Below are 117,396 nucleotides of genomic sequence, written 5' to 3' on the forward strand. Positions count from 1 at the left end.
TGACTCTACGGAGCATCTGGAGACAGTACGGTATGATAAATTGTGTGTATACTGGCTCGATAACTCCACGGAGCATCTTGAGACAGGACGGTATGATCTACCGGCTCGATGACTCTACAGAGCATTTGGAGACAGTACGGTATGATTTGATAGCTCGATGACTCTATATGTCGTATGGAGATAAGATAACATACTATCTATATATCACCTAGGGTGAGTAGTCTTAGATGTTGATCAGACTTATAGAAAGTATGGAAGGGGTCGATAAAGAGATAATTTGGATGACATGTAATCGACTAGGTCGATTGATCGATGATTCGATCGATTAGGTGATGTGATGTGATGTGATGATGTATATTTGATATATATACTAACTTGCGGGGAAGGAGGCGAGGCCAAGGTAAGTCCTCTGACTCGTGATGTGTTTAGGCAGCCTAAGGTGTATTAGTTTACTAATCGGGTATTAAGGGGTAGAATTCGCTGAGACGTGGTCTCATTGGTTATTGAATAACCATTTCAGGACCCCGAGGAGAAGGGCGAGGAGGAGGAACCTAAAGGGAGAAAGACTTTTGAAGAAAAAGATGATCCGAGAGGGATCTTGAGTATAACCGAAAGTGGATTGAGATCTCATCCTTTTTGTAAACCCTGTCTTGGTGTAGATAGGTGTGAGACAAGTATGCTGTGAATAGTATTGTAAATATACTATGAGTTGTGCTGTTAATGAAAGTGTGGTTGTGAATTTCAATATGAAAAATATGGCCTGCTTTTCTATCCCATTGTTTTATTGTCCTGGGATTTATAACCGCTTTCGCTGCGTAATAAAATGAAACGGTCGGCAATACTTAGTCATGGGATATCGCACTTTAAAATCGACCAATAAGAAGGATGGGCGCGTCCCCGAGGATCGGGGCGTGACACTCGCCGCCTCCCCACCGCCGCCGGGAAAGGCCGGCGATGGAGTGGGGAGGGTCTGTCGGGGTCGCCAGGCCCTGGCCAAGGGCCGGCGAGGCCAGCTGACCGGCGGCAAGGGCCCGGGAGCCCTCGCCCAGATCTGGGGCGAGGATCGCGGCCCTCACCGTCGGTTGGCCCGGGGACCGACAACCCCGGCCGACCCTCCCCCTCCGTCGCCGGCCCTTCTCGGCGACGGCAGCGGGAGCGGCGGCGGCGGCGGCGAGGGTTTAGCCATCGGCCGCCCGTTCGACCTCCCCCTTTTTTTTTTTTTAATTTTTAATTTTTCTTAATTTTTTTAAATTTTTTGAATATTTTAAATAAAATTAAGTTTAAGTCTAATTTAATTAATTTTTATATTATTATTTACACGGCAGATACGAAACGGCGTCGTTTTGCATTTTCTCCGCCACGTCGGCGTGCAAAACGACGCCGTTTTGGACCAAACTCGCCAGAAAATTGCCACGTCAGCCATTTGGCGGGATTTTCACCGGAGTGGCACTTAAGTGTTCAATTTTACTCCGATATTGGCACTTAAGTGTACGATTTCAAAGTTATGGCACTTAAGTGTCCCTCCGTGCCAAGTTATGGCACTCCAGGTGTCCCAACCTCGAGGAACATCAGTTATCAGAGACGGGTAACATCATTTAGCAATGATTTTGCCAGCTAAATCATGGATCATGCAAGACTCTATGAAGTTGCAAACCCCCGAAACGTTGATCCCTGCTCAGTACTGACAGCTTTATGCAGCAAATGTAGAACGCGAAACTGCATGTTTGCAGAGCTCCATCTGGAGTTTAGGGTAAAAAAAGGGAAAGGGAAAAACATAACCTGATTTTTCTATGCCGTGTCCTCTGAATACCAACAATCAAGAGATGCAGAAGCGTTTAGCTGGTGCGACAACTACTTCAACCCTACTGAACTAAAAGTTAATCGAACCGAACACAAGCAACCCAAGTTGGCCTATTCAATTGACGTTGCCAACCACGCATAGATTCAATTGTACTATAACAACGGGTTAAAAGCTATTTGTATCTTGATCTACTCATAGGGTTTGACTAAGAGCGACGTGTGCAATCTCCGAGTTGTCCATTTCCATGTGACAACACTGATCTCAATATCTGCTTCTTCCAAGCAGGAAGACAAAGGATAATATCCTACTGACCAAATACGTGTTTGACAAAATGACATGGATATGAGTACTAACATGATCGCTGAGATAAATCCATCATAATGATCAAATAAAGTTACATGCATTAAAAAGAATATCAAGTCTCTCGAGATGCCATTAGCACAAGATAACCAATCTTTTAAGTGTGCAAATACAAGTGCAAACCACCACACATGGCAGAAGGTCCTCAACAGTCCACTCCAACTCTCTTGCGTTACTCAAAGTCTGATTGATAAGCTGCAGGGAAGGAATTTCTGTCGAAGGTGCAGATTCCTTTGCCTTCTGGAAATATACAAACCCACTCTTAATCTCTCACTCAGGATGTTCTTGCATTCCAACAGATATTGAAATGTTCAGGATCCACATTGTAGCTTTTTACATGGATAAATTCTTCAACACACTATGAATCTACTGTTTTACTATCTGCACCAGCATTTTTACAAGCACGAGGTTTTAGTATTGAGCCTCCCTTGCCAAGTTTGACCCCAGCAGAGTGACAGCAAGGGCCAAATGACACGTAGATATGGCAAATGTAAGTTTCATATCTGTCTGTGATCCCAAAATAGGATAAACTATCATAATCATTGAAAAGGACATAAACTAGCAACTCTATAGAAGAGGTTTTATGAGACCCTCCAAAGGTCTAAACTGATGCAGGAGAGTATGTTATCATATTGAATTAATTAGTAAATTAGAATAGAATTCCATGAAGAGAAAGCTAAAGTCCTCTCATTAATTTTACCTTCTTGATATATTCCGCAAGTTCTTGGTCAGAGGAGCATAGCAACATTCGTTGTGCATCACTAATTGACAAATAGTCCTATGCCTTCTTGTTTCATCTAGCAATTTCATATCTGTTGTACAAAGGGAAAGAATAGAGTAAGTACACATAAAAGAATTTAAGCATGACAATCTCACTATCTGACTAAAACCTTGAAATCTAGATGGGTCACACTTCATGCTTCTATTTGTGTATTGCGATGGTTGATAGCAATTAGTACAGGCCGTGTACTCTTGTATTTTAATTTAAAAGCAACAAAAAGCCACACAAGTGTATGACTCAATCATCCCATCAAAAATGCTACACATTTCCAAAAATACCTTCTGTTGCAAATATATGAAGAGACACGTCTAATTTTATTGATTACTGATCCACTCGTATCCAATTGAAGCTAACTTCAAATCTTTTGATCGATTTAACATCTTAACAACAAAGGCACAGTAATTACCTGACTGTCTTGGCCAGAAGGTCCATAAAATAAACATAAGTCTCATGAGGCACCATCTGCCTAGCACTCAAAACACGATTATAGGCCCTTTCCATGAAAGATTGCTCCAACTCAACAGCATGCTTGATGCAAGGATTCTCCAGGGCAGCATATGAAAGCAATTCAAGTTCAGTATGGAACTCAGCTATTCTATTCTGCACAAGGAGTCTCAACAGGTTGAGACCTAAAATAGGGTACTCTTGAGGAGATGGTGAAATATGGCCACTGCTCAATCATAAGAATTTTCAAGTAAGTTTACATAAAAATGATGAGTGCAAAATGGTCAATAAAGCAATAAGGATGGGAAATCTTTCTCATAATCTAGCAATTTAGGTCTAATGCCTTATAGTGTCTGCAAATGCACATGACATGAGTATGAACAAACAATTTTAAGCAATGCCAGGACAAAAGTTACCCCGCATCTGTATAATAAGGCTCCAGTTGAAAAAAATCTCACTCAAAGGCATCATGATCTTCCATCTTCACACTTATTATAACAGCACGCTCATTAAGTACTAAAGAGTCCTTTAGGAAGGCAGGTGATGTGTGGCTTCCACATCAATTCAGCAACTGAATGACATTTAATCTTTCTCACCATAAACCAACTCTACCTTATGCCGTGCATCTTATAAATAAGTCTCAAGCATTTGCCGTGGTCTACTGTGCATGCAAATCCAATGAAAGTGCAGTTTTGCAAAAGATCTTGTAAAACCAATGACTACATTGTAAAGATGGAAACAAACGTGCACTGTGGAGCAGAAGGCCTACTAAAATGAGACAACAAAAGGCAACAATAATTTGAAAAATAAATAAAAAAAGGGGGGGAATAAACAAGAAAATAAGTATTTAGAAATTGGAAACTTTTTGGTGGTTGGAAATTCCTCGAATGTTCATTATTACATCATCATAAGATATGATGGTCACATCCTAACAGCAAGGAGCCAATTCATCATAACGCCAAGATTCAAAAGAGGCAGACCATTGTTGCATACCCACCCATCTCTTTCCCGATCCATCAGAAGTGTTAATTAAGCAAACTAATGATGACTTTCATTGTTCTTTCGCAACAAGAGAAACATTTTCGCGACCTACATAATTTTCGAGGGTGATCCACCTAGAGTTCGGCTAATGGATTGTTACCATACCAATTCGCGACTTAAGTTCAAGTTTTTAAACATGCAAATGGATTTTATCCAGAGTCGCCACTAATCTATTTTTGGTGGGTCGATTAGAAACCCAAGTTACTCCTATGAACCAGAGACTTTAGGTACGAGGACTTGGTTACACTAGACTTCTCTAATGCCCTTTCAGTACCATTTCTTTTTATTTTCAAAAAATATTTTGCATGCAGTTTGAATTGATTTTAGATTTATTTCCCTCACATGTGAGGTGATCAATGCGGGTGCACAATCCACCAATTTAACACCCAGATAAACGATAAATAAATTGCAAAAGCTTACCTTAAAGCAACGAAAGCATCTGTAATGTTAAATTAAAATCCATATCAACAATCCTAAATATGGTTTCTAATTAACACGCAATTTATTTTTTCATTTTCACTTAATTAATGAAAATCATGCAATGTGCAATGCAATATTAACTAAATGACCTAATTCTAATGACATGTAATTTCTAATTAAATAGACCTAGCAATAATTATTAAATGACGTGCAAATGATTTTTATTTACTTAATAAGCATGCAATCTATCCTAATATGCGATGACAAATAAAGCAATCAAGACAAGACAGACCATTCGAAATCATCAAAAATATCACACATCGTTCGAGATCAAGGGATAATATTCCACTAATAAAATCAATAAATTGATCTTAAGCCTTAAAAATCAAAATATCAATTTTATCCCCGCTTGATTAATTATTTCATCTAAAACCTTATAGATGGAATAAAAAATCGATATGCGGTTGCGAATTAGGCAATCAATCCTAATTGGGAACACGCCGATAATTCAAATATTACACGTAAGATATTGAAAAGCATGTATTAGACAATAAAATATCCAAATCAAATTTAGATAAGATAATTACCTAATTTTTGCAAATAATATTGCCAAATTTGAACTCATCGGAATTTGCTACAACGGATGACCGGCGGTGTGTGGTGGTGTTCATCGGAAAGCTTCGATTAGTTCAGAAACTCGCCGAGGGTAAGGACTCTGGACTCTCTTTTATTATTTCTTCTTCGAGGGTGTTCTGCATGTGGCCAACGTAAATGGATCCTGGGGAAATAAGTCAAGACATAATAGAATATAAATATCAGATAGAGATGAAGAATCGGTCTCCACTTAATCCATCTTTTTGCTCTTAGTTCTCGGGTCCCTCGTATGACGCAAGGTCGTGCTTTGGCCAAAGATTCCCTCAATGAACCTACAAAACAGAAACGTGGTTGGATCGGTGTCGAGGGAAAGCAGTATCTTCGTCGAAAATCTGCGGGGCTACTGGTGTGGTTCAGATCCGAGTGGGTATGTTCGACTCGTCAAAGGCTCCGCTGGAGATCAGCAGAAGAGAGGAGGCAGCGACATGTTGAAGGCGTCGGGCTGGTCAGCGATCGGATTGGCAGCTCATCGCCGTGGGGATCGGCGGTAATAAGCCTCGCTATCAATCTTTCTCTTTTAAAAACTTGGCCAAAACAGGACAAATTTCACCGCGTATTGCGAACGTCCTTTGTGCCCACTGACGAATCCTGGAGGGAAAGAAACTATAATGGGATGTGACAAAAAAAAAAGAATTGATGAAGAGTCGGCCTGGATGCTTTGCTGGTGTCACTTGAGTTGCTCATAAAATCGTTAAAGCGGCTGTGGCGGGGTTGGAGATGACACCCATGTAAATGTAATATCAATCACCATGGAGGAATTATTTACTTATCCAAAGTTTAATGCTCTTGTGAGCTTCCATATTCAAAGCCATTCACCAAAATCCATTCACCGCCGGCCTAACAAATATGCAATTAAATGAAATATGCTACTAATGACCATATGTTATGCAATTAAATTATATTTTTTTAGGGGTTAAAATTAATCCCTGATTTTTTTATGCGATAAATAACTAAACGGATCACCAAAATTTAGGTGTCAACAAACATCATTTATCAGAGAAGGGAAACAGCATTTAGCAATGATTTTACCATGCAAAGGCTACATCATGGATCACTCAAGACTCCACCAAATTGCAAATCCCAGATTCATTGATTCTGCTCAGCCTTGAGAGTTTTATGCAGCAAATGTAGAAAGCGCAATCACATGTTCACAGAGCTCATTCTGGAGTCTAGGAAAAAAAAACGGGAAAAGAGATTTCTTATATGATTATCCTATGCCTTCTCTTCAGAATACCATCAATCAGAAGCAAGCACAAAACCACTGCTGGTGGCTATTTCAACCTACTGAACTAAAAATTGAACTGGACACAAGCAACCCTAGTTGGCCTTCCTATGTCAATGCTTTGCAACTCTTTGATCAATGGAGACAATTGATGTCACCAAGTGTGCATATATTCGATTCTACTACAACAGATTAAACATAATTGTATCTAGGCCTATTCATAGGGTTAGATTGATTAAGAACGACATATACATTCTCCAAGTTGTCCATGTCCATGTGACTAGACTGATTTCAGTTTGTGGTTCTTCCAAGCAGGTAAGCCAAGGAAAATATACTACTGATCCAATACAAAATTGTATTCAACAACGAAATGGATATGATTACTAACAATCCGCTCCAGCTCTCGTGTAACCCAATGTCTGACTGATAAGCTGCAGGGAAGGAATTTCCTTCGAAGATGTAGATTCCTTGGCCTTCTGAACGAACCCTCTCTTAATCTGCCACTGGGGATGCTCCTACATTCCAACAGGTAACATATGTAATTGTTCAATCTCCACAATACAGCTTTTATGTGGATAAATTCTTCCACACACACTCTGAAGCACTTTTTCAAGCACAAGGTTTCCGTACTGAGCACACCTTGCCAAGTTAGAACTCAGCAGAGCCACAGCAAGGGCCAAATAACAAATAGATGTGGTACATGTAAGTTTAACATCAGTCCGTGATTCCAGAAGAAGATAAACAATCATAATAGTCGAAGAGAGCATAGATTAGCAACTCAGTGGAAGAGATTTTATGAAACCCTTTCGAAGGTCTGAACTGATGCTGGAGTGGATCCTGTCTTTTCCACTTAATTAATCAATCGAGAATAGAATTCCAGGTAGAGAAAGCCAAAATCCTCTCATGATATTTACCTCCATAATATATACCGCGAGTTCTTGGTCGCAGGAGAAGAGAAACATTTGTTGTGTGTCACCAATTGACAAATAATCATATGCTTTCTCGCTACATCCAGCAATTTCATCACTGTCGTTCAAAGGGAAAGACTAATGTGAGCACACATGAAAGAATCTTTAGATTATATCTTGCAGCCTTAACATATAGGAGACAGGGATACTGATAAAAAAAAATATATATATGTAGGAGACTGGAAGATGCAAAATGCACCATTGTATTTCCCATCATCGTTTATCTATATACAAAGAAATTAATTGCACAAGCCGAAAGCAACATGCCGATTTCAGATTAATGTACCCCAGTTCCTACTCCATATCCGCATTTCGTCAAACATCTGACCAGCACTATGGAAATGATCGGATCTACCCCTCTAACCAGAACTAGAAACAAACTCCCTCCTCTGCAATGCAGCACTCCTTCATTGTTGAAGAAACATAAAAACGATGACGTCTTCCAACGCCAAGACAAGCGACGACTCTTATTTCTTCAAATGCCTCCCCCATCCAGCGTCTTTTAGAGAAGCAACGAATTTGCTCCTCCTCACAGCGCTCGCGAGAACTTCAAAGTCTTCCCTTAGCAAAGTCACTGGGTTCTCTCGACAGCGAGCGAAACAACAGGTTCCACACCCCACTGATTTGGAAGTCCTCAGGGATGAGAGGGAAAACGAAACGAATGATGATTTATGATGGAAAGAAGACATGGAAAATAATTCATCGAGGAATGCCATCATACTCTCTATTTTCACTTATAATAGATGAGATTAAATATTTGCTCTTATCAATCATATATAGCATTGCGGTTATTCATTTTTTCATTGTCCACGTCTGCTAATTATTACACCCCCTGACAACCCACAAGCTCACGGCCCCCGGCCCCCACCACTCGGCTACTTCCTCCAGCAGCGCAGTCCACATTTTCCGAATCAAAACTGCCTCTCGAGGGTTGCACTTCTCCTTCTCCTTGAATATTTCGCCCCCACCGTTATATGTAGAGACATGTGAAGGTACCACCCTCAATTTAGGACAATGCTCGATCCCTAATCGAGAAAGATGAGGCGCGGCTCCTTCAGCGGCCCTCCACTCCTCCAAATTAGGTAATGCATAAAAAATTAAATGCTTGAGTTGAGGAAAGCCTCCTGCAGAGCAAACCATTTTCTTTCCCTTGAAAGCCTGATCTCCCAGCATGAGAAAAACCAAGTTATTCAATTTCTCCAATATTGGCATTGGATCTTCTTTGAGTTCGGAACATATTAAGACCAACTTCCTCAATTGTTGGGGTAAACTCGTATGTTCTGGTAACTTCTCTATTATTCCATCAATGGACAACTTACACGAATGTGAATACTTTGACATTTTACTCAATTCACCTTCAGTCCATGAACAAGTATCCTTTCTGAAATAAAAAGATGAGGATCGAAGATGTATCAAATTGAATTCAGCAAGTTGCGGAAATATCTCCAGCTTGATAGGATTATACTCGTCAAGGACATTCAATTTTTGCAGATTGGTAAGCTTGCCTACATCATTCACATCACATTTCTTCAGACTAAAGTTTCTCAACGTCCGTAGATTCTTTAAAGTGTCCAACTGCAACTTCTTCCGGCCCCCATGGAATCTCTCCTTGATGTCAAATTTGTAAGGAAGATAGAGATACCTCAACCTTCTCATCTTCCACAACACGTTTGGCATGGAAACCAAAATATCCTTACTCATACGCAAGTCTAAGAATTCCATACATACAAGGTTCCCCATAGATTGCGGCAAGCCATTAATGCTACTACCTGCTAAACTTAAGAATCTTAAATGGACTAGGTCTCCCACTGATTTAGGTAAATTTCCTATCACACAATCAAGATCGTCCAACGCCAGAACTCTGAGAAACTTACAGTTGATGAAAATAGGTTGAACTTGCTGCCACATCAGTTCGGTAGTTTTCCCATACTGGAAGAACATAAGAGTCCGAACATGGGGCATAGTCCTTATTTGTTCCAACCTCGGAGTCACCTTTCCTTCACCAATCTTGCGCATATAAATAGAAAGCCTCCATGCCTTGTAAGTTGACTCAACTTCTGTTGCCATTGAAGAATAACTACCCTCCCTTTCATTGTCCTGTTGAATGTTATGAAAGCTTAGAAACTTCTCCTGCCTAGCCTTGATGACACAGAACTCTCGCATCACGTCGTGGAGGCGACAGGTTTTGATATTTCCATTCAAATTGAGTCGTGTTTGGACCAGTCCTCTCTTAACCAACTCCATTAAATATTGCTCTACTACATTTTCCATTGTAATTCCTCTCTCTTCGTCATATGCATCGGGCGGCACAAAACCTTCAACAATCCACATGCGAAGGACTCTATTCGCAGGGATTTCCACATCCTCTGGAAAGCTACCCAAATAGAGAAAGCATGGCTTTAGATACCATGGTAAATCATCATAGCTTAAGGCTAATGCATTTGATAGATCATTCTTAATCACTAAAATGCAAATTGATGTTTCTATGAACCGTCTCCCACTCATTGTGTGCCAAAAGTCCACCAAGCACAATAATAGCCAAAGGTAATCCCCCACACTTCTCAAGGAGTTCATCTCCTAACTTCTTCATGTGTTCGGTGATTTCTACACAATATCAAGTAACAAATTGCAACTCAGTAGTCACAGAAAGATGCAATTGTCATAAGAAGATAACTTCAAGAACAAATATCTGCTTTTAGATATATAACTTAGATGTTGTGGTTCTTTATATTCTGTAATTCATTTATGCTTTTGTAAGGGGAAAGACTATAGAGACCACAGCAAAGCTCCTATATACCTCCATCTACGCCTAAAATATCAAGAACCCTAAAATAACTAGTGGAATGTATTGTCTTTGCTATATGTGGCTTGAATTAAGTGACTGAGCAAATGTATAACAACAATAATCCTACTCGATGAAGAAAAATGAAAGCAACGCAGGGATAAATCTTTTGTGATTTGAGTGTGCTACTAATCTCCCAACAAATTCTAGTGAAATCTTCATGTTGCCACTCTATTTTCTTGCATAAAGATTTATGATTTTCGTAACAATCCCAAATCTTATTGTTAAGCCAACTATTCACAAATGCAAAAACAAAAAGGTGGACCTAAAATGAAGCCTATGGAAGAATTAACATAGCTAGGCTTACACATTATTTAGAAATCCTATCAAATTGCTTATTATGTTGGTCATATGAAAGCTTCTTCAATATTTATTCTCATCAAAGGACAGGAGGAGCAAAGTTTTGGATGTTCGTCTAGAGGTTCAATTGTTAGCTGTTAAGAAACAAAAGGCACATTTGATTCCTCAAATATTGAAATTATGGTGCCTAATACTCAATATATTGATCATTTGGATTCCATTGTAATATTAATTCATAAATTGCTAAAGCTTCTAAAGGCCAAACTGAGCAATGAAGTACCCGGCATCTCTGATTGTCTTGCAATACCTTCGACAGCTTGAGCCGCAACAATACCTTGACCAACTCCAGGTCCAACAGAAGAAAGTTCAACAGCTAATCCAACAATAATTATAGAAGCGCCATAAATTAGAATAAAAAAAAGTAATATAATCCTTTGAAGCCACTATATATTAGGTTAATAACTTTAGAGAAGTCTTACCTTTCATTTCAGGGAAAACCCTCTTCTTTAGCAGAACCCAACTCTCCTCGTGTGACAAGCACTGAGGTTCATGGAGAAAATAATGAGTATCGATATACTCCGCTACTTTTTTATTGCGGGTTGTTATCAACAACTTGCTTCTCGTGTCCTTGATCGGGAATGCAGCTCGAAGACCATCCCATGCCTGTTCGGTCCAAATATCATCAAGAACCACGATACATCTCTTCTGTTTTTGGGTCTTGTATAGAGTTTCTAACAATTGGTGAATTATCATCTTCTTAATCTCCTTTATTCGATCAGGGATCAATTGAACAAGAATTTCTACCAAGATATTTTCTATGTTATATTCTTGAGATACGCAAGCCCAAGCAAAACTATCGAAATGGTTCTTCACTTTGTCATGAGCAAAGACTTTCTTAGCGAGCGTGGTTTTCCCAAACCACCCATTCCACAAATGGAAATAACTCTGTGTTGTTCTCCATCCTTCAACAGCTCTTTCACCAACACCTGAATACCATCTTCCCTCCCGACAAAATCCTCCTCAAAATGGGCATAAGTATGTTTCAACGTCGAAGCTCTCTTGCGTTCGCATTCGCCCTCTTTCGGAGGTTGTATGCCATAATCCCGCATACTCGTTCTAAGATTGGAGATATTGGATCTTAAGCCATCAATCTTTATCCCCACCTCATGAGCTCTCACGCACGTGCACTTCGCCATGAAGCAAGCATACGCTTTGATGATGTTTTGTCCCTTCTTCGGCGCGACTCTGAGGATGTATTGCTCGATGACGTCCTCAGCATCATAGGCGATTTCTCGGAGTTGCGCGACCCATTCTCGAACAGCTTGCTCTTGTTTCGCGTCCGCATCCCTCAGCAAGCACTGGATCAGCTTCAGCTCATTTTGCAGGCCCTCGACCTTGCCCTTCACAGCCCACAAGAATTTGGCCTCGTCGACGAGCAGCTTTTCTATCGTCTCTACCACAAACAATACAACAGACTCGGCCATTGGTATTGCACTGTTCAGACTATGATCAGTGGAGATTATGATAGAGAATGACTTGAGAATTCACTTCTGATGCGTTAACAAGCTGTGAACGTATAGGCCTGCAAGTTGCGAAGAAGAAAAGAAAGAAATTAAGTACTTAGAAAGTTGTATATTGCATCGATAATGCATATTCTACATCCGCCGACGCAAGAAAAGCACCCCAAGAAGAAAAGAATGGAGTAATGGAGAAGTCTACAGGTATATATTCTCTCCGCAGGTAGAAGAAATGCTTGATAGCAACAGCTCGATGCTGCATAGGTTTTCAATTTTGACTGTCCTCACGGATTGTTCTGTTTTGTGGTTTTGGTCGTCATGCTCTCCGTGATTGAGCTTGTTCTGAGTGGATTAGGCCATGCCGTGATCGATGGTTGGATTTTTGACAGGTAATGCTGTATGATAACAGCAAGCAGCTGTTGGAATGCAGGACTTTCAAGAAGGAAGTTGTTTGTTCCAGTGAGACGTTCAATGCTTATTTGGTCAATGTTGGAGAGCCTGAAGGAGGGCAAAAGCCTCTCAATGATACTTATATTCACAGCCGAGCAAAGAAAGTTCCTAAGCGAACAACTTCGCTTCACAGAAACAAGTTCGTCAAAGTATCTGATTGCGCCAGTATTGTCTGTTCTTACATATTTGTTTTTCCTCATGTTGTTGTCTCTAATGATTTGAAATTTGACAACTCATACTCGTACATTCGCAATGTTGTGATTATCTGCCTGTGTTGTTGTATAATCCATTTCACTCACGTTTTAAGAAGATGAGAAGACCAAAGTGGAGAAGAATAAACAGCAGATGATCAGCCTAAGCCCATCACAGAAAATTATTAGAGGTTGGTGATGAAATCCTTCATAATCTAACTCTCTTGATAGCTAGTAAATGCTGGGTACAAAACTTAGCATCTGTGTTTCTCCTTTTCCAGAATTCAAGAAGAATGAAATGAACAAGTATGGCATATTACCAGGAGGTCCCAACTCAAGACATCGAGTATGGCAGGTGAGTTTAGACTTTTGCAGATTCATATATGCCATGCCTGGCCATATATCATTTCCTTTGATGTCGTATCCTGGATTGTGAATCATTTCTTAATTTCCTCTGGGTTTACAGTTTCTACTTATCTTCATACTACACATAGAATCTGTTCAAGGACAATAGATGTTCTCTCAACTCTGATGCTTTGTGTATCAATTCTTCTCAATCACGGCGGTTTTATGTTCACATTTTTCTCATGGCTTCTCTTGAAAATCATTGGGAGCTTCTTAGCATATTTCCAAACTTTCCCGCAGAAACTGGTCTGAATATTCTGCTAGTTATATTCTGAAGTTTGTTATTATGGTCTCAGCACTACAGTTGACGTAATCTTCCTTTTGATATAGATTGGCATGTCTTGTATACAACCCGGTTAACTCAAAAGTCGAAGAATCATGATGGCTTCTTACGTTCTACAAGCAGTGGACCTATTACAAGGCAGGTCAAGCTCTACAGTCTACGTTTCCTACTGATCTTTTTGACAATTTTCTCATGCATGTGAAAGTCACAGACCAAAGAAAGCTTCCACTTGTTAATAACAATCATTCTAATGATTGAAAGTTAGCATCAATGACTTATTGGAAGCAAGTGAACCATTATCTACGTCAATCAAACGACCCAAGAAAAAAAAAAAAAAAAACAAGCCACAGTCCACATGGCTTTATAGAACGCAAAAATAAAACATCAAAATATTAAATCAACAAAATATCAATGCAATGACTATAACAATACTAAAGTAACTAAAACGAGCAAAAACTAGAAAAAGTAGAACGCACAGAGCAAAAACCAAATATCGGTTAGCGACTCACAAACTTAGTTGCGCCCTTCTCGTTCATCTGAGTGTTAGTACCTAAAAACAATCCACAAAAAACTTCAATCAAAATCAAACTAAAAGCAAAACGAATAAAGCAAAAATTAAGTATCAATTAGCGAGTAGTCCACCGACGTAGATCTCTCCGAATGATCTGCTGCCAATTTTACGACCGAGCTCGAAACAATAAGTCAAAATGATTATTGCTCATTAATACACTAGGATTGGGACAAAGTGCTCATCATCACTCTCCACAGCTAAACTATATATAGGCGACAGGCATATCGGTAATGTCACATCAGATATAGCAATAGGTCTAAAAGGAGTAGTTGGAAAATCAAACATGCCCATAACCGGACTTTCAAAAGATTGGTTTCACCACGGGCTATGAGCAATATTCAGCATCGTATCTTTTGCTCATATCTTTTGCTCTATGTGCCGTCAAAAGAAGATTGGTTTCGCCTGGGCCGACGGCAATAATTTAACATCAATCATCCTATTTTCGCTTGACGTCAAAAGATTGCTTTCTCAGGGCCAATAACTTTATGTGCCGTGAATTGATCCATCATAATTTTGCTTCACGTGTCGTCAACAAATTGTTTTCACACAAGCTAATGCCGATAGCAACTTTTTTTCTTATTTTTTTCACGTGGTGGGAAAAACGCACAACCGTAGATTATATCTATGGTAAGATATATCAAGGCTCGTACCACCTAATAAACACGTATACACACATCAATCAGGCTCATCCATTTTAATCAAATTCAACTCCTCAAAAGCAAAGGTAAATTGCAATGATCGAACTGTATGATTAATTTAGAAATTTTATATATGCACTTCTCACATTCTAAAGATTTAGTGAAGTGCTATATTGATTTCACGGCGAGTTAATAATCAAACGTTTTGGCTCTAAGTCTTCGTTCGTTTTACGAAAAACACCGCATTTTCGGAGAATATTTTTCGGAAAGTCATTTTTCAAAAAATTATCATTATTTTCCGCTATTCGTCTAAAATCTAAAAATAAAGTGAAAAATATTTTTTATTGTTCGATAAGGAAAATCCTTTTTCCTATGAATTTTGTTAAATAATTTTATTATTTTTTAAAATTTTAAAATCAATTTTTAAATTATTTTTCTAAAAATTGATTTTTAATTATTTTCTTTTTCTTTTTCTTTCTTTTTATCTTCTTTTTCTTTTGCTGATCGCCAACCACGACGACAGCCGGCGATCGGCCAAAGGCCAGCTTCGATTGGTGAGCAGCGACAAGTGAGCTTGAGCTCGCCTGCCTTTGGCCTCTCCACATTGGCGAGCTAGAGGCAAGCTGGCTCGCTGATGTGGCTCGCGACGAGCCAACATGCCTTGAGCTTGCTGCTCGCTAGAGATTGGCAAGCACAAGGGCGAGCCTCAAGCTTACCGGCCTCTAGCCTCGCCAAATCGGCGAGCTAGAGGCTCATGCTCGCCACTAGTTCGCCAAGCTAGCGAGCGGTGAGCTCGAACTCGCCAGAGGTTGGCAAGCCTTGAGCTCACCGCTCACTAGAATCGGCGAGCCAGGCGAGGCCTAGGGCTCGAGGCCAACAAGCTCGAGGCTCGCCTATAGTCGGCCATGCCAAGGACCGGCCAAAGAAAAAGGTGGAAAAAAGAAAAAGAAAAATAATTAAGACAAAAAAAAATAAAAGGAAAATAATTTAAACTTCAAATTATTAGAAAAGAAAACAGGAAAGGAGGCGAGTAAGGCATGAGTTAAGAGAGAGAGAGAGAGCGGGTAAGAAAAATATTTTTCCCAATTTTAAAAGTGAAAAACATTTTACCCTCTTTTACAATACTTTTTTCCTTGATGGAAAATATTTTCCACGATTAATTTATTTTCCATGAAATGAATACCAAAAAATCCGAAAAATGTTTTATTGGAAGTTATTTTTAAGAAAGGAACATAGCCTAAAATATAAGTGTTGTGGATATGACATTAGAGATTATAATCCAAAAGTTCAAAAGCAATTAGTTAGATGCAAAAAGACCGCATGTATATAATGCCTATGAAAAACTCCACCATTGAATACTTTAACATGTGGCGGCAATATTCTATACACAACTTTATACTTATAGAGAGGATACAATACTTATTTTCTCAACTATTTTTAGACCTTGAACCGAAAGAAAATATGAAATAGTTAATAGCCGCCACATCATCAGCCTACATGGCGTGCATGAGAACAAATTGGTTACTTAAAATAGCCAATTTCAAGACTGGTCATCAGCCAAATTTAGCCCCAACTACACGATTGTTCATCTTAAACCTTGAAGAAATTGGAGTTCAAGGCAAATTTTGATCATTTTCTTTATTAGACCTGATTAATGAGTGACCTAAAAGACTCTTTAATAAGATTCTGATAAATTTATAAGAAGCCTTTAAAGTAGTATTGGGGGTGGCCCGTTCTCGCTACTTTCATTCACATGTTTAGAGAAGGATTACCATAAGATTATGATGTGACCTCTCATCTACCAGATTAAGCAATTAGTATCACAAGAGACGGAGAAAAAGTTTGTTAGATAAATGACAAGTTTTGTAGAAAAAGCTTTTGCCCAGATAGCTGTAAGAAAAGAAAATCTCAAGAAAGACCAACGCACCATGAGAGAGTAGTCAATTAAGAGAAATTGTTAAAAGAAAAAAAGAAAGAAAAAGAAATGAGCAGTTGGAGCCAAAAATTCGTTCCAGGAATTCTACAAAGGATGGCAAAAGACGAAAGAGGTTGCTTCTTGCTTCGTGCTTCACGTTTTGACCCCCAATGCCTTGTCTCTTTTCTTGTGTCTTTCAGGGTCCCCTTTGATGGACAACTGCACGAAAAATTGTAAAGAAGGACCGATGCATGGGAGTTACTTTGTCGTATTTTTCATGTTGCTCGTTCCTTTGATTGATATTACGCTTTTTCGTTTTTCTCCTTCAGTTTATATGTTACATCTCATCATTAATCTAAATGCAAGAATTGAACCATACAAACCCAAAGCAACATGCCGCTTCTATTTCATGCACTCGAACACTGTTTTAAATCATATAGGCAACATTTGAAAAATGCTCGGATCATTGCAATCACCATCACCACTCACCGCTGAAAACTGTTGGAAGATGATTTAATTCTTAGCTTCGATTCTAATCACGGAGATTGTGGGATAATTGATTTGATCACAAAATATCATCACAATATTTAGAAGATATAATAGGAATTGTAATATTATTTGATTACCTCCATTTTCTTTGTTTGGTATCAGAGCAAAAGCGTACTGACCTAACTTCTGCAAATACCCCTTGCTAAAAAAAAAGAAAAAAAAAAACTTCTGCAAATTCCCGAATTGCCTTCGGTAGTCTTTTCAATTGTTGTTGCAAATTTCTTTCTGCAAAACAAATTGACACACCGGTTAGGAATTCATACATTCAAACACCGTGCCCAAAAATCAAAGCAACAAATCAAGCAGCAGCAACAACGACCAAGAGATGATCTCACCTGTGGAGGAATCGTTCGACGCCAACAATTCTCCTGAGAGTCTAGCTTCATATCAAACTGACCAAACCCAGAATTTGCAGCAACAACTTTCGGCTCCATCGCCCACATCTGTTCAACCTCTGCACCAATCCAATGGCCACCAATGCAGTGGTTTCCAGTCCCAGGCCCGTGGGCCGTTGGACCCAATCGACAAAAATGGGCTCCTTACAGCCCATCTGGAAAAGGTACGAATCATGGGCCCCAAATTGATGGATCGGTCACAGATCCGAATAGAGTTCGACGGGTCATGGGATGAATCCCTACCTGGGATTACAACCCGGGTTCTACCTGTACCCCATCCTCGGCGCCGGCCACCGTCCAGAAGCTGGGGACGTTCTGTACACCTCGCCGGCCGACGGACCGGAGCTCCGAATCATCAACCTGCAACTTACCGGTCCAGACAACTACAATGCGTGGGCTCGAGATTTCCGGCGGGCTCTTGTGACCAAGGACAAAGATGGGTTCCTCGATGGAACTGTGCCCGTTCCCGACGACGACCGTATGCGGCGACGATGTTGGCGGAGGTGTAATCAGCTCGTGCGCACCTGAATCGGGAACTGCGAGGCCGCTGATATCATCGCCGCCGGCCCTCCACCGACTGAAGATTCGAAACAAATGTGGGACGACATCAAAGAAATGTATGGGAAGTTGGACAGAGCGAAGTTATTTTCGCTCGCTCAAGCTCTGTCGGATCTGAAGCAAGGGAACCCATCGGTTACCGCTTGCTTCAACCGACTCTCCTCTCTCTGGAATGAGCTCGGGGCTGCTGAGGTTGAGCTCAAAGGACCCGAAGAGACTCTCGAGCAGTACAGACTGATTAGAGAGGGGGAGAAGGTTACCCGTTTTCTGTTGATTCTGAATGAAGGCTTCTCAAGGACATCGAATATGACAGGTGAGTTTGGACTTTTTCTGACTCATCTATACCCATGCAGGCCTTGTCTTTCTCTTGATGTATCTCCTGGATTGTGAATCCGTTCTTCGTTTTTTTTGGGATACAGTTTCTGCACATCTTTATATTACATACAGAATCTTTTCAATATCAATAAAGATTCCCTCGACTCTGATGCTTTGTATATCAAGTCTTCTCAATCAAGGTGGGTTCATATATTTTCGTGGCTTCTCTTGAAAATTTATTGGAGCTTTTTAGCATATATCCAAACTTCCCTTAGAAAATGGTCTCAATGTTCTCTATGCGGTTATATTCAAGAGTGTTATTGTTGTCTCGGCACTGGAGTTGACACGATATTCCTTTTGATGTAGATTGATATGCCTTGTATACAACTCAATTAATTCAAAAGTCGAAGAAATGTCATGATGGCTTCTTAAGTTGCTCGAGCAGTGGATCTATGACTAGGCAGGTCAAGCTCTCCAGTCTACATCTCCTTCTGATTTTTACCCTTAAATAGTACCAGCTATCTTGTTGCTGGATTAAATTTCAGCTCTTCTTTCCTTTATTAGTTGGTTTTCCTCTTCATGACGTATACCTTTCCCAGCAGATTAGTGAAAAAATTTTGTCAGGATAATAAATATGGCTCAGATGATTGAAAACTTATTTGGGTCTTTTACGAGGTTTTCTTGTATGATATGAGCTGGAAACCTTTAGATGGCAGGTTCCTGAACAAAGCTGAAAAAGAAGTAAGCCCTGGGGAGATGATGGAATTTCCTGGTCATTTGGTTGAACATGGCAACCGTGAAGCAAACGATGAATCTTTGAGGGATCTAAATGCGTGTGGAAACAGTTTCAATTCTCTTCAAAAATTAATATGCAAGAGCAGCAGCATAATGTTACTAATGTTAAATCTGCTTTAAAGGGTACTTGGAATACAGTTCAATTTGATCCATTTCTTGGTGTTCTATATAGTGTTTATTTTTCCTGTTTAGTCTTTATATGAAGGTAATTTGCCTTACCTCCTAGCCTAAAGTCTTAAACTTCCAATAGATTATCAACATTTTTTACCTCATTGTTTATATCCTATGGACCCTATCATTTAGCTGCTCTGCAATTGATGTAATCGGGTGATACTCCATACTCACCAAAATGATATTGCAAACACATTGTGATTCGGAGCTTTAAAGACACAAGTCCAAGGGATGTTCATGAGACGTGGGATGATTTCCACAAGTCCTTGAACTTGCAGATGCCATGAATCAATTTGTTGTTTTTATTTGAAGTTAATACTTTCTTCATTGACCAGATAAAGAGAGTGGACAATTGAAAATCATCATTGTTATCCATGCTATCTCTTTCTTTTCTGTTGAGGAGCATGATTCCCTTCTCTTCATGTTTTGCATGATCTACAATAATTACCCGATTGTGTTTGTGATGCACTGAAACATGTATTCATTAATACTCTTTCAGAAGAAAAAAAAAATGGCCAAGATGCATCAGAATAGGGCAAAGGTGAGTATATTAGATGCTGGAAAATCAGGGGTAACAGGTCAGACTCTGTTTAGATGCATATTCAGTTTGCCACTAGTGTTTACTAGTTGCCTTATCTCTACGTTTGTTGCATGTTCTAATGCAATCGTGATCTCAAAAAAATTTTGGTTGATGAAATCAAAGTTGCCTGTTAGGAGACTTTGTTGCACTTTTCATAGGCAAGACATTATACTGCTTAACCAGATGGATTCTTAAAATTCCTTACATATGACAGAAATCACACTTTAGTTCAAAAAGAAAAATTCATAATAGATAAAAGCTTCACCAATAATATAAAACTATCTATTGAGTTTTTGGCTTTGTGCTTCAGAGAAGGTCTAAGTGTGTCCATTCATTTGAAAAATCCATAATTCACCTTGACTGGTTACGTTCCTGAGAATTTCCTAGCTCTAGCACCGTGCTCTAGGTACTTAAGAATGAGTCACAAGTACGAGAACCTCGTGCAAAAGAGGAGGGCAATGAACCGAGTTACATGGAATCCTCAGGGTATTCTTTTATGCTTACAATTTCTTGTGAAGTTTTCATTACTTAGCCAGTTGTTCGTTCTACTTGCCAATAGATTTTCTAATGAAGTTTACATTAACTAGCCAACTACGTTCTTGTTATAGCTGTGCATTTACTGCCTCCTCTTAGCTTGAGGTTATGGAAATCACAAAATCAATAACAAGTTCATTATTATTCTTCAGTCATTTCCAACGCAAGTTCAATCAATCACGCATGGGCATACGAATGTTCTTTTGCAGGTGTACTTCCATTATTCTTGTGTTAGTTTAACTGAGCATATCCTACATGGATATTGACACTTCCATGTCACGTAGAATGGCAAGTTTTGTACACCACACAAATAAACTCTAAAGGCCAGGAAATACCATGATGGTTTTTTGCAGCATGAAGTTCGCGGATCCCTAGGGAGGCAGGTCATTCCGAAGCACTTTCAAGGATGTTACCATCCTTTTGCCACTGTTCTTTAATTAAACTAGGCTGGCTACTTTGTTTGCTGATCCAACATGAATCACTTCTGTTTTTGGAATAGTGGTTCATTATGTGACCCAACCATCACATTAATTCAAGTGCATTTCACTACCCAAAAAAGTTATAAGGCCCTAAGCAACCCTTCTTTATAGGTCCTGGAATAACTTCTGCTCATTATTGTATACCCTTGGATCATTCAGGTCCCACTGTATGATGCTAGCAGGAAAGTCTTGGCAAATAAATTTCTTAGGAAAGATGAAGTGCTGGGAACCAGAAAATCACTGGTATTCAATTCTCACTTAGTTGATATCAGGGAACATGGAGTAGAAGAAAAGGTGCCGCTGGGTTTGAATGATCGGGAACCATGTCGCGCTGCTGGAGATATGAGCAAAGGCCATGGGGAGGTGAATGGCATTAAAGTTGATCAATCGTCCTGATGTTATAATCCTACATAATGAGCTCCAGTCGAAAAACCTTCAAACTCGAGAAGCAATGTTTTGATGTAACTTGGAGGATGACAAGAATACGCTCTTTCTCCAATGCCATAGCATGAATATGTACTCGATGTTGTGATGAGTTGTGGGATTTCATTCCATTCAAGTGACGTCGAATAAGATGGGATTCATACTGATGAGATATGTCGCATTCATAGATGATTAGTTCATTGGATAAAATACTTTTCCAGAGGAAGAGTTGTGCTCAGTGACAAAGTCTGCAAACCTTTTGCCTTTTGAGAGACCTGGCAGACCTCTGTGGAAAAACTATGATGTGATTTAACAAAACCCATCTGCAGCAATTATTGAGGAGGAAAGGGAGGTGTAGATTGTGGAGGCTGCAAACTCTATCTCATTCTCTACATCACCAGTCCCCAGTTGTAAGTATGTCAACATCCCTGCCTTCTCCCCCTCCCCCGTCTGTGTAGCAAGAGTTACAGCTTCACAAGCTCAAAGGAAGTGGAGGGAAATGCTTAATGATTCCCTTTCTTCATTTGGAGTGGTTGGTGGAGTTATCTGGATGTGTTTTGAGTGGTAAGAAGGGATTTGATTGTATCACCTTTGAGGTCTTGATGCCATCCAATTATTTTTGCATCCATTTGTAGAGCCAGATTTCAACTACCTAATGCACTGAAGTGATATCTCATTTCTGCCTCTGATCATTGTAAAATTGTAGAATTATTTACTTTGAGGAACTGTAGTAGGTGATGATATTTTCTCGGCTGAAATAAAAACCAATCTGCTCTTGTTGGGGTCCTACTTAAACTTGCTGGAACGATCCCATTGTCGCCAGCACATGCCTTTGGATAAATAACAGACTAGGAATAAAAAAGCATGTTCAAGTTTGCACATTTGGTTTGGTCTTATGTTTAAATGTAAATATGTCCTCGTTAATTAGTGTACTTCAGTTAATGACAGTGTAAGGACTTATTGTTTCATATGTTTCCAAATTCATTCATCTGTTTTCCATTTTCTTAGGTCGATGAGGTGGCCCTTGATGATGTGCCTCATGTTATAGGAAACTACCATATTTGTGTGGTGAAGAGCAAGTGCCTTGACTCAGATACTATAGCTCGAGTGAAACAATTGAAGTTTAAATTGCAATTTGGTGTCGGTCTGGACGGTGTCTGCCCCTGCTTGCTTGCGTATGTCGGGCTGGGGGAGTTTAGTTTATTTTGTCGGTATAATTACTATGTTTTGTTAGATCTTAATTGAATTTAGTACTCAACATTTACATCTTCATGAAGGTGTTGATGTGGACGCAGTCACCGAAAATGGCATAAAAGTTGCCAGCATTCCAGATGACATCACGGGAAATGCAGCATCATGTGCAGAGATGTTGATTCATCGGATGCTGGGTTTACTTTGAAAGCAAGTATGTTTGATTGCTAGAAAAATCTTAAGTAGCTGGGGTACTTCATTTGATTCATTCTTACATGCTAAGTCCACGGGTTTGTCGTGCTTCTTTCTATTCAGTCGTAGGGAATGATACATTTTCTGAAATGTGAATGCATCCCCTACTGTTTTGCATTCTCATCCTTTTCTCGTTGAAGTTCCAAGTGTATGTTTGATCATCATTGCCAATAAATTCTGTTTGAAGCCTATGTAGTTTCTTCTAAATGAAAGTGAGGGTGTTTATATCTTCATTGATATACTGTGAAACATGAAAATCGTCCAAATTATACCCCAACTTTCAAAACATAGCAAAACATCCTGCATAGGGCATACATCTGAATAAAAATGTTCATTTACAATTCAAGTTGACATAAGGCTTCACATAAGGCTTCCCGCGTTTGCATGACTCCACTTGACATAGGGCTTCCCGTGTTTGCATTCGCTGGTTGCATGCTGCTACTGCCAGCCATATTACTCTTAGGTGTATCCACTGAAGATGTCGCCATCATGGTCGAACTCCCATATGTGACAATTCAGGAGTTGGAATTATCGTTGTCATTGAATTAGGGTTGACTGGATTTTGATTATTAAGAGATGGAGGCTTGATCAAACTACGCAACCAGGACACCAATGTGCCCACATTCATATACTCATCCTACATAATTGTAACTTCAAAGTAGCAAAAAGAATGGCAAGTCCTATTCACCAAAAAAAAAAATATTGAATATCCCGTGAAAAAATAGGTGAAACTAGACAAGAGAATGAACCAATTATTGGCTTTCGCAGATGTTAAATGTAACCCACTGAAAAAGAAAAAAAAACAACCAATAAAAGGCAATCATAAGCCGCTTTTTGTACTTTTACAAAAGAGAAAAAAACAACCAATGAAAGGCAATCATAAGCCGCTTTTTGTACTTTTACAGAAGAGAGGAGAGAAAAGATGAGGATGGAAAGGCCTTTGAGTGAGCAAATTTGAAGAGGCCCTGTTCCAAGTGTTTAACAATATCATTCAGCTTCTACATTTGAGAGTCATTAATTGGCTGCAGATGCCACTGTGCATAGGGACCGATGGAATTGTGGAGGTTAAAGCACAAGAACAAGTACTCTAGATTAGATTACATCTTCTCTTGCATATAGTTCTGAGCTGTGAGAAGATCCATGTCCGAAAGTTTAACGCAGCATGAGGGACACCACTGCCTGCAGCTACTAAATTCAAGACAACATTGCCACTTTGCTGGGACACCCTAGGCAACCCGATTGACTAAATACATCCTGACGTATCTATCTGTACATTCATCACATCAATCCACAAAAGCTCTCGCTCTTCCTATAATCTTTGAAACTTGCAAGGGGTCTACACATGCCTGAGCTTGTGCTACATACATAAAAACTCTACTCACAGTGAACAAACCACAACCAATACCGCCAGGCACCAGTGCAGACAACCATACTAAGAAAATACAGAGAGCACATGCCTTTGAATAAATTATGTTTGGCGTAAGGCTCGACATAAGGCTTCCTACTTTTGCATTCGTTGGTTGCATGCTGCTACTCTCAGACAAATAACTCATAGGGGCATCCACTGAAGATGTCGCTATCATGGTCGAACTCCCATTATGCGACAATCCAGGAGTTGGAATCATTGCTGTCATCGCATTAGGATTGACTAGATTTGGATTATTAAGAGATGGACGCTTGATCAAACTATGCAAGCGGGACTCCAATGTGCCTAAATTCATATGCTCATCCTACATAATTGTAATTTTCAAGTAGCAAAAGAATGTCAAGTACTATTTACCAAAAAGAAAGGAAATACTGATATTAACGATAAAAAGCAGTTGACACCAGGCAAGAGAAATTAACAGAGTATTTGGTCTTTGCCAATATAAAATGTAGAACGCTAAACCCAGTAAAGGGCAATCATAAGCCGCTTTTTTGTACTTTTACAAAAGAGAGGAGAGATGATGAAGATGGGAAGACCTTTGTGTGAGAAGATTTGAAGAGACCGTCTTCCAGGCGTTTAACAATATCCTTCAGCTTCTGCATTTGAGAATCATCAATTGGCTGCCGATGCCGCTGTGCTAAGAGAAAAAAGCTGAAAAGGGACAGTAAAAAGTTCAGTCAGCAAACAAGGACCGATGGAACTGTGGAGGTTAAAGCACAAGAACAAGTGCTCTAGACTAAATTACATCTTCTCTTTCATATAATGCCGACCTCCGAGAGTATTCGTGTCCACGCCAACCGCAGCATATGAGGCGCCACGCAGCTACCATATTCGGGACGACATTGCCATTTTGCCAGGACACTCCAGGCAACAGAGCACCCGATTGACCAGATACACGCCCCGACATATCCGCCTGAACATTCACCACATCAACCTACAAAAAGTTTTGATAACGGGAGACAGATTAAGGACCAGAGAACGTCGAGTTCGAAACAAAAGAGGACGAAATCTGGACCGACGAACCTGAAGCGATGTGCGATTGGGGACAAGAAAAGCGACGGTGCAGTAGGAGTGATCTCAATTGGGAGCTCAATCGGATCGATCGCGACGATCTACGATCATCTCAATTCGGAGCGAGAATTCCCTTTACCGGAGAAATCATTCGTTAATCAGATATGATAAAAGAAATTCCACAAATTTTTTTTTTTGGATTGAATTTCCTTTCTCGAAGGCCTTATTACTGCACATAAAGGGTTGACCGGTTTGACTGCTTGGGACTCTTCCTTTTGTATTGCATACAAAGTGCGTTCAAAGGAGGGGCTTACATGTAAATTGCAGGGTGAGTGCCCCTTGATTCGTTTAGGGTGCGTATGATAAAATTTCTAAAACATAAATTGATTTCTCAATTTCTATTTCAGAAACTGAGAGGCTTACATGTAAATTGCGGGGTGAGTGCCCCTTGATTCGTTTAGGGTGCGCATGATAAAATTTCTGAAACAGAAATTGATTTCGACTAGAAATTGATTTCTCAATTTCTATTTCAAACCGAGAAGCTAAAAATTTTAGCTTCGATTTCTTCTTCAAATCTATTTATGGAATAGAAATCTGTTTCAGAAATAGAGAAATCAAATTGCGTTACCAAACGGATTTTTGTTCCAAACCTGTTCCGGGAAACAGAGAAACAGAGAAATCAAGAAACATAAATTTTATCATGCGCAGCCTAGTAAGATGCGGAGCCAACTTCTTTCTTTTTCCCTAAAAAAAGAATTAAATGAATTCGTTTAGTGCATGTACAGCTTTTGATATTAGCAATTCGGTCGGTCCTTGACCTATTCAAAAAAATCAGTTACCAATTGGGCAAATTTTTTCCTTCAGGAGAAAAAACAAATTGTAGAGTCGACCGCATTAATTATTAGAGTTGTCTAAGCTAAGCAGATTGCACATACTTTAAGCTCATGATGTAGTTGCACACTTTAACTTATTTTGCGAGTTCTTTGAGTTCTCTTCAAACTGACCAAGATCCTGCAGCCGAACATAATCATCTACTGATTTTTATTCGTTCAAGATCATCTTAATGTGGGCTTCGAGTCACGCATACAAACAAAAAATGGAAAGTTCCTTATGGAAGGCTAAGTGCTACAGCTCGTTAATTAGATCAATACTGAGATCGAGTGCTGAACTAACAATTTGGTACTTAAGATATTGGTTGGAGATAATACAGTTGGCCACAGCTCCCAAATCCCGCAAACTGTTGACTTTCCCTTAAGCCAGCTCTAGCCGACAGACTAGGCCTGTCATAACGCCACTAAATATAATCTTCTCTTTTAAGTGTAGGGAAGAAATCTTAGTAAAGACACAAACTTAGTTCAATCTCTATTGATGCTCATTTAGATATTGTTCTGGGAAAGTAGTGCCTGAAAGGCTTGTCGTTAGCATGAGATTGTGGCTCTATCGGCAAACACACGGGTGGTCCTGAAATCAAACACATCCTATGCACCAACAATCAAGAGTACGCAGAAGCCCGCAGCTGGAGCAACAACTACTTCAATCCACTGAACCCAAAGTTAATTGAGCTGGACACAAGCGACCCTAGTTGGCCTATGCAATTGATATCAGCAACTGTGCATAGATTCGGTTCTACCATAACAACGGGTTAAACCTAATTGTATCTTGGTCTACTCATAGGGTTTGATTAAGAGCGACGTGCATTCTCCAAGTTGTCCATCTCCATGTGACAACACTGATTTCAATGTCTGCTTCTTCCAAGCAAGCAAGACAAGGATAATATCCTACTGACCAAATACAAAAACGTGTTTTAAAAAATGACATGGATATGAGCACTAACATGATCGCTGAAATAAATTCCATCATAATGATCAAATAAATTTACAGGCATTAAAAAGAATATCAAGTCTCTCGAAATGGGCAAAAGGTAGGATGGCATTAGCACAATATAACCAATCTCTGAAGTCTGCGAATACCAGTGCAAACCACCGTGCACGGCAGAAGGTCCTAAACAGTCCGCTCCAACTCGCGTAACTCAAAGTCTGAATGGTAAGCTGCACGGATGGAATTTCCTTCAAAGGTGCAGATTCATTTGCCTTCTGGAAATACGCAAACCCACTCTTAATCTCCCACTCAGGATGTTCCTGCATTCCAACGGAGATAGAAACGTTCAAGCTCCACATTGAAGCTTTTTACATGGATATGAATCTACTGTTTACTATCTACATCAGCACTTTTACAAGCACGAGGTTTTAGTACTGAACCCACCAGCCAAGTTTGACCCCACCAGAGTGACAGCAAGGGCCAAATGACAAGTAGACGTGACAAGTGTAAGTTTTATATCTGTCTATGATCCTAGAATTGGATAAATTATCATAATCATTGAAAATGATATAAACTAGCAACTCCATAGAAGAGGTTTTATGAGATCCTCCGAAGGTCTGAACTAATGCAGGAGAGTATATTATTTATTAGTCAATTAGAATAGAATTCCAGGCAGAGAATTCCAGCTAAAGTCCTCTCATTAATTTTGCCTTCTTGACATACTCCGCAAGTTCTTGGTCAGAGGAGCATAGCAACATTTGCCATGCATCACCAATTGACAAATAGTCATATGCTTTTTCGCTACATCTAGCAATTTCATCTATGTCGTACAAAGGAAAAGAAAAGAGTAAGCATGCAAAAAAGAATCTTTAAGTATGACAATCTCACTACTTGACTAAAACCTTGAAATCTAGATGGGTCACACTTCCCGCTTCTATTGGCATATTGCGATGGTTGATAGCAATTAGTACAGGCCATATAATTTTATATTCTAATTTAAAAGCAACAAAAAGCCACAGAAGTATATGACTCAATCATCCCATCAAGAATGCTATACATTTCCAAAAATACCTTCTGTTGCAAATATAGGAAGAGACATATATCTAATTCTATTGATTTATGATCCAATCGTATCCAGTTGAAGCTAACTTCAAATCTTTTGACCAATTTAGCATCTTAGCAATAAAGGCACAGTAATTACCTGATTGTCTTGGCCAGAAGGTCCATAAAATAAACATAAGTCTCATGAGGCACCGTCTGCCTAGCACTCAAAACACAATTATAGGCCCCTTCCATGAAAGATTGCTCCAACTCAGCAGCATGCTTGATAAAAGGATTCTCTAGGGTGGCATATGAAAGCAATTCAAGTTCGGTATGGAACTCAGCTATTCCATTCTGCAAAAGGAGTCTCAACAGGTTGAGACCTATAATATGGTACTCTTGAGGAGATGGTGAAATATGGCCACTGCTCAACCAGAAGAATTCTCAAGTAAGTTTACGTAAAAATGATGTGTGCAAAATGGTGGATAAAGCAATAAGGATGGAAACTCTTTCTCATAGTCTAGCAATTCAGGTCTAATGCCTTATAGCATCTGCGCAATTGCACGTGCCCATGAGTATAAAAAAAAACAATTTTAAGCAATGCCAGGACAAAAATTACCCCGCATTTGTATAATAAGGCTTCAGTTGAAAAAAATCTTGCTCAAAGGCATCTTGATCTTCCATCTTCATACTTATAATAACAGCACGCTCATTAAGTACTGAAGAGTTCTTTAGGAAGTCCGGTGATGTGGGGCTTCCACATTCAATTCAGCAACTGAATGACATTTAATCTTTCTCACCAAAACCAACTCTAACTTATGTCGTGCATCGTCTATATAAGTCTAAAGCATTCGCTGTGGTCCACTGTGCATGCAAATCCAATGAAAGTGCGGTTTTGCAAAAGATCCTGTGAACCCAATGAAAAGTGAGGTGGCAAAGTCTTTGCACTTGTCAGCTTTTTATTAGTATCGTCATCTTGAAGATCAAGTAAAGAGATGGGCTCAACGGAGAGGGGGAAAAAGTGGGCCAAAAGGAACAAATGAATGGGAAGATGGGCTTAACTTTTGAAAGGGCCGAAAATTCATTGGAAGCCTACTGGACCCGACTTTTCATTCTATTACATTCATTTTTTTTTCGAATTTCTATTTTTTTTATTTTTACCTTTTTTATATATTTTTGCAAAATAAATTGATATTTAAAACGTTGACAAAAATTCGAGGGTCAACAGAAATTACAAATTGTATCTATTTTATCTAGTCAATAATTTGTTATTAAGAAGAAGTGTATCATCTCGTGCGTTCATGGCACCTTTATGTTTACCGATCTAAACCATGCTAGATCAATTGTGCATTAACAAGACTGGATCAGACGCATATTGTAAACCCATTCAGGAGTCATGTAACCCATTGTTCCTCTGATTCTCGAGAAACTTGTATTCTTAAGGCCCTCTCGTTAAGTAGCTTAGAGAGCCCAAAATCCGCCACCTTTGGTCGGTAATCGAATTGAGGAGTATGTTCTATGGCTTCAAGTCACAATGGAGAACCCATTCCAAGCACTCTTCGTGAAGATAAGCAAGCCCCTTGGCTGATCCCACTGCGATATCATACCTCTTCTTCCAGTTGAGTTGATCGAAAGAAAGGTTTTCTGCTAAGGAACCATGATTCGTGATTGGAAGAAGGGTTTTATGTATATTTACAGGGTTCATGTTACAATTGAACCAAAGTAGAAGGGTGTCTAAGCAAAGACATTCTAGTGTAGAACAAATCAATGTATTAATGAGACCAAACGAAGAGAGAAAGAGTTGCAAATCGAAATCGAAATGATGAGGAAATTAGAAGAGATAAAAAAATTTTTTTAATAAAGGTGATCTTATTCCATCCAAATCACGACATGGCAATTCGCCACATCGTTTTTCTCCATCATACATTCATGTAAGAGGTTTTCTCCCCATCTGTGAAGGAGGATTCCAAGGAGAACATTTTGTGAAACCTCCGGTCATCTTATCAAGCAAACAAGGACCATTGGGCGAAATCTTCCCAATACAAGTGGAGCATTGCATTTCGTCCCTGTTTTGGTCATATATGTCGAAAATGAAATTGACCGAGCCATGGAAAGCTACAAAGAAAACAACGTATTCCCAAAGAAACTGGGTGTGAATGAGAAACTCCAGCTCCTCCTCGTCGTAACATCATGGAATCGAGATCGTCCTGCTTCGATTTGCAATGAACTATCACAGTAATTCCATCCGCCATATTGCTCTTCATCTCGACATACGTCTTTTTCCAAATGCTTTTTCCGACACATCTAGTTACAAATAGGGAGCAAATAAATATGAGCGTAGTTAATGTCTTCATTGTGGCGTAAATTGCTTCGATATCAAAACCATTAAGCTATTTAAAGATGAAGAATGGGGCATATCAGATCTATTACCTTTTATTTTTCTTCCATTTTACTTTGGGACGGGAATTGCGACATTAGTATTATTATTTTTCCTCATTTTTTTTCCATTTATCGAAGTTTCCTTTGTGGCAGACGCCACTATGGGAAAAGAATTGCAATATTAGCTCTTTTATTTTATTTTTTTTCCTTCTTTTATAGTTTGGGATAAGAATTCCCATATCACATTTTTGGTTCCATCTTATTTTTTATATTCTTTCGTTTTTACACTGGTATAAAAATTGTCATGTGAGATTAACTACATTGCTCCAATATCATCGTCATTCAGATATTTAAAGATGGAGAATGGAGCATATCGAATCTTGCCAGCTTGCCGCAACCATCTTTTACCTTTTATTTTTCTTCTTCTTTTCTGGGGAGGAGAATTGTGATATCAGTTTTGTTTTTTTCCTTTTTGGCAGACGTCAGTATGGGAAAAGGATTGCTATATGAATATGACCTCTTTTTTCTTTCCTTCATTTATAGTCTGGGATAAGAATTTCCATATTACCTTTAAAATTCTTTCCTTTTTACTCTTGCATGAGATTTGCCATTTCTTCTTTATTGCTTTTAGATAAGAATTGCCAAATACGATCAGCTAAAAATCAAGTATAATATCTCATGCATGGCTTAATTAAATGAGAGAAAACGCAAACAACTTTGTGATAATTAATGTCTATTTTTTTTTCTCTCATTAGCATCTTTGGATTTGCTTGGAATGATGTTCATTTTTAACTTGTTACAGATTTTTTTTTTTTCGAACTTTACACCACGCTCAATTAGAATTTTATTTAACTCAGTACAAAACGTTTAAATATACAATACAATGTAAATTAACATAAAATTCTTTTTGTAAACTTTTATAAGAAAGGGCATAATTGTCAGTTCATTATAATACTTGAATAGCCTTTTGTTTCTTGTGAAACTGACATCCTCAGGCTTAGATTAGATGTGGTCCACTTATGGTTCTGAGCAATGGTTACCTTTTAGCTTTTAAACAAGCCAATTACTGTTTATCAATCTCTAATTGCAAAATATTTAGCATAAAATGATCATTTTGATCAATTTTTTCACAAAATCAAAATGAGATTGTGCAATGGTTTCCTTTTGGCATTTAAACAAGCCAATTACCGGTTATCAATCTTCATTGCAAAAGAATAGGCATAAAAGGATCATTCGATAAATTTTCCACAAAATCAAAATAAGATTGTGCAAGGGTTTCCCTTTAACAAAATGACAGACAGATCCCTAATTGCAAAAGATTTGGCATAGAACTCACAAATAAATTCTAGAGATATTAAGAGCTATGATTAAAGCTATTTATTCTGGATCATTTGATCAATTTTTTTACAAAATCAACAATTGATTGTGCAATAGTTTCCTTTTAGCATTTAAACAAGCCAATTACCATTGATCAATCTCTAATTGCAAAAGTTTAGGCATAAAAAGACCATTTGATCAATTTCTTCACAAAATCAAAATGAGATTGTGCAATGGTTGCCTTTTAGCATTTAAGCAAGCCAATTACTGTTTATCAATCTCTCATTGCAAATGATTTGGCATAAAAGGATCATTTGATCAATTTTTTCACAAGATCAAAATGAGATGGTGCGGCCGTTTCCTTTAGCATAATGATTGCTAGATTTCTAATTGCAAAAGATTTGACATAAAACTTATAAATAATTCTAGAGATATTGAAAGCTACCATAAAAGTTATTTAAAAAGGATCATTGGATCAATTTTTTATAAAATCAAAATGAGATTATACAACCGTTTCCTTTTGGCATTTAAACAAGACAATTACAATCTATCAATCTTAATTGCAAAAGATTTGGCATACAAGGACCATTTGAATTTTTTCATAATGACCGACCAGATTTTTTTTTTTTTCACAACAGCTTTTGCTAGCAAAATAGCCTTTAGGCCACTATGAGAATAACAGTAGGTTGTAAGTCATAAACTCTTGAAGTACCCGATCACGCAATAATTTTTAATTATTTGTTATCTGTTTTTTCATGACTTAAAACAAACTGTTGATCTCAAGTACTATCACATAAGCATTTCTCTTTTCACAACATCAAAACGAGATTGCACAATGGTTCTATTTTAGCAAAATGATAGTTGGATCCCTAATTGCAAAGGATTTGGCGTAGAACTTACAAATAATTCTAGAGATATTCAGAGCTACCATCAAAGTTAAATTTGTTTGGTCCGTACCATGAAATTTATTTATTAAAGATTATTTGATAATTTTTGTTACATAATCAAAATGGAATTGTGCAATGGTTTCCTTGCGAAAGATTTTGTTATCAAACAAAAACTCGATTTGTAACTTACCTTATGTGACAATTCTTATCTCAGAGTAGATAAAAACAAAAATATGAATTATTTCCGCAATTAATTGTGTCAAATTAAGAAAGAAATATGGTTGCTGCCAGCTGGTGAGCTCTAACGTGCTCCATTCTCCATCCTTAAATTGCTTTAAGATGTTGATATCTGAACACTGTAAGCCACGATGATGAAGACATTAGCCACACTTACATTCATTTGGTTTTTATTTGTAGCTAGCTGTCCAGGAATTGTTATGGGCGAGGCAACTGTTTTGATCAATAACCGTTTGGGGGATGGTGCCATTCTAAGAGTTCATTGCAAATCCAAGGACGTCAATCTTGGAGTCCACGATATAAAGGAAAGCTGGTCATTCTCATTCACACCCAATTTCTTCGAAGACACATTGTTCTTTTGCAGCTTTTCATGACCGGCTCGATTTGAGTGGTTTGATATATACAAGGAGAAGAGGGACTGGCATTATTGCGAATAGTGTATTTGGAATATCTTGCCCGATGGTCCTTGTAGGGTAGACTCCCAGAATATGATCCTTGTTATCCATGGAATTTGAAACCTCTTATGTGAATGTCTGATAGAGAACTCATAATTCTCAATTTAGATGGAATAAGAATCATCTTTGTTATCTTTTAAATCGAGATTCATGCACCACATGTATTTCTCTTCTAATGTCGTCATCATTGACTTTTGATTGGCATCTCTTTCTTTAAATTGTTGTCCCTTCTCTTTTTGTCATTCTATTATGCTAGTCATATCATATGATTCATTGAACAAATCTGATTATGCAGTGACAATGAATTGCTACAATGTAGATCTACTGTGCAAGCTAAGTTGATATATATATCAAAAGCTTAAGGGTCAAATTGCCCATTGGAGTAATGTTTGCGGTTCAGTCTTCCCAAACCGCTCGACATCCTCCTCCTCCTCCTTTCAGCAAACACCTCAAGGGCACAGCCACTCGCAGCTCCAAACCGGGCTCTTTGCTCTTTTAACATCGAATCCCACCGTTTCCACCTCCACAGCCACTGCCGATAAGAACCACGTAATCAATATTGGCGCGAAAAAGGGCGAACTGAAGCGGGCGATTTGCGTCCTCTCTCGAGAACCCGACCACACCTGGCGCACCGCCATCTTCTGGAGAATGGCTTCGACCAGGACCCGTCCCTGGCGACCAAGCTCATCCACATGTACTCCGAGGTGGACGCCATCGAGAATGCCCGGAGGGTGTTTGATAAAACTCGAAAGAGAACTATTTATGTTTAGCACGCGCTGTTTAGGGCGCTCGCCTTGGCGGGTCATGGACACGAGGTCGTTGACTTGTACAGAAGGATGAACCGGATCGGGATTCTTTCGGATAGGTTCATTTACACCTATGTGTTGAAAGCATGCGTAACTTCGGCATGAGCCCTCTCGCCTTTGTAAAAGGGAAGGTAGTACCGTGCCCATATTCTGCGGCATGGGTACATGGGTTATGTTCATATATTATTTTGGTGGACATGTATGCCAGGTTTGGGAGGGCGAAATGTGCTGGAATCATGTTTGGTGAGATGCCTGAGCAGAATGTAGTTTCTTGTTGTGCTATGATTGCTTGTTATGCTTGGGATGCCTTTTGAAGCTTTCAAACTTTTCAGGGAGATGATGCTTAAGACCCATGATTTGCTTCCAAATTCTGTGACAATGGCCAGGGAGCTGCAAGCCTGTGCTGCACTTGCTGCATTAGAGCAGGGTAGGTTGATTCACGGATACGTTCTGCGAAGAGATCTACAGACTTGCCGGTCATTAGTGCCCTGGTGACAATGTATGCAAGATGCGGTGAGCTCGACTGAGCACAACAAGTTTTTGATAAGATGGATGAGTGGGATTTAGTTTCCTGGAATTCTTTGATCTCAAGTTATGGGGTTCGTGGGTTTGGAGAGAAGGCAATTCAGGTTTCCAACAAGATCATCATCAGTGGAATCTTGCCAAGTCCCATATCCTTCATCAGTATTTAAGGAGCCTGCTGTCGTGCAGGGTTTTTCGAGGATGGGAAGATGTCGTTCGACTTGATGGTAAGGGAACATAGGATTTTCCCTAGTGTGGCGGATCTTCTTGGCAGGGCAAATAGATTGCATGAAGCAGCCTAAATTATAGAAGACATGCGGATTAAATTAGGTCCTAAAGTTTGGGGATTGCTCCTTGGATCGTCCAGGATTCATTGCAATGTTGAGCTTGCAGAAAGAGCGAGCACAAGGTTTTTTGAGCTCGAACCCACAAATGCTGGGAATTATGTTCTCCTAGCCAACATCTAAACAGAGGCCAAGATGTGGGATGAGGTGAGAAGAGTGAAGGAACTTTAGAAGCTTGGAGACTGCAAAAGGTCCCCGGTTGCAGTTGGATTGAAGTCAAAAGGAGGATATATCCCTTTGCTTCAGTCAATGAATTGAATCCACAGATTGAGCAGCTTCATTCCTTATTGCTGAAGTTGTCGATGGAGATAAAGGAAGATGGCCACGTGCCACAAACTGGAAATGTGCATCACAGTCTCGATGTAAGAAGGAACGCATTTTGTTGGGGCACAGTGAAAAACTAGCTGTGGCCTTTGGACTCATCGACAGCGCTAAGGGGGAGATGATATGGATTACCAAGAACTTAAGGTTGTGTGAAGACTGGCACTCTTTGACGAAATTCATTTCCCGGTATACAAAGAGAGAGATCCTCGTTCAGGATATGAATCATTTTCACCATTTCAAAGATGGGGTGTGCTCCTACGGGGATTATTGGTAGGCTGCTGGCACAATTCATTTGATTAACTCTAGAACGTCACTGAAAGATCATGTTCGAGCTATAAATGAAGGAATGAAGGCATCTGGATCTGACATTCAACTACGAATTCAATCTGCCCCTACCATGATGATTTACATACAGAGGGTTGTTTGAGAACAAGGAGAGAGCGACTTGATGTACTGTTTGAAACCCACATTTTACTTGTATATCTTTTCTGTACTCATGAGATTACAATGGCTTTTGAATCCTTTTTCATTTTTGTATCTTGCGGTACTGTGATTGATGAATGAATGTCGATTAGATGCAGTTTCCCGGGTTGCAAATAAACTCTCTACTATGACATAGCAGCACCAATCTAGTCAGTCTACTCGTTCCTTCTGGCTTAGCAGAGAGTTTGTTCAGGAGAAGACGGGAACATCTTCCCGCTATCACTAGTGCTTTGACAATTTGGGAATGAAAACAGAAGTCGAAATCGATGACTCTGGCTAATGGTGACAAATGGCAATCGAAATCCAGCGTCATCACCTACAATCCAGAAATAAGTAAAGCTCTGTGGAGCACTAATCCTAGAGAAACCTGTTTCATTTTATCTTTTCCCCTTTTGATTATTCATCTGATGCAACTGATGACATACCCCTTACATTACTTTGCAAAATGGCAATGACAACGACGTGGGTGAAAACAAATGCGTTCATCACGTGTCACTAGTAGGCAAGCCATGGGAATGATGCTTGCCGATTTCTCTAGCCACCAATGCACCTTCCTCAATGCTTGTGATGCTGCTAAAGCTTCTTATAAGGGTATCAGACTCATGAGGATTGTCTTTTTTGGATGAAAATAGCACAATAACTATCTTCACAGTACAAGGCATTGTTCGGTCTTAAAAGAAAGTACAAAATTATAAGACACTGGAGAGCATTGGCTGAAGAACACTTTTTTGAACAATATTTATTTGACAGAGATTTTCACATGTTCCTCAGATTGTAGAAATGTGACTACCATTAAGCATTTCAGAGAAACTATCTGGCTTTCACTATCCAACCTCAGTTTCTTCAATCATGACTGCGGATCTTGAAGACCAGCTAGATAAGTGAGATTACACCTCTCCAGTTCTCTGAAACATATCGTACCCATCTTCATTTGGAAAAGCACGCATCCACGAAGCACAGATATATATTTATCAAGGAGTGCTTTGACTTGGTATTTATCTTGAGCAATGAAGCATCCGCTCATTCGTTTTTAAGGTGTTGTCCTGGGCAAAAGTGGAACGGGTGGCCTGGGCGTTTTTGTTTTCTACATCAATATCGCTTCGGTAGTCAGGACTATCCCTGCAATGGAGACTGCACTTTGTAGCGTGCAGCATGAAACCTTGCATGGATTTATAACTCCAGCAACGAGAAGATCTTCACATTTTCGCATCATTGCATTGTAACTGATTTCCCAATCACATGTTCGGAATTGACTCTACTATAATATTGCCATCCACTCCTGCATTAGTTGCAATGGCTTTTGCAGGAGCAAGAAGTGCCTGCAATTGCAATCTGCAATTGACCACCAATAAGAACAGAGAAACCTCCAAAACAACAGCAAAATTCTAGAGAAGATCCTGGACTCGATACATTCCACTTAGAATGCCCAAGAGATTATGGAAGACAGAAGGCAGGTTATCGATCAAAAGAAAAACTTGAACATTGTTTCCTCAAGTCCCCACGAGAGGTTGTTAAAATATGGTTTCCTCAAGTCCCCATGAGAGGTTGTTAAAATATGGTTTCCTCAAGCCCATGCTGCCCGAGCCTAGGTCCACAGAGGCTTGAATTGGAGCTGAAAGTGGTGAAGCATTTTGAGGAGTTGATTCTGTCGAGTAGAATAAGATTGTAGTGATAGCATAATATTGTTTTAGTCTGTATCAAGAGATTAGGTAGATTCTTGCTGCTGATCTTTTTTCCATGGCCCTGAGTGCAAGTTGAAGTATGTAGTCGTAGTTATCCATTGTAAAACACACACATCCACCTGATTTGCTACATGCCTTCCTCTGTTCAGGACTGATGTTTCCTTGAATTGGAAAGTAAGGCATGTTAGGCCAACTGGCAGATTCCTTTTTAAATTCTGTGGATCACAGAAGATGTTTAGGGGGGTCGCATCTACATTTTTGTACGTTGTACATAAGTTTTTTCAATTGCATCCACAACGTAAGCAGTCTCTGAATCAATTGGCAGGTTTAGAACGTGAGCCAGCCATGATTAATCCTATTCATCAAAAGGGTAGATAAACCAGATTTTGTACCCTCCTGACCAAGTCTCTAGACTTCATGCTTTCATGTTATTTAGTTTAATAAGAAGTCCCCATCACTTGAAAGCTTCTTTGAGGCAGTTCAATCAAGGTTTAGTTTTTCTGGGGGCAATCAGGTATATTATGGAAATTTTTGTGCGTGTACATTACCAAGAAGGCAAGAAGCTTCACCTTCTTCGAGGCAGTACAAGTTCTCTTCTTGTTCCTTTTGGCCATATTATCGACAATCTCATAAGAAGCTTAATAGGCAGTTTCCAGTTTGCTTGTGTTTTCTGCAAGGATTGGAGCTGAAACACATGATGCAACTTTTCTGTAAGAGGAATCTCATCTAGGTTTTCTTCATGTCTTCATAGTCAAGTAATTCGGCTAAATGAATTCATAGCCAAGTAGTGCAAATCATCTGGAGAGTCTTTTGCATCTGTTTGAAGGTGATGTTAACGACCTCCAGTATTCTAATTAACCTAAAGAGAAATGACTGATTAGCAAAGGCAAGATCAAGAATTTTCTAGCGGCAACCAAGTACAATAGTTTCTTACCGGATGCTCCTCAAAACCTAGTCTTTGCCTTTGATTGAATAGTACTCTGTTGATGAAGTAGCAGATATAGAAAGGTAAAATTGCTTGAAGTTTCTACTTTCTTTTGTGCATGTGGCAGACGTTCTGTCCGAAAGAACTCTCTAGTTCTCTAAGCAAAAATGTATAGAGAACTCAACTTCATTAATTATCACTCATCTGGGCAATCAACAGAAAATAGCTAAACTTAGCTATAAATCCTCGAGGCTTCCAATAATACACTGCTGAATCGCTGATGATTCAAAAGATTGAGAAGATCATAAATACATTTTTACAAGAAAATTGGGAACATGGCCAAGTAAAAATTCTTTGAAGTTACAGTTCTTGATGGGGAATGGAACTACACTACGCCAAAGCCAAAGCAAATATTCAACCGCTGGATATCCCACCGTGACTAGGGGTGAGCAGTGGTCTAGGGTTGACCCTGGACGGACCCTAGACCGGCCCAATCCTGCCGGTCCTGGTCCGGTTCCCAAGGGGACTGGGTCGGTCCTTGGTCCTGAAATTCTAGGACCAACACTGTGCGGGTTGGTCCTCGATCCTAAGAGTTTTTGGTCGGTCCAACCCTGGACCAACCATGTATATTATATTATATTATATATCATTCTTTTATATATTCAAACATAAGTAAAATATATGTTATATTATATTATATTGGGATGTTCTATCAATAGCACTAATAGTAATTTTAATTTAAAACTTTTGTTGAGTATCAATTATGTGTCGTTTGTTTTGTTTTTAGATTTTTAGAAGTTCAAGTGAATTAACAAGATGTAAAGTTATATATTCATAGTTTATATTAAGTATTTTAAACTTTTTATGATTTAATTGTATTTTACTAATGAATTTCAGTTGCACTTTATTTTTCAATTTCTATCAAATGGTAGAAGTTTTTGAAGAGTAGAGTAGTACTGCAGTTACTACGGTGATTTGCTAGTCAAGTGGTGTGAAGCTCATTTTTTGGTTGAGTGGACTTTACATGATCAAACGCAGGAATGTTATGAATATTAAAGATAGATGATTATAAGAACTTTACATGTTGTTCCATATCTCGATGAGTGGTTAGCAGGTATGAAATTTATATTATTGTGTCATCTTAAATTTGCTAAATATGTATTGGTATTTATAGTTTAGTTGCACAATGCCGCATTGTCGATAGATGTGTAATTTGAATTCATAGGTTTGCTTTTTTAGGGAGTATACAAAAAAAAAATTATCGATCGGTCCCGGGTTGACCCTGGAACCGGACCGAATCCATTGGGTTGGTCCGGTCCTTGGTCCCAAGCTCAATAGGGTCGGTCCTCGGTCCTAAAAACTAAGGACCAACACTGTACGGATTAGTCCTAGGGTTAGGGGGTGGCCCGGACCAACCCGGACCATGCTCACCCCTAACCGTGACTCTGTGTTTCGAGCCAGAGCGAATATTCCGCAATGACTCTAGAATCATCATATTTCCTGCAAGCAAATTATAGAAAATGGAACTCTCATGCATCATAAACAAGGAAAGTGCCCACCTTTATCACATCGCAGACTAGGGTTCCGCTGGGGATGGCACCGTAACTAGCATTTGTAGAGATCATGCTGGTCGAATTGTTACGGGCTTTGCCATACTTGAAGTGTTCCAACTTGCAACTTCGAGTGAAGACATAGATATGTGAACTTTTTGCTACATGAGTCCGACCATGCTGGAAGCTCTGATAAGCGGGTCTACAGATCAGATTACATCAATTGGGACTAGGAGGAGTGCCTTCTTATCATGGACTACTTAAAACTTGTTGTTTCTAAACTTTTGCCTGTGTGATATATTTAATTCAAAAATTAGGGATAAATGTGTCACATGGGCATAATATGGGATTTTGGTGTCATTAAAAAAATTTGTGATAAATGTGTTACATTGGTGCAAGTTTAAGGTTTTTGGCGTCATAAAAAAATAGTTTAGGATAAATATATTTTAGCGGGTAAAGTTGGAGTTTTTTTTATGACTTTTTCATACTAAAAAAAAAAAAAGATGGGAAGTAATAACTCAATGTACCCTTTCTTTTCAACCCAAAAATTAAAAAAAATAAAAAAATTCAAGCAGCAATTACTTGATTTCTCAAAGGGTTTGTTAAGGGACCCTCCAGAAGGGACGTGCTTATGATCTCTGGATCATACGGGGGTGCAAGTATCATAATCCCTCTTTCCATTAAAAGCTTCTTGTGACACTAAAGTCCCAAAAATGACAATTAAGGTAGAAGGTTCCAACGCATAACTCATGACATGAATGAAGTCTCAAAAATGACTCACGCCAAAAGCTCCTCCAAATCAAATGAAAAGTAACCAGAGGCAGACGTGGAAGCCATCATCCATTTGCTGTTCTCAGCCAAAATTTCTATATATAGTAAAGACTTAATTTCTCTAAGTTCTGAAAATAAATCAATGCATGGTTCAGTATTTGATATTCACTATTTTGAAGATTTCCAAATATTTTGTAATAAATAAAAGTAAAAGAGATGATCTCGTAAAATTTAAAGAGAGTAAAAACGAATGAATTGTACCCTTCAAGATTACATAAATGGACTAATTGTAAACTATGTTATTTGATATTTCGATATTTTCAAAACTTTCAAGTAATTTGTGAAGACGGTAGACAAAGTTTTATCGTAACCAAGTACATCAATGAATTTTTTGAATATCATGGTTATGATAGTGCACCAAGGATTTCCCATTTATGGTATAAGTAAAAGACTTTATTTTTATTTACAATATGTAAATTTCCAACATTTGATTACATGGTATCAATATTTTAATTTTGGACCAATTTCCACGTCTAAAATTGGTAGTCAATTCCTCATGAATTTCTCTTTCTTGGATATTATTAGATTTGTTTCTTCAACTACTACAAATATGCAAAATAAATGGTTTCCATAACAAATTTATGTTTAGTCACTTGTTGACACATAAATTTTTGTCAACATTTTATGTATCCATTTATTTTATAAAACTATAAGAAATTATATAAAAAAAGGATAAAAGAAAAGAAGCCAAAAAAAAAAAAAACATAAAAAATGGACCAAATGAAAAGGAAATAAAAATGAAGGAAAGTGATATATAAAAAGAAAAATGATGAAAATGAAAAAAAAAAAAAATCGAGCAGGCCGGTGTGTCAAGCCCATCTTTTAATTCCTTAGGCCCATCTTCTTCTTTTCTTTTTTTCCTTTAGCCCATTTATGTATTTCTTTTTCAGCCCATCTCTTTTGCAGTGTCTTGACAGGGCAGCTCAAGCCTGTCTCTACCCGCTCTGACAATAATTTTGTTGGAATTGTAAACGGATGCGGGTACGGATTGGGAGGCCCAATTCTTAGAGGCCCGTCGTCCAATGTTAAGCCGAGTGTGGCGAAGGAGAGAGAAGGGAGAGAGCAGCGGAACAAGGCATGGAGGAAGAAACTGAAGCAGTTGACATTTTTACTATCTTTTGTTTACAACAACTACTTGCATCGGATGGAAACATGATTGACGAGCTTTGGCCGTACACCCATTATAATCATCTACCTTCTTCCTTCTCTCCCCTTAATTTATGAACAGAGAGAGAGAGACAAAAAACAGAAAGCAAAACAGAAAATTCGACTAAGAGAGAAGGGAGAGAGCAGTGGAACGAGGCATGGAGGAAGAAACTGAAGCAATTGACATTTTTACTATCTTTTGTTTACAACAGCTACTTGCATCAGACTGGACATGTGATTGACGAGCTTTAGCTGTACACCTGTTATAATCATCTACCTTCTTCCTTCTCTCCCCTTAATTTATGAACACACAAAGAGAGATGAAAAACAGAAAGCAAAACAGAAAGTTCGACTTTACATGCTTAAAACCAATATAAACATGCTACACGTTATTTTCCTTCCTCTGGTCTCGACAACACCAGCTTTCCTTCCTCTGTTCTCGGCCGCACTAGTAGTAACTCCATCAACAACTTCCCCTGTTTTTGACAGTTGACAGCACCAGTACTTATCATATGACTATTAACAGATATAACGAAGAATTTGTTTGTGAGGTTGGGGATTACATACATTCGCAGAAGGGGGAAGATTAGGTACAAACATTCCAGTGATAACAAGCATCAAATTCTTCCCCGAGCCTACATGGACTATCAGGAAAGATCTTCCAAGCGCACACAGTGCATTCGCCCTCGGCGCACATGGCGTTCTCGTTGCATCAGACCACGTCTCTTGACTACATGTATATGTCAAAGTGTTCAAACCGTCTGGGCCACGAAAAGCTGCAAAAGAATAAGGTTCTGACGAGGAGGCTGGGTTTGAAGGAGAACTCCCAGCTGTCCATCACTTGACGGGTTCCCAGATCGTCGTCCTTCAATTTGCAGTGGACGGTGAGAGTGGTTCCGGCCGACAAACTGTTCTGGATCTCCACGTGCATCTTCTTCAAGGTGCCTCCGAGGCAGCTACTCATGAAAAAGGAGCAAACAAGCAGGAGCGCAACCAATGGCTTCGTCATTCCGGCGGTGGGCGGCGACGAAATTGAAGGCGCACCCCTCTGCCCCTGTTTCTCCCCTCCTGTTTTTCTTCCCTTGCGTATGTCAACTCCAAAAGCCGTGGGAATGCTCTCTTAAATGCCTGGAGTTGGAGTCCCTCCTTAACCGTAGTCTAACTTTCGGATGCCATTTTTGCACTTACTTGTAGAGAAAACCTCTACAAGTCCAAAAATGGCCAACTTTAACTTAGGCGTCCCCGAACGAGAACTTGGTGGAGAAGGTGGGAGAAAGATGGAATGGAGTTTAAAGCCCGTCAACTTCGATTTCTCTTTTTAAGAAAAAAAAAATGATGATGCGTTTTTTCATTGAAAAATTAAGCTTCTACGTTTTTATTATCTGATAACTAACCCCCATCCAAAACTGAGCAATTCCGTACTTCCATCGCACTAAATGAATCCGCACATGGATTGTTTTGCGAGACTAAAACCTATGATATACGACTTGCAACTACAAAATGAATGCATTTGTCAAAATTACAAAAAAAACATAATATTATATATGATAATAAGTCCTTAAGAAAATAACATCTCCCTTAAAACTTATGACATACGACTTGCGACTGCAAAATGAATGAATTTGTAAAAACTACAAACAAACATAGTATTATATATGCTAATAATTCCTTAAGAAGAGAGCATCTCCCCTAAAACCTATTACATCTGACTTGCGACTGCAAAATGAATGCATTTGTCAAAACTACAAACAAATATAGTATTATATATGATAATAATTCCTTAATAAGAGAACATCTCCCCTAAAACCTATGACATACGACTTGCAGCTGCAAAATGAATGCATTTGTCAAAACTACAAACAAACATAGTATTATATATGCTAAGAATTCCTTAATAAGATAGTATCTCCACTAAAACCTATGACATACGACTTGCAACTGCAAAATGAATGCATTTGTCAAAACTACAAACAAACATAGTATTATATATACTAATAATTCCTTAAAAAGAGAGCATCTCCCCTAAAACCTATGACATACTACCTGCGACTGTAAAATGAATACATTTGTCAAAATTACAAACAAATATAGTATTATATATGATAATAATTCCTTAATAAGATAACATCTCCCATAAAATCTATGACATATGACTTGCGACTGTAAAATAAATGCATTTGTCAAAACTACAAACAAACATAGTATTATATATGCTAATAATTCTTTAAGAAGAGAGCATCTCCCCTAAAACCTATGACATACGACTTGCAACTGCAAAATGAATGTATTTGTCAAAACTACAAACAAACATAGTGTTATATATACTAATAATTTCTTAAGAAGAGAGCATAACTTAGGGGAGACTAAAACTTATGACATACGACTTGCAACTGCAAAATGAATACATTTGTCAAAATTACAAACAAACATAATATTATATATGCTAATAATTCCTTAAGAAGAGAGCATTTTCCCTAAAACCTATGACATACGACTTGCAACTGCAAAATGAATGCATTTGTCAAAACTACAAACAAAAGGAGGACTTCTGCAACGGGCTATGCCACCCAAAGCAAGAACGAGAAGTTGCATCCGTCCCATCGCAAGCACCTACAATGTCATGATCACATTGGTTTACCCTTTTTTTCTTTGGTAGTTCAACGGACGGTTGCCCCTCCAACAAGAAAATGTATAAATATGGAAACTTCTCTGCCATTTAGATCAGAGAATTTATGGAGGAAATCGAGTTTTAAATTTCCAGAAACCGCACGATTGTATAGCTAAAGGATTTGTCAAAACTACAAACAAACATAGTATTATATATGCTAATAAATCCTTAATAAGATAGCATCTCCCTTAAAACTTATGACATACGACTTGTAACTACAAAATGAATGCATTTGTCAAAACTACAAATAAACATAGTATTATATATGCTAATAATTTCTTAAAAAGATAGCATAACCTAGGGGAGACTAAAACCTATGACATACGACTTGCAACTGCAAAATGAATACATTTGTCAAAATTACAAACAAATATAGTATTATATATGCTAATAATTCCTTAGGATTTCGATTGTTTCTGTTTCTGTGGTTTCGGTCGTTGTGCTCCCCTTGATCGAGCGTGTTCTGAGTGGACTAGGCCATGCCGTAATTGATGGTTGGATGATTCGACAGGTCATGCAGCGACAGCGAGCAGATGTTGGAATGCAGGATCTTGAAGAATGATGAAGTTGTTTGTTCCGGCGAGACACTGACGTTCAGTGCTTATTTGGTTGACGTTGGAGAGCCTGAAGGAGGGCAAAAGCCTCTTAATGATACTTATATTCACAGCTGAGCATAGAAAGTTCCTAAGCGAACAACTTCCCTTCACAGAAACAAGTTAGTGAACGTATCGGTGTGCCGTATTGTACTGTTTCTTCATGCTGGTGTCTCTATTGGTTTGAAATTTGACAACTCATTCTTGTACACTCGCAATGTTGTGATTGTCTACTGGTGTTATTGTATAATCCACTTCGCATACATTTTAAGAAATGAGAAGACCAAAGTGCAGAAGGATAAACAGCAGACAATCAGCCTCAGCCCATCACAGAAAATTATTGGAGGTTGGCGATGAATTCCTACATAATCTAACTCTCTCTTAATTGCATGCAAATGCTAGTTACAACAACTTAGCATGCCTTTTCTTTTGCTTTTCGATTTCTAGAATTCAAAAAGAACGAAATGAACAGGTATGGCATATTGCAGGCGAGTCCGAACTCGAGGACATCAAGCATGACAGGTGAGTTTGGACTTTTGCTGACTCATCTATGGCCATGCCAGGCCGTGTCTTTCTCTTGATGTATCTCCTGGATTGTCAATCCGTTCTTGATTTTCTTTGGGATACATTTTCTGCACATCTTTGTATTACATACAGAGTCTTTTCAAGATCAATAAAGATTCTCTCAACTCCGATGCTTGGTATATCAAGTCTTCTCAATCGAGGTGGTTTCATATATTTTCGTGGCTTCTCTTGAAAATCATTGGAGCTTTTTAGCATATATCCAAACTTCCCTTAGAAAAATGGTCTCAATGTTCTCTATGTGGTTTATTCGAGAGTGTTATTGTTGTCTCGGCACTGGAGTTGACATGATATTCCTTTTGATGTAGATTCATATGTTTTGTATACAACTCAATTAACTCAAAAGTCGAAGAAATATCATGATGGCTTCTTACGTTGTACGAGCAGTGGATCTATGACTAGGCAGGTCAAGCTCTCCAGTCTACATCTCCTTCTGATTTTTACCCTTAAATGATACCAGCTATCTTGTTGCTGGATTAAATTTCAGCTCTTCCTTCCTTTATGAGTTGGTTTTCCTCTTCATGACGTATACCTTTCTCAACAGATTAGTGAAAAAAAATTTTCAGCATAAATATGGCTTAGATGATTGAAATCTTATTTGGGTCTTTTACCAGGTTTTCTTGTATGATATGAGCTGGAAACATTTAGATGGCAGGTTCATGAACAAAGCTGAAGAAGGAAGCCCTGGGGAGATGATGGAATTTCCTGGTCATTTAGTTGAAGTTGGCAACAGTGAAGCAAACCATGAATCTTTGAGGGATCTAAATGCATGTGGAAACAGTTTCAATTCTCTTCACAAATTAAATATGCAAAAGCAGCAGCATAATGTTACTAATTTTAAATCTGCTTTAAAAGGTACCTGGAATACAGTTCAATTTTATCCATTTCCTGGTGTTCTATAAAGTGTTTATTTTTCCTGTTTAGTCTTTATATGAAGGTAATTTGCCTTACCTCCTAGCCTAAAGTCTTGAACTCCCAATAGATTGTTAACATTTTCTCCCTCATTGTTTATATCCCATCGACCCTATCATTCAGCTGCTCTGCAATTGATGAAATTGGGTGATACTCCATACTCACCAAAATACATTGCAAATACATCGTGATTCGGAGCTTTAAGGATACAAGTCCAGGGGATGTTCATGAGATGTGGGATGATTTCCATAAGTCCTTGAACTTGCAGATGCCATGAATCAATTCGTTGTTTTTATTTAAAGTCAATACTTTCTTCATTGACCAGATAAAGAGAGTCGACAATTGAAAATCATCATTGTTAGCCATGTTATCTCTTTCTTTTCTGTTGAGGAGCATGATTCCCTTCTCTTCATGTTTCGCATGATCTACAATAATTACCCGATTCTGTTTGTGATGCACTGAAACATTTATTCATTAGTACTCTTTTAGAAGGAAAAAAAATGGCTAGATGCATCAGAATGGGGCAAAGGTGAGTATATTAGATGCCAGAATATCAGGGGTAACAGGTCAGATTTTGTTTCATAATAGATAAAAGCTTCATTGAAAATACAAAACTATCTATTGAGTTTTCAGCTTTGTGCTTCACAGAAGGTCTGAGTGTGTCCATTCATTTGGAAAATCCATAATTCACCTTGACCGGTTACGTTCTTGAGATATTCCTAGCTCTAGCACTGTGCTCTAGGTACTTAATAATGACTCATAAGTACGAGAACTTCATGCAATAGAGGAGGGCAATGAACCGAGTTACATGGATTCCTCAGGATATTCCTTTATGCTTACATTTTCTTATGAAGTTTTCATTACTTAGCCAGTTGTTCATTCTACTTGCTAATAGATTTTCTAATGAAGTTTTCATTAACCAGCCGACTACGTTCTTGATATTGTTGTGTATTTACTGCCTCCTTTTAGCTTGAGGTTATGGAATTAACGAATTCAATAACAGATTCATTATTTTTCTTCAGTCGTTTCTGACACGCATGAGAATGTGAATGTTCTTTTAAGGGCGGTGTCCTTCCTTTATTTTTGTGTTAATTTAACTGAGCATCTCCTACTTGGAGATTGACACTACCCTGTCATGTAGAATGGCAGGTTTTGTACACCACACAAGTAACTCAAAAGGCCAAGAAATGCCAAGATGGTTTTTTGCGGCTTGAAGTCCGCGGATCCCTAGGGAGGCAGGTCATTCCGAAGCACTTTTAAGGATGGTTTCATCCTTAAGACACTGTTCTTTAAATTAAAGTGGGCTGGCTACTTTGTTTGCTGATCCAACATGAATCACTTCATTTGTTTTTCCGATAATGGTTCATTATTTGACCCAAGCATCACACTAATTCAAGTGCATTTCACTACCCAGAAAAGTTATAAGGCCCTAAGCACCCCTTCTTTATAGGTCCGGCAATAACTTTTCTGCTCATTATTATATCCCCCTTGGATCATTCAGGTCCCACTCTAGCAGGAAAGTCTTGGCAAATAAATATCTTAAGAAAGACGAAGTGCTGGGAACTGGAAAATCACTGGTATTCGATTCTCACTAAGTTGATATTGGGGAACATGCAGTAGAAGAAAAAGTGCTGCTGGGTTTGAACGATCATGTGTTAATTGTGGGGTGAGTGCCCCTTAAATCGCTTGGTACGGTTGGGAGCCAACTTCTCTCTATTTCCCTCAAAAAAGACTCGAATGAATTCGTTTAGTCCATGTACAGCTTTTGATATTAGTGGTTCAGTCGGTCCTTGACCGATTCAGATATCAGTCACCAATTGAGCTAAATTTTTCCTTCAGGAGAAAAAAAGAAATTATAGAGCTGACCGCATTAATTATTGGAGTTGTCTAAGCTAAGCAGATTGTACATATTGTCAGCTCATGATGTAACTACACACTTTAACTTATTTTCTGAGTTCTTTGAGTTCTCCTCTAATTGACCAAAGATCCCACAGCCGAACATAATCATATTTTGGTTTTTATTTATTCAAGATCATCTTAATGCGGGTTTTGAGTCACGCATGCAAACAAAAATTGGAAAGTTCCTAATGGAGGGCCAAGTGCTGCAGCTCGTTAAATTAGATCTTTGCTGAGATACTAATCTCGAGTGCTGAACTAATAATTTGGTCCTTCAGATATTGGTTGGGGATAATACACTTGGCCACGGCTCCCAAATCCCGCAAACTGTCTTTTTCCCCTTAAGCCAGCTCTGGCCGACATACTAGGCTTGTCATGACACCACTATACATAATCTACTCTTTTAAGTGTAGGGAAGAGATCTTAGTAAAGACATAAAGTTAGTTCAATCTCTATCTATGCTCATTTAGATATTGTTCTGGGAAAGTGGTGCCCGAAATGCTCGTCATTAGCATGAGATTGTGGCTCTATCGGCAAACACACCGGTGGTCCTAAAACCAAACATATCCATGCACCAACAATCAAGAGTATGCAGAAGCCCGCAGCCAGAGAACCAACTACTTCAACCCGCTGAACTCAAAAGTTAATTGAGCTGGACACAAGCAACCCTAGTTGGCCTATGCAATTGATATCAGCAACTGTGCAAAGATTCAAGTCTACTATAACAACGGGTTAAACCTAATTGTATCTTGGTCTATTCATAGGGTTTGATTAAGAGCGATGTGCACTCTCCAAGTTGTCCATCTCCATGTGACAACATTGATTTCAATATCTATTTCTTCCAAGCAGGCAAGACAAGGATAATATCCCACTGACCAAATACAAAAATGTGTTCGAAAAAAATGACATGGATATGAGTACTAACATGATCGCTAAGATAAATTCCATCATAATGATCAAATAAAGTTACAGACATTAAAAAGAATATCAAGTCTCTCGAAATGAGCAAAAGGTAGGACTCCACTAGCACAATATAATGAATCTCTGAAGTGTGCAAATACCAATGCAAACCACCGTGCACGGCAGAAGGTCCTAAACAATCCGCTCCAACTCTCTTGCGTAACTCAAAGTCTGATTGCTAAGCTGCAGGGATGGAATTTCCTTCAAAGGTGCAGATTCCTTTGCCTTCTGGAAATATGCAAACCCACTCTTAGTCTCCCACTCGGGATGTTCCTGCATTCCAACGGAGATAGAAATGTTCAGGCTCCACATTGCAGCTTTTTACATGGACATGAATCTACTGTTTACTATCTACATCAGCACTTTTACAAGCATGAGGTTTTAGTACTGAACCCACCAGCCAAGTTTGACCCCAGCAGAGTGACAGCAAGGGCCAAATGACAAGTAGATGTGACAAGTGTAAGTTTTATATCTGTCTATGATCCCAGAATAGGATAAATTATCATACTCATTGAAAAGGATATAAACTAGCAACTCCATAGAAGAGGTTTTATGAGATCCTCCGAAGATTTGAACTGATGTAGGAGAGTATATTATCCTATTGACTTAATTAGTCAATTAGAATAGAATTCTAGGTAGAATATTCAATCTAAAGTCCTCTTATAAATTTTACCTTCTTGACATACTCTGCAAGTTCTTGGTCAAAGGATGATAGCAACATTTGCCATGCATCACTAATTGACAAATAGTCATATGCTTTTTCGTTACATCTAGCAATATCATCTCTGTTGTACAAAGGAAAAAAAACAGAGTAAGCACACAAAAAAGAATCTTTAAGTATGATAATCTCATTACTTGACTAAACCTTGAAATCTAGATGGGTCACACTTCATGCTTCTATTTGCATATTGCGATGGTTGATAGCAATTAGTACAGGCCACGTACTCTTGTATTCTAATTCAAGAGCAACAAAAAGCCACACAAGTATATGGCTCAATCATCCCATAAAAAATGCTATACATTTCCAAAAATACCTTCTGTTGCAAATATAGGAAGAGACATATATCTAGTTCTATTGATTTCTGATCCAAACGTATCCAGTTGAAGCTAGCTTCAAATCTTTTGACCGATTTAACATCTTAACAACAAAGGCACAGTAATTACCTGACTGTCTTGGCCAGAAGGTCCATAACATAAACATGAGTCTCATGAGGCACTGCTGCCTAGCACTCAAAACATGATTATAGGCCCCTTCTATGAAGATTGCTCCAACTCAACAGCATGCTTGATGCAAGGATTCTCTAGGGTGGCAAATGAAAGCAATTCAAGTTTGATATGCCATTCCATTCTGCACAAGGAGTCTCAACAGGTTGAGACCTCAAATGGGGTACTCTTGAGGAGATGGTGGAATATGGCCACTGCTCAACCAGAAGAATTCTCAAGTAAGTTTACATAAAAATGATGAGTGCAAAATGGTAAATAAAGCAATAAGGATGGGAACTCTTTCCCATGATCTAGCAATTCAGGTCTAATACCTTGTAGCGTCTGCAATTGCACATGCCCATGAGTATGAATAAACAATTTTAAGCAACGCCAGGACAAAAGTTACCCTGCATTTGTATAATAAGGCTTCAGTTGAAAAAAATCTTGCTCAAAGGCATCTTGATCTTCCATCTTCACACTTACAATAACAGCACGCTCATTAAGTACTAAAGAGTTCTTTAGGAAGTCGGGTGATGTGAGGCTTCCAAATTCAATTCAGCAACTGAATGACATTTAATCTTTCTCACCATAAACCAACTCTAGCTTATGTCGTGCATCTTCTATATAAGTCTCAAGCATTTGCCGTGGTCCACTATGCATGCAAATCCAATGAAAGTGCAGTTTTGCAAAAGATCCTGTAAACCCAATGAAAAGTGAGGAGGCAAAGGCTTTGCACTTGTCAGCTTTTTATTAGTATTGTCATCTTGAAGATCAAGTAAGACTACATTGTAAAGATGGAAACAAAACACGCATTGTGGAGCAGAAGGGCATACTGAAAAGAAACAAGAAAAGCCAACATAATTTGAAAAAGAAAAGAAAAGAAAAAGGAATAAACAAGGAAATAAGTATTAAGAAATTGGAAACATTTGGGTGGTTGGGAATTCCTCAAATGTTCAGTATTACATCATCATAAAAGATGATGAGATCCATCAATGATGGTCACATCCTAACAGCAAGGAGTTGATTCATCATAACGCCATGATTCAAAAGAGGCGGACCATTGTTGCATACCCACCCATTAAATTCCTCTTTCTCTTTCCCGATCCGTCAGAAGTATCAATTAAGCAAACTAATGATGACTTTCATTGTTCTTTTGCAGCAGAAGGAACATCATTTATCAGAGAGAGGCAACAACATTTAGCAACGATTTTGCCATGCAAAGGCTACATCATGGATCACTCAAGACAATATCAAATTGCAAACCCCAGATTCATTGATTCTGCTCAGTCTTGAGAGTGTTATGCAGCAAATGTAGAAAGCAAAATCACATGTTCACAGAGCTCAATCCGGAGTCTAGGAAAAAAATAAGGGGAAAAGAAATTTCTTATATGATTGTCTTATGCCGTCTCTTCGAAATACCATCAATTAGAAGCAAGCACAAGCCCACAGCCGGTGGCTATTTCAACCTACTGAACTAAAAATTGAACTGGACACAAGCAACCCTAGTTGGCCTTCCTATGCCAATGCTTCGCAACTCTTTGACCAACAGAGACAATTGATGTCACCCGGTGTGCATATTTTCAATTCTACCATAACAGATTAAACCTAAGTGTATCTAGACCTATCCATAGGGTTAGATTGATTAAGAATGACGTATACATTCTCCAAGTTGTCCATCTCCATGTGACTAGGCTAATTTCGGTTTCCGGTTCTTCCAAGCAGGTAAGCCAAGGAAAATATACTACAGATCTCTCGCGACCAAATTTTTCGGGTGTGAACCACTTAGGTTTTGACTAATGAATTATTAAGCCTAAATTTAACGCGGGCTCTCCCAAGCCCATACTAATTTGCGACTTAGATTCAAGTTCTTAACACGCAATTGATTTTCAATTAGGAGTCGCCACTAATATATTTTTGGTGGGTCAATTAGAAACCCAAGTAAAGTAACAGGAGTTTCATTTTACTCCTACGAACCAGAGACTAAGGATTCGGGGACTTGGTTACGCTAGATTTCTCTAACACCCTTTCGGTACCTTTCTTTTTATTTTGAAAAAATGTTTAGCAAGCGGTTTGGATTGATTTTAAGTCTATTTTCCTACATGTAAGGTGATCATGCGGGTACACAAACCACCAATTTAACACCTATATAAACAATAAATAAATAAATAACTCACCTCAAAGCAACGAAAGCATCTACAATGTTAAATTAAAATCCACATCAACAACCCTAGATATGGTTTCTAATTAACACGCAATTTTTATTTTTGTTTTCGCTTAATTAATGCAGTATGTAATGCAATATTAATTGAATGACCTAATTCTAATGATATGTAATTTCTAATTAAATGGTCCTAGCGAAAATACTAAATGACATGCATCTCAATGAATCTAACTCTAATGACGTGCATATGACAATTTTTTCTTTTTCCTAATAGAATGTATTTTACCCTAAATTATAAATTGATTTAACCTATGACTTTTTTTGTATTTTTTAAGAAATTCGAAATTAGGTGAAATGTGAAAATGACTTAATTAGATTAAGATCCTATTTAATTTATATGAGGAATTAGGTTGAACCAAATCTAATTTAAACTAAAATATTATCTTAACCTAAATAATCCTAAAATGCAATCTATTTGATAAAATACTTAAACCTATAATAAATTAAGAAAAAACATCATATAAAATTAAACTAAATGCAATTTACCCTAATATGCAATGACGTGCAAAGGATGCCTTAATTTTACATGACATATGCATACTGATTTTTTTTTTTGTGTTTTTCCTTTTTCCTTTTTTTTTTTTAATTTCGAAATTGATAATTGCCAAATAATTAAACATGCAATCCATTTTTTTTTAAAAAGACCTAGCAACCTAAATTAATTTATTTGATTTTTTTTATTTTTTGAAAAAACTCGAAATAAAATTTCTACTGTGAGCATGCAAACCCTAAAACTACATTTTTTTTTTAATTTTTTAAAGAAAACTAATTTAAGTAACACCTAGGGGTGTGCAAAATACCGGAACCGCCCGGACCGCCCGGAACCGGACCGGAACCGGACCGGAACCGCCCGGAACCGGGTAGTTCTTGAGAGAACCGGTCCGGTTCTCGGTTGCCCAATTTTTGGGAACCGGTGGGAACCGGTCCTGTTCCCTGTTCCTCGGGCGGATCCGCCCACCGGACCGGACCCGGTTCCCTTTAATATTTTAAAAAAAATACTAAAATAGAATACAAAGCAATCGTTTTGTGGCAATTGTTTTTGCTGCAGGATGAATACAAAGCTAAATATTGGGGAATTCTTATGCTTTTTCGTTGTTTAGTTTATTTATTAATATAATGATGAAGGTGATGTATTCAAAAACTCTTGTTTAGTTGCACTTCCTTTGTTTTCCTGTGTTTGGATGGTGCCTCATTTCACCTCCTTTGATTTGTTTGTGCGACTTGTGATATTTTGTCGAACCTAATGAGGGATATGTCCAGTTCATAGCTTTAAGAGAGACCCATTTTTACTAAACACTTACTACTCTCTCTGCCTCTATATCAACTTACGTACATCTATTCCTTCATTGGTTGCATTTATAGTTGCAACAAATGAATTTTTGTTCCACGTACTTAAATTTGGTTTTTCTTTTTTTGGCTTGCTTTGATGTCACGTAATCATTTTATGTTGAAAATCAAAATTGTTTCGCGTCAAGATCGGTTCCATGGATCCACCCAGAACCGAACCGGACCGGGCGGTCCGGTCCGGGTGGATCCATGCAACAAACAGGTGGATCCCGGTTCTAATTTTTCGAAACCGGTCCTTAGCGGGCGGTTCCTGCTTCTAGGTTGGGAACCACCCGCCCGACCATGCACACCCCTAGTAACACCACAGCAAATCAAGCCATATTGATACCCAAATTGATGAACCATATCTCACGATGAGATCGGGTTGGCTAATTTCACATAAATCACAAATCGAATCTCGGGCGGGAGATCGGATTGGCATTTTTTAAGTAATTGCGAGTTAGATTTCGGGCGCAAAATCGGACTGACAATCACTAATTTCGAGGCAATTTCATATCATGGAATTATCAATTTCACATAAGAGGATAATTACACTAAAAAGATAAAATAAAAAAGTAAAAATAATAAAACAAAAATAAGATAAAGAAAATACCTAAATTTCTTTTGCTTTTCTCTTTCTTCTTTTCTTTTTTTCTGAAAATGAAAAAGGAAAATAAAGCTGGTGGCCGGTCCGGCGAGGGGAGATCGCCGGCTAGGGTTCCGGCGAGGCTCCGGAGGATGGCGTGACGGCGGCGCGGCACCAGGGGGCTTCGGAATCAGCTCGGGGCGACGCAGGCGGCACGGCGAAACCGGAGGGCAGTGTTGCGGGCGGAGCAGGGGCTTCGAGTCTCCTGGCGTCGGTCACGCAGGCTGCAAAGATCGGATCGTGGCGCGGGGTCCGTCGATCAGCGATCGGGGCGGCACGGCGGCGTCGGGACGGGAGCGCCGAGGCTTCGGACCTGCAGGCAGAGAGATCCCGACGTCTGGACCACGGATCTGCAGCGATAGGGCTCCACGAGCGGATCTGGGACGGGTGTCGCAAAGCAGGGCTCGACGTCGAGGCGGCGCGGGTCGTGCAGACGGAGACTGGCGGCTGCCACAGCGCGGAGAAGGGCGGCTCAGACGAGGGGCGGCGTCGCGGGCTTCGGGCGTACTGGCGGACGGCTCGGCGACGCGGCTTCCAATGGACGGATGGCAGAGCAGAGTGGCGTCAGGGGGCGGGGCGCCCGAACTCCGGTGCTGCAGATCGGTGACAGGACAACGCAGCGGCGGGGGAATCGGGTCGGCGCGAGCTTCGGGTTGCGGCTCTGGCAACAGATCGGCGAAGCGGCGGTGCTGCTCACGGAGGCGGGCAGAGGTCGGCGGCTCGACCGCCGGTAGGGATCCCTCCCCCACGAGGAAGATGAACAGTCGTGGGGGACCCTTTTTACCTTTTTTTTTTTACTTTTCCTCTCTCTTCACTTACTTTTTCACTTTTTGCTCTTTTGGGTGCCTTTTTTTTTTACGGAAAAGAACTCCCCCCACTCCCACCGTATGCGACTCCTTTTATACATCAAAAAATTGTATCCCCATGGTATATTTCATTGCCGATTTTGCTCGTGTAAAATTCCATTGAATATATCGTTTCACCCTGCACAATATTTTCTGCATATTCGATCAGAAAAAATTCCCCTTTTGCTCAAAAAACGCATCTCTCAATGTATATTACCTAAATATGTGAAAAATCTTAACGAAATATGACACAAAATAAAATTTTCCTAAACTATATGCCATGTGATTATGATTTTTTTATTGATTTTTTGTTTAGGAAAAATTAACCCCAAAAATTTAGGTGTCAACAAGATCAAATACAAAATTGTATTCAACAACAAAATGGATATGATTACTAAAAATAAGTATCAAATTTCTCAAAAAGAGCAAAAGGGATGAGAATGCCATTAGCATAAAATAACCAATCTTCAAAGTGTGCAAATACCTTAGATCAAAAAAAAAAAAAAAGTGCAAATACCAATGCAAACCACCATGCACTACCGCAGGTCCTAAACAACCTGCTCCAGCTCTCTTGTGTAACCCAATGTCTGATTGATAAGCTGCAGGGAAGGAAGTTCCTTTGAAGATGCAGATTCCTTGACCTTCTGAAAATATACAAACCTGCTCTTAATCTGCCACTAGGGATGCTCCTGCATTCCAACAGGTAACATATGTAATTGTTCAGTCTCCACAATACAGCTTTTATGTGGATAAATTTTTCCACACACACTCCGAAGCACTTTTTCAAGCACAAGGTTTCCATACCAAGCACACCTTGCCAAGTTCAAACTCAGCAGAGTGATAGCAACGGTCAAATGACACATAGATGTTGTAAGCGTAAGTTTAACATCAATCCTTGATTCCAGAAGAAGACAAACAATCGTAATAATTCAAGAGGACATAGATTAGCAACTCAATAGAACAGATTTTATGAGACCCTTTGAAGATCCGAACTAATACAGGAGCAGATATATAACTCCAAGTAGAGAAAACCAAAATCGTTTCATAATATTTACCTCCTTACATATGCCGCTAGTTCTTGGTCGCAGGAGAAGAACAACATTTGCCGTGTGTCACCAATTTGACAAATAATCATATGCTTTCTCGCTACATCCAGCAATTTCATCAACGTCGTTCAAAGGGAAAGACTAATGTGAGCACACACGAAAGAATCTTTAAATTATATCTTGCAGCCTTTACATGTAGGAGACAGGGATACTGATAAAAACAAAAACAAAAAAATGTAGGAGACTGGGAGATGCAAAATGCACGGTTGTATTTCTCGTCATCGTTTGTCTATATACAAAGAAATCAATTGCACAAGCCGAAAGGAACACGCCCATTTCCGATTAATGTACCCGAGTTCCTACTCCACATTCGCATTTCGTCAAACACCCGACCAGCACTATGGAAATGATCGGATCTCCTCTCCTTTCCTCCCCTCTCCAAGGCAGCAGCTTCCAACGATGATTGTCTTCTAACGCCACGACAAGCAACGGCTCTTATTTCTTCAGATGCCTCCCCCATCCAGCGTCTTTTAGAGAAGCAACGAATTCGCTCCTCCTCCTCCTCCTCACGGTGCTCGCGAGAACTTTGCATTCTCCCATGAGCAAAGTCGCTGGAGAAACAACAGATTCCAGTTCCCACCCCCACTGATTGGGAAGTCCTCAAGGATGAGAGGGAAAACGAAACGAATGACGATTTATGATGGAAAGACTTGACATGGAAACTAATTTGTCAAGGAATAAGCCATAATACAATACTCTCTATTTATTCTGGGGGCCTGACAACCCACAAGCTCACGCGCCCCTCCCTCCTCTGTCACCGGACTGCTGGGGCCACCCTTGGCCACCCACATCATTATCCCTCTGTCACCTGCCGCACTTATGGATCTCCTTGAATATTTCGTCCGTACCGCCATATCTAGAGACATGTGAAGATATCACGCTCAATTTGGGACAGGTGTAGATCCCTACTCGAGAAAGATGAGGCACGGCTCCTTCAGCGGCCCTCCACTCCTCCAAATCAAGTAATAAATAAAAAAGTAAATGCTTGAGTTGAGGAAAGCCTCCTGCAGAGCAAACCATTTTCTTTCCCTTGAAAGCACAACATCCTAGCATGAGAACAACCAAGTTTTTCAATTTCTCCAATATTGGCATCGGATCTTCTTTGAGATTGGAATCTAGTAAGACCAGCTTCCTCAATTGATGGGGTATACTCTCATGTTTCGGTAACTTCTCTATTGTCCCTACTAAGAACAGTTTACATGAATAGCCATAATTTGACATTTTACTCAATTCACCTTCAGTCCATAAACAAAAAAATTTACCTAAACAAAAAAAACAAGGATCGAAGATGTTTCAACTTGAATTTAGTAAGTTGCGAAAATATCTCCCACTCGATAGATTCATTCCTTTCATTGACAGTCAGTTTTTGCAGATTGGTAAGCTTGCCCACATCGTTCACATCACATTTCTTCGTCAATGTCCGTAAATTCTTTAAAGTACCCATTTGCAACTTCTTCCGGGCCCCATGGCATTTCTTCTTGACATCAAAGTCGTAAGGAAGACGGAGATACCTCAACCTTCTCATCTTCCACAACACATTTGGCATGGAAACCCAAACATATCTACCTGTGAATAGGTCCAAGAATTCCATACATACAAGGTTCCCCATAGATTGCGGCAAGCCTGTAAACCTACTACTTACTAAACTTAGGAATCTTAAATGGACTAGGTCTCCCACTGATTTAGGTAGACTTCCTACCACCCCATCAAGATTGTCTAGCTTCAGAACTCTGAGAAACTTACGGTTGATGAAAATAGGTTGAACTTGCTGCCACATCCATTTGGTAGTTTTCCCATACTGTAAGAACATAAGAGTTCGAACGTGGGGCATAGTCCTTATTTGTTCCAACCTCGGAGTCACCTTTCCTTCACCAATCTCGCGCATATAAAGAGAAAGCCTCCGTGTCTCGCAAGTTGACTCAACTTCTGTTGCCATCGAAGAAGAACTACCATCACTTTCATTGTCCCGTTGAATGTTATGAAAGCTTAGAAACTTCTCTTGCCTAGCCTTGAGGACACATAAGTCTCGCATCAGGTCATGGAGGCGACAGGTTTTGATATTTCCACTCGAGTTGAGTCGTACTTGGACCAATTCCCTCTTAACTAACTCCATTAAATATTGCTCCGCTACATTTTCGATTGTAGTTTCTCTCTCTTCGTCAGATGAATCGAACGGCACAAAGCCTTCGGCAATCCACATGTGAAGGACTCTCTTTACAGGGATTTCCACATCCTCCGGAAAGCTAACCAATAGAGGAAGCATGGCTTTAGACGCCATGGTAGATCATCATAGCTTAAGGCCAGCGCTTTTAATACATCACTCTTATCATCAAAATGCAAATTGATGTTTCTGTAAACCATCTCCAACTTGTTGACCGCCAAAAGTCCACCAAGCACAATAACAGCCAAAGGTAATCCCCCACACTTCTTAAGGAGTTCATCTCCTAACTTCTTCTTGTCTTCAGTGATTTCTACATAATATCAAGTAACAAATTGAAACTCGATAGTAATAGGAAGAAGCAACTGTCATAAGAAGATAACTTCAAGGACAAATATTTGTTTTGTGATATATGAGTTAGATGTTGTAATTCCTTATATTATGTGGTTCATTTATGTTTTTGTAAGGGGAAAAACTATAGAGACCCCAATAAAGCTCCTATGCATGCCTTTGTCTACGCTTGAAAGATCAAGAACACTAAATTAACTAATGGAATGTATTGTCTTTGTTATATGTTGCTTGAATTAATTGACTTGAGCAAATGTATAACAACAATAATCCTACTCAATGAAGAAAAAAGAACGCAATGCGGGGATAAATCTGCCGTGACTTGAGTGTGCTACTAATCTCCCTCAAAATTCTAGTGAAATCTTCATGTTGTCACTCTATTTTGTCACATAAAGATTCACAATTTTCGTAGTAATCCCAAGTCTTATTGTGAAGCCAATTATTCACAAATGCAAGAAAAGGTGGACCTGAAATGAAGCCTATGGAAGAAGTAACATAGCTAAGCTTTATATTATTTCATAAATCCTATCAAAATTGCTTATTATGATGGTCAAATGAAAGCATTTTCAATATTTATCCTCATCGGAGGACAGGAGGAGCAAAGTTTTGGATGTTGGCTTAGAGGTACAATTGTTAGCTATTGAGAAAAAAAAAAGGTGCATCTAATTCCTCAAATATCGAAATTATGGTGCCTAATACTCGATATATTGATCATTTGAACTCCACTGTAACTATCGATTCATTAATTGCTAAAGCTTCCAAAAGGCCAAATTGAGCAATGAAGTACCTGGTATTTGTCCCTCCATCTTTGATTGTCTTGCAATACCTTCTACAACTTGACCTGCAACAATACCTCGACCAACTCCAAGTCCAACAGAAGAAAGTTCAATAGCTAATCCGACAATAATTATAGAAGCACCATAAATTAGAATCAAACAGGCAATATAATCCTTTGAAGCCACTATATGTTAGGTCAATAACTTCAGAGAAGTCTTACCTTTTGTTTCAGGGAATGCCTTCTTCTTTAGCAAATCCCAGCTCTCCTCATGCGATAAGCACTGAGGTTCATGGAGAAAACAATGGGGATCGATATGCTCCGCTACTTCTTTATTGCGGGTTGTTATCAATAGCTTGCTTCTCGTGTCCTTGATCGGGAATGCATCTCGAAGACCATCCCATGTCTCATTGGTCCAAATTCCATCAAGAACCATGATACATCTCTTCTTTTGTTGGATCTTGTATAGAGTTTCAAACAATTCGTGAACTATCATCTCCTTAATCTCCTTTCTTTGATCAGGGATCAATTGAACAAGAATTTCTACCAAGATATTTTCTATGTTATACTCTTGAGATACACAAGCCCAAGCAAAACTATCGAAATGGTTCTTCACTTCGTCACGAGCAAAGACTTTCTTAGCGAGCATGGTTTTACCCAAACCACCCATTCCACAGATGGAAATAACTCTGTGTTGTTCTCCATCCTTCAACAGTTCTTTCACCAACACCTTGATACTATCTTCCCTTCTGACAAAATCCTCCTCCTCGAAATGGGCATAAGTCAGTTTCCGCGTCGAAGCTCTCGCGTGTTTGTGCTCGCCCTCATTCAGAGGCTGTATGCCATAATCCCGCATACTCGTTCTAAGATTGGAGATGCTGGATCTTAAGCCATCAATCTTTATCCCCACCACATGAGCTTGCACGCAGGCGCACTTCCTCATGAAGCTAGCATACGCTTTGTTGATGTTTTGTCCCTTCGGCGCGACTCTGAGGATGTATTATTGCTCGATGACGTCCTCAGCATCATAGGCGACGTCTCGGAGTTGCGCGACGCATTCTCGAACAGCTTGGTTATGCTCTTGTTTCGCGTCCGCATCCCTCAGCAAGCACTGGATCAGCTTCAGCTCCTTTTGCAGGTCCTTGACCTTGCCCTCCACGCCCCACAAGAATTTGGCCTCGTCGACGAGCAGCTTTCCTATTGTCTGCCCCACAGACGAAACAACAGACTCGGCCATTGGTATTGCACTGCTCAGACTGTGATCAGTGGAGATTATGATAGAGAATGACTTGAGAATTCACTTCTGATGCGTTAACAAGCTGTGAACATATATGCCTGCGAGTTGCAAAGAAGAGAGGAAAGGAATCAGTACTTGGAAAGTTGCGTGTGGCATTGATAATGCATATTCTACATCCGCCGACGCAAGAAAAGCACCCCCAAGAAGAAAAGAACGGAGTAATGGGGAAGTCTACAGGTAGATATTCTCTCCACGGGTGGAAGAAATGCTTTGTAGCTACAGTAATGGATGTTCCAAGACATTACAACCGATGTGCAAGTAAGTTGTCACTCATGATAAGCAAAAAAAAAATCTCAAGACCAGCATTGATTACATAATCAGTCACATTATCCCGTAGGAAATGTACCGAATACACATGTGAGAGTCAAGTGAGGAAAGAAAATCAGCATTGGATGTTCAAAGCTAAAAAAAAAAACAATTGATAATATTGGATGTCCAAAGCTATTAAAAAAAAAAAAATAGATTGATAATTCTTACTTGGCACACAATTCAGTGGCATGGCTGAAACTTTTTGCGTATATGTGGGTCCAACGATATTATCGAGGACACTCCTCGGATCTTTTCCCCCCAGCAGAATGTGATTTAACTTTTGCAAAGGGTTACGACACCACTCTAAGAAGGTACAAGGCTTTCTCGATTAAGGGACGAATCATGAGCTTGCTTGATGCTATCATGCTAAATTTACGATGCTTTCTTGTTAAGAGGGTTTCTTGTTTTAGCTCACGGCGAGTTAAAATCGAATCAAAAGTTTGTTTTCTTCCACGTCTGGGAACGAAAAGAGAAAGTCATGGGAGTGTGGTTGCATAGTTAGACTTATATATTAATGATTCATCTCCCGCCATGACTATTTAAGCTCTCAAAAGGCTATCCCTCCCTCTCCCAGCAATTTACTTACTTCGCAGCTCTCGGAATTCCCTAGAAGATCATCTTCTTCTTCTTCCCCCCATTGCAGAAACCGCCATGGATGAGGCTCTGACTAAACGGAACGTCACCTTCACGAAGCACCTCAAGCAGAAGCGCAAGCTCTATCGCAATGGCTTCCTCTCTCTCCACTCCTCCACCGCCAAGGCACATTCCCTTTCTCTCACTACTGATCTTTGCAATTGATGTCTTCTGCCTTTTGATGTAGCTACCTTTCGCATGTGCACTTAGATTTAGGTAAAATGAAAATAAATTTATCTTGTTCAGGTGCGTCATTGAATTTACAATAAGCTTTGTAAAGCTCGCAAAATGGATATATTGTTTCATGGACCTGCTCTAGAAAGAGAATGTCATGCAATTAAGCCGGGGAATGGTTTTACTGTTTTTGATGCACACACTTCATTTTTCATTTCCTTCAAAGTTTACTCTCATGTTTATTGTAGGAACCTATGTTGTGGTACTTACTCCAGCTCGCAAATGATCTCTTGTTATCCAATTGATGCAGCCTATCAAATATTATCTGTCCTCTGAAAACCATTAGATCAAGTTGCCGTTGCTGAAAATTCATATGAAAGGATGACAAATTTTGCTTCACTAACAAAGGAGCTTCAGGATGCAGATAAGTTTTGTGATGGTTTTCAAAGACAGAGCGCCCGCTGCTGAACTAGCTTCAGTGGAGGATGTGGACACTGGAAATCTAACTGATACTACTGACAATGAAAAGTGACCTGGCCTCATGAAGTCTAAAGGTCGGTTTTAGTGCGATTTCACTCACTTCAGCATTCTTTTAATGTCAGTGTGAACTTTCTTGCAATATATGTTTTCTCAGCCAACATTGTAAAACATCATCAGACTCAGCCTCTGATTTCAATGAATCTCACAGTACGAGGGTCTTTGCAATTGGCAACTCACAGGTATTTCACAGTTACTTGTCCTACTCTGTTTACAGTAATCAATTCTTTCATCTCTATTTTGACCCATCTGTGGCAAGGTTGTGACTCTATGCATCTTGAAATTCCATTAGAATTTAATGAGTTTTGATGTTTGTTGAAACTCTTTGGTCCAAACTACCAGAAAAGCTGAACTAAAATTAGCAGCGGATAGCAACTGCTTGCAGGGAATTATCAGACTGGATGCATGAGGACCTGCTGACTTCTCTAATACATCCCAGTCCAAAGTCTAGCTCTTTATTTACCTTGAGGACATTCTCAATGTCACTGAGCTTTGCATGACTAGCTTGTACATCTGCTGCAATTAACGTTTGCAGCCTTCTCATGTACAAGCCGACCCCAAATGCTGCAGCAGCAATCTTGTTTCTGAAGCATCTCTTTCACGTGACTCTCACGGTGATGCTAATAATGAAAGGATAACCCCTGAAGGACATAGGGATCCACTGGAAGTGGAGGCTGGGTGTCCTCGTTTTGATCTTGGATTTTGAACCATGTCCATTGCTTAATCAACTATAATGTTACTGTCGAGAGTCTGGATGGAGTGCACAAGAGTCTCATGTCTATCACCCACAAAATCTGTAGGTGTGAGGTGTTTTTTTTATGTTGAGTGTTCTAGTGCCAAGTTCATTTGCATCTCTCTGATCCGAAATGTTTTTAGTTAAACAACAAAATCAATGTATTTCCAGTGATCTTCAACATATTGAGGTACACTTATGATGCAAAGAAACTATGATACGGGTCTATCCAGTTTCCTTTATCCCCTGTCCTTAGTTCTCATCCAAGAACTTATACAACTTGCTGTCCTTTCTCGACTTCCGCATGCTAAGCAAGGCCTTGAAGAGATGTTTGTTTTTGCTGGAACGTAGCTCAATACCAGATCTTCTGTTCCTCTCAACATGAGTAGACATTGAAGTGGATCTTCGGGGTTTGGATGGGTACTGGATGTTCATGTGGGCATACAAGAGAATCAGTCATAAGAGATCATGTCCGCAAGACAAGTCCAAAAAAAGTAAAGCTTAAAAGCTAAGCCGCACTGAAGTTCATTGATGCTTATTTGTCTTATGGGATTAGAATGGTTTGGAGATGCAGTTCTATCGACAAGAGAACTCGAACGTGTGAATTGAAATTGAAATGGGGAGGCGCGTTTTTCTGGTTAGGAAAAGTACAGCTGGCATTAGGAGCTTGGCCAACCACACGACATATGATACAATCATAGGGTATGAAAACTTGATGTACACGCTAGGTATGGCAATCTGAAGCGTTCGAGTCAAGTGTGCTGACCCGCTTTTTTGTTGGATGAAGTACTTGTGAATTTAAAGGTGCTGGCTGGGGAGGATTGTGGAAATTGTGTTGCCGAATGCACTCTCCTGAATCAGGTTCCACTGTCAGCATCGGTTGTTTACGAAGCTAGGATGATTAGCACATATTCTATCAAAAGTTACCTGGCAAATGATACAGGAGTCTCTATATTTCTTGAATATATGTCTTCGGAAAGAAAAAAAGCTATTAGTACATCAATAGTAGCATTTGATATCATTCTGTGACTCGTGAACTTTTAATATCTAGCAGTCCAATCTTGTTCCGTGCAATGTGCATAGTGGCAGCTAGAATAGAAAAAGAGTCATACATTACCTGCAGGCATTTCGCCATTTACTCCATTTATCATGCAGTATCGCAGTTTCTTGCTATCTCCACCATCTTTAGATTTTGAAACTGAAAGAAAGTTCTTAAGCATAAGTCAAGTGCAAACTTTTGGTCTTGATTAACCAACGACAAATCTTGTCAATGGAAGCGTGCTTGGTAAGATATATTGCATGTGGTGCTTCGGAGTTCTTATTGCTAGTGACTGCTAAGAAAGGCCTCCATGGTCTATGAACATCTCACACATTCTTAGTCTCTAAAACAAATAGACATGGTTGAAAATTATATCCATTATTTGTGAGAAAAAAGTCGATGGTACCAAAGATAGTTGTTCTCTATGCATTATTCCATATTATCATTGAAGCAAGATAGGTTCTGCTATTTAAAATATCTTTTGCTCTTCTATTACAATGCGATATACTCCAGCACGACATGGAGTTATCTGGAGTAATTTCAGATTTTCAGAAACTTAATGCTTCTTGGTGAGTTGCAATTTGTTAGACCCCACACATGGCAATTCAGAGGGTATGCAAGCCCTTATATAGCACACCCGTCGAGCAATAGAGAATCTGAGCTCAATTGCAGAAGCCTCCTCAATCTTGTCATCCAAGAGACAGTTGACCTTATAAGTCATGAAGCCCAAGTGATCCACAGTGTTTATGAAAGCTCTCGTCACATAACCCTTCAATGTGTTCACCACTCTGCAATTTTGTCGAGGTAATTAACAAATGTGCAACGGGAAAAAAATGCTCAACCCAGTACACGACAATGAAGCAAAACCCCATCTATCTCACATTTGTTTCTGATCGTGTCTATTGTAAGACAATTCAAAATAATCAGCTGCCGATATAACTGCTTTCTAAGATGCTTCAAGTCCTGATTAGTGAAAAAGGCTACAATCAGCAGGCAAGACAGATCCAAACCTTTTCACCTTGAAATTTGAATGTAAACTAGATCGTGAGTAATTTGATCTAATAGGCAAAAAAAGTAGAGAAAAATAACTTGTTCGTGAACACAGACAAATATAAAAATGGATAAATGTGAACATAAGGAAACATCAATCTAATTTTAAGGTAAACCCATATATACAAAGTACCTTCAAGCTATCTGAAAAGTTGAAACTCTGTTTCATGGGGAGCTCATCATAATGTGAAGCTTCCTGAGGAGCGGAAACTGAAGAAGGCAATCGGGAAGCATCCATCATACTAAAGTTTAGAGTATTTTCACCTGTCACAATAAAGATAAGGCAATCAGATTCAAATTCACATCCTCGAGCATTGACTGTCATTATTTATTTCCAAGACATTGTCTTGTCCTAGTTCTAATTTTCCTTCTAACCAAGAGAAAATTTTCCTTCACTATTCTCTTTCACCGTCCTGCCAAATTATGAAAACGTATTTTCTTCTTCTTGATGTTCCTTCCTATTCGTATCTCAACCATTTCCTTCCAACAAAGCGATCCTGAGATATTGCAACGCTCACGGAGTTCTTCATGTGCTGAAGACAACAGTTCTTGCCAGCGAAGGCAAACTTTTCTTCTTGTTTTGTCAATTCACGGATCATGGAGAGCATTGTGGAATCGCAAGTCCAAAAAGAACTAGAGAAAACTTCTCAGTAGAAGAGCAAAAAGCACATGCAACGAATATGAAGCTGACATTGCCTGCTCTTTTCCCTTTCATCTACAACAAGACAGTCCCAAGCCTAGTTTCAGCTCACTAACATTCCTTGGTAAGGAAAAGAAAAGAAAGATATCCGAAAGGCTATGATCAGAATTAGTGATCTTCACCTTAAATATTGAGAGAGGGAGAGAGGGCAGAAAGATCATGTTGCAAAGATGTGTCACCGCCGAGTTTCATAGTGAGGCAGTGATGACTCTTGCTGAAGACGGGCTATAGATAATTGTTTGTGCAATTTGTGCCTCTTACTTTTGTCGCAAGCTTGTTTGAGTGCCCCTATGGGGGAGAGTAATAATTGGCGTATGATGAAGGCTACACTGTAGTAACAAGGACAAGAGAGGCACTGAGTCTGTTGGGAATAAGTCCCGAAAGTAGTGCATAACTGCACATCTGCCAGCAAAGCTAAACTTCCAATAACAGCAAAATCCCAATAATTTTTAGTCAATGTTCTTGCCTATAAGCCTCGTGTACAAGCATTTTCTTCCGTCAAATAATTTAAAGTTTTACATATCGGACATAAAAGGTAGATTCTTGTCAATCCAATCACCACTCCTGTTTATTTGGCTTATGAGTTATATCATCTCTGTATCTACGCAAGTCATAACACGCAAGGATCAAGGGTAATATCTCATCTTGATTGGGGTGACACAAGGGGAAACACTAACCTTCTTCTTTTGTGAAAGATATTGTGTCGGTGTGACATTTGGTACTACACAATAAATCAATCCTCTAGCCTCCCAGCTCCCCTGCTGAGCCAACACACATGAGTTGTCGCTTGATGTTAGCACAAGTCATTTCATCAACTGAACCCCACTACATTAAGACAAAATAATTATATATAAAAAAAAAAAAGGGACACAATTCATTTAAAATAAAAGCTACCATTTGCCCACATAAAAATCATGTAGGGGCTGGTGACTTATAATGGTATCGCCATTAAAGTCGCTGGGAATTCCATCTAATTTGCTCGCTGATGAATTCAGTTTAATTCTTCAACAAAATTTGACAGACGTGGTGTATAACTTAAGGATGGACTGATCTCATTCATCGGCCTACAAAGGGTCAATCTATCACATTCCTAACTCTTGCAACATGGAAGGGGGAAGTGAGGGGTTCAAATCTCCACCTTCTCAGGAGGGATGGGGTGGGGACGCGCAGGGTGACCCGCAAGAGGCGAGGGCCAGAGTGTAGAGTAGGAATTTGACAAAAAAAAAACTCTTGCACTCACCAAACAATTTTTTTTTTCTAGATTCGTTTATGCAGAATGACAGTCATAAATGGACTCTTTTAAGAAGTCAAGAGATGCGGGTCTACGACAATCAATTCTAACTAGTCGACATTTAATCTAACATAGGCCACCTCTAACTTTTGTACTACATTTTCTATATACGTCTCAAGGATTTGTTGGTCGTCCACTGCGCATACAAATCCAACAATAGTGAGGTTTTGTGATAGATCACGTAAATCCCATTGTGAGGTGGCAAAATCTTTGCATCCATTAACTTTTCTGTAGTACCGTTCATCAAGATAAGAGATCAAGCAAAGGCTACAGGATAAGATGGAAACAAAACGTGCGGGGCGGCCTACATGCAGGGAAACAACAAAAAGGCAACAATAATTTAGAAAACAATGGAATAAACACGACAAAAATGTCTAAGAAATTGGAAACAGATGAGTGGCTGGGAATTCCTTGTCAGACGTTTGGTCATTACATCATCATACCATATAATGAGATCTGACCATGATTGTCGCAAGCCAACAGCAATGAGTCAATTCATCATCGCACCATCATTTTGAAGAGGCGGAACCATTGTTGGATCCCCCACCCATTAAATCTCTCCTCCTTGCTCTTTCCCCGATCCGTCATAAGTACAAATTGAGCAAATTAATGGTGACTTTCTTCGTTCTTTCCCAGTCGGAGGAAATTAATGTTACCCCGTTCTTCGTTCAAACAGAGAGGGATAACAGCATTTAGCGACGATTTTGCCGGCTAAATCATGGATCATGCAAGACTCTATGAAGTTGCAAACCCCAGAAACAGTGATCCCTTCTCAGTCCTGAAAGCTTTATGCAGCAAATGTAGAAGGCGAAACCACATGTTTGCAGAGCTCCATCTAGAGTTTAGGAATAAATAACGTAAAGGACAAACAATTCTCTATGCCGTGACCTCCGAATACCAACAATCAAAGAGTATGCAGAAGCCCACCGCTGGTGCGACAACTTCTTCAACCCTACTGAGCTCAAAGTTGGGCTGGGCTCTTGTCTCTCTTCGTTATTTTAAACTGTAATGGACCATGAAAACATTAAAAGAGATGGGCTCAACGGAGAGGGGGAAAAAGTGGGCCAAAAGGAACAAATGAATGGGAAGATGGGCTTAACTTTTGAAAGGGCCGAAAATTCATTGGAAGCCTACTGGACCCGACTTTTCATTCTATTACATTCATTTTTTTTCGAATTTCTATTTTTATTTTATTTATCTTTTTATATATTTTTGCAAAATAAATTTATATTTAAAACGTTGACAAAAATCCGAGGGTCAACAGAAATTACAAATTGTATCTATTTTATCTAGTCAATAATTTGTTATTAAGAAGAAGTGTATCATCTCGTGCGCTCATGGCACCTTTATGTTTACCGATCTAAACCGTGCCAAATCAATTGTGCATTCACAAGACTGGATCAGACGCATATTGTAAACCCATTCAGGAGTCATGTAACCCCTTGTTCCTCTGATTCTCGAGAAACTTGTATTCTTAAGGCCCTCTCTATTAAGTAGCTTAGAGAGCTCAAAATCCGCCACCTTTGGTCGGTAATCAGAATTGAGGAGTATGTTCTATGGCTTCAAGTCACAATGGAGAACCCATTCCAAGCACTCTTTGTGAAGATAAGCAAGCCCCTTGGCCGATCCCACTGCGATCTCATACCTCTTCTTCCGGTCGAGTTGATCGAAAGAAAGGTTTTTTGCTAAGGAACCGTGATTCGTGATCGGAAGAAAGGTTTTATGTATATTTACAGGGTTCATGTTACAATTGAACCAAAGTAGAAGGGTGTCTAAGCAAAGACATTCCAGCATAGAACAAATCAATGTATTAATGAGACAAAACGAAGAGAGAAAGAGTTGCAAATCGAAATCGAAATGATGAGGAAATTAGAAGAGATAAAAAAAAATTAATAAAGGTGATCTTATTCCATCCAAATCACGACATGGCAATTCACCACATCATTTTTCTCCATCATACATTCATGTAAGAGGTTTTCTCCCCATCTGTGAAGGAGGATTCCAAGGAGAACATTTTGTGAAACCTCCGGTCATCTTATCAAGCAAACAAGGACCATTGGGCGAAATCTTCCCAATACAAGTGGAGCATTGCATTTCGTCCCTGTTTTGGTCATATATGTCGAAAATGAAATTGACCGGGCCATGAAAAGCTACAAAAAAACAACGTATTCCCAAAGAAACTGGGTGTGAATGAGAAACTCCAGCTCCTCGTCGTCGTAACATCATGGAATCCGAGATCGTCCTGCTTCGATTTGCAATGAACTCTCACAATAATTCCATCCGCCACATTGCTCTTCATCTCGACATAGGTCTTTTTCCAAATGCTTTTTCCGACACATCCAGTTACAAATAGGGAGTAAATAAATATGAGCATAGCTAATGTCTTCATTGTGGCGTAAATTGCTTCGATATCAAAACCATTAAGCTATTTAAAGATGAAGAATGGGGCATATCAGATCTATTACCTTTTATTTTTCTTCCATTTTACTTTGGGACGGGAATTGCGACATTAGTATTATTATTTTTTCCTTATTTTTTTTCCATTTATCGAAGTTTCCTTTGTGGCAGACGCCACTATGGGAAAAGAATTGCAATATTAGCTCTTTTATTTTTATTTTTTTCCTTCTTTTATAATTTGGGATAAGAATTCCCATATCACATTTTCCGTTCCATCTTATTTTTTATATTCTTTCGTTTTTACACTGGTATAAAACTGTCACGTGAGATTAACTACATTGCTCCAATATCATCGTCATTCAGATATTTAAAGATGGAGAATGGAGCATATCGAATCTTGCCAGCTTGCCGCAGCCATCTTTTACCTTTTATTTTTCTTCTTCTTTTCTGGGGAGGAGAATTGTGATATCAGTTTTGTTTTTTTCCTTTTTGGCAGACGTCAGTATGGGAAAAGGATTGCTATATGACCTCTTTTTTCTTTCCTTCATTTATAGTCTGGGATAAGAATTTCCATATTACCTTTAAAATTCTTTCCTTTTTACTCTTGCATGAGATTTGCCATTTCTTCTTTATTACTTTTAGATAAGAATTGCCAAATACGATCAGCTAAAAATCAAGTATAATATCTCATGCATAGCTTAATTAAATGAGAGAAAACGCAAACAACTTTGTGATAATTAATGTCTATTTTTTTTTTTTTTTTGCTCTCATTAGCATCTTTGGATTTGCTTGGAATGATGTTCATTTTTAACTTGTTACAGATTTTTTTTTTTGGAACTTTACACCACGCTTAATTAGAATTCTATTTAACTCAGTACAAAACTTTTAGATATACAATACAATGTAAATTAACATAAAATTCTTTTTGTAAACTTTTATAAGAAAGGGCATAATTGTCAGTTCATTATAATACTTGAATAGCCTTTTGTTTCTTGTGAATCTGACATCCTCAGGCTTAAATTAGATGTGGTCCACTTATGGTTCTGAGCAATGGTTACCTTTTAGCATTTAAACAAGCCAATTACTGTTTATCAATCTCTAATTGCAAAAGATTTGGCATAAAATGATCATTTTGATCAATTTTTCACAAAATCAAAATGAGATTGTGCAATGGTTTCCTTTTGGCATTTAAACAAGCCAATTACCGGTTATCAATCTTCATTGCAAAAGAATAGGCATAAAAGGATCATTCGATAAATTTTTCCACAAAATCAAAATAAGATTGTGCAAGGGTTTCCCTTTAACAAAATGACAGCCAGATCCCTAATTGCAAAAGATTTGGCATAGAACTCACAAATAAATTCTAGAGATATTAAGAGCTATGATTAAAGCTATTTATTCTGGATCGTTTGATCAATTTTTTTACAAAATCAACATGAGATTGTGCAATAGTTTCCTTTTCGCATTTAAACAAGCCAATTACCATTGATCAATCTCTAATTGCAAAAGTTTAGGCATGAAAAGACCATTTGATCAATTTCTTCACAAAATCAAAATGAGATTGTGCAATGGTTTCCTTTTGGCATTTAAACAAGCCAATTACCGGTTATCAATCTTCATTGCAAAAGAATAGGCATAAAAGGATCATTCGATAAATTTTTCCACAAAATCAAAATAAGATTGTGCTAGGGTTTCCCTTTAACAAAATGACAGCCAGATCCCTAATTGCAAAAGATTTGGCATAGAACTCACAAATAAATTCTAGAGATATTAAGAGTTATGATTAAAGCTATTTATTCTGGATCGTTTGATCAATTTTTTTACAAAATCAACATGAGATTGTGCAATAGTTTCCTTTTAGCATTTAAACAAGCCAATTACCATTGATCAATCTCTAATTGCAAAAGTTTAGGCATAAAAAGACCATTTGATCAATTTCTTCACAAAATCAAAATGAGATTGTGCAATGGTTGCCTTTTAGCATTTAAGCAAGCCAATTACTGTTTATCAATCTCTCATTGCAAATGATTTGGCATAAAAGGATCATTTGATCAATTTTTTCACAAAATCAAAATGAGATGGTGCGGCGGTTTCCTTTAGCATAATGATTGCTAGATTTCTAATTGCAAAAGATTCGACATAGAACTTATAAATAATTCTAGAGATATTGAAAGCTACCATAAAATTTATTTAAAAAGGATCATTGGATCAATTTTTGATAAAATCAAAATGAGATTATACAACCGTTTCCTTTTGGCATTTAAACAAGACAATTACAATTTATCAATCTTATTGCAAAAGATTTGGCATACAAGGACCATTTGAATTTTTTTAATAATGACCGACCAGATTTTTTTTTTTTTTCACAACAGCTTTTGCTAGCAAAATAGCCTTTAGGCCACTATGAGAATAACAGTAGGTTGTAAGTCATAAATTCTTGAAGTACCCGATCACGCAACAATTTTTAATTATTTGTTATTTGTTTTTTCATGACTTAAAACAAACTCTTGATCTCAAGAACTATCACGTAAGCATTTCTCTTTTCACACCATCAAAACGAGATTGCACAATGGTTTTATTTTAGCAAAATGATAGTTGGATCCCTAATTGCAAAGGATTTGGCGTAGAACTTACAAATAATTCTAGAGATATTCAGAGCTACCATCAAAGTTAAATTTTTTTGGTCCGTACCAAGAAATTTATTTATTAAAGATTATTTGATAATTTTTGTTACATAATCAAAATGGAATTGTGCAATGGTTTCCTTGCGAAAGATTTTGTTATCAAACAAAAACTCGATTTGTAACTTACCTTATGTGACAATTCTTATCTCAGAGTAGATAAAAACAAAAATATGAATTATTCCCGCAATTAATTGTGTCAAATTAAGAAAGAAATATGGTTGCTGCCAGCTGGTGAGCTCTAACGTGCTCCATTCTCCATCCTTAAATTGCTTTAAGATGTTGATATCCGAACACTGTAAGCCACGATGATGAAGACATTAGCCACACTTACATTCATTTGGTTTTTAGTTGTAGCTAGCTGTCCAGGAATTGCTATGGGCGAGGCAACTATTTTGATCAGTAACCGTTTGGGTGATGGTGCTATTCTAAGAGTTCATTGCAAATCCAAAGACGTCGATCTTGGAGTCCACGATATAAAGGAAAGCTGGTCATTCTCATTCACACCCAATTTCTTCGAAGACACATTGTTCTTTTGCAGCTTTTCATGGCCGGGTCGATTTGAGAGGTTTGATATATACAAGGAGAAGAGGGATTGGCATTATTGCGAACAGTGTATTTGGAATATCTTGCCCAATGGTCCTTGTAGGGTAGACTCCCCAGAGTATGATGCTTGTTATCCATGGAATTTGAAACCTCTTATGTGAATGTCTGATAGAGAACTCATGGAAGACATGCGGATTAAATTAGGTCCTAAAGTTTGGGGATCGCTCCTTGGATCGTCCAGGATTCATTGCAATGTTGAGCTTGCAGAAAGAGCGAGCACAAGGTTTTTTGAGCTCGAACCCACAAATGCTGGGAATTATGTTCTCCTAGCCAACATCTAAACGGAGGCCGAGATGTGGGATGAGGTGAGAAGAGTGAAGGAACTTTAGAAGCTTGGAGACTGCAAAAGGTCCCCGGTTGCAGTTGGATTGAAGTCAAAAGGAGGATATATCCCTTTGCTTCAGTCAATGAATTGAATCCACAGATTGAGCAGCTTCATTCCTTATTGCTGAAGTTGTCGATGGAGATAAAGGAAGATGGCCACGTGCCACAAACTGGAAATGTGCATCACAGTCTCGATGTAAGAAGGAACGCATTTTGTTGGGGCACAGTGAAAACTAGCTGTGGCCTTTGGACTCATCGACAGCGCTAAGGGGGAGATGATATGGATTACCAAGAACTTAAGGTTGTGTGAAGACTGGCACTCTTTGACGAAATTCATTTCCCGGTATACAAAGAGAGAGATCCTCGTTCAGGATATGAATCATTTTCACCATTTCAAAGATGGGGTGTGCTCCTACGGGGATTATTGGTAGGCTGCTGGCACAATTTTATTTGATTAACTCTAGAACGTCACTGAAAGATCATGTTCGAGCTATAAATGAAGGAATGAAGGCATCTGGATCTGACATTCAACTACGAATTCAATCTGCCCCTACCATGATGATTTACATACAGAGGGTTGTTTGAGAACAAGGAGAGAGCGACTTGATGTACTGTTTGAAACCCACATTTTACTTGTATATCTTTTCTGTACTCATGAGATTACAATGGCTTTTGAATCCTTTTTCATTTTTGTATCTTGCGGTACTGATTGATGAATGAATGTCGGTTAGATGCAGTTTCCCGGGTTGCAAATAAACTCTCTACTATAACATAGCAGCACCAATCTAGTCAGTCTCCTCGTTCCTTCTAGCTTAGCAGAGAGTTTGTTCAGGAGAAGACGGCAACATCTTCCCGCTATCACTAGTGCTTTGACAATTTGGGAATGAAAACAGAAGTCGAAATCGATGACTCTGGCTAATGGTGACAAATGGCAATCGAAATCCAGCGTCATCACCTACAATCCAGAAATAAGTAAGGCTCTGTTTGTTTGTGTTTCTTTTTTTTGTTTTTAAACACTTTTTCTGTTTTTTTGTTCCTGGGAACAAAAAAGGAACAGAAACGCGTTTGGGTGCGTTTCTGTTCCTTTTTTGTTCTTTTGTTCAGTGAACAAAAAGAAACAGAAATAAGAAACACAAAATTTGTGTTTCTTATTTCTGAAACAAAACATAGAAACACTTTTTATTTCTTCCTCTTTTTCTTCTTATTTTCTTCTTCTTATTTTCTTTCTTTTTTCTTTCGCCGGTCACCGGCCGACGAGGGCCGACGGCCTCGCCCAGCCACGGCGAGGGTCGGCCTCGCCTTAGTTGGGCGAGCTCGAGCTCGAGCTCGCTCAGATCCGGCGAGGCGGAGCTCGCCGGCGGCCGGCGAGGCTCGTCCTCGCCGGATCCGGGCGAGTCGGTGTCGCTTGGCGGTGGCCCGGCGATGCCGAGCCTCGCCGGCCGCTGGGCGAGCTCGGCCTCGCCGGGGGCCGGCAAGCCTCGCCGTGGCTGGGCGAGGCCGCCGGCCCTCGTCGGCCGGTCGCCGGCCATGGCCGAGGCCGGCGACCGGCCAAAAGAACAAAAAGAAAAAAAAAAAAAAAAAAGAAAAAGAAAAAGAAAAAAGGAAAAATAAGAAAAAAAATAGAAAAAATAAAAGAAATAAGAAAATTATACAAATTTACCAAACGTGTTTCTGTTTATTTTTTATTCCCGAACAAATTTACCAAACGCGTTTTTTGTTCAAAAATTGTTAGGAATGTAAACACTTTTTTCTATTTCTGTTTCTTGGAACAATTTTTAAAACGAAACACAAACAAATGCACCCTAAAGCTCCGTGGAGCACTAATCCTAGAGAAACCTGTTTCACTTTATCTTTTCCCTTTTTGATTATTCATGTGAAGCAACTGATGACATACCCTTACATTACTTTGCAAAATGGCAATGACAACGACGTGGGTGAAAACAAATGCGTTCATCACGTGTCACTAGTAGGCAAGCCATGGGAATGATGCTTGGCGATTTCACTAGCCACCAATGCACCTTCCTCAATGCTTGTGATGCTGCTAAAGCTTCTTATAAGGGTATCAGACTCATGAGGATTATCTTTTTTGGATGAAAATAGCGCAATAACTATCTTCACAGTACAAGGCATTACATTGTTCGGTCTTAAAAGAAAGTATAAAATTATAAGACACTGGAGAGCATTGGCTGAAGAACACTTTTTAAACAATATTTATTTGACAGAGATTTTCACATGTTCCTCGATTGTAGAAATGTGACTACCATTAAGCATTTCAGAGAAACTATCTGGCTTTCGATATCCAACCTCAGTTTCTTCAATCATGACCGTGGATCTTGAAGACCAGCTAGATAAGTGAGATTACACCTCTCCAGTTCTCCGAAACATGTCGTACCCATCTTCATTTGGAAAAGCACGCATCCACGAAGCACAGATATATATTTATCAAGGAGAGCTTTGACTTGGTATTTATCTTGAGCAATGAAGCATCCGCTCATTCGTTTTTAAGGTGTTGTCCTGGGCAAAAGTGGAACGGGTGGCCTGGGCGTTTTGTTTTCTCCATCAATATCGCTTGGGTAGTCGGGACTATCCCCTGCAATGGAGACTGCGCTTTGTAGCGTGCAGCATGAAACCTTGCATGGATTTATAACTCCAGCAACGAGAAGATCTTCACATTTTCGCATCATTGCATTGTAACTAATTTCCCAATCACATGTTCGGGATTGACTCTACTACAATATTGCCATCCACTCCTGCATTAGTTGCAATGGCTTTGCAGGAGCAACGAGTGCCTGCAATTACAATCTGCAACTGACTACCTATAAGAACAGAGAAACCTCCAAAACAACAGCAAAATGCTAGAGAAGATCCTGGACTCGATACATTCCGCTTAGAATGCCCAAGAGATTATGGAAGACAGAAGGCAGGTTATCGATCAAAAGAAAAACTAGAACATTGTTTCCTCAAGTCCCCACGAGAGGTTGTTAAAATATGGTTTCCTCAAGTCCCCATGAGAGGTTGTTAAAAAATGGTTTCCTCAAGCCCATGCTGCCCGAGCCTAGGTCCACAGAGGCTTGAATTGGAGCTGAAAATGGTGAAGCATTTTGAGGAGTTGATTCTGTCGAGTAGAATAAGATTGTAGTGATAGCATAGAATTGTTTTAGTCTGTATCAAGAGATCAGGTAGATTCTTGCTGCTGATCTTTTTCCATGGCCCTGTGTGCAAGTTGAAGTATGTAGTCGTAGTTATCCATTGTAAAATACACACATCCACCTGATTTGCTACATGCCTTCCTCTGTTCAGGACTGATGTTTCCTTGAATTGGAAAGTAAGGCATGTTAGGCCAACTGGCAGATTCCTTTTTAAATTCTATGGATCACACAAGATGTTTAGGGGGGTCGCATCTACATTTTTGTACGTTGTACATAAGTTTTTTCAATTGCATCCACAACGTAAGTAGTCTCTGAATCAATTGGCAGGTTTAGAACGTGAGCCAGCCATGATTAATCCCGTTCATCAAAAGGGTAGATAAACCAGATTTTGTACCCTCCTGACCAAGTCTCTAGACTTCATGCTCTCATGTTATTTAGTTGAATAAGGAGTCCCCATCACTTGAAAGCTTCTTTGAGGCAGTTCAATCAAGGTTTAGTTTTTCTGGGGGCAATCAGGTATATTATGGCAATTTTTGTGCGTGTACATTACCAAGAAGGCAAGAAGCTTCACCTTCTTCGAGGCAGTCCAAGTTCTCTTCTTGTTCCTTTTGGCCATATTATCGACAATCTCATAAGAAGCTTAATAGGCGGTTTCCAGTTTGCTTGTGTTTTCTGCAAGGATTGGAGCTGAAACACATGATGCAACTTTTCTGTAAGAGGAATCTCATCTAGGTTTTCTTCATGTCTTCATAGTCAAGTAATTCGGCTAAATGAATTCATAGCCAAGTAGTGCAAATCATCTGGAGAGTCTTTTGCATCTGTTTGAAGGTGATGTTAACGACCTCCAGTATTCTAATTAACCTAAAGAGACATGACTGATTAGCAAAGGCAAGATCAAGAATTTTCTAGCGGCAACCAAGTACAATAGTTTCTTACCGGATGCTCCTCAAAACCTAGTCTTTGCCTTTGATTGAATAGTACTCTGTTGATGAAGTAGCAGATATAGAAAGGTAAAATTGCTTGAAGTTTCTACTTTCTTTTGTGCATGTGGCAGACGTTCTGTCCAAAAGAACTCTCTAGTTCTCTAAGCAAAAATGTATAGAGAACTCAACTTCATTAATTATCACTCATCTGGGCAATCAACAGAAAATAGCTAAACTTAGCTATAAATCCTCGAGGCTTCCAATAATACCCTGCTGAATCGCTGATAATTCAAAAGATTGAGAAGATCAGAAATACATTTTTACAAGAAAATTGGGAACATGGCCAAGTAAAAATTCTTTGAATTTACAGTTCTTGATGGGGAATGGAACTACACTACGCCAAAGCCAAAGCAAATATTCAACCGCTGGATATCCCACCGTGACTCTGTGTTTCGAGCCAGAGCAAATATTCCGCAATGACTCTGGAATCATCATATTTCCTGCAAGCAAATTATAGAAAATGGAACTCTCATGCATCATAAACAAGGAAAGTGCCCACCTTTATCACGTCGCAGACTAGGGTTCCGCCGGGGACGGCACCGTAACTAGCATTTGTAGAGATCATGCTGGTCTAATTGTTACGGGCTTTGCCATACTTGAAGTGTTCCAACTTGCAACTTCGAGTGAAGACATAGATATGTGAACTTTTTGCTATATGAGTCCGACCATGCTGATCCTGTGGAAGCTCTGATAAGCAGGTCTACAGATCAGATCACATCAGTTGGGACTAGGAGGAGTGCCTTCTTATCATGGACTAATTAAAACTCGTTGTTTCTAAACTTTTGCCCGTGTGATATATTTAATTCAAAAATTAGGTCTCATTGAAAAAAAAAATTAGGGATAAATGTGTCACATGGGCATAATATGGGATTTTGGTGTCATAGAAAAAATTTGTGATAAATGTGTTACATTGGTGCAAGTTTAAGGTTTTTGGCATCATAAAAAAATAGTTTAGGATAAATATATTTTAGCGGGTAAAGTTGGAGTTTTTTTTATGACTTTTTTCATACTAAAAAAAAAAGATGGGAAGTAATAACTCAATGTACCCTTTCTTTTCAACCCAAAAAAAAAAAAAAAAATCAAGCAGCAATTACTTGATTTCTCAAAGGGTTTGTTAAGGGACCCTCCAGAAGGGACGTGCTTATGATCTCTGGATCATACGGGGTGCAAGTATCATAATCCCTCTTTCCATTAAAAGCTTCTTGTGACACTAAAGTCCCAAAATGACAATTAAGGTAGAAGGTTCCAACGCATAACTCATGACATGAATGAAGTCTCAAAAATGACTCACGCCAAAAGCTCCTCCAAATCAAATGAAAAGTAACCAGAGGCAGACGTGGAAGCCATCATCCATTTGCTGTTCTCAGCCAAAATTTCTATATATAGTAAAGACTTAATTTCTCTAAGTTCTGAAAATGAATCAATGCATGGTTCAGTATTTGATATTCACTATTTTGAAGATTTCCAAATATTTTTGTAATAAATAAAAGTCAAAGAGATGATCTTGTAAAATTTAAAGAGATTAAAAAACGAATGAATTGTACCCTTCAAGATTACATAAATGGACCAATTGTAAACTATGTTATTTGATATTTCAATATTTTCAAAACTTTCAAGTAATTTGTGAAGACGGTGGACAAAGTTTTATCGTAACCAAGTACATCAATGAATTTTTTTAATATCATGGTTATGATATTTCCCATTTATGGTATAAGTAAAATACTTTATTTTTATTTACAATATGTAAATTTCCAACATTTGATTACATGGTATCAATATTTTAATTTTGGACCAATTTCCACGTCTAAAATTGGTAGTCAATTCCTCATGAATTTCTCTTTCTTGGATATTATTAGATTTGTTTCTTCAACTACTACAAATATGCAAAATAAATGGTTTCCATAACAAATTTGTGTTTAGTCGCTTGTTGACACATAAATTTTTGTCAACGTTTTATGTATCCATTTATTTTATAAAACTATAAAAAAAAATTATATAAAAAAGGATAAAAAGAAAAGACGCCCAAAAAAAAAAAACTAAAAAAATGGACCAAATGAAAAAGAAATAAAAATGAAGGAAAGTGATATATAAAAAAGAAAAATGATGAAAATGAAAAAAAAAAATCGAGCAGGCCGGTGTGTCAAGCCCATCTTTTAATTCCTTGGGCCCATCTTTTTTTTTTCCTTTAGCCCATTTCTGTATTTCTTTTTCAGCCCATCTCTTTTGCAGTGTCTTGACAGGGCAGCTCAGGCCCGTCTCCACTCGCTCCGACAATAATTTTGTCAGAATTGCAAACGGGTGCGGGTACGGATTGGGAGGCCCAATTCTTGGAGGCCCGTCGTCCAACGTTAAGCCGAGTGGCAAAGGAGAGAGAAGGGAGAGAGCAGCGGAACAACGCATGGAGGAAGAAACTGAAGCAGTTGACATTTACTCTCTTTTGTTTACAACAGCTACTTGCATCAGACTGGACATGTGATTGACGAGCTTTGGCCGTACACCCGTTATAATCATCTTCATTCTTCCTTCTCTCCCCTTATTTTATGAACAAAGAGAGAGAGACGAAAAACAGAGAGGATAAACTTTATTCAATGAGAAGCAGTTTTATATTTGAGAGCTCAATAACTAATATATCAGCTGAACAGAAAGTTCGACTTTACATGCTTAAAACCGAATATTGATTCTCAAAGTAAACATGCTACACGTTATTTTCCTTCCTCTGTTCTCGGCAACACTAGTAGTAACTCCATCAACAACTTCCCCTGTTTTTGACAGCACCAGTACTTATCATATGACTCTTAACAGATATAACGAAGAATTTGTTTGTGAGTGTTGGGTTGAGATTCAAGAAACGGATTCCCAAAACAGTGATTCGACACAAAATCAATCACAAACGTAGCGGAAGCGAAGCCCAAGAAATTCACAAGTATCACCGATCCTAAAGCATACCACGGAATCGAGCGTACCTTGTTAGCCACAAATTAAACACCGACGCCAATATAAGGAAGAGAATTTAGCCATGTTCGATCCGATGACGCCAATTCGCCTTGAAGGGAAGATGGGTGTCGCCTCTTGCGCACTGTTCTTTCCTTTGGAGCGTTTTTGAGGGAGAGAAGGGGGAGGAACATACGTTATGCCAAAAGGTGCGTTCCTCCCTCTCTTTTCTCCCTTATATACGTCCCCTCAAAAAAGAAACGTACTTCTTCATCATATCCCTCCATCCATGGGCCTTAATCTTGTGGGTCGGGCTTTTAGGCCCAACATGGGCGGACGGGCCAACTTAGGCCCATCATATTAACAATATAAACCATCATCTCCCACTCGCACATGGTGGGCCGATCAGGATCCTCTTTACTTCTCTTCAACATTCATACCGGTGAATAATCCGTGCGACCAGCATACTTTGAGAGCTCGTTGCCATACATCTGTTAGGAATATATAGCAACTCATAATTGGCATCACACTCTGAGTAGATTTAGTATGCAGTACCCTAGATCGATCGATCACATTTATATATTGTATTCACAATTATGATTATCCCAAAGACAGTCATAATTGGTTAACCAGTGAACACAAAACTAAAATGTGATTCTCCAAATTCGATCTTCCTCTTTCCTTCAAACTCTCAATTTCAGTTTAGCTTACTTTTCTAAAAATGTCCCATTAGATTGAATCAACTCATGACCATTGGCAACATCCTAAGATAGCAAACACTAAATAGAAATCTTGAGAATAAGTAAAAGTCATGATGGCACTAAAATTGAAGAACTATTTTCCTCAAGAGTCTTACACGACATAAAAGTTGAGATCAAAACTTTTGTCACTCTTATTGCTCGTTTCATGCATACATAGTATGAAATACGTATCATGGTATTAACTCTTTTCCCATGGAACGCATGTCTACACCTTCAATACCGTACAGATGATAGTTCAGACATACCCAATGTCTAACTTGAGTTCACGTATCTACTCATTCACAAAATTTATCAGAACTCACATCTGGCATCATACACAGGTAAAGTAAAATATGTGGGTTATTTTACTTTCGGACATAGTAAGTATTAGGTCCTCATCTTAACACTTAGTTAAGGCGACATATGTATTTTAAACTTGAGCTCTCGATTATTACCTAGATAATAAGCTTAAAAACAGTCTCATCTCTATTTATCACACGATAAATAGAGGCAATTACCCTGACATACTTTCTCAACTTAAAGTAACGCACTGAGCATTAAGATGCATAAAGATCAAATAAAGATTCATAGGCATTCATGATGGAAACACAAATTCATCAAATGTGAACACTTAGGGAAATTACAATATTCAGTACATCAGCCTCTACGCAATCCTAGAGATTTCATATGGCCACAAAACACATCTCTAGGTATTGGCTTTGTCATAGGATCTGCTACCATTCTATGCGTAGATATGTACTGTAAGTTCACATCCTTTCGTGCAACCATATCTTTGACAAAGTTATACTCGGTATCTATATATTTGGTCTTGCCATGATATTTTGGATCTTTGGTGTACGCTATAGCTGCTTGGCTATCACAATTAACCAATGATGGATTTGCAGCTTTCTCAATAACACCTAAATGATCCAAAAATCTCTTAAGCCAAATATCTTCTTGTATTGCTGCTGATAATGCCACGAACTCAGCTTCCATCGTGGACAAGGCTATACACGTTTGTTTCTTACTGCTCCAACATATGACGCCATTAGTTAGTAAGAAAATAAAGCCAGAGGTAAATTTCCTTTCATTTAAATCTACTCTATAATCAGCATCAGAATAGCCTTAGAGTCGCAGATCATTTTCTTAATAACTCAGCGTATAATCAGCAGTTCCCTTTAGATACCTCAGTATTCTCTTAATGGCTTTCCAACGTGCTTGACCTGGATTGGATTGGTACATACTCACCATTCCAACTGCAAAAACATATGTCAGGTCTTGTACACATCATAGCGTACATCAAGCTTTCAACAGCACTAGCATAAGGAATATGTTTTATTTGTTCCTTCTCTTGTGAAATCATTGGATACAGTCTATGGCTCAATCCTTCACCTTTTGCAATAGGAATGTCTATGGGTTTACAATCTTGCATACGAAATCGTTCAAGAACCTTATTTATATATGTTTCTTGCGAAAGAAATAACGATCTCTTCGACCGATCTCTTGAAATCTTAACTCCAAGAATGTATGCAGCATCACCCATATCCTTCATCTCAAAGTTGAAAGACAACCAACTCTTGACAGTATTAACAAACTCCATATTGTTTCCGACAATTAGTATATCATCAACATATAATGATATGATCACAAATTAATCTTTGGATCTTTTGATATATACACAATGATTCTCATCTATCATTGTAAAGTCATATGACATTATGGCATTATGAAAGCGTATATACCATTATCTTGATAACTGCTTAAGGCCGTATATCGATTTCAAAAGTCGACATACCTTTCCTTCTTGGCATTCTTTAATGAAACCAACAAGTTGTTCCATATATATTTTTTCCTCTAATTGTCCATTGAGGAAAGTAGTATTTACATCCATTTGATGTAACTCAAGATCCATCCTTGCCACTATTGTCAGAATAATGCGAATCGAGGTAAATCTCACTACATGAGAAAATGTTTCTTCATAATCAATTCCTTCCTGTTGATTATACCCATTCGCCACAAGGCGAGTCTTATGCATTTCTATCGAACCATCAGCTTTTCGCTTTATTTTGAGAACCCATTTGTTCCCAATAGTTTTGTGTCCTTTTGGAAGATCAACCAATTCCTAAACTTAGTTTGACTTCGTTGACTCCATTTCATCTTCCATTGCATGAATCCATTTTTCCTCACTATGACAATTTAGAGCCTCATTAATATTTCTTGGCTCATCCTCATCTTGTGGAGCAACAATTAAAGTTTCCACTTCAATGTCAAAACGTTGACGGGGAATACTTTGGTGACTTGTTCGCCGTATGGGAGATTGTACATTTTGCACATCATTCCCCACCATGCTCCCACTCGGATTAGATAATGACGATATCATCTCATCATGTGGTTGTAATTGAGAGTGAATTAAATTAAATTCATCACTTCTCATGTTACTCCCACTTGGACGAACTTTATTTAATTCATTATCTTGATCCAAGGTTTCAAATAGGAAGTAATGCTCACCTATTTCGCCCTTCTTAGGAAATTCATCATCTAAGAATGTGACATCCCGTGATTCAAATTCAGTTATACTCCCACTTTCCTGCTCACCTATGAACACATACCCTTTCGAGTGTTCGAAGTATCTTATGAAAATATTCTTCTTTCCTCTGGGACCCAATTTCCCAAAACTTGTGAGAGGACTCATGAGTATAGACGGCACAAACCCATAACTTAAGAAAACTTAAGTCTGGTTTTCTACCTGTCCATAACCCATATGGAGTGGAAGTAACTGATTTGGAAGGCACCCGGTTAAGTATATAGGCAGCAGTTAACAACGCATCACTCCAAAAAAAGTGATAGGTAAGTTAACATGCGCCATCATGGACCTAACCATTTCCAGTAGGGTTCTGTTTCTTCTTTCCGCAACACCATTTTGTTGAGGAGTATATGAAATAGACAACTGTCTTTCTATTCCTTTTTCATCACCTAATTTTCTGAACTCATCAAATAAATATTCTCGACCTCGATCAGATTTTAATACTTTTATTTTCTTGTTTAATTGATTTTCTACCAAGTTCATAAACCTTTGGAAACAACTCAATGCTTCAGATTTATGAGAAATCAAATAGGCATATCCGAATCGAGTATAATCATCTATAAAAGTGATGAAATAAACAGCCCCATACCTTCTTCTCACATTCAGTGGACCACAGACGTCAAAATGGATTAAATGCAGAGGAAATTCAGTTCTTTTACCTTTTCCAAATGGTTTCATTGTCATTTTCCCTACTAGGCAATGCTCATATATGGGCAAATCGACTTTTTCAATGTTGCTCAACAAGCCTTCTTTGGCTAGTCTATTCATACGTTGTTGGCCAATATGACCAAGTCTAGCATGCCACATATTTACATCATTATCATATGAAGTGAAAGACATAAAAAAAAAAGGGAATAACTAATATTGACATCACCACAGTCAACATTTAATACAATAAAACCATCCAGAAAATGACCACAACCATAGTAGTTTGTATCCAAATACAAATCTACACCTCTATTATGAAAGTTCACACAAAAACCAAGCTTAACCAACACAAAAACAGACACTAAATTTCGACGAATCTTCGGAGCATATAGAACATCATATAGGAACAAAGTGCGTCTACCACGCATGTTCAATTGACAGGTGTCAATCCCTTTAATTTCATCTCTGGAGTTATATCTCACATAGATCCACTTAATTCCAGTTGGTACTTGTCGGAATTCCACGAAGGATTCTCTATCCTTCGCTACATGGTCTGTTGCTCCTGAATCTACAGTCCACAAAGGATTGGATTCAGCCAATAATGTAGAACTTGACACATAAGTAAAGTTCTCAAATGTACCAGAGGTGTTTACCTTTTTTGGCTCATAACAGTTGCGAGCATAGTGACATTTCTTGTCACAATTGTAACACCTCACCCTTGACATTTTCTTCACTTGATGACGTTTTCCTCTCTTATGTTGGTTAACTCTTGATTTCTTGCAATAAGGACTTGATCCTTTGCATTCCCACATATTGAACGAATCAATACGCTTGCGCTTATAGCTCAAAGCCCTTTTTGAGCTAGAACCAGCATTGCAAATATCTATTTTCGGCTCAAATGCCGTTAGACAGTCCTCTACTAGCTCAGGTGGCGCACGGCATTCTTAAGATCTTCCATAACATGGTCAAGAGCTTCTAGTGCTTCTTGCTTTTCCAGCATATATTGAATCTTCTATTCAATATTTCACAATTGTTGCCGTTCATATCAGTAATTACGTTCTTAGTTGTTGAAATCATCGATCTGAACACATCAGACATATATACATGAATAATTAATGCCTATCATTTATGCATTTACTTTGCACAGACCCATCATATCAATGAACAATTTCAAATAAAGTTTCAGAATCAAAATATCACTATATTTCCAATCATCCTCCAAAAATCCTAACTTAAAATTATTATTAATATAATTGTCTTATGCAAAATAAATTTTATGAAGTTACAAAAACTTCTATGAACTACCCACAGCAGCCAACAATGACAGAAAGCAAATAATATTTGACATCCAATAGAATAATAATGCTTTCACATAATACAACTATTCACTACACTAAGTAATATATATAGAAGAAAACATCAACATAGAAAGAGATATTCACACCCAAAAGCATCTCAAACTAATCTAGAAATAAATAGGGAATGTCCCTTTTAATCTATTAGTCAAAATATCTAAGAAATCAAGGCACATTTGTCAACCATGGAAAAACTTTTGAGAGCTTTCATGTTGCCTCCAAGACGCATTTACTCTGCGCCATGTGGCGCTCAATCTAAGGATTGAAGTTATGGTTAACTCAATCATGTAGTACTCTTATAAAAGCTACTACTAGCCTCCTATAACCCGGGACCACGTTGACCTCCCATAGGCAATCTAACACTACTTGTTATTCAGGTGGAAGAGTGTTCATTAAAGCCGGCACCTTCTCAAAATCCGGCATAAGATAACCATTCTAGATGATTTCATGTATCATCTGATTGACCATGACCACATATGATACTAAATCACCATCATGCCACCGGTAACTAGCTAACTCTGTCATCAGCCTTTTAAGTCTTGCACTTCCCTCGTCCGTTCTCGGGATTGCAGCAGGTATCCGTGCATAACGCATCATAGTTTTTTTTTTTTTTGTGACCCAGGGAACCCCGCACAGCCGACAGCTGCGTAAGTAAACCCTGGGGAGGCACGTAGGAAACCACCATCCACGTACCCCAAGTATGTCGCCAATGATCCGCCTGCCTCCCTGCAACGCAAAGTTGCAGGGGTTTCAAACAACCTTCAACGTGGAAGTCATGGAGCCTACCAGCAGAGCGACCACGGCGAGTGGTCATAACGCATCATAGTTCCTGCAACAAATGCAGAACTAAAAATGGATCACTTATAATTCATAATGAACATAAGGGAAAATACATAATTATCCATGATTCATGCAACAAATGCAGAATAAAAAATTGATTACTTATAACCCAAATAGACATAATTGAAAAAGAAACATATTTTTTTTCTTCGGGTCAACGGTCAACAGTCAAAGTCAACGGTCAACGGTCAACGTCGGAGTCAACGGGCGGCGGGTCAGACCGGACGGGCCGGTTGGGCCGGGTCGGACGGACCGACCCAGCACATGCGGCACACGCCATCGACAGCCCCCGCGCACGTGCGTCACACGTGCGTGCGTCGGCTCCGCGCACGCGTGCAATGCACGTGCCTGCATCTCCGTATCAACGCGTGCATTGCACGCGCCGAAGATGCAGGTTCGTCTGGTTGCGCGTGGGGGCGCGTCCGGTGGCCTTTGGCGGCATTCCGCCACTGGGCACACATGGCGTTCTCGTTGCATTGGGCCTCGTCTCTTGACTACACGTATATGTCAAAGCGTTCAAACCGTCCGGCCACGAAAACCGCAAAAGAATAAGGTTCTATCGAGGAGGCTAGGTCTGAAGGAGAACTGCCAGCTGTCCTTCACCTGATGGGTTCCCATATCGTCGTCCTTCGATTTGCAGTGGACGGTGAGAGTGGTTTCGACCAGCAAACCATTATGGATCTCCACATGCGTCTTCTTCCAAGTGCCTCCGAGGCAGCTACTCATGAAAAAGGAGCAAACGAGCAGGAGCACAACCAATGGCTTCGTCATTCTGGCGGCGGGCGACGACGAAATTGAAGGCACACCCCTCTACCCCTGTTTCTCCCCCCTGTTTTTCTTCCCTTGCGTATCTCAAGCTCCAAACGCCGTGGGAATGCTCTCTTAAGTGTCTGGAGTTGGAGTCCCTCTTCAACCGTAGTCTAACTTTGGATGCCATTTTTGCACTTACTTGTAGAGAAAACCTCTGCAAGTCCAAAAATGGCTAACTTTAACTTAGGCTTCCCCGAACGAGAACTTGGTGGAGAAGATGGGAGAGAGATGGAGTGGAGTTTAAAGCCCGTCAACTTCGATTCTTCTTTTTAAGGAAAAAAATGATGACGCGTTTTTTCATTGAAAAAATTAAGCTTCTACATATTCATTATCTGATGACTAACCCCCATCCAAATCTGAGCAATTCCGTACTTCCATCGCACTAAATGAATCCGCACATGGGTTGCTTTGTGAGACTAAAACCTACGACATACGACTTGCAACTGCAAAATAAATGAATTTGTCAAAACTACAAACAAACATAGTATTATATATGCTAATAATTCCTTAAGAAGAGAGCATAACCTAGGGTTGAACGTTGCTGGAAATTCAAGACGAAACCGATACTCAGTTTTTCAATTGAAAATTTGGTAGCAAATTAAAGCGAGCCGATGTGGTCATACCAATCGGCATTTAGTGTCTCACTACTTCTTCAGTGATTAAGTCATTTGCAACCGATAGAACGCTCACTTTCCGATAGGTGGCAACCGGAACTCAATGCACCATCCAGCTTAGCATCAATGCCTTTGCCGGTGGAGCCGTGATAATGGATGAGAGACCTATTAAGGCCAATGGAATTGCGGGGATGTTTACTGGAATGTACGGGGCTGTCGCTGCCTGTGGCCTTGCAAAAAAAAAAAATACATACTTGATGTACAAGGAAGTACCGAAAAGAAATCATACCTTCCCGTTCTTCTGTCCGTGCCTTGACCTCTGCTTTCTCTTTCGTCACGTTGATGGGATAGGGCAGACTTGGGGCTACGCGACGAGGGGAATGCAAGGCCACGTGGCGTCGCCCCTCCACCCGCCGGTTCACTTCGACGGTCGTGATGGAGCCCCTCCCCGCAGCCTCGAAAATCACTGCCCTCAATCTGTGTGTCTCCATGCTCTGATTGGATGTGGATCGCTAGGGGTGGGGTCCATGGAACTAATTTAAGAGTGTATCACCGAGAGAGAGAGAGAGAAGACGAAAAGGTTGCGCTTCTTAAGTGATGGGGGCAACAAATCAGATCTCGATCGAAGAGAAGAAATGCGTCAGCATTTTCCAGGGGGTCCCTTTATTGTTTAGGAGAAAAGAGAGAGAGAGAAAAGAAAAAACACAGGACCGCGTGTGAAATTTAATGCATTATATATTTAATTTAGTATGTGTATGGATTATCTTTCGTGACACACGACCGCGTAAATGTTTTTTAATGACTATTTATAAATTTCGTGCAAAGTTTGAGAATTAAATCAATAAAATTTGAATGTTTAGGAAATTTGTATCAATTGAGTTTGCGACATATTAGATAATTTTTAGCTTTTTTTGTGTTGCCAAAATCTTTAAAAATTTGTATTGCTGTGATAAAAAAAAAAAAATTGAGGGGTTTGATTGTAAAAGATTTAGGACATTGGTGTCATTTTAGGGTTTTTAGATGGTGTTATTTTCCAAAAGATAATGCTAACATAAAAACCAATTGAATTGGATGAGCTACAACTGGTGAATATGGAAACAACGTACGAATAGACGAGAGTGCGGGGACGGTGCGATTATCATTATAGCGTGTCGGGGTACACTTATCCCACTCTCTCCTTTTTCACTTTTTTACCTTTTTTCAATTCTTTTTTAAATATAAAGTGAAATTTTATAGCAATACATTAATAAATATATTGAGTGGCGATCCTAACTAAATGGTCTTTTTCAAATATATTTAGGTTGAGTTCGAATTTTAAACCGACATTGAATCTATAAATTATTCAGAAGGAAAAACCCCCAAGTTTTGCCTCCATTGGTGGCGTGATTGGCAAACACGTCACATTTAATGAAGGGTTAATATCGTAAAAAAATATTAATTCGACATATCATCAAAAATCCCAAATTAATATCTTTATGATAAATTGATCACAAATTAATTAGTATTAGATTGAATTAATATTATGAAAATTATAAACCGGTACACCTATAATAAATGGAGTGTAAGATATATATATATGTCAATTACCAAATATTATCCAAATCATCAATTTGATGATAAAATTTAACGAGAATTAACAATAGATAAATTTGTCATAAACGTACTGATTTGAGGTTGGTCAATTTCTTTTTAAGAAATTTTACGTGACATTAAGCATTTAATAAATGACAAAATTCGTACATAGATAAAGATCACATTCATATTAATCAAATAAGAAAAAAATCATAAAATTATTGTAATTGTATCCAATTTTCTTCAAAAATCATTAGTCATGGATGTGAGCTATTCTAGAAGGCACGGCTGACATTATATTTTTAATTATTTTTCTGATTTTTTTTTTTTTGGTCCTTCATTCCCTACTGCCGCCATTTTCTTTATATATGGCGATTTTTTAATTTTTTTATTATATTTCAATTTCATTTTGATTTTGGTGAGGGAGACGGTCCCTTCCTTGTGGGCGTTGGTCATTGGTGCACGGATGGAAGCGTCGTCGTCCAGAACGATGGAGCTTGCGGGCGGTGACGGCGCCACGTGTCCGCGCTTGCAAGAGGACAGAAGGTGTTGCACGTGTGCGTGAGTGGGGTCCAGAACGCAGGTGGGCCCCACGCATCACCAAGCCCTGGGAGATGTCATTTTGGAGATCGCCGTCCCCGAATTTGCCATCGCGTGTTAAAGAACATTCGACGACGACCAATTAACATCTCCACTTTTCAGGAACATTAAATACGAACACACGAGTTTTTATTTTAAAAGGCTTTGCTTTCTTCACATTAATTATCGGTGCATCTTTATTTACTAAAGTGTCGTTTTCTGTAAAAAGAAGAATTGTCCAAACGCAGAATCCTAAATTGTTCACACCTATCCTAAACGCTTGAAACCAATAAAACCAAACGCCCCCTCCTAAACTATAGATACTAAAATAAATTTACAAGAAAGGAGCGATTTGATTTTCTTTTTCTTTTACTTTTTAGGTTTTGCTTGAAGTCTATAAAGGGTATTTACCAAAAAAGAGGCAAGTAAATTATCATCGATTCAAATGTGAGGTGTGTTTTTTTTTATATTTTTCGCTTTATAAGAGCGAATTAATCCGGATGTATATAATTGAGAAAAGAAAAAAATGATGTTTATAGATCGAACAAATATCGAGTTTCTATATATATTAATGGCCAAATCCCATTTTCTTTGGATTTGGTTGCAATACGGAGGGGATGTCACTCTTTGGTTGAATTAAAGAGATATCATGCACCTAATCAATGATTTATCGGTGCAATTGTACACAAGTAGAGAATTAATGGGTAAGCCAAGGGCATATGTGTCCTTTGATCAGGGATCGACCCTCGTGGTTTTCATCTTTCCGTGGGGGGAATAATGGAAAACGAGACGGAGGGGTTACCGTTTCTCGTGACGTGAGAACAGCCATTGGATCCATTTACCTTCGACTGCTTCGTTAACGTCGTGAGCAGGGGCTGTTTTTTGCTGGCTCCACAGTGCATGTGATGAATGTCTGCTTCTTTCTCCATTTATTACTACTGATTTTTCCGTGGATTATAATTATCGGATTATTTATTGTAGATCATGGGCGGACTCCCTGACAATATTAGTCAAGCAACGTCCATCTTTGATTACAAAAAACTGATTTATATCTGGACCGAATATGATAATTAAGGATTTGTGAATGATTTCTTGAACAATAAGAGCAATTGGAACAATCCCACTCCAAATATCCACTTTATTGATAAATATACCAGAGCTAGCTAAAGTGAAATTGATTTTCTTCAAGTAAATCTGATTTAGTCCAATGGAAAAAAATACACTGAGTAAATAAGTTCAATTAGTTTGAGAAGCAACCCAATTTTAGTAAATTATTGCTAGTTTATAGCTGGATTAGTTAATTTTATACGAGGATATTAAATCAATATCGGGATTAATTTGTAAGTCCCTTTAAGCTTTACAAACCAAATTACGGCATTCCTTGTGGGTGTTTGGTACTCTTCTCAACTTCGATATGAAATAATTAAACTAGAAAAGATTACGTTGCAATTTGGTTAAAAAATAGATAATTTGTCATTTTCCTTCTTCTTTTTAATGTTCGAATATGGCTTTCCTTAATGTAATTGAATAAAAGGTATATGATAGAAAAAATTATTTCGCCACATAGATGAACCCATTGCATTTCATAATATATACTAAGGGAAGTTAATAAGGCTTATACGTAATAGTAGCTAATATCAACTTCATTCGATTTGAATGCGTATGTGTACGCAATAATTAATACATTATTTTAATTTTTTTTCCTTAAATAAAGTGATTTTAAATTAACAGCTTTAAATACTGATTGTATTGATTAAAATTCATATAATTTGATTAAAAAAGTAGACAGATGCTTCTACCTTTTATCTCGTGTTTGGTTGTGCAGGTTGGATGTCCCTATTCCGGGTCAAGCAAATCCGTTTGGAAGCAAGAGCATACGTGAGATTAGCACAAGGCGCGCGATAGTAAGTTTGTATATTTTAGGATTAACCTTAGAGCATAGAGAGCAAAGAATTGTTAAGGAGCAAGATTTGTAATATTAAATTTCTAATCTATAATCGAACTTGAATTTTATCTCACTAGCAAGGTAATCCTTTCTGCACATTATCATGATCAATTCGACAAAAATAAAGTTCCACGTGATTCTCTTTTCTTCTATGTAAAATAGAAGCAATTTGCATTTGAACCTCTATCCATCTTATTTAGAACATTACTTGAGAGTTTGGTTTTAGTTGAACCAGCTAGGAATACGAGTTTTAAATGGTTAAAATATAATCCTCAACTTGCTGACCAGAAACCATTCGGCGATTAGCTTCATAGAATATTTCGTGAAATGGCTCCTTTAGTTAAATCGGAAAAGTTGTGGTATGGTTTGATGCGGTTGGTGCATATGTTTTTCCTTTGCACAAATGCCCTCATCGCGGATTGAGTAGCGACGAAAGGGGTCTTTCTATTTCAAAAAAAAAAAAAAAGAATATGTTGGAACCTAGATCGATATGAAACTTGTGACGGGGGTAGATTCCGGGTTCTGTTTCGACGGTAGGTTCGTTAAAAAAAATGAGGAACCCGTATTCGATGGTAGGTTCTAGGTTCCCAGACGAACCAAACCTGAATCGTAACCGCTCACCCCTAGACTAGCCTTGTTGCCGCTAGCCTTTTTGAGGTCGACCAAAAACTAGTAAGATACAAGAGAATATTTTATCATTTACACAATCAAAGATTCTAGATTCAACCACTTTATTATGTTAGTTCTAAGACTAACCCCTTTTGGTACTTGACTAGATCATGTGCTAACAAACGCCATAGTAGCCTATTCGAAAGAAACCCAACGTTTGTGCTAACCATTCTAGAGCAAGAAAGTAACACCCAAAATATTGAAATGCGCAATTAATTATAACTGTAAAAAAGAAAAAGCACACAAGCATCCCAATATCATCCCTAAGAAAAAAAAAAAATCCAAAACAAAGAATCCTATCGTAAAGCCCTAAATGCTTGTCCAATTTTCAGGATTCAATTTCTAATGTTTATGATTTTTAGAATTCGTTTTTGAAATTTTTAATTATTTTCTAGATTTTCAAATTCTTTTAATGATTTTTGAAATCCTATTTTTTATTGATTTTCGAAATTCATAATTTTTTTATTATTTCCTAAAATTTTCAAAAATTTTAAAATTTTCTGGATTTTTAATTTTTAAATATTTTTTCGAATTTATTATTATTATTATTATTATTATTATTATTATTATTATTATTATTATTATTATTATTACATTTGGAACGGGTTCGGACTGGACATACGTCGACCCGGATTCGACGGAAAAAAAGGAATTTTCTATTTTTATATTTTAATGAATTTTCTACATTATTGTATTTTTCCTTGTTTCGTCCTTTTCCCTCTTTTGTCTTCTTCCCTGCACTCCTCTTCAACCTCCAGAAGTGCTCCTCCCTCCCCGAGTCTTTTTCCCTTTTTCGAGAAAATATTAGGTGCGCCCGGCGCTCCACGTCACCGTGCGCCCCGCCCAATCAGGATGCGACACGTGTGGCCACGTGGAGCCGGGTCCCGCTTTTTCTTTTAGCCAAAATTTTGCCGCGTCCTTCTCTCTCTTCATTAATGACTGCGTCCTTTTCTCCTATTTGCACGCAAGCCGTCCCTTCCCCTTCCCCTCGCGTTCTCTTTCAAAATTTTTTGTTCTGCATTTTTCTCCATGAAACCTGCAACCTCATCTCTCTCGACCGAAAGCTCGCCAGTTGCCTCCAAGGTTGGCCGCCTCTACCGTCGCCGTCGGGAACCACTCGCTCCGAAGAACTCTTCCGGTTGTGGCTGGGTCCCGAACTCTAACCATCTAAGCCTCGGCCTCTAAGGTGAGCGCGGACACCCAAAAGCCCGCTGGTCGCCTCCGAGCTCGGCCGCCTCCGCCATCGTCGCCAATAGCCACTTGCTCCGAAGAGCCTCGCCGGTCGTGTTTGGGTCCCAAGCTTTGACCATTTCTGCCTCGGCCTCTTCGACGATCGCGTACGCTCAAAATCCAGCCGGTCGCCTTCGAGCTTGGCCACCTCTGCCGTTGCCGTCAAGAGCCATTCACTCCCAAGAACCCCGCCGATCGCGGTTGGGTCCCGACCATCTCTGCCTTGGTCTCTTCGGCGAGCGTGGACACCCAAAAGCCCGCTGCTTGCCTCCAAGCTCGATCGCCTCCGCTGTCACCACCAGGTGCTACTCGGTCCGAAGAGCCCCGCCGGTCGTGGCTGCGTCCCAAGCTCTAACCTTCTCCGCGTGTGCCTCCTCGGTGATCGCCAACACCCAAAAGCTCACCGGGCACGTCCAGCAAGGATTGAGGATTGGTTTTCAAAGCATTGGGGAGGTGGAACCAACTGTTCTATAAGAAGAAGCAGCAGCAGCAGCCGGCGTTGATGCAGCGAGCCCTTCTCCAGCAGCAGTCGCTCTACCACCCAGGCCTCTTGGCTCCTCCTCAGGTTCCTCGCCTTCCCCCGTCTCCTCTCGTGTTTGATGTCTTTTGCTTTGTTTTACTGGAGTTGCTGACTGGCAGGAAAGCAGTGGACAATGAATCCAATCTCCCATCACCTGGTTTGTCTTTTGTCCAAAATCCTTGACTACCTCCTGTTTTTCTTTTAGTTCATTATTTGTCTGTAGTTTCCTCCATTTTTGGTAAATGTGCCGTGGCATATGTTACTTTTTGCTTCTTGAGTATTTGCTTTTATCTAACTTTACAACTGCACACACAACACATGGGCATGCTCAGTGAACTAGGGAGAATGTTGTGGATCAAAATCATCAAATCCAAGCCAAATTCGAGGAAGGACTGTCCGTTCTGCTGGGTTAACCTTTGTCGTTAACATTTTCCAAGCTGAATCCCTCGGTGTCATGTTGTAGATTGAATGCTTGAGCAATAAGCATGGAAAACTTAGGCCTTACCTCTTCCTTTGCAATTATCATGCTGAAAACAATTGGAAAAGTCTCTTGCATATATTGTGTATGACACTGATATCTGCAAGATTAATATTTAAACCCTTTGAGTCAACTCTCTAGCCCTGTGTAGAGATCATTTATCTCTTGTGCACAACATAATTCACGAGCTTGAATGAAATTCTAACATATTGACATTATCTTTGTATGTTTAATAGATCTAAGATTGGAAATTTGTGTTAGTGTTCTTTTACTTACTGATTAATCCAACTCATCCTTTTTTGCAGATGTGTGGGAACTCAAGTTACTTTAACAGTTGGTTGTCCAAATTTATTTTGGTGGACTCCAGAATTTACTCTTAAAGCCTTATCCTCCCGATCAAGAATCTACAAATGAAAATCCTATCCAAATTATGATGCATCACTGTAGATGTCACTGGCACGCTCATGGCCTACAAAGGGGAGCTTGGTGACTATTACTGCATGGCTGCCAAATCAGTCGGTCTTCCATGTCCCGACTATAAGCGCGTCCATGAGGGCTTTAAACTTGCATATACAGAAATGGCAAAAATATCCATGCTTCGGATATACTGCCAAAATGCCAAACATTGTATGGTGGAAAACTTGCGTGAGAAATTCATTTGTCCAGGTAAGATAGCCAAGTCTATGAAAGGGAGCTCTGTGATTTGCTTGCTTAATGCAGCTAGAATACTATTTTCTTTTGCATGTCTGAGTATGTAATACTGGTTCCAGGTTTATCTTATTAAATTTATGAAGCTGTACAGTTATTTGTTGATAACTTAATGGTTTAATATATCAAAGTGCTGTAACTGTCATTCTGATTGCAACATTTTGTGATTTTAGTACTGCAAGTTGAGAATTCTGCTAATAGCTTGAGAGTTCTATTTACTTCCCAAATTCCTATGTCTGGATGTGTTACTAATCTTAATTTTTTTGCTAACAGGCAGGTTATGAGTATGATGAAGAGACATTTGAGGAGATATTTAGACGCATATATGCATCTTTCGGTTCAGCTGCACCTTACACCGTCTTTCCAGACTCCCAACCATTCTAGAGATGGGTTCAGTTAAATTTTTGCTGCTTCTCTCTCTCATTTAATGCTTCGTCCTTTTCTCTGCACGATCACTTCATTATCGTGTTCTGTTTTTTTAAAATCATAAAATCTTTTATCTTTTATTGGTAGGGATTTGTCCTATAATCGGTTAACAGGGAAAATTCCATTCAACATTGGTTTCCTGCAAGTGGTCACCTTGTATGTGTTCGCAACTTCTGCAGAGTGTTTCAAATATATAGCATTTGATCTGTATCAGCTTTCCCTAATTCCTTTCATAATCTGTCTGCATACTAGGTCATTGCAAGGTAATCAGCTGTCAGAGCAAATTCCATCTGTGATTGGTCTCATGCAGGCCCTTGCAGTCTTGTGAGTTCTCATCCTCCTATTTTAAGGTCAGAATAGTTGTTTTTCAAACAGTTGCTTAACATCTTGTTTCTCTTTAATCGCCTAGAGATCTGAGCTGTAACATGTTAACTGGACCCATCCCTCCTATTTTGGGAAATTTCACCTACATGGAAAAACTGTGCGTTATCCTCGATACTTGCTATCATTTTTTTACACTTGTACTTAATTTTAGGGGTCACGTTGGCATCTTTCTTGTGCTGGTTTAAGCTTGACCTGGGTATGAAACATGTTGTAGGTACTTGCATGGCAACAAACTGACCGGACAAATCCCTCCAGAGCTTGGAAATATGTCAAAGCTTCATTATTTGTATGCTTAGTTTCTCATATATTGGATTGTTTTGAAGCTATGCATGTGATTTCATCTGCATGGGGAGTCCATTTCTGCAACTTTTTTACTGATTGAGGATCTTTATAACTATTTCATTCTCCTGTTCTATGTAACTTTCCAAGTCCACTCTCATGATAATTGTGGCATCCTTCATAAGCTTTAATAAACATCAATTAGAATACGTTCTGCATGTTTCAGGCCACTTAGAACATCTTCTCACCCCTAGCCTGACTATTCTGTAAGTTTATTGTTGTCCCATTGTTGTCCCCAATGCTGCATAGATTATAATGGTACTATATTCTTTGGAAAATGGCAGCCTCTGGGATCTTCTCCATGGTGAGTGAAGTTTCTTTTAATGACTTGGATGTCCTGCTCAAGAGCCTCTTAGGTGAATATGTGTGTCAAAACTTTTTCCCATCATATGTGAGAACTAGATTGAGCGAGCGAGTGAAAATCTGGAGTGGCTTTTATTAGTACTCATTTCACTCATGCTAAATTTTCTTCTGTTCAAGTATATTGAAATCATCTAAAATAAACTGGTCCTAGTTTTTAATTATGTCAGGATTCTTCCGACCGAAGATCTTTACAAATTAATGATTTCGTAGGCCTGCGAAGAAAAGAAGTTTGACCGGGATACTTGTCTCAAGATAGCACTTGGTGCCGCGAGGGGCTTTCATATCTTCACCATGATTGTAGTCCGCGTATCATCCACGAGACGTGAAATCGTCAAACATTCTACTCGATAAGGAATTTGAGGCGCATCTCACTCGATTTTGGGATTGCAAAGAGCTTGTGCACAACGAAGACCCATACTTCTATATACATGATGGGGACCATTGGCTGCATAGACCCAGAATATGCCCGGACTTTTCGCCTCACAGAGAAGTCGATGTCTACAGCTGTGGAATTGTTTTACCGGAGTTGCCGATCGGGTGAGCAAAGTGGACAATGAATCCAATCTCAATGCAAAAGCAAGATTTGGCAAAATAGAAGAAAGAAAATTCTAGATTGAAAATGTTGGTTGTGCTGTTGTTTATGGTAATTTTAGACATTGTGAGATTTGGCAAACCTAAAGATGTTGGTTGGGTTGTTCATGAGTTTTAGTTGTTTGTAAATGTATGTGCATTTTGTTTGTAGGATGAATAAAGTAAACCTTTATGTTGGCATATCATTAAATTTGTTTTGCTATTGCATATTTTCCCATGCCGCTACTTCCTGAAATTTCGACCAAATTCTTGCTTGAGATTATAAATGTTTGATTTAGGATTCTTAAATTCAAATTATAAACGTATTGAGAATCTTTAACATTGTATATTCTGGTTTCTGCAAAAACTAGCCTATGGGGCAAATGAACTGCACACTAAAGAACAAGATTGATGTTTTTGTAGGTTATTTGAGATTTACCATTTTTTAGTTCAAGAGTTGTTGAGTTTGAGCATCACTTAATCGACCATTATCGAAGAAGTTTCGACAATTTGAATGAGCGAATTCAAAGGTGAGGATTTGAATATTGATGCTAACTTGACGAAGGTTCATCTTGTGAGATTTATTGGTCATCTCCGAGAGCGATTTCTTTTCTAAATTATCTTGAATCGAATAAGTTACTCTTTTTTGACATCCAATGCGAAAGTTATAGAGGATGACTCAGCCAAAGGTCTGTGCAGTTTGAAATGAGCTTTTGCGCCCAAAGACTGCCCAACTTGTTCCATATGATTTATAATGGTTTTGACCTCGTCCTAACGGATGATCCTCACACCAAAAACAATCACAAAGGCTAGAGTCGATGAAGAGCCAATTTGACTGCAAATCGCAAGCTCCTCCTATCATAGAGAAACAATTGCCTATTCACATGCATCCGAAGCAGAAAATATTACATAAACCATTTTTATATATGAGCCACAAATAAACCACGTTTAAACATCTTGTTTTAAAGCACCACATAGATAAAGAAAATGGCTGGCTAATGATTTTACAAAACTCTCTAGCCTTTGAACATGGAGGGGAAAGAGAACTTAGTGGACAAAGTGCAACATCATTGGTCACATTCATAACTCATAATGACCTTGTGTATATATACAGCAAGATAATAGTGAGCAGGCAACCATCTAACATCAAATTCGTGCCCATTAAATTTGAGCACGCAACCATTTAACAATCTCTAAAGCTACATTCATGTACACACTATGAGGGTCTAGTCTACAGATATACACCTATGTTGAAGAGATTCCTGCACCATTTCCAAGCAGCCATCGATCCGGAGTTCAATTGGCGAACTTCAGATTGCCTAATTACCAACCGTCATCTTGCAAACGGTTCAGATCAGCTGTAGAAAAAATAATTGAAGTGGTTTTGAACCAATAAGCCACTCGTAGGGAAATCAATGAAAATTCAACTCTAGCAGGTGACCTTAGCTTCTTTATGTATATGTTCCCGCAACAAGACACCTGAGAAATCCAAAAATGCGCAAGAAATCAACAGAAGGTGTCTGAAGATGAGCCAAAGTAGCATGACCACCTTTTACCTATAAGAACATATAATCCAGAAGAACATTCTCTCTTATTGAAGAACAAAAGGCAAACTAAAATAACAATCTTGACAAGGACAATCAACTCCAGCACAATATTAAAGAACAAGAGGAGATTAGCACAGATTCCAAACCTCACTAAACACCACTAAATTTCACTTTGTTCTTCATTGACATTTATTCCAACACCAAACAATTATGCAGTGACCTTGGTAGAAAAGAATTTCCTAGAATGTACATAGTTTGCCAGTCAACCAGTAAAAAACATTGGCAACTAAGACCAAAGCAATAAAACCAACTTCATCTAGACTCTTCCATAAAACAAAGATCATATAATACCTAGTAAGTATAAAAATGAGACGATCCACCTTGCTTAAGATTGACACCTCATCCAGTCATAAATTTATAGAATGAAAACCAAGGCTGAAGTTGTTTTAATTGCTGCAATTTGTTTTCTACATGCTTTATTTGATACCTCATCCAGTCTCTTTGTTAATCTAAGCAAGTCTTGTATCTGACAATACCTTTTTTGCTGAAGAACTTGTTTCATTGGAGAAAGATCTTTGTTGGAGCACCTTGCTCCTTTGAGTCACCTCACCATTGTATTTATCGACAGTGAGCAGCAAGTCACTTAACTCTGCTTATGTATGACAGTAAAGGAGGCAATGTTTGCTGGGTTTGCATTCACAGATGTGTTGCCAGTGCTGCACAAAAGGGGTCTGATGATGAGATCGAGAATTACCAATTCTGGCTTTAAGCCCAAAAATGATGATGAAGAAGAAACACTTCATATGATTGGGTGATCCATTTCTTTGAATATGAACCCAACCAAAGAAGATGTTATTTACGATGCCATGTCAGATCAAAGACAGGAAAGTATATGTCACCAGCAGTAATGTGACAAATCAAAATTAGAACCAGAACCATTGATGTAATCAGATTTTTCCTTGCAAATTCAATCGTATCATACGCTTTTTAACATTATGACTTTAAGGATGTATTTCATTATGACAGAGGCCCTTGTCATGAATGCTTTCACTCATTGTGCCCGGCTAAGTGGAATAATCCAAGTTCCATGAGTTCAAGATCCCCCTTCAAGGGCAAATGTTTTTGACATTGCAGTATGGCACATGTACTAGGCTTGTATTTGCACTACAAATCAACTAATTTGACAGGATAATAAACCAGAACACAGTTTCCACATACCTCAAGACAAACAAAAGCAGATGGCCTACAATCACATACAACTGCAGAAAGATAAAGATATTGCCGACATATAATGCACTTAGGATCCTACAAAAAAACCAAAACAAATTCTTCAACTAGCATCATATTGACAAAGTCATCAGAAAGCAAGAGTTAAACATGAAAGGTCGAGTACCTCCTCAGTCCCCACACATTCAGGACGTGTCCGTGGTGGCATTGGAGATGATTTTACAATGCCATTTTTCCAGAGTTGCTCCCTCCAACTTTTCTCCTTTGTATAAATTCTTAGTAATTCTTTCGCCAGAAAAGGTGATGCTTTTCTATCATAATTACTCTGCATATTGCACAAGAAGGCAATTAGGGACATTTCTGTAATATGGAAAGACCTCCTAGTAAGCAAAACTTAACTTTAGAAAAACAACAGTTATCAAAAGGAAACAGCAATTATTAATCCTTCCCATCAAACTAATGAAATAGGCAAACACGGAAACTATGTTGATGATGATCATGAATCCATCACAAAATACCAAAAACCAAAGAAAATAGTCCCAAGTAAAGATAGTCAAACGCACAATAGGCAAGAGCATTGAGCCATGAGTTCTCAATAGAATAACCCACAATTTTGATACTTGTAGTTATAATCCAGAATCCATGGAACCATGAAGAAATGGCCTACAAGCAACCACCATAAATATATAAATGACAACTACAAACTACGCCCAATAATTCGATCGCAGATACTCCAGAAGCACATGTGGGTATTGACATTTATATTGAAAGATCAAATGGGCAAGTACTTTGCTAAAGCCTAGACATATCGCAATGTAGACTAATCCAATCTTTGCTCAAGCTACATATCACTCCTAAAGACTAGAAAATGCTGAATCAACTGCTCCTCCAGAATGGCTGGCAATACCACTTTAGGGTGGATAGCCTGTCCACCGAGTGCCGGTACTCACTTTTACTAAGGCTGGGCTTAAAAGGAACAAGAGACTTGGTGACAACAACACATAGAGAGAGAGAGAGAGAGAGAGAGAGAGAGAGAGAGAGAGAGAGAGAGAGAGAGGGAGGGAGGGAGGGAAATGGTGGCCGAGCAAAGGCTGTTGGAGCTCAACATCCTCACTATATAGCAACTCTGCGGAAAGACAACTTTCCTCTTTTTTTCTAACTAAAATGAGGTCCATTGAGGATGGGCCAACAAATAGACCCATTGAGCCCAAATGCTTTAAACTATATGGAGTTATGTTCACAATTTTCATGAAATCTGTAAACAAAGAGAGTGTCGAAACAGAGCTGTTGTACAAAGAAGGAGAAGCAAAGATGGAACTCCTTTCAGGCATCAATCATGTGCTCCTATTGTTGTATGCTGAATAGTCAAAGAGAAGAATAATCGTTCAACTATTCGACATCTCTTCATCTTTGCACAGGAGCAATTCCAGAGGTGGAAGTGCTATTATCATCACCCAATATCAAGATAAGATTCTTATTCAAAACAAAGTGCAATCCCTCCACACAACTGATTCGTCCACAGAATCATAAAGTATGAGGTGTTAGGCATCACCATTGCCTCCCACAAATGTATGGTGGCAGTTACAACTGCAGAGAATTAAGAGAGATACATTCATAATTTGTTCAATAGCAAGCACAAAGAATTTCCAATTGAGTATACTACTGACTGGCTGACTCCATTTATCTCACATCTTTTGCAAAAAGAGTCACGTACACGCCAAAAAGAACAACATAAAAATGCAATGTCAGCATGACATATTCTTGTCCATTAGATCTGCCATAAAATGTAACTGACAGGCATTCCTTTAGGACAGAAACGTAGCATGAAGTTTAAACACTATTAATATAACTTAGGTCGACCAATCTAGTGATTGGGCAATCAATGGTGAATTGATGATGTGAAAGGAGTCCAAATAGAAATTATATCACAGGTGACTGGACTCTTGTCTGAAAATCATATTTCTTGGGAGTTCTTCCATTAGTTTAATCCAAGAGATTCAATTTCTATGTAACCATCAATCAAAGTATCAAACGGATCCTAACGGAGGAGGAAGAAGATACACAGAGTAAAAATCATTTCTGTTCTTGATATCTAGTATATCTGAGGCATAGTCAGTCCTGAACTAACAAACAGCTCAATTTTTCAAACTAACAATGATCAGAAAAATGCATCACAACTGGCAGCTGTTATCTCATGTTAACCTGCACTTCATCGCTAAAACTCTATCAGTCATATTCCAACTCGATCTTACTCGTTAAACTCAAGTTTTGTCCTCCTACTACACACTGCAAAATTGCCATACAAACAAGCTATCTCCACCCATCCATCCGACAGGAACATCATTCCGAAAATGAATTGCAATTCAAACTAGAAATTTTCTGAATTATAGGCTCATGTCTCCAAGTACTTCCGCTCCACGTGTTTCGTGTGGAAACTGGGAGAACTCAATTATGAAACCAAAGACTGACCTTTGGATGTCAACAACTCATTGAACAACTTCCTTTTCTCACTGACGAGCGGTGCTAACCTAGCCTCACCTTCAAGGGCGACTTGATCTGACACAAAGCACAGAACCTATTAAAAACCGAAATGAGAAAGCAAACGTGCATCGAGGCACAACAGACGCCGCACCGCCTCACCTAGTTTCCGCGTCTTGTCAGCGAGAACGCCGAGGTAGCGCGTGACTCGATCGAGCTTTGCGTTGGAATACTCCTGTAGTTCGCTCGCCTCTTGTCTCAGCTCCAAGTAATCCTGCCTCGCAAGCTGCATCCGGAAATCGCTCTTCTTAGAGCTCGGCAACAGAGAAGGAATCAACCGAAGCAAGAAGCAAAAATTCGAAACCGCCAAATCCCCCAACTCAATCGGGAGCCAAAACAAAGCGCGAGACGATCGGAGCGTTTCGGAAAAACCTGGACATTGTCCGCGAGCCGCTGGACCTTGGAGGCCAGCGGGAGCTGCGAGGGCAGCGAGGAGGCGGCGGCGGCGGCGGCGGCGGCGGAGATCGAGTACCGCTGGACGAAGGGGGCGCTCGGCCGGTGCTGGTCGTCGGTGTCGAAGGAGGCGGAGGTCGACGACTACTTCCGCGGCTCGAAGCCACTCACCTCCCACTTCCACCGGTAGCTCCTCGGCTCCGACTGGAATTTTTTCAAAATGGCGCCTCTTTGTGCAAAGGAGTGTCTCGAGGACAGCGGAGGCGTCGTGCCGGAGGCCGTGGAGGATTTGTGACTTTGTGTGGGAGAAGACAGAAAAGAAAGATTTTTGGGAGAGAGAGAGACTTCGTGCAGGAGAAGCTTCAAATGTGAAGGGCGGGAGAAGGACGCGGCCATTAATGAAAGAGAGAAGGAATCGGCAAAAATTTGGCTAAAAATAAAAGCGGGACCCAGCTCCAGGTGGCGACACGTGTCTCATTCTTATTCGGCGGGCGCACGGTGACGTGGAGCGCCCGGCGCACCTAATATTTTCATTTTCCCTCGAATATTTTCTCTCTCGCGTAGGACAGCTGGGGGCCACCCTTGGCCAGCAACATCAACATCTCTCTCATTATGCTCTTATCGTGCTCCTTGAGTATTTCGTCCGAACCGTTATATGTAGAGACATGTGAAGGTACCACCTTCAATTTGGGACAATCGAAGATCCCTAATCGAGAAAGATGAGGCACGGCTCCTTCAGCGGCCCTCCACTCCTCCAGATTTCGTAATTCACCAAAAAATAAATGCTTGAGTTGAGGAAAGCCTCCTGCAGAGCAAACCATTTCCTTTCCCAAGAAAGCATCACATCCCAGCATGAGAAAAACCAAGTGAGGCAATTTCTCCAATATTGGCATCGGATCTTCTTCGAGTTTAGAATTTATTAAGACCAGCTTCCTCAATTGCTCAGGTAGACTTTTATGTTCTAGTAACTTCTCTATATTTCCAAAAATGGATAGCTTACAAGAATAGGGATAGTTTGACATTTTATTCAATCCACCTTCAGTCCATAAAAAATGATGATTTTGGGAATAAAAAGACAAGGATTGAAGATAATTCAAATTGAATTCAGCAAGTTGCAGAAATATCTCTAGCTCGATAGGATGAAAGTTGTCACAGACGGTCAATTTTTGCAGATTGGTAAGCTTGCCTACATCGTTCACATCACATTTCTTCAGACTGAAGTTTCTCAATGTCCGTAGATTCTTTAAAGTGCCCAACCGCAACTTCTTCCGGCCCCAATGGAATTTCTCCTTGACGTCAAAGTTGTAAGGAAGACGGAGATACCTCAACCTTCTCATCTTCCACAACACATTTGGCATGGAAACTAAGGTATCTACTCCCAAGTCCAAGAATTCCATACTTACAAGGTTCCCCATAGATTGCGGCAAGTCATTAAACCTACTACCTACTAAACTTAAGAATCTCAAATGAACTAGGTCTCCCACTGATCTAGGTAAGCTTCCCATCACATTAACGTTCTCTAGTTTCAGAATTCTGAGAAACTTATAGTCTTTGAAAATAGATTGAAATTGCTTCGGCTCCCATTTGTCGCCTTCGAAGGACATGAGAGTTCGAAGGTGGACCAGAGTCCTTCTTGATGCTTTTAAGCTCGGAATCACATTTCTAGTAAGAGAAAGCCTTCGTATTTTGCAACTTGACTCGACTTTTATTGCCATTGAAGCAGAACAATTCTCCGTCTCATTGTCCTGTTGAATGTTAAGAATGCTTAGAAAACTCTCTTCTAGAGCCTTGAGATGCATAAGTCTCGCATCGGTCGTGGAGGTGGAAGCTTTGATCTTTCCACTTAAATTGAATCGTACTTGAACCATTCCTCTCTGTTAACCAACTCCATTACATATTGCTTTGCTACATCTTCCACCGAAATTCCTCTCGCTCCGTTGTTTGCATTCAGCGACACAAAACCTTCAAAGAATCCACATGTAAAGAACTTCCTCTGCAGAGATTTTCGCATCCTCAGAAAACTACCCAGATAGAGGAAGCATGGCCTTAGATGCAATGGTAAATTGTCATAACTTAAGGCTAACACTTTTGATACATTACTCTTATCACTAAAATGCAAATTGATGTTTCGTGAACTGTCTCCCAGTCATTGTGTACCAAAAGTCCACCAAGCACAATGATGCCTAAGGGCAATCCCCGCACACTTCTTAAGGAGTTTATATGCTAACATCTTCATGTCTTCAGTGATTACTACACAATATCAAGCAACAAATTGCAACTCAGCAATCATAGGAAGATGCAACTGTAATAAAAAGATTACTTCAAGGACGAATACATGTGTTTAGATATATAAGTAAGATGCTATAGTTCTTCATAATTTGTGGTTCATTTATGGTTTTGTAAGGGGAAAAATGGGGACCACAACAAAGCTCCTATATATGCCTCCATCTACGCCTGGAAAATCAAGAAGTCCAAACTGTGGCCTGGATTAAGTGACTCAAGCAAATGTAAAACAGCAATAAACCTACTTGATGAAGAAATATGAAAGCAGCGCAGGGATAACTTGAGCGTGATCTCTCGTAACTTGAATGTGCTACTAATCTCCTACACAAATTCTAATGAAATCTTCATGTGCCGCATAACGATTCACGATTTTCCTTATGAATCCCTACTTTTATGGTTAAGCCAACTATTCACAAATGCAAAAAAGGTGGACTTGAGATGAAGCCTATAGAAGAACATAGCTAGGCTTCACATTATTCATAAATCCTATCAAAATTGCTTATTATGTTGGCCTTATTAAAAGCCTCTTCAATATTTAACCTCACTAGAGGAAAGGATGAACAAAGTTTTGGATCTTGGTTTAGTGGTATAATTGTTAACTATTAAGAAACAAAAGGGGCATTTGATTCCCCAAATATTGAAATTATGGTGCCTAATACTTGATATTTTGATCATTTGAACTCCATTGTAACTATCTATTTATAAATTGCTTAAGTTTCTGAAAGGACAAACTAAGCAATGAAATACCCGGTATTTGTCCCTCTATCTCTGACTGTTTTGCAATATCTTCTACAGCTTGGCCCGCAACAATATCTTGACCAACTCTGGATCCATCAGAAGAAATTTCAACAACTAATCCTGCAATGGTAACCGAAGCACCATAAATTAGAATCAAATAGGCAATATAATCCTTTGAAGTCGCTATATGTTAGGTTAATAACTTGAGAGAAGTCTTACCTTTTGTTCGAGGGAATACCTTCTTCTTTAGCAGAACCCAGCTCTCCTCTTGTGATAAGCACTGAGGTTCATTGAGAAAACAATGAGGATAGATATGCTGAGCTACTTCTCTATTGCGAAGTTGTTATCAATAGCTTGCTTCTCGTGTCCTTGGTCGGGAATGCGTTTCTAAGACCAACCCATGCCTGTTCGGTCCAAATATCGTCAAGAACCACAATACATCTCTTTTGTTTTTGGGTCATGTATAAAGTTTCAAACAATTCGTCATCTTTCATCTTCGTAACCCCTTCTCTTTGATCAGGGTTCAACTTAGCAAGAATTCCCTCCAAGATATCCCTCACACGGTACTTTTGAGATATGCAAGCCCAAGCAAAACCATCAAAATGCTTCTTCACTTTGTCATGAGCAAAGACTTTCTTAGCAAGAGTGGTTTTACCCAAACCACCCATTCCACAAATGGAAATAACTCTGTTGTTCTCCATCCTTCAACAGCTCGTTCACCAACACCTTGATATGATCTTCCCTCCCGACAAAATCTTCCTCCTCGAAATGGGCATAAGTCCGTTCTGGCGTCGAAGCTCGCGGTTTCGCATTCGCTCTCATTCAGAGGCTGTATGCCATATTTCTGCATCTTATCACCAATTTCAGAAATTCTGGATTTTAAGCCCTCGATCTCTGTCCCCGCCTCATGAACCTGCACGCACGAGCACTTCGCCTTGAAGCAAGCATACGCTTTGATGATGTTCTGTCCCTCCGTCAGCGCCGCTTTGAGGTAGTATCTCTCGATGACGTCCTCAGCATCATAGGCAAAGTCTCGGAGTTGTGCGACACATTCTTCTACAGCTTCCTTGCGCTCTCGTCTTGCATCCACATCCCTCAGCAAGGCCTGGACCTGCCTCAGCGCGCTGTGCAGGTCCTTGACCTTGCCCTCCACTCCCTCAAGAATTTGACCTCGTTGATGAGCAGGTTTCCTATTTTCTCCACCACGAACGAAACAACAGACTCGGCCATTGGTATTGCACTGCTCAGACTATGATCAGTGGAGATTATGATAGAGAATGACTTGAGAATTCACTTCTGATGCGTTAACAAGCTGTGAACATATAGGCCTGCGAGTTGCGAAGAAGAAAAGAAAGAAATTAAGTACTTAGAAAGTTGCATATTGCATTGATAATGCATATTCTACATCCGCCGACACAAGAAAAGCACCCCAAGAAGAAAAGAATGGAGTAATGGGGAAGTCTACAGGTGTATATTCTCTCCGTAGGTAGAAGAAATGCTTGATAGCAACAGCTCGATGCTGCATAGGTTTTCGATTTTGACTGTCCTCACGGATTGTTCTGTTCTGTGGTTTTGGTCGTCATGCTCTCCGTGATTGAGCTTGTTCTGAGTGGATTAGGCCATGCCATGATTGATGGTTGGATATTTGATAGGTAATGCTGTATGATGACAGCAAGCAGCTGTTGCAATGCAGGACTTTCAACTTGTTTGTTCCGGTGAGACACCAACGTTCAATGCTTATTTGGTTGATGTTGGAGAGCCTGAAGGAGGGCAAAGCCTCTGAATGATACTTATATTCACAGCCAAGCAAAGAAAGTTCCTAAGCGAACAACTTCACTTCACAGAAACAAGTTCGTCAAAGTATCTGATTGCGCCAGTGTTCTGTTCTTACATATTTGTTTTTCCTCATGTTATTGTCTCTAATGATTTAAATTTGACAACTAATACTCGTACATTCGCAATGTTGTGATTATCTACCTGTTATCGTATAATCCATTTCGCTTACGTTTTAAGAAGATGAGAAGACCAAAGTGCAGAAGGATAAACAGCGACGATCAGCCTAAGCCCATCACAGAAAATTATTAGAGGTTGGTGATGAAATCCTACATAATCCAACTCTCTTATTAGCTAGTAAATGCTGGGTACAAAACTTAGCATCTGTGTTTCTCTTTTTCCAGAATTCAAGAAGAATGAAATGAACAAGTATGGCACATTACCAGCAGGTCCGAACTCAAGGACATCAAGTATGGCAGGTGAGTTTGGACTTTTGCAGATTCATATATGCCCCTGCCTGGCCATGTATCATTTCCTTTGACGTCATATCCTGGATTGTGAATCAATTCTTAATTTCCTTTGGGTTTACAGTTTCTACTTATCTTTATACTACACATTGAATTTGTTCAAGGACAATAGATATTCTCTCAAATCTGATGCTTTGTGTATCAAATCTTCTCAATCACAGTGGTTTTATGTTCACATTTTTGTCATGGCCTTTCTTGAAAATCATTGGGAGCTTCTTAGCATATTTCCAAACTTTCCCTCAGAAACTGGTCTCGATATTCTGCTAGTTATATAAAGTTTGTTATTGTTGTCTCATCACTACAGTTGACGTGATCTTCCTTTTGATATAGATTGGCATGTCTTGTATACAATGCAATTAACTCAAAAGTTGAAGAAATATCATGATGGCTTCTTCCGTTGTACAAGCAGTGGACCTATTACTAGGCAGGTCAAGCTCTACAGTCTACATCTACTACTGATCTTTAACCTTAGATAATACCGGCTTTCTTGTTGCTGAATTAAATGTCGTCTCTTCCTTCCTTTATTAGTTGGTTTTCTTCTTTATGGTTTTTGCTCTTCTCAGCATGCTAGTGAGAAACTTTTATCAGGATAAATATGGCTTAGAGAATTGGAAACCTTTTTTTATGGGTGTTTTACTGGGTTTTCTTGTATGATGCGAGCTGGAAACTTTTTTTAGATAACAGGTTCCTGAACAAAGCTGAAGAAGTAAGCCCTGGGAAGATGATCGAATTTCCTGGTCATTTGGTTGAAGTTGGGAATCATGAAGTCGACCGTGAATCTTTAAGGGATCTAAATGCATGTGGAAACAGCTTCAGTTCTCTTCATAAATTCAATATGCAAAAGCAGCAGCATAATGTTACTACTGTTAATTCTGCTGCAAAAGGTAACTGGAATAGAGTTCAATTTGATTCTTTCCATGGTGTTCTATTAATTGATTTTTATCCTATTTAGTCTTTCTATGGAGGTAATTTGCCTAACCACCTGGCCTAAAGTCTTAACTGGCTATAGAGTCTCAAAATTTCCTGGTTCTTTATATTCCCATAGATCCTATCATTTAGCTACTTTGCAATTGATGTTATTGGGGGATACTCCATACTTACCAAAATGATATTTCACCACAATGTGATTTGAAGTTTTAAGGACACAAGTTCATGGGATGTTCATTTCCACAATATCTTGAACTTGCAGATGCCAAGAGTCAATTTGTTTGTTTTTATTGGTAGCTAACACATTCTTAATTGACCAGATAAAGAGTGATGGCAATTGAAAATCATCACTTTACCATATTATCTCTTCTTTTCTATTATGGAGCATGATTCCCTTCTCTCCATGTTTTGCATGATCTACAATGATTATATGATTTCGATTGTGATACACTGAAACATGTTTTCATTGTTACTTTTGCAGAAGGTAAAAATGACCAGATGCATAAGAGTAGGGCAAAAGGAAGTATATTAGATGCCGGAAAATCAAGTGTAACATTTAGATTTTGCTTAGATGTTGGAAAATCAAGTTTAATAGGCGAGGGTGGTCCTTGCCCTGCCCTCTCCTGCCTAGGTGAGGGCATCCCATGCTTGCCTAGGCCAGGGCGACCCTCACCCGAGGCCAGTGAGGCTTGCCTGATTTGGTGAGGGCGGCCCTTGCCAGCCAAAGCCTAGGCATCCCTTGCTCGAGGATAGTGATTGTGGCCCTCATATGAGGCTGCCTACCCTCATTGGCCATCAACGACCCCAACAGTGATTGGCGAAGGGGACAAGGGAGAAAGAAAGAATATTATAAATAATATATAAAGGAAAAGAGAAAGAAATAAAAATTTTGAAAAAAAATACTAAAACATTATTAAAGATTGTCCACATTAGTGATTTCAGTTAATAAAATTGACTGGATGGTCTCAATTGGCAAAGTGTGAAAATGTTTACATTTAATCAATAAAATTGAAAAATTTATGGTTGAATTGTGAAAATGCTATAGATTTTGAACTTTTGACAATTTTCCCATGCATGTGAAAGCCACAAATCGAGGAAAGCTTCCACTTGTTAATAATAATCTATCTAAAGTATTGAAGCTAGTATCGCCGACTTGCTGTAAGCAGCAAGTGAACCAATATCTATGTCATTCAAACAACCCAAGAAAAAAAAAAACGGAACAAACCACAATCCATAGAAAAACGGAACAAACCACAATCCATAGCGCCTTATAGAAAGTAAAAAAATAAAATGTCAGAATTCTAAATCAACAAAATACCGATGCAATGATTACGATAATATTAAAAAAATAAAACCACAAAAACTGGAAAAAGAAAAGGGATCAATTCGACCGGGAAAAGATCTACTCACAACCTTAAACGCGACCTTCTGGTTTGTCTGAATATTGTTACCTGAAAGTAATTCACGAAAAACTTCAATCAAAATCAAACTAAAAGCAAAATGGATAAAGCAAAAACTGAGTATCGGTTAGCGAGAAGTCCACCAAAGTAGATCTATCCAAACAATCCACTGCCAATCTTACGACCTGAACCGGAAACAATAACTCAGAATGATTATTGGTTCAATAATGGTACTGGGATTGGGTCATTGAGCTCATCATCTTCATCCTCATCATTATCGTCGTCATCACTCGCCACAGCTACCTATATATAGGCGATGGCATATGGATATAGGTAATGGCACATGGGCTCACAGCAATAATTCAGCATCGCATTTTTCACTTTATGTACCGTCCAAAGATTGATTACACATCTTTACCAAAAAAAAAAAAAAAAAGATTGGTTACACACGGGCAAATATCAATAAATCAGCATCATATTCTTGCTTTATTGCCTGTCAAAAGAATATTGGTTTCGCATTGGCTAATGGCAATAATTCAGCATCAAATTTTTGCTCTGTGTTTTCAAAAGATGAGCTTATAATGGCAAAGCGCTTCATGTGCCGTCAATTCAGCATCATACTTTGCTTCATGTGTCGTCAAAAGATTTGTTTCACATGGCCTAATACTAATAGCAACATGTTTGTTCCTTGTGGTGGAAAAACGTACCTTCGCAAATTATATCTACTATAAGATACGCACACCCAAACCAGTCAAACTTGTCCATATTAATTAAATATAACTCCACAAAGTTAAGGGTAAATTGTGATGATGGAACTGCCCGTACAATGGCAAAGCGTTACAGCGATTTTGCAGTGAGTGAACAGTTAAATGTTCTAGCTCTACAATGAGTGTAGTAGGTTTCTACGATAACATTTTGAGAAACTAAAATCCAAAAATTTAAAGTAATTAGCAAGATGAAGGAGAAGCACATGTATTTAAAGCCCATTAAAAACTCCATTAATAAATGATTTTGGATACTTTGACATGTGATTGCAACATGCCATATACAACTCTGTACTTATATATGGTGTGTAATTTGCATTTGTCTATTCATTCAGAGACATACAAAAGATTAATGAGAGGTTGTCGCATTTTCTTTTTCTTTTTTTTCTCTTTTCTTCTCACAAACCAGGGGACAAGCGTGAAGGCCAGATTTCTTGGAAGGGAGTCAGAGGTTCCACTTGGCAGCAACCAGAAGGAAGTTTAGTTTTCTTGGCCAGAGTCTTGGTTTTTGGACTAGAGACGCAATAAAATTGGCGAACTGCAGTACAGTGTGAGGTAATTCAGCTAAGTGGGTAATTTCAAGTTGTTAGTGGGGAAGAATTGGATGATCGTGATTAGCCTTCTCGATAGACATGCACAGCACTCCCATTCATTGCATGCCACCAACAAAGAGTATATAATACATCTCTTCATAAACCAATCTTTATATCTCTGGCATTACTCTTTAAATACAATAAAATCTCCGCCCCAGGGATCTTGGAAAGTAACAACTATGGACATTAGGAAGAGTTGAGCCTTATCTATACATCTTCAACCGAACAATCTTGTAACCGAGCTGGAACTTGGTGCCGACACACGGCTCCGTCGGAGAGCGAATTTCAAAGGGAGGAACCATAGCTATGCACGCTCTTATCCAAAGATTATAGGAGAGACTTCATCTTAATCAAACCGCAGCCAGAGAGAGCTGGTCATAACAACAATTGGGCATCAATATCGTTCAACAATAACACTGGATTTAGGTCATTGAGCTCATTATCTCCATCATCGTCATTATCATCATCACTTTCTAGAGGTAACTAGATAAAGGTAATGGCATCTAAGTAATGGCACATGGACTACTAGCAATAATTTGGCATCATATTCTTAAAATAATGGCACGTCAGCTGCGAGCAAATATTCTTAAGTAATGGCACATCGGCTGCTAGCAATAATTCGGTATCATATTCTTACTTTATGTGTCATCAGAAGTCTCATGGGCGGATTCCTTTCATGTGCCTATCATTTTAGCATTTGCTTTATGTGGCATCAAAAGATTGGTTTCTCATGGGTTTATTTTCGGGAAAATTTTCAAAAAATCTTAAACAAATCATGCTTTGATGACAACTTATATTCTTACTTTCTAGAGGTAACTAGATAAAGGTAATGGCATCTAAGTAACGGCACATGGATTGCTAGCAATAATTCGGCATTGTATTCTTAAAGTAATGGTACACCGGCTGCTGGCAAATATTATGAAGTAATGGCAAATCGGCTGCTAGCAATAATACGGCATCATATTCTTACTTTATGTGTCATAAAAAGTCTCATGGGCAGATTCCTTTTATGTGCTTATCATTTCTGCATTTGCTTTATGTGCCATCAAAAAATTGGGTTCTCATGGGTTTATTTTCAGGAAAATTGTTCGAAATTTTTTAATCAAATTATGTTTTTATAAATTCAGTAATAAATTTTGCAATTTTATCAATTAAGTCATAAATCTTTTCACTTTTTGTCAATTGAGTCAATCTGACCAATTTTGGCTAAAAATAGTTAATGTGGACGCCGATGCTGCAATCGAATTGAATGCTCCAAACCGCCATACATAACATTTACATCATGTTTCAATTCCCTGTGATTGTATCATATGTCGTGTAGTCAGACAAGCTCCTAATGGAAGCCGCACTTTTTCTAACCAAGAAAACACGCCTCCCAATTTCGATTTCAATTCACACGCTAGGGTTCGCTTGTCCATAGATCTACATCTCCGGACCCTTCTAATGGCAAAGGACGAGTAAGGATCAATGAACTTCAGTGCAGCTTAGCCATTAAGTTTTTTTTTTTTTTTGGTTAGACATGTCTTGAGGACATGATCTTTTATAACCAATTCTCTTATATGCCCACATGAACATCCAATACCCGTCGGAACCCCGAAGATCCACTTCAATGTCTACTCAGGTTGTGGAATCGAAGAACCAATATCGAGCTATATTCCAGCAAAAACAAACGTCTCTTCAACGCCTTGCTTAACATGCGGAAGTTGAGAAAGGACAGCTAGTTATACAAGTTCTTGGACGAGAACTAAGAAGAACAAGGGACAAAGGAAACCGGATAGACCATATCTCAGTTTCTTTGCATTATAAAGTGTACCTCAATATATTGACCAAAAGAAAAAATTGTACCTCAATATGTTGAAGATCACTGGAAATACATTGAATGGCATAGCGTTCGTCCTTTTTCACAGACTGTATTTCATGACACTGCATACTAATTCTCAAATTCGAGATCCTGGATTTTAAGCCCTCAATTTCTGTCCCCACCACATGAACCTGCATGCAAGTGCACTTCGCCACGAAGCAAGCATATGCTTTGATGATGTTTTGTCCCTTCTTCAGCATGACTCTGAGGATGTATCGCTCTATGACATCCTCGGCATCATAGGCAATGTCACGGAGTTGTGCGACATTCTCCAACAGCTTGATCGTGCTCTCGTCTAGCGTCTGCATCCCCAGCAAGCACTGGATCAGCTTCAGCTCCTTTTGCAGGTCCTCGACCTTGCCCTCCACGCCCCACAAGAATTTGGCCTCGTCGATGAGCAGTTTCCCTATTGTCTGCCCATTGACGAAACAACAGACTCGGTCATTGGCATTGACTACTTGGCTATGATCAGTGGAACTTATAATGGAGATTGACTTGAAAATTGAAAATTCACTTTTCATCCCTTAACAAGCTCTGAAGCAATAGGCCTGCCAGTTGCTAAGAAGAGAGGAGGAATAAGCACTTAAAAAGTTGCATATTGCATTGACAGTGCACATTCTACATCCACGAAAGCGCAAGAAAATCACCCCGCACATGTCTTGAGGCTTATTGGGTCTCGAAGCTTGCCAACTCTTGGAGCTACAAGCATAAGCTCCAATTTTATTTTTATTTTTTAAGAAAAAAAGTTGTGCCTTCAACCTGCAAACCAGAAAGAAAAGAAGTCCCTGGGTTCTGGCCCATTAAACATGTTGCCATTAAGGCAAAATTGGCCAAAAGCTTGCTCATAATGAGATTGTCTTAAAAGTACGGGGAAAAATTGGAACAAAAATTTGTCATCATAAGTTTGCCTCAAGTATGTTTTAGTTGAGCAAACTGTGCATATTTTATTATGCCCAACTAATAAGCATGTAAAAATTTCGACTACAAATATCTATATCCAACACAACATCTCCCGATTGAAAAGAAATCACAATTACTTAGCCATATGAGGTCAGTTTTGTATAAACTTGATGTTCTTGCACATATAATAACATGAAAAAAAAAATAGATACAAAATTAGAAGAAAACCAAATTACTTTATCTGAATGTGTGTTTTATGTGCGTTATGTTATCCTGTTGATAAAGACTGCATGCTTTTCATAAGTTCAAAAAAAGTCCTAAAAGAAACAAAAAGAAAGTTCGGACTTCTATTAGATCTATTATTAGTTTGAGAATTGATTTACACATTTACCGTTGAGTGATTGACATGTGGAAGAACTCAAAGACATTATTATCTTCAAAGCGTGTAGAAATTTTGCAACAGACGTAACAGTTATCCCAAAACTTTTAGCCCAGGCCAAGAGGATTTTAGGTCTAGCCCTACAATTCACATTTCATAATTCAGCTTCTGCCATAACTTACAAAGCTTTCGAGATCCCTAAAAATTCAAGTCCCAAATGCACGGCATTGGAAGCCGTGAAGAAATGGAAACTTGGCTTCACAAATCACTTGTAGCATGACCACAAGGTCTATTGCAACTGCTCCGTCTCTCTGCCTCCATCCGTCCGTCCATCCGTCCGTCCGTCACTCTCTCTCTCTCTCTCTCTCTCTCTCTCAACTTCTTCACGTTATCAAAAGAGAATACTATAGTTGCCTTACTCTCTGTCTGTCTGCCTCCACCGTTAAGGTCGCTCACTAGTTCCTACGTAAATGGTTTACAGAGCTTCTTCCATCATCACAAGAGAATACTATAGTTGCCTCAGTTGTTTCCCTAGCAACCCCCTGATTGATCTTGCTCGGTCAAAACATACATGTCTCTAGCAAAAAATCGATCTTTCTTCTTATAAGTTATCTTTCAGGCAAAAAAGTCGATACTCAACAAGGAACAGAGGAGCATTTACTTGGGCATACAATCGTATTTTACTAGAAGCACGACATCAATTCACGCATCACAGCATTAACTGTATGCTCAAATGCATGTGAAAGCCACAAACCAAGGAAAGTTCCAATTGTTACCTATAATCATTTTGAAACATAAAAGTTACCACTGCTGACTTGCTGGAAACAAGTGAAACTGTCAATATCTATGCCAGTCGCACAACCCAAGAAC

At 39.0% G+C, this 117,396-nt stretch overlaps 6 protein-coding genes, 5 long non-coding RNA genes and 2 pseudogenes across 16 annotated transcripts; 5 read left to right on the forward strand and 8 right to left on the reverse strand.

Annotated features, from left to right (window-relative positions):
• Positions 1-11,325: 11,325 nt before the first annotated feature.
• Positions 11,326-14,417, reverse strand: LOC104446043 (putative disease resistance protein At1g50180). 2 transcript variants are annotated; one of them, XM_039318126.1, is made up of 3 exons: positions 14,326-14,417; positions 14,189-14,229; positions 11,326-12,848 (listed from the first exon to the last, which is right to left on the reverse strand). In XM_039318126.1, exon 3 carries the CDS (start codon positions 12,315-12,317, stop codon positions 11,703-11,705), a length of 615 nt encoding a protein of 204 aa, XP_039174060.1. In that variant the 5' UTR covers positions 12,318-12,848; positions 14,189-14,229; positions 14,326-14,417; the 3' UTR covers positions 11,326-11,702. The 2 variants fall into 2 exon arrangements, with proteins under 2 accessions (XP_039174060.1, XP_039174061.1); XM_039318127.1 differs by lacking the exons at positions 14,189-14,229; positions 14,326-14,417 and having other exon boundaries at positions 11,326-12,415; positions 12,553-13,124.
• A 3,591-nt stretch (positions 14,418-18,008) lies between these two features.
• LOC108959464 lies at positions 18,009-23,117 on the forward strand. Of its 3 annotated transcripts, XR_005553224.1 has the most exons (4): positions 18,009-18,618; positions 18,987-22,012; positions 22,611-22,777; positions 22,880-23,117. It is a non-coding gene; the product is annotated as an uncharacterized LOC108959464 (long non-coding RNA). The 3 variants fall into 3 exon arrangements; XR_001987017.2 differs by having other exon boundaries at positions 18,987-22,016; positions 22,611-23,117; XR_005553223.1 differs by having other exon boundaries at positions 22,611-23,117.
• A 1,211-nt stretch (positions 23,118-24,328) lies between these two features.
• LOC104444021 (histone acetyltransferase HAC1) lies at positions 24,329-25,641 on the reverse strand. Its single transcript, XM_039317922.1, has 4 exons — positions 25,495-25,641; positions 25,242-25,405; positions 25,008-25,122; positions 24,329-24,775 (listed from the first exon to the last, which is right to left on the reverse strand). Exons 2-4 carry the CDS (start codon positions 25,376-25,378, stop codon positions 24,329-24,331), a joined length of 699 nt encoding a protein of 232 aa, XP_039173856.1. The 5' UTR covers positions 25,379-25,405; positions 25,495-25,641.
• A 1,876-nt stretch (positions 25,642-27,517) lies between these two features.
• On the reverse strand, positions 27,518-28,967 carry LOC120296214 (putative 26S proteasome non-ATPase regulatory subunit 8 homolog B). The gene is made up of 3 exons (XM_039317923.1): positions 28,961-28,967; positions 28,502-28,784; positions 27,518-27,620 (listed from the first exon to the last, which is right to left on the reverse strand). The coding sequence occupies exons 1-3, from the start codon at positions 28,965-28,967 to the stop codon at positions 27,551-27,553; spliced, it is 360 nt and encodes a 119-aa protein (XP_039173857.1). The 3' UTR covers positions 27,518-27,550.
• Positions 28,968-30,448: 1,481 nt separating this feature from the next.
• Positions 30,449-36,134, forward strand: LOC108959478 (annotated as a pseudogene).
• A 9,536-nt stretch (positions 36,135-45,670) lies between these two features.
• Positions 45,671-47,083, forward strand: LOC104443873. Its single transcript, XR_005553226.1, has 3 exons — positions 45,671-45,836; positions 45,938-46,012; positions 46,687-47,083. It is a non-coding gene; the product is annotated as an uncharacterized LOC104443873 (long non-coding RNA).
• Positions 47,084-49,910: 2,827 nt separating this feature from the next.
• Positions 49,911-51,514, reverse strand: LOC104446052 (annotated as a pseudogene).
• Positions 51,515-57,182: 5,668 nt separating this feature from the next.
• LOC108955701 (putative disease resistance protein At1g59780) lies at positions 57,183-61,949 on the reverse strand. The gene is made up of 2 exons (XM_039318125.1): positions 60,481-61,949; positions 57,183-59,658 (listed from the first exon to the last, which is right to left on the reverse strand). Exon 2 carries the CDS (start codon positions 59,463-59,465, stop codon positions 58,446-58,448), a length of 1,020 nt encoding a protein of 339 aa, XP_039174059.1. The 5' UTR covers positions 59,466-59,658; positions 60,481-61,949; the 3' UTR covers positions 57,183-58,445.
• A 562-nt stretch (positions 61,950-62,511) lies between these two features.
• On the forward strand, positions 62,512-64,393 carry LOC120296305. Its single transcript, XR_005553225.1, has 2 exons — positions 62,512-63,600; positions 63,761-64,393. It is a non-coding gene; the product is annotated as an uncharacterized LOC120296305 (long non-coding RNA).
• A 526-nt stretch (positions 64,394-64,919) lies between these two features.
• LOC104446123 lies at positions 64,920-65,697 on the reverse strand. The gene is made up of 3 exons (XR_005553228.1): positions 65,269-65,697; positions 65,079-65,121; positions 64,920-65,003 (listed from the first exon to the last, which is right to left on the reverse strand). It is a non-coding gene; the product is annotated as an uncharacterized LOC104446123 (long non-coding RNA).
• Positions 65,698-65,914: 217 nt separating this feature from the next.
• On the reverse strand, positions 65,915-67,020 carry LOC108959925. The gene is made up of 3 exons (XR_001987504.2): positions 66,374-67,020; positions 66,072-66,153; positions 65,915-65,978 (listed from the first exon to the last, which is right to left on the reverse strand). It is a non-coding gene; the product is annotated as an uncharacterized LOC108959925 (long non-coding RNA).
• A 29,027-nt stretch (positions 67,021-96,047) lies between these two features.
• Positions 96,048-98,016, forward strand: LOC104444026 (LRR receptor-like serine/threonine-protein kinase ERECTA). Of its 3 annotated transcripts, XM_039318129.1 has the most exons (6): positions 96,048-96,552; positions 96,868-96,984; positions 97,108-97,176; positions 97,273-97,344; positions 97,430-97,501; positions 97,619-98,016. In XM_039318129.1, the coding sequence occupies exons 2-6, from the start codon at positions 96,875-96,877 to the stop codon at positions 97,698-97,700; spliced, it is 405 nt and encodes a 134-aa protein (XP_039174063.1). In that variant the 5' UTR covers positions 96,048-96,552; positions 96,868-96,874; the 3' UTR covers positions 97,701-98,016. The 3 variants fall into 3 exon arrangements, with proteins under 3 accessions (XP_039174063.1, XP_039174062.1, XP_039174064.1); XM_039318128.1 differs by having other exon boundaries at positions 97,430-98,016; XM_039318130.1 differs by lacking the exon at positions 97,430-97,501.
• A 1,727-nt stretch (positions 98,017-99,743) lies between these two features.
• LOC104453000 (probable disease resistance RPP8-like protein 2) lies at positions 99,744-108,927 on the reverse strand. The gene is given in 14 exon segments (XM_039317924.1): positions 99,744-100,155; positions 100,760-100,939; positions 101,442-101,528; positions 101,617-101,775; positions 103,920-104,006; positions 104,091-104,214; positions 104,361-106,168; positions 106,276-106,343; positions 107,412-107,522; positions 107,641-107,669; positions 107,739-108,097; positions 108,099-108,200; positions 108,202-108,651; positions 108,808-108,927. Coding segments are annotated over 8 exon segments (2,496 nt in total). The 3' UTR covers positions 99,744-100,155; positions 100,760-100,939; positions 101,442-101,528; positions 101,617-101,775; positions 103,920-104,006; positions 104,091-104,214; positions 104,361-104,911.
• Positions 108,928-117,396: the final 8,469 nt, after the last annotated feature.

This window comes from Eucalyptus grandis, chromosome 7 (assembly GCF_016545825.1).
Source record: "Eucalyptus grandis isolate ANBG69807.140 chromosome 7, ASM1654582v1, whole genome shotgun sequence".
NCBI lineage: Eukaryota > Viridiplantae > Streptophyta > Magnoliopsida > Myrtales > Myrtaceae > Eucalyptus > Eucalyptus grandis.

Excerpts from the sequence above, each read along its gene's own strand:
- LOC104446043 (XM_039318126.1), bottom strand. The coding sequence starts at position 12,317 with ATGGCCGAGTCTGTTGTATTGTTTGTGGTAGAGACGATAGAAAAGCTG.
- LOC104444021 (XM_039317922.1), bottom strand. The coding sequence starts at position 25,378 with ATGTCGGGGCGTGTATCTGGTCAATCGGGTGCTCTGTTGCCTGGAGTG. Across the intron at positions 25,123-25,241 it reads GGACACGAATACTCTCGGAG|CTTTTTTCTCTTAGCACAGC; the intron begins GTCGGCATTATA and ends GTCCCTTTTCAG. Across the intron at positions 24,776-25,007 it reads TCAAATCTTCTCACACAAAG|GATGAGCATATGAATTTAGG; the intron begins GTCTTCCCATCT and ends ACAATTATGTAG.
- LOC120296214 (XM_039317923.1), bottom strand. Across the intron at positions 27,621-28,501 it reads CTTCTGGCCAAGACAATCAG|GAACATCCTGAGTGGGAGAT; the intron begins GTAATTACTGTG and ends GTTGGAATGCAG.
- LOC108955701 (XM_039318125.1), bottom strand. The coding sequence starts at position 59,465 with ATGGCGTCTAAAGCCATGCTTCCTCTATTGGTTAGCTTTCCGGAGGAT.
- LOC104444026 (XM_039318128.1), top strand. The coding sequence starts at position 96,875 with ATGAGTATGATGAAGAGACATTTGAGGAGATATTTAGACGCATATATG. Across the intron at positions 96,985-97,107 it reads CCCAACCATTCTAGAGATGG|GGATTTGTCCTATAATCGGT; the intron begins GTTCAGTTAAAT and ends TTTTATTGGTAG. Across the intron at positions 97,345-97,429 it reads ATGCAGGCCCTTGCAGTCTT|AGATCTGAGCTGTAACATGT; the intron begins GTGAGTTCTCAT and ends TTAATCGCCTAG.